At 44.4% G+C, this 144,179-nt stretch overlaps 2 protein-coding genes across 6 annotated transcripts; one reads left to right on the top strand and one right to left on the bottom strand.

Annotated features, from left to right (window-relative positions):
- Nucleotides 1–779: 779 nt before the first annotated feature.
- On the top strand, nt 780–8,662 carry inaa (internexin neuronal intermediate filament protein, alpha a). Its single transcript, XM_041209813.1, has 3 exons — nt 780–1,812; nt 5,218–5,342; nt 7,644–8,662. The coding sequence occupies exons 1-3, from the start codon at nt 796–798 to the stop codon at nt 7,948–7,950; spliced, it is 1,449 nt and encodes a 482-aa protein (XP_041065747.1). The 5' UTR covers nt 780–795; the 3' UTR covers nt 7,951–8,662.
- Nucleotides 8,663–40,197: 31,535 nt separating this feature from the next.
- On the bottom strand, nt 40,198–142,690 carry pcgf6 (polycomb group ring finger 6). Of its 5 annotated transcripts, none has more exons than XM_041209817.1 (10): nt 142,495–142,690; nt 139,458–139,557; nt 138,717–138,813; nt 135,240–135,295; nt 133,414–133,473; nt 131,195–131,324; nt 108,249–108,276; nt 99,632–99,730; nt 78,810–78,896; nt 40,198–40,978 (listed from the first exon to the last, which is right to left on the bottom strand). In XM_041209817.1, the coding sequence occupies exons 1-10, from the start codon at nt 142,669–142,671 to the stop codon at nt 40,931–40,933; spliced, it is 882 nt and encodes a 293-aa protein (XP_041065751.1). In that variant the 5' UTR covers nt 142,672–142,690; the 3' UTR covers nt 40,198–40,930. The 5 variants fall into 5 exon arrangements, with proteins under 5 accessions (XP_041065751.1, XP_041065753.1, XP_041065750.1 ...); XM_041209816.1 differs by lacking the exon at nt 40,198–40,978 and adding an exon at nt 67,819–68,025 and having other exon boundaries at nt 139,458–139,554; XM_041209815.1 differs by lacking the exon at nt 40,198–40,978 and adding an exon at nt 67,820–68,025.
- Nucleotides 142,691–144,179: the final 1,489 nt, after the last annotated feature.

Below are 144,179 nucleotides of genomic sequence, written 5' to 3'. Positions count from 1 at the left end.
AAATGCTGGAAATCTCCCAACACTGTTTATTTTTCTCAAGTAACACAACATTTCCATAGTCTTGTGTATAATCGGGTGTAACTCACACTGCTTCAATCTTGCCTATTATAAAACAGACGCTGTCCAGTCCTGAAATAAATCTTCAACACAGCATCCTTCCAATCCTCATATAACCCGGTGTAAACCCCACTGTGCCTATTCTGCACCTAATCCCTGATGTAACACGGCTTCTGCCTACTATTGATGATTTCCTAAAAGTGATACAAGGACAGCTCCTGTCTATAAACCCCAGTGGTGAAGTGTTCTGCCCCACCGGGCGCTGTCCAGTGCTGAAATGCTCATTCAGCGAGTCAGACTCAGGCGGAGCCGCCCAGACGGGCCTGGGGGCGGGACAGGGACAGGCCTCGTTAATTTATGTAAATGAACGTTATTAACATGCATATTTATTACCGAACGTCGGGAACCGGCCGTGTCCATGTGTCCGGGAGTGGGAGGGGGGGACGCAGATCCCAAGCGGAGTCTCGGCCGCCCATCTTACCGGCAGCGGACACGGTATGCAGCGGCTGCAAGTGGCAGAAAGTCGGTGAGTGAGCTGGAGAAGCGGGGATCCGGATCCGGAGCCGGAGGTGGAGGTCTGGGCTTGGCTCCAGATGTTGGGCGCCGCCCTTTGCCCCCCGCCCCCCCTTATCTGCCGGTTGTAGTGGACTCTCTCGCCCGGTTATAAAAGGCGCGGCGCCGGTCCCGGCCCCGCCCCCTCGATTCCCCCCGCCGCTGCTGTTTTTTGTTGCCGCCACCATGAGCTTCGTGTCGGATCTTTACCCGTCCTCGTACCGCCGCCTCTTCGGGGAGTCGCCCCGCTCCGGGAGCCGCTTCAGCAGCTCCTCCATGTCCTCGTCCCGCGCCCCGGGCGGCTTCAGGTCGCAGTCGGTGCCCCGGACAGGCGGCCTCCCCCTGGGGCAGTACCGGCGCTCGGCCGACCTGGAGCTGCTGCAGAGCTCGGGCCTGGGCAACGAGTTCCGCATCACCCGGACCAACGAGAAGGAGCAGCTGCAGGGCCTGAACGACCGCTTCGCCGTTTACATCGACAAGGTGCGGGGCCTGGAGCAGCAGAACCGCGTCCTGGAGGCTGAGCTGGGCGTCCTGCGGCAGAGGCAGGCCGAGCCGTCCCGCCTGGCCGAGCTCTACGAGCAGGAGATGCGGGAGCTCCGCGGCCAGGTGGACGAGCTGAGCTCGGGGAGGTGCCAGGCCCTGCTGGACCGGGACAGCCTGGAGCAGGAGCTGCACCAAGTCCGCCTGAGGCTGGAGGAGGAGCAGCGAGGCCGGGAGGAGGCCGAGGCTGCCGCCCGAGCTTACAAGAAGGACGTGGACGGGGCCAGCCTGGCCCGGCTGGAGCTGGAGAAGAAGCTGGAGTCGCTGCTGGACGAGCTGACCTTCGTGCGGAAGCTGCACGACGAGGAGGTGCAGGAGCTGCGGAGCCTGGTGCAGGCCGCCCAGCTCTCGGTCGAGGTGGATGTGGCCAAGCCCGACCTGACGGCGGCTCTGCGGGACATCCGAGCCGAGTACGAGAACCTGGCGGCCCGGAACACGCAGTCGGCCGAGGACTGGTACAAGACCAAGTTTGCCGACATGACCGAGGCGGCGGCCAAGAGCAGCGAGGCGCTGAGAGCGAACCGGGAGGAGCTGAGCGAGTACCGGCGGCAGCTGCAGTCCCGGACCATCGAGGTCGAGGCCGTCCGGGGCACCAACGAGTCTCTGGAGCGGCAGCTCCGGGAGATGGAGGAGCGGCACAGCGCCGAGATCGCCGGCTACCAGGTACCGGCAGGGGCAAGGGGAGGGAGAGAGAAAAAAAAACCCGCCGCTTCAGCACCAGGGACAGCGGCTCATAGAGTTCACACTGTTCCCATCAAACACTCACAGGACAGGTACAGCACGGGGTTAGATACAGAGTAAAGCTCCCTCTACACTGTCCCCATCAAACACTCCCAGGACAGGTACAGCACGGGGTTAGATACAGAGTAAAGTTCCCTCTACACTGTTCCCATCAAACACTGCCAGGACAGGTACAGCACGGGGTTAGATACAGAGTAAAATTCCCTCTACACTGTCCCCACCAAACACTCCCAGGACAGGTACAGCAGGGGTTAGATATAGAGTAAAGCTCACTCTACACTGTCCCCATCAATCACTGCCAGGGCAGGTACAGCATTGGGTTAGGTACAGAATAAAGCTCCATCTACACTGTCCCCATCAAACACTCCCCTGGTAGATATTGGAAGATAGTTGGACCTCTTCCAGGAACTGGTTATGATTATCCTGCTCTACATAAGTGCATTTTATTTAATGATTTTGGATGACTGAAAGGTGCTATATAAATGCAAGTCATTTCCAACACCCTCATAATTGACCTGAAACATTAATGAAAGAATGTGGCTTCATTTGGGGGCAGTTGAAGCTAATGATAAAATGTGTGTAGGTCAGTTGTGTCATTTTTGCTTTCCATTGTGGACAGCCTGGAATGTAGGCTTCTGTAATGAGTGGGTTTTGAATCTACAGATTGAGTTGTTACCAGCTAATGCAATTTACAGGGAAACAAATGGCATGTGTTGTAGAAGATTTACTTGGCTTTCAATAATGAAAACACTTGGAACCTGATTTCAAATGGTAAGCTTTGCCATATTTTATTTGTGGTATTGTGTATTTGGGTTTTTGGAACTAGAATTAAACCTTTCAATCACATGAGTACATCTGAGCTATGGCGCTTGTTTAAACTGTATCAGTGATCCACCTGCTCTTGTATTGTGAATGATGAGCTACATTTCCCTGATGCACTTGGTAAAGTCACAGCTGCTGTGACTGAGGCACCCGTTTTGATCCTTGATCTCAGCAGTGAAATGGTTTGATCAATACTGTTAGTTTCCACATCGCTATTATATGGGAAGGAAATCAGCCAGTTTCAGTGTCTCCAGCTTAAAAGCTGAGGACAGGAGTCTACGCTAATGAAGTCTCATCTAAGTGAGCAAGGTGCCTGAGATTTTTTCTTCCATGGGATGTGGGTGTCACTGGCTGGGCCAGCATTTATTACCCATCCTTTATTGTCCCTGAGAAGGTGGTGGTGAGCAGCCTTCAACCGCTGCAGTCCATGTGGTGTAGGTACACCCACAGTGCTGTTAAGAACGGAGTTCCAGGATTTTGACCCAGAGACAGTGAAGGAACAGTGATATATTTCCAAGTCAGTGGTGAGTGACTTGGAGGGGAACTTCCAGGTGGTGGTGTTCCCATCGTTCTGTTGCCCTTGTCTTTCTAGATGATAGTAGGTTTGGAAGGTGCTGTCTAAGGAGCCTTGGTGGATTCCTGCAGTGCATCTTGTAGATGGTACACATTGCTGCTACTGTGCATCAATGGTGGAGGGAGTGAATGTTTGTGAATGTGGTGCCAATCAAGTGGGTTGCTTTGTTCTGGATGGTGTCAAGCTTGAGTGGTGTTGGAGCTGCACTCATCCAGGCAAGTGAAAAGTATTCCATCACACTCCTGACTTGTGCCTTGTAGATGGTGGATAGGCTTTGGGGAGTCAGGAGCTGAGTTACTTGCTGCACAGTTTCAAGCCTCTGACCTTGTAGCCACAGTATTTATCCAATTAAGTCTCTGGTCAATGGTAACCCTCAGGATGTTGATAGTGGGGGGGTTCAGTGATGGTAATGCCATTGAATGTCAATGGGAAATGGCTAGATTCTCTTGTTGGAGATGGTTGTTGCCTGGCACTTCTGAGGTGCAAATGTTACTTGCCACTTGTCAGCCCAAGTCTGAATGTTGTCCAGGTCTTACTGCATTTGGACATGGACTGCTTCAGTATCTGAGGAGTTCTGAATGATGCTGAACATTGTGCAATCATTGGTGAACATCTCCACTTCTAACCTTATTATGGAAGGGGGCTGTAGAAAGTTTGGCCTTGGGCACTACCCTGAGGAACTCCTGCAGTGATGTTTTGGGACTGAGATGATTGACCTGCAACAACCACAACCATCTTCCTTTGTGCTCAGTATGACTCCAATCAGTGGAGAGTTTACCCTGCCCGATTCCCACTGACTCTAGTTTTGCTAGGGCTTTCTGTTGCCACACTGTCAAATGCTGCCTTGATGTCAAGGGCAGTCACTCTCACCACCTCGGGAGTTCAGCTCTTCAGTCCATGTTGGAACTGTAGTGAGGTCAGGAGTGGAGTTGCCCTAGCGGAACCCAAACTGGGTGTCAGTGAGCAGCCTCTTACTAAGCAGTGCTGCTAGATAGCACTGATGACCTCTTCTATCACTTTAATGTTCAAGAGTAGATAGGGTGGTAATTGGCTGGGTTTGATTCATCCTGCATTGTGTACAGGACATACCTGTGAAACTTTCCACGTTGTCAGGTAGATGCCAGGGTTGTAGCTGTACTGGAACAGCATGACTAGTGGTGTGGCTAGTTCTGGAGCACAAGTCTTCATTACTATTGCTGGAATATTGTCAGGGCCCATAGCCTTTGCAGTATCCAGTACTTTCAACTGTTTCTTGATATCAGATGGAGTGAATTGAATTGGCTGAAGATTGGCATCTATGATGCTGGGGACCTCTGGAGGAGGCCAAGATGAATCATCCACTCAGCACTTCTGGCTGAAGATTGTTGCAAATGCTTCAGCCTTGTCTTTTGCACTGGCGTGCTGGGCTCCCATCACTGAGGATGTGGATATTTGTGGAGCCTCCTCCTCCTCCAGTGAGTTGTTTAAATTGTCCACCACCATTCATGACTGGATGTGTCAGGACTGCACAGCTTAGATCTGATCTGTTGATTATGAAATCGCTTAGCTCTGTCTATCACTTGCTGATTATGGCTGTTTGGCATGCAAGTAGTCCTGTGTTGTAGCTTCACCAGGTTGACACATTTTTAGATATGCCATGTGCTGCTCCTGGCATGCCCTCCTGCACCCTTCATTGAACCAGGTTTGATCATTTGGCTTGATGGTAATGGTATAGTGGGGGATATGCCAGGCCATGAGGTTACAGATTGTGTTTGAGTAAAATTCTGCTGCTGATGGCCCACAGTGTCTCATAGCAACCCAGGACTGGGCAACTAGATCTGTTTGAAATCTATCCCAATTAGCAAGATCACTGATCAAGGAAAACGTTTGATAGGGAAAGGGGTTTAATGAGTATAGTTTAAAGACTATTTATTTCTATTTCATTCCATCAGGACACTATTGGGCAGGTGGAGGATGAGCTAAGGAACACCAAGGCTGAGATGGCTCGACACCTGAGGGAATATCAGGAGCTTCTCAATGTGAAAATGGCTTTGGACATAGAGATTGCTGCTTACCGGTAAGAGTTTGACAGTGCCTGGAATAATAACCTGAACTGTAAATCCCTTGTTTTCTGGGCCCTCCAGAAGAGGGAAGTTAGACTCTCTATTGAAGTGAATCATCTGCAATGAGCAACCCCTCCCAAGGACTGAGCTATAGTGTCATTGGCAGTGGTCTCACCACATCCCTGTGCCAATGCCCCTGTTGATGGGAATGCTGTGGTCAGCTTGCAAGCTCTGAGCTCTAACAGGCTCATTGCAGGATATGTATAGCTCTTAGGATGTGGGTGTCGCTAACAAGGCCAGAATTTATTGCCCTTGAGAAGGTATTTATTTGATCTTTTGGTTTTGGATCAAAAGAAATTTAACCGGAAGAATTGTTCTATTGATTTTAGTGCAGTGAGGTTTTTACATGATCTGGAGCTATTGCAGGAAGGAATGTGAAGCCCCGACAGCCTTACTGAATGGTGCATGCTTGATATCTTGTTGCCCCACTGTCTGTCTCTCCAGCTGCCCAGAGTTCTGAGATTAATACTTGATTCTGACAGCTGATTCTCATTTAATTGTCAATTCTCCTGTTTCCTAGTCTGTTTTTTGCTTCCAGATTTGACAGTTCATAAAACTCTTCACTTAATTGAAAGTGAAGCTGTCTGAAGATCTGAGGCCGGCAGTAGTTTGACAGTCAAGTGTTCCCTTAGTTAATGAGTTAAAATGATTAACTCCACAGCTCGGCAGAGTTTCAGAGATTGGATTTGTTCACTCCAGAGAACATGGAGGATATGCAGCTAAACAATTCCTTAGCCCTGATCTTGATTTAGGGTTGGGGTGGGGGTGGGGGGTTGTGAAGGAGGGAACCATGGGCATAGGGTACTTGGGACCTGACTGACCTTTGCTATCTTATCCAAGTAACCATCAATGGGTACACTTGGTGAGTGTCAGCCTGTTTCACTGTAACAAACCCGAGTCTGTCCTCAGCTGATGGCAAAATTACTTGATTGGGACCAGGAGTGACTGCCCTAGCTGTTTTGTCTATGAGATGGACATGAGACCAAGTAGCACCAGAGCTGACTGCCAACTGGTAGACTTGTGACCATCCTGTGACTCAGAGTTACAGCCAAATTCAGGCACAGTGGGAATTGGGTGCTACCCACACTTCCCTGCTCCAGGGCACCTGGTCCTGCCTTACCAGTAATGAGAATGGAGTGAAATTGTTTGGTTCAGAAAGTAGTCTGTCTTGGAGCATAGTTAATGAAGCTTTCTGCATTGTCTGGCATAAGTGCCTACATTAATGTTGGCTCAGATCAGACACTGCCTTTACAGCCCAAGCATGAAACATGTACCAGCTTGCAATCTGCATTGTACCAGGGGCAGGTTATTTTGCCCCTGAAGCCTGTTTGATTATTCAGTGAGATCATGGCTGAACTGAGACCAACTCCATACAACTGCTTTTTCCCCTTATCTCAATACATTTGGTTAACTGAAATCTATGAATTGGAGTTAAAATTAATGTTTAGCAGATTGCATTTCTGGAAGAGTTTGAAACTTGTACCACACTGTGTGGAAGTTTTCCTAATTTCACTCCTGAAAGTTTCGACTCTAATTTTTTAGACTACCCCACCACAGTCCTAAACTGCCCAACAGTGGAAATAACAATGTAGTTTGCAGAAAACTTTCTTCTGAGACAATTGGGTGGAACCCCGAGTCAATCTTAATGAATTGTCTATAAAGGAGTCTTGCATTGGTCAGGGGAGGAGGGATGGCAACCATGAATTGAGGACAACGAATTTGCGTTTTCTGATTTTAAATTGTCCATTTGCAGATATGGCTCCCTGAGGGCCCATTGCTTGGGTTTCAGTCAGTATCTGATTGAAGCAGAGCTGTTCAGTACCTGTCAGTGAGTTTGACAGGTACTGTGCTCACTAGTGGGGCAGCTGGTGTCAGAATAACAAAATGACAAGTGTAGACACATGATTCATATTTAGTCATCTGGAGTCATTTAAGCAATGGTGACTGATGGAACAGACTGTTTAATGGAGGTTAGGTTGAATCTGGATGGGAGGTTATCTTATGGAATTGGGAATATATTTTTAAATGTTGGGGGGGGTGGGCGGGGGAATGGCATTGCAAGAGGAGAAGAGAAACATTGGGGACAATTAATGGAGGGAGAGAAACAATCCCAAGCCAAAAGCTCACCCTATTCCCTCACCACCATGAGTTGTTGCTGTGGGTCAGTCACTGCTAGAGTGCAGGAGATTTGTGGAAGCTCACTGAAGCCTCCTTGTTTAATGTAACATTGGCTGTTTCTTTTTTCTGTCTAACAGGAAGTTGCTGGAAGGTGAAGAGACCAGGCTCAGCACCAGTATTATCAACCTCCCGCCTACCAACTCAAACCCAGCACTTTTGGTCCCAAGCCAGCCTCGATTCTCCACCATGACCACTTCCTCCATCATCACCTCCAAGAAAGAGCAGAAGGAAGAGGGATCCAAAATGCCATCAAAATCCTCCAAACAAAAAGCAGAGGCGTATGAGGAGATCATTGAAGAAACCATTGTGTCAACCAAGAAGGTTGAGCGAGAGGAGCAGAATGCAAGTGGCCAGAAAACAGAATTTGCCAACCCTCCAAAATAGATCACTGGGTGTTTGTCCTCTTCCCTCCACCTGAAGTAGATGGAAGGCCAGTGAAGCTGATGGCAGAATTCCTCACCAGAGCCTCTGAAATAGCCACTTCTTTCTGAAGCCCTTTTCTGTAGGGTCCACTCCACTCCCCCTCCCCATAACACCTGGTGTGTAAACCACAGTTTAGTGACCTCATTTATTGGCCCAGTATTTTACTGAAACACAGCATCAGATGTCTCATTCCTGCCCTGTGATTTTGGGCAGGACGATTGACAGGGCCAGAGTAAAGGTAATTGTAACTCCTAGTGAGGGATCCCAGGTGCTGGCTAGTGTTGCTCCCCAATTAAACAAGCACAGAAGAATTGCTGCCATCAAGTTGACCTGTCCTGAGTGTAGTTCATTCTGTCCATGTCTAGAAATTAGCTGCATGTGTCCCAGTGTCTGCATGTCCCTCACTCTGCTCATCATGACAGATTCTCAACTTCCATTGGACATTGTTCACACACACAATCACCTTCATGAGCCCAGCAATTGTCCAGATGGATCCTGTCCATGAGATGCTGTTTCAGGAAGCAGAATAAAATGTTAGAATGTGTTCGTGTAAATGTGAATTTTAAAGGGTGGAGGGTCACACTTGCCCATACTGCTGGATCTCGCTGTTAGTAAACAGCTTCACATGCATTCCACTGCCTAGATTTGTGTAAATAAAATAAACTTAACCGAATTTTTGTTTGTCTTGTTCTCCTTGTTGGTTTTGAAAGTTTCTGTAGTTTGAACACCAGGGCTGGGTACAAGGAACTTGGTTTGTGATCAGTGTTCTAGTGAGGTCTCTGGTTCAGCAGCTTGCAGCCACTACATAAGGAGCACACAGGTGTATGAAGCAGCAGTGAGGGTGAAGCCCTTGAGAAAAGTCTCATTCTTTTCCTTTCATTTCATCCACTTCCATGAAAACTACTAACATACACTAGAAAAAGTTATTGGACATTGACAGAACTTGGGATATCCTGTTAGGAGCTAGATAACTGCAATGTAGTTCTGTTGTACTAATTATACAAACAAAGAGCAAGAATAGGCCGTTTGGCCCCTTGAGCCTGCTCTGCCATTTAATACGATCATGGCTGATCTGATAGTAACCTCAAATCTGCATTCTGCCTACCCCTGATAACTTATCATGCCCTTATTGAATAAGAATTTATCCATCTCCGCCTTAAAAATATTCAAAGACTCTGCTTCCACTGCCTTTTCAGTAAGAGTTCCAAAGGCTCAGACCTTCAGAAAAAAAATTGCCTCATCTGTTTTAAATGGGTGGCCCCTTATTTTACAGCAGAACAAGGGCCCAAAGATAGCAGAGAAATGTCTAAATAAACATATATATATATATATATATATATATATAGTTTATATTATATAATGATGGTTGAGGGACACATATGGGCCAAGAAGAACTCCCTTGCTCTCTGAATAGTGTCATGAGATCTTTTTATAGGCAGATGGGTTAAATATTCAAGTCTGGAGGAAACTGCTTTCCAGGTTATAGATTGCAGAGAAAGGTAGCTGGACAGTTTGATTACAACCCAAGGTTCTGATTAAAGACCGTTCTAACAGAACTACCTAACTCGCTGTTAAAGCACCAACCATTTTGTGGAAAAACTAATGTCATGCTCTTCTGCATCTTCCTAGGAACCTACTTGTTGAGTTGGGAGGGTGGGGAAACTCATCCTTGATATCGTTAATTTACTTTCATCTGAGCTTGTGTTTCAGAAAGTACAGGAGTGGGGATTGGACAGGTTGAGTGGCCTGTTTCAGAGGGTCAATCTGTGTAGTATTTGGGTACCCAGGGCGGTGTACTGAAGGACAGTAGGAGAGAGTGAGGGGAGGCTTTGTGCTTATGATGACTGGATGTGCCTACATGTAGATCTTTTAAAAATTCATTCTCAGGGCATAGGTATCTCTGGAAAAGCTGGCATTTATTGCCCATCCTTCACTTCCCTGAGTTTAATAAAATTGAGTGGACAATTAAAAATGAACCGCACTGATGTAGGGCAGGAGGCCTGCCAACCCAGATAATTCTCCATGAATGTGACCTTGGACTAATGCTGAATGTAAAAATTATTACTGATTTCCTACCTCTTTGACGGGGGTGGGGGGAGAACTGAATTCTACTGCCAGAACTTCGGTATGGAACAGCTTTAATATTTTGTCGATGGATTTGTCTGCAGTGTGATTTTTCTGTGCTGAAAAGGATCTGAGGATGGGGGTGAAGATGAGTCATTGAAATCTCCAGGTGCTACTGATCAATCCAGTCTGGTGATCAGAGTGCACTTAGTGATTTAACCATTTCAGGAGCTGTTACAGGTAATGCCCATGCACCAGGTTCCTGAACTGTAAGAAGGTTGTGCTGAAAGTATACAAAGGATTTGATCACTTCTTCAAATTTATTAGTTTCCTGAATAATACAGGAAATTAGTTCCAGTCCCAATATGGCAGTTTGAAAATTTAAAAAAGAAAATCTGGAAATGACACTGGTCTCGATGACTATGACGTTGTGAGATTATCGTAAAACCCAACTGGTTCACTGTCCTTCAAGGATGAAAACTTACTGTTCTTACTTCAATCTATGTCACTCTGGTCCTACACCAATGTGGCTGATTTTTAACTGCCCTTTCAAGCGGCCACTCAGTTTCATCAAACTCGGGGCAAGGAAGGATGGGCAATAAATGCTGGCCTTGCCAGTGATACCCATGTCCCGAGAACTCGCTCAGTCACCATAACCCAAAGCCAACCTTCCCTCACCTCTCCTCTCTCCATTCCTTGCTTACTGTCCTTCAGTACACAGTCCCAGATGGTGCTTTAGGGTAAGTACGTTTATCAGCAAAGTGGCTAGTTCGGTACTGCTTGGGCCCCAGCTGTTCACAATCTCTATCAATGATTTGAATGTGGGGAACAAATGTAATATTTCCAAGTTTGCTGATGACATGAAACTTGGTGGAATGTGAGTTGTGAGGAGGGTACAAAGAGGCTTCAGTACAAAAGATAAGGCTGAAGCATTTGCTACAATCTTCAGCCAGAAGTGCTGAATGGATGATCCATCTCGGCCTCCTCCGGAGGTTCCCAGCATCACAGATGCCAGACTTCATCCAATTCGATTCACTCCACGTGATATCAAAAAAACAGCTGAAGGCACTGGTTATGACCCCTGACAAAATTCCGGCAATAGTAAGACTTGTGCTCCAGAACTTGCCCACGCCCCTAGCCAAGCTGTTCCAGTACAGCTACAACACTGGCATCTACCCGGCTATGTGGAAAATTGCCCATGTATGTCCATTACGCAAAAAGCAGGACAAATCCAACACGGCCATTTACCGCTCCATCAGTCTACTCAATCATCAGTAAAGTAATGGAAGGGGTCATCAACAGTGCCGTCAAGCACCACTTGCTTAGTGATAATCTGCTCACTAATGCCCAGATTGGGTTCCGCCAGGACCACTCAGCTCTTGACCTCATTACAGCTTTGGTTCTATCATGAACAAAAGAGCTGAACTCCTGAGGCGAGGTGAGAGTGACTGCCCTTGACATCAAGGCCGCACTTGACTGAGTGTGGCATCAAGGAGCCCTATCTAAAATGAAATCAATGGGAATCGGAGAAAAGGCTCCACCTAGCATAAAGGAAGATGGTTGTTGTTGTTAGATGTCAGTCATCTCAGTTTCAGGACATCACTGCAGGAGTTCCTCAAGGTAGTGTCTTCAGCTCAACTATTTTCAGGTGCTTCAATGACCTTCCTTCCATCACAAGGTCAAAAGCGGGGATGTTTGCTGATAATTGCACAATGTTCAGCACCATTTGCGACTCCTCAGATACTGAAGCAGTCCATGTCCAAATGTAGCAATACCTGGACAATATCCAGGCTTGGGCTGACAAGTGGCAAGTAACATTTGCGCCACAGAAGTGCCAGGCAACAACCTGCCAACAAGAGAGAATCTAACCATTGCCCCTTGATGTTCAATGGCATTAGCATCACTGAATCCTCCACTGTCAACTATCAATCCTGGGGGTTATCATTGACCAGAAACTGAACTGGTCTAGCTATATAAATACTGTGGCTACAAAAGCAGGTCAGGTGCTAGGGATCCTGTGATGAGTAACTCACCTCCTGACTCCCGAAAGCACTATCCACCATCTACAAGGCACAAATCAGGAGTGTGATGGAATACTCCCAACTTGCCTGGGCGCAACTCCCACAACACCCAAGAAGCTTGACACCGTCTAGGACAAAGCAGCCGCTTGATTGGCACCACATCCACAAACATTCACTCCCTCCACCACCAACGCACAGCAGCAGCAGTGTGTACCATCTACAAGATGCGCTACAGAAACTCACCAAGGCTCCTTAGACAGCACCTTCCAAATCCATGACCACTACCATCTAGAAGGACAAGGGCAGCAGACACATGGGAACACCACCACCTGGAATTTCCCCTCCAAGCCACTCATCATCCTTACTTAGAAATATATTGCCATTCCTTCGCTATTGCTGGATATACACCCTTCCCAGTAGCACTGTGGCTGTACCTACACATGGACTGCAGAGGTTCAAGAAGGCAGCTCACCACCACCTTCTCAAGGGCAACTAGGGATGGGCAATAAATGCTGGCCCAGCCAGCGAAGCCCACATCCCATGAATGAATTTTTAAAAATGCCAGACAACAGCACCCCACCTTGTAAGAAGATTTGACAACAATTTTAATGTTGGACTTGGAAGAATTGAGTGCAGCAAGTTCAGAGGCAGTCTGGTTAGAGTAAGGAGAGCAGAGAAATTGAGATGGCTGATGCCAGACTAACAGTTTCTCAACAAAAAGATCAAGAGAAGATAAAAGGCCAGAGGGAGGGTTCCAAGATGAGGGAGAACACTGGAGCTGGGTGAAAGGATCCATTGAAATGGGAAGGACTCCAGTGGGCATGGAGGCAAAAGCGATAGAAGAAGGGTTCAACCCCAGTCAGGGCTCGAAAATGATTGAGGTGAGGGCGTAGGGGATAAAACTGAATCCTTTGCTAAGGACAGATCTTTCAGCATCAGATAGGGGAAGGTCAGGGGAAGTGAATGAATACACAGCAAGGGCTGAGATCAGAAGAAGGAACAGGGTCAGAGGAAGAGAGATCTGGAGACATGTTGGTACTCATGAGTTTCTGGAGCTTGCAGTCCTTAACACCTGAAAGGAAGAGAAAAGTTTTTTTGTTAAAGCATTGTCTGAGACAAAGGATGAAAATAAAAGGACAGCTTTGAGATAGAATGAGTTGGTACTGCTGAAGAGACAGCCCGCAAGTGTTCATGTGGCAGCACATGGCACTGAGTGGATCTCAGTATGACACAGTTGTTCGAGGAGTCTAGGACAATCTAGGAGATACCTGGATGGATCCGAAAGCGTGGAATTTTAGTTGGAACCCACAAAGGCATAATGGGCCGAAAGGCCTCCTACTGTGCTGTGGTCATTCTACGATTCTATAATTAACATTTGTGATCGGGCGGGGACAAATGGGATTAGATTGGGTGTGATATTAAGAACATAAGAAATAGGAGCAGGAGGCAACCATTCAGCCCCTCAAGCCTACTCCTCCATCCAATACCATCCTGGTTGATCTTCTGCCTCCATTCCATCTTTCTGTCCACTCCCCATATCCTTTGATTCCCTGAGTCCAAAAACCAGTCTATCTCAGCTTTAAATGTATTCAATAATGGAGCATCCACAACTTTCTGGGGTCAGCTGTGAGAGGTGGTGATGTAGTGATTAAATCACTGGACTAGTAATCCAGAGGCCCAGGCTAATATTCTGGGGACTTGAATCCCACCATAGCAGCTGGTAGAATTTAAATTCAATTAATTAAATTTGGACTATGAAGCTGGTCTAAGTAATGGTGACAGAAAGTGCTGTAACATGCAGTTCTGACGATGTGACATGTTGGAATTGAAATGTTAACTCTGTTTCTCTCTCCATGGACCTGCTGAGATTTTCTAGCACTTTCTATTTTTATTTCAGATCTCCAGCATCCACAGTGAATGCTGTCGTAAAAACCCATCTGGTTCACTAATCACTATCAGTCAGCGGAAACAACCTGTCAAGCCTCTTCAGAATCTTGTACATTTCAAAGAGAACATCTCTCATTTTTCTAAACTCCAGAGAATATAAAACCAATTTACTCAGCCTCTCATCATAGGACAGCCCCCTCATCCCAGGGATCAATCTAGTGAACCTTCGCTATACCACCTCCAATGCAAGTATATCCTTTCTTAAACATGGAGACCAAAACTGCATCCAGTATTGGAGAATGTGGTCTCACCAAACTCTGTACAATGTAGCAAGACATCTTTATTCTTCTACTCCAAACCCCTTGCAATAAAGGCCAACTAGCCATTTGCCTTCCTAATTGCTTGCTGCAGTGGCATGCTAACATTGTGTTCCTTGTTATGAGCACAGCCAAGTCCCCCTGAACATCAACATTTAGAAGTTTCTCACCTTTGGAAAAATATCCTGCTTTTCTATTCTTTGAGCCAAAGTGAAAACCTCACACTTCCCCACATTTATACTCCATCTGCCACTTTGTCACCCACTAACTTAACCTGTCAATATCTCTTTGCAATCTCTTTGTGCCCTCCTCACAGTTATTTTCTCACTTAGCTTTGTATCTTTAACAAACTTGGATAAAATACTCTCAGTCTCCTTGCTCAAGGGTATGGGTTGTGAGCAGGAGTGTTGGTTTAGACCTGTGGAATATTAAAGGTTGCAGAGAGTGAGCAGGAGACTGAGATTAGACTGTGTGGTTCATGTGGATAGTGACTGGTGCAGATGTTTAGGCTGAACCACTTGTTTCAGTGCAGGGACTTCCAGTGATTCTACCCGAGTCAGACAGGAGAAATAGCAAAGTGAGTAAATTAATAAAAATACTACCTGCCCTTGAGATAATGAGACGCCAGAGCTGCCTCCAGCAGTCCCAACAGCTGCCTTCTGATGGCTGGCATTGCTGTCACAGCTGTAGTAAACACTTCACTTCCCTGGGACTCTGAATGTTACAGTTGATTCTCTTAGGGATCCCTGGCTGTTACTGTGAGACTTTCTGCAACCTTTCTACATAAAGATGTTTGAGCCCAGTTAATTATACATGATGACAGTATAAAAGAAAGTGGACCATTTTTTAAACAGGAAAAATTAGTTACTGCATGTTGAGACATTATATCAGACAGTAAACAGTAATCCCACAGTTCCACCCTTTCGCGTGCACATTATTCTCTCATTCTCACATCTGCTTATCCCTACCCCCTCCATTCCACAGGATGGTACCAGTGATCAGTGGGTATAGCTACAATGAGGCTGACATTTCTCTTTCACTGCACATGTCCCGGTTGCAAAAGGGTTTGGAAGACGGCGGGGACCTGGATACATCCAGGATGCAGGGCCTGAGACTGACTACATGCTCTGAAATTAGAGGAACTGGCTTAAGAAGTTCTTTTGAAATGGTGAGACTGCAATATGGCTTCGGCAGTAGCTAAAACAATTTATTTTATTCCCTTCACCCCCCCTATCGGCATTCCGTAGGGATCACTCCCTCCGGGACACCCTGGTCCACTCCTCAACCCCCTCCTGTGGCACCACCCCATGCCCACGCAAAAGATGTAACACCTGCCCCTTCACTTCCTCTCTCCTCACCGTCCAAAGGCCCAAACACTCCTTTCAAGTGAAGCAGCATTTCACTTGCATTTCCCCCAACTTAGTCTACTGCATTCGTTGCTCCCAATGTGGTCTCCTCTACATTGGAGAGACCAAACGTAAACTGGGCGACCGCTTTGCAGAACACCTGCGGTTTGTCTGCAAGAATGATCCAAACCTCCCTGTCGCTTGTCATTTTAACACTCCACCCTGCTCTCTTGCCCACATGTCTGTCCTTGGCTTGCTGCATTGCTCCAGTGAAGCCCAACACAAACTGGAGGAACAACACCTCATCTTCCGACTAGGGACTTTACAGCCATCCAGACTGAATATTGAATTCAACAACTTTAGGTCGTGAGCTCCCTCCCCCATCCCCACCCCCTTTCTGTTTCCCCCTTCCTTTTCTTTCCAATAAATTATAAAGATTTTCCTTTTCCCACCTATTTCCATTATAAAAAGAAAAAAATATATTTATTTATTTATTTATTACATCTTTTATGCTCTCCCCACCCCCACTAGAGCTATACCTTGAGTGCCCTACCATCCATTCTTAATTAGCACATTCGTTTCGATAATATCACCAACTTTAACTTTAACACCTATGTGTTCTTTTGTATTATTGTTGTTGACATCTTTTGATGATCTGCTTCTATCACTGCTTGTTTGTCCCTACAACCACACCTCCCCCCTCCACCTCTCTCTCTCTCTCTCTCTCTCTCCGCCCCCCCCCCCCCCCCACACACCTTAAACCATATTTCAACTCTTTCTTGGACTCGAACTCAAGTTCTGTCGAAGGGTCATGAGGACTCAAAACGTCAACTCTTTTCTTCTCCGCCGATGCTGCCAGACCTGCTGAGTTTTTCCAGGTAATTCTGTTTTTGTTTTGGATTTCCAGCATCCGCAGTTTTTTTGTTTTTAAAACAATTTATTTATTCATTTACGGGATGTGGGCTTCGCTGGCTGGCCCAGCATTTGTTGCCCATCCCTAGTTGCCCTTCAGAAGGTGGGGATGAGCTACCTTCTTGAACCACTGCAATCCATGTCATGTAGGTACACCCATAGTGCTGTTAGGGAGGGAGTTCCAAGATTTTGACCCAGTGACAGTGAAGGAATGGCGATATATTTCCAAGTCAGGATGGTGAGTGACTTGGAGGGCAACTTCTAGGTAGTGGTTTTCCCATCTATCTGCCGCCCTTGTCCTTCTAGATGGTAGTGGTCGTGGGTTTGGAAGATGCTGTCGAAGGAGCCTTGGTGAATTCCTGCAACGCATCTTGTAGATGGTACACACTGCTACTACTGTGTGTCGGTGATGGAGGGGGTGAATATTTGTAGACATGATGCCAATCAAGTGGGCTGCTTTGTCCTGGATGGTGTCAAGCTTCTTCTTGATGTTGTTGGAGCTACACTCTTCCAGGCAAGTGGGGAATATTCCATCAAACTAGTGACTTGTGCCTTGTAGATGGTGGACGGGCTTTGGGGAGTCAGAAGGTGAGTTACTCATCACATGATTCCTAGCCTCTGACCTGGTCTTGTAGACACAGTTCAGTTTCTGGTCAATGGTAACCCGCAGGATGTTGACAGTGGGGTTTCAGTGATGGTAATGCCATTGAACATCAAGAGGCGATGGTTGGATTCTCTCTTGTTTGAGATGGTCATTGCCTGACACTTGCGTGGTGTGAATGTTACTTGCCACTTGTCAGTCCAAGCCTGAATATTGTCCAGGTCTTGCTGCATTTGGACATGGACTGCTTCAGTATCTGAGGAGTCGCGAATGGTACTGAACATTGTGCAATCATCAGCAAACATCCCCACTTCTGACCTTATGGTGGAAGGAAGGTCATTGATGAAGCAGCTGAGGATGGTTGGGCCGAGGACACCACCCTGAGGAACTCCTGCAGTGATGTCCTGGAGCTGAGATGACTGACCTCCAGCAACCACAACCATCTTCCCTTGTGCTAGGTATGACTCCAACCAATGGAGTGTTTTCCCCCTGATTCCCACTAACACCAGTTTTGCTAGGGCTCCTTGATGCCATACTCTGTCAAATGCAGCCTTGATGTCAAGGGCAGTCACTCTCACCTCACCTCGGGAGTTCAGCTCTTTTGTCCATGTTTGAACCAAGGCTGTAATGAGGTCAGGAGCTGAGTGGCTCTGGCGGAACCCAAATTTGGCGTCAGTGAGCAGGTTTTTGCTAAGCAAGTGCCACTTGATAGCGTTGTTGATGACCCCTTCCATTACTTTACTGATGATCGAGAGTTGACTGATGGGGCGGTAATTGGTTAGGTTGGATTTGTTCTGCTTTTTGTGTACTGGACATACCTGGGCAATTTTCCACATAGCCAAGTAGATGCCAGTGTTGTAGCTGTACTGGAACAGCTTGGCTAAGGGCGCGGGCACGTTCTGGAGCACAAGTCTTCAGTACTATTGCCAGAATATTGTCAGGCCCCATTGCCTTCGCACTATCCAGTGCTTTCAGCCGTTTCATGATATCACGTGGAGTGAATCGAATTGGCTGAAAGCACTGGCATCTATGATGCTGTGGACCTCCGGAGGAGGCCAAGATGGATCATCCATTTGGCACTTCTGGTGAAGATTGTAGCAAATGCTTCAGCCTTATCTTTTGCACTGATATGCTGGGCTCCTCCATCATTGAGGATGGGGATATTTGTGGAGCCTCCTCCTCCAGTGAGTTGCTTAATTGTCCACCACCATTCATGACTCGGTGTGGCAAAACTACAGAGCTTAGATCTGACCTGTTGAGTATGGGATCGCTTAGCTCTATCACTTGCTGCTTGTGTTGTTTGGCGCACAAGTAGTCCTGTGTTATAGCTTCACCAGGTTGACAACTCATTTTTAGATATACCTGGTTCTGCTCCTGGCATGCCCTCCTGCACTCCTCATTGAACCAGGGTTGATCTCCTGGCTTGATGGTAATTGTAGAGTGGGGAATATGCCAGGCCAAGAGGCTACAGATTGTGCTTGAGTACAATTCTGCTGCTGCTGATATCCCACAGCGGCTCATGGATGCCCAGCCTTGAGTTGCTAGATCTGTTCCAAATCTATCCCATTTAAGACGGTGGTAGTGCCACACAACACGATGGAGGGTATCCTCAATGTGAAGGTGGTACTTCGTCTCCACAATGACTGTGCGGTGATCATTCCTACCGATACTGTCATGGGCATATGCATCTGCAGCAGGCAGGTTGGTGAGGATGAGGTCAAATATGTTTCTCCCTCTTGTTGGTCCTCTCACCACCTGCCAAAGACCCAGTCTAGCAGCTATGTCCTTTAGGACTAGGCCAGCTCGGTGAGTAGTCGTGCTACAGAGCCACTCTTGGTGGTGAACATTGAAGTCTCCCACCCAGACTACATTCTGCACCCTTGCCACACTCCAAGTGGTGTTCAACATGGAGGAGGACTGATTCATCATCTGGGGGGTGGGGGGGGGAGTACATGGTAATCAGCAGGAGATTTCCTTGCCCATGTTTGACTTGATGCTATGAGACTTCATGGGGTCTGAAGACGATTTTGAGGACAAATCTCTCCTGACCATATACAACTGCGTCACCACCTCTGCTGGGCCTGTCCACCGGTGGGACAGGGATGGTGATGGTGGAGTCTGGGATATTATATGTCAGGTATGATTCTGAGGGTGACTATGTCAGGCTGTTGCTCGACTAGTCTGTGAGACAGCTCTCCCAGTTTTGGCACCAGCCCCCAGATGTTAGTAAGGAGGACTTTGCAGGGTTGAAAGGGCTGAGATTGCTGTTGTTGTTTCCGGTGCCTAGGTTAATGCCGGGTAGTCCATCTGGTTTCTTTCCATTTTTGTGGCTTTGTAGCGATTTGAAACAACTGAGTGGTTTGTTAGGCCATTTCAGAGCGTATTTTAAGAGTTAATCTGGGTGGATCTGGAGTCACATTTAGGCCAGACCAGGTAAGGACGACAGATTTCCTTCCCTCAAAGGAATTAGTGAACCAGATGGGTTTTTATAACGATCAACAATGGTTTCTTGGTCATCGTCAGACTTTTAATTCCAGGTTCTTTTTTTATTGAATTCCAATTCCATCATCTGTTGTGTCGGGATTTGAACCCAAGTCCCCAGGGCATTACCCTGAGTCTTTGGATCATTAGTTCAGTGGCAATACCATTACGCTATCGCCTCCCCTTGTCTGGGAGTTGAAGTTATAACTTTGGCTGGTTTCAAAAAGGTAACTAAAATTAAGTTAATGGAATTGGTGGATAAATTACAATTGGGGTTACCTACAGGGGGGACAAAAGCAGATATAATTGAAGATTACAATTGAAATTGCAACTAGGGGAACATTTAGGAATTAGAAAATCACAGAAGGTAAAAATACATTTTTATTGGCCTGGATTGCATAGGGATGTAGTCAAATTCTGTAGAACATTTCACATATCAGATGATAGGGAAACCACAAGCAATGATTAAGCCGACACCTTTAATTCCAATTCCAGCATTTGAAGAACCTTTCATTAGGGTCACGAATGATGGTGTAGGACCCTTCCTAAGTCTAGAAGTGGAAAGCAGTATTTATTGACAATAATGGGTGTGTCTACCAGGTTTCTTGAAGCAATACCTTTGAGAAATATTTCATCAAAGAAAATTGTAGAAGGGTTAACTAAATTTTTTACAAAATATGTTTTACTGAAAGAAATACAATCAGATCAGAGTTCAAATTTCATGTCACAGCTGTTTACCAAAGTAATGAACAGTTTGGGAATAAAACAATTGAAGTCAACAGCTTATCATCCTGAGTCACAAGGGGCTTTGGAAAGATGGCATCAAACTCTAAAAACTCTGATCAAGGCAGAATTATCCACGAGATTGGGATAGGGGAATTCCATTCGTGTTATTTGCTATTAGAGACGCTCCTAATGCATTGGTTGGTATTAGTCATTTTGAACTAGTTTATGGTCAAGATGTAAGGGGACCACTGAAATTGATTCATGAGAAATTGGTGGGTCAAAATTCAGAGAGTGCTCTCCTAGATTATGTATCACATTTCAGAAAGAGATTGGACAGAGCAGGGAATATTTAAAGATATCACAGCAAGTGATGAAAATTAAAGCAGACAGGAAAGCTACAGCTTGTAGCTTTGATGCTGGGGAGAAAGTATTAGTTCTGTCACCAGTACTGGGTGACTCATTAAAGGAAAGGTTTAGGGGCCTTACAGGATTGAAAAGAAATGAAGTGAAGTAAATTATTTAATAAATACTCCAGATAGAAGAAAGAAGCAGAGGGTGTGTCATGTAAATATGGTTAAGAAGTACTTTGACGGGTAAGAGGGCCAGAAGTAGATATTAGTGGTGGTAGATAATGAGAAAGAGATAGAAATGCAGGATTCTGAAATTGATTTTCCTCTAATCAAATTGGATGATGAGGGAGTACTTGAAAATTTAAATGTAATATTGAATTACCTTTCAGACAAGTGTCAAAGTGATTTGGAAAAGCTATTGCAGTCACACAAAGCTATTTGTGGAAATAATTTGGGGAGGACAAATTTAGCTATATATGATGTACGTATAGAAGTTTCATCTTCATTAAGGCAACATCCTTATAGATTAAATCTGGCAAAGTTATCACATGTATAGATGGGTTTGTTGCAGTAACTGGAGTTTGTCTAATGTACTGGTACTGAAACTGAATGGAACACAAAGATTGTGTGTGGACTTTGAAAAGGTGAATGCAGTGACAAAAGTGGATTCATATCCTATACCATGGTTGGAAGATTGTATTGAGAAAGTGGGACAAATGAAACTTATCACAAAGATTGACTTGCTAAAAGGATATTGGCAAGTACCGTTATCAGTTTAAAGTCATGCTGTTTGGTATGAAAAATGCACCTGCAACATTTCAAAGACTGACAAATAAAGTAATTGCGGGTCTGAGCAATTGTGCTATTTACACTGATGACTTGATAGTTTTCAGTCAGATGTGGGAGGAGCATTTATAACATGTGGAATTATTACTCAATTATAAGAAGCTAATTTGGTGGTGAACTTGGCTAAAAGTGATTTTCCAGAAGGGCAAGTTACATATCTAGGCCATACTATTGGACATGGTAAGGTGGCCCCGAAAGATGTGAAAATCAAGGCTATTGTGGATTTCCCAATGCCTACAACAAAATGAAATGTTTTGAGATATCTGAGCATGAGTGGGTTCTATTGGAAATTTGTACCAAATTTTAGCAGTGTGGTTGCTCCACTGACTGAACTATTAAAAAAAATGGAAGTTTCAATGGACACAGGAGTATCAGAAGGCATTTGATCATTTGAAAACTGTATTAACTATGACACCAGTGTTGGCAGTTTCCAATTACGCCAAGCAATTTAAGTTGGCCATTGATGCAAGCGATATAGGCACTGGGGCCATACTGTTACAAGAGGATGAAAATGGAACTGAAAAACCGATAGGTTATTTTTCACGGAAGTTGAATATAGAAGATATTCAACGATCGAAAAGGAGATGTTGGGTTTGGTGTTAGCATTGCAGCGTTTTGAGATTTATGTTGCAAACAATTCTTCAGAAACAATTATTTATATTGACCACAAACCTTTAAATTTTCTGGACAAATTTCGACACAGAAGTGCAAGGCTATTCAGATGGAGTTTATTACTGCAAAATCTACAGATTATACATGTAGCTGGATGAGAAAATCTGATTGCAGATGCCTTATCAAGAGTTGAAGCTTAAAGGGAAATTTGGACATTTGAAACCTGGACACTGAACTGAAATGATTTCTGTTGATACAAAGGATTTGTGTGTGTGTGTGTATATATATATATATATATATATATATAGTTATGTTAGTGCATGCATCTGGTAATGTAATAGTGCAAATACATGGATAAGGATAGGAGATAGTTTAAGATGGGTTAATAAAAATGAAACTACCTTTTTAAATTATGATGGTTCATTTTTCAACAAGGAAGGGGAGATATAATAATGTGATTGGAATTTATTGTAAAATAGTGGTGTCTGTGTGTGTGTTTGTGTGTGTGGCTTAATTGGGTTAAAGGCAACTGGTCTGTCTGAAAGCTCTGATGTATTAAAAGTAAGCTAGGTTTGAAATCTTAAGTAAGTAAACATGGGGGAGAAGTTTAGATTGTAAAGTGTAAAAGAACATTGGCATTTTTAAATAAACTAGACAAGCATCGGTACCGGGGAGAAAGCAGAGGAGAGACCGGTACCGAGTGAGGGGGACAGGGAGGAGAGACTGAGAGCCTGCAGTAGCTGCTGTCTGAGCCGGTCACCAGGCATGGATCTGCGGGGAAGGTGTCGGGAAAAGGAGCCAGAGAGTGGAACTACCGAGAGAATGCAGCCCCCTGGGCCGTGCAGTGATGGATATCCAAGTCCAAGACGTGGAAAAACATAGGAACCCGAACAAACACTACGTGAGTGAGGAAGTAGGAGGGGCGGAGGGTCATGGGTTGGGGGAGCTCACTACACAACCAGAGTTGCAGCTGGCTCTAGATTGTTCCAAAGTCAGAGTGAAGAATTCAACAAAGCACCATTTCCCTCCCACCCGCTGTGGGCTCTGTCTGATCTGTTTGACAGGAGGGAGGTGGTGGTGTAGTGTAGTGTTATTGTCACTAATCAGTACTCCAGAGACCCAGGGTAATGCTCTGGGACTGGGTTTGAATCCCGCCATGACAAATGGTAAAATATGAATTCAATAAAAATCTGGAATTAAAAGTCTAATGCTGACCATGAATACCATTGTTGAATGTTGTAAAAACCCATCTAGTTCACTAATGTCCTTTAGGGAAGGAAATCTGTCGGTCTGGCCTACATGTGACTCCAGATCCACAGCAATGTGGTTGACTCTTAAATGTGCTCTGAACAAGGGCAATTAGGCAATAAATGCTGGCTGAGCCAGTGAAGCCCACATCCCATGAATGAATTAAAAAAAACTTGAGGATTTTAAAAAGTCTTTCATGGGTTGTTGTGTCACTGGCAAGGCCAGCCTTTGTTGTCCATCTCTAATTACTCTTGAGAAGGTGGTGGTGATTGCATTTATCCAATGGGATATGGAGATTTTAAATGTGTTTACATATTAGCTCAATAAGGCGTGAATACCATCAAAGCAGTAACTTTAAAGGTATCAGTCAGATTTTCTGCAGGTTGAGTAGTGTCTTAAACCAAGCTTCAGCAAGGATTTATGTTTCTTGTGGCCTCACAAATTGATTTTCCTATGTTCCAATTTGCTAATGTACAGAATTCTTAGTTTCAACATCGATTTTATTGGTGCCTCAATTGTATTATTACCCCAGGAAACATGCAGCATCACTTTGTCGCGAATCTAGGCTGACTTGACTAGATCTTTTGATCAGGTGTTGCAGTGGCTAATAATATGGTATTTGTGATGGTTGACTACAGCAATTCATGATTGAGATGAGCCAGTGGTCTAGATACCTATTGTTGCTGTTAGATTTTTTTTTAGATAACTTGGAACGGTGTATATCCCAATGGTTGTAAATTTGTGTATTGTCTGAGTTCAGGGAGGCTTGGTCTAGGTTGAGTTAACTGATCTTAGTATGAACAGTGATAAGCACATAAGAACATAACATAAGAACATAAAAATTAAGAACAGGAATAGACCATTCGGCCCCTCGAGCCTGCTCCGCCATTCAATATGGCTATGGCTGATCTTCTCGTGTTTCGATTTCCACATTCTTATCTACCCCCCGATAACCTTTGATTCCCTTGCCTAACAAGCATCTATCTACCTCTGCCTTAAAAATATTCAATGACCCCACCTCCACCACCTTCTGAGGCAGAGAGTTCCAAAGTTGCACAGCCCTCTGAGAGAAAAGATTTCTCCTCATCCCTCTCCTAAAAGGGTGACCCCTAATTTTAAAACAGTGCCCCCTAGTTCTGGGCTCACCTACAAGAGGAAACAACCTTTCCAACTTGTCAAGGCCATTCAGGGCCTTGTATACATCAATCAAATCACCCCTCACTCTTCTAAATTCCAGTGGAAACAAGCCAGTATGTCCAACCTTTCCTTACAAGACAACTCACTCATTCCAGGTATTGGTCTAGTAAACCTCCTCTGAACTGCCTCCAGTGCACTTACATACTTAAATTAGGAATCCAAAACTGCACAGTATTCGAAATGCAGACTCACCAATGCCCTGTATAACTGAAGCATAACATCCTTACTTTTATGCTCAATCCCTCTCGTAATAAAGGATAGCATTCCATCAGCCTTAATCACTTGCTGTACCTGCATACTAACTTCTTGTGACTTATGTTCTAGAACACCTAGATCCCTCTGCACCTCAGAATTATGCAGCTGTTCTCCACTTAAGTAATACTCTGCTTTTTTGTTCTTCCTGCCAAAGTGAACAACTTCACATTTTCCCACATTAAACTCCATTTGCCAGATATTTGCCAATCACTCAACCTATCTATATTCATCTGCAACCTCTTCATGTCCTCTTCACAACATACTTTCCTCTCTTCCTTTGTGTCATCTGCAAATTTAGCTACCCTGTCTTCACTATCTTCATCTAAGTCATTGATGTAAATCGTAAAATGTTGAGGCCCCAACACAGTCCCCTGTGGGACTCCACTCGTCACATCCTGCCAATCTGATAAAGAACCATTTATACATAGATAAAAACAAAAAAACTGCAGATGCTGGAAATCCAAAACAAAAACAAAAACAGAATTACCTGTAAAAACTCAGCAGGTCTGGCAGCATCGGCGGAGAAGAAAAGAGTTGACGTTTCGGGTCTTCATGACCCTTCGACAGAACTTGAGTTCGAGTCCAAGAAAGAGTTGAAATATAAGCTGGTTTAAGGTGTGTGTGTGTGGGGGGGCGGAGACAGAGAGAGAGAGAGAGAGAGAGAGAGGTGGAGTGGGGGTGTGGTTGTAGGAACAAACAAGCAGTGATAGAAGCAGATCATCAAAAGATGTCAACAACAATAATACAAAAGAACACATAGGTGTTAAAGTTAAAGTTGGTGATATTATCTAAACGAATGTGCTAATTAAGAATGAATGGTAGGGCACTCAAGGTATAGCTCTAGTGGGGGTGGGGAGAGCATAAAAGATGTAAAAAAAACCCAAAATAAATAAATAAATATATTTTTTTCTCTTTTTATAATGGAAATAGGTGGGAAAAGGAAAATCTATATAATTTATTGGAAAAAAAAGAGAAAAGGAAGGGGGAAACAGCAAGGGGGTGGGGATGGGGGAGGGAGCTCACGACCTAAAGTTGTTGAATTCAATATTCAGTCCGGATGGCTGTAAAGTGCCTAGTCGGAAGATGAGGTGTTGTTCCTCCAGTTTGAGTTGGGCTTCACTGGAACAATGCAGCAAGCCAAGGACAGACATGTGGGCAAGAGAGCAGGGTGGAGTGTTAAAATGGCAAGCGACAGGGAGGTTTGGGTCATTCTTGCGGACAGACCGCAGGTGTTCTGCAAAGCGGTCGCCCAGTTTACGTTTGGTCTCTCCAATGTAGAGGAGACCACATTGGGAGCAACGAATGCAGTAGACTAAGTTGGGGGAAATGCAAGTGAAGTGCTGCTTCACTTGAAAGGAGTGTTTGGGTCCTTGGACGGTGAGGAGAGAGGAAGTGAAGGGGCAGGTATTGCATCTTTTGCGTGGGCATGGGGTGGTGCCATAGGAGGGGGTTGAGGCTCCTCACCGTCCAAGGACCCAAACACTCCTTTCAAGTGAAGCAGCACTTCACTTGCATTTCCCCCAACTTAGTCTACTGCATTCGTTGCTCCCAATGTGGTCTCCTCTACATTGGAGAGACCAAACGTAAACTGGGCGACCGTTTTGCAGAACACCTGCGGTCTGTCCGCAAGAATGACCCAAACCTCCCTGTCGCTTGCCATTTTAACACTCCACCCTGCTCTCTTGCCCACATGTCTGTCCTTGGCTTGCTGCATTGTTCCAGTGAAGCCCAACTCAAACTGGAGGAACAACACCTCATCTTCCGACTAGGGACTTTACAGCCATCCGGACTGAATACTGAATTCAACAACTTTAGGTCGTGAGCTCCCTCCCCCATCCCCACCCCCTTTCTGTTTCCCCCTTCCTTTTCTCTTTTTTTTCCAATAAATTATATAGATTTTCCTTTTCCCACCTATTTCCATTATAAAAAGAGAAAAAAAAAAATTATTTATTTATTTATTTTGGTTTTTTTTACATCTTTTATGCTCTCCCCACCCCCACTAGAGCTATACCTTGAGTGCCCTACCATCCATTCTTAATTAGCACATTCGTTTAGATAATATCACCAACTTTAACTTTAACACCTATGTGTTCTTTTGTATTATTGTTGTTGACATCTTTTGATGATCTGCTTCTATCACTGCTTGTTTGTCCCTACTACCACACCCCCACTCCACCTCTCTCTCTCTCTCTCTCTCTCTCTCCGCCCCCCCACACACACACCTTAAACCAGCTTATATTTCAACTCTTTCTTGGACTCGAACTCAAGTTCTGTCGAAGGGTCATAAGGGCTCGAAACGTCAACTCTTTTCTTCTCCGCCGATGCTGCCAGACCTGCTGAGTTTTTCCAGGTAATTCTGTTTTTGTTAATCATTTCTACATGCTCTCTGCTTTCTGGCTGCCAGCCAATCTTCTATCCTACACCATGCGCTTTTATTTTCTGTAACTGTTGGTCTCAGTGTTATGATACGGTAGATGGTATTTGCCATCCTGACTTGGAAATATATCATAGTTCCTTCACTGTCGCTGGGTCAAAATCCTGGAACTCCCTTCCTAATAGCACTGTGGGTGTACCTACACCACATTGACTGCAGCAGTTCAAGAAGGCAGCTCACCACCACCTTCTCAAGGGCAACTAGGAACGGGCAATAAATCCTGGCCCAGCCAGTGAAGCCCATATTCCGTGAATGAATTTTTAAAAATGCACACAATATTCCAGCTACACAGTTACAACAGTTTCTAAAATTTCTACATAATCAGACTCCCAAATACACGCCCCCTTTAAGGCAACAATCCAAATAGATTCCGAATTTATAAAGGCATCCAGCAATTTTACCACAAGCACCCGCTGGATAATGGACTTCAAAAGGCTTTTAACACAACTTTGTTGACTGGAACAGCAGGCTTCTCCAGGGTGGCTAGAGGCTTTTTCCCCCAAGGTTGTTTCACAGTCACCTTTCAAGATCTCACAAGGCCACATCTCACACAGCCTTCCATCTTTCTTTAAATATATTTTATCCCTTTTGATTTGTAAATCCCATTGTTTCAACTTGTCTTTAGAAGTTACATTTTCCAGAATATACAAATCTTTCATGTTTTCATTATGGCCAGCACTTTTGGTAAAAATAAACATAATACCCTTGTCAGTTGTAACGTTTTCCACATTTCTGTGAAAATCAAACACACCTCCACTTATCTAAAAATGCAAATCTCACTTATGCCATATCTGCTGACCTCACCCTAGCTTTACTGATCTCCATTTCAAATGTCTATTTTACACCTCGCTTCTTTGATAATTTAAACCTTGCAGTTTAATTGTCTCTAGTTTAATGAAATTAGCCCCACACACAAAACCACACACACCCACACACACACACAAGCTTGCTTTAAAATATCCCACAATAATATTAGGAAAAATATGATACTTTCTTGAAAACAGTATCCCTGTTATTTTGGAGAAAATTCTAGGTTTTCTTAATGCCTTTCAGAAAATTTCTGCTGCAAATGCACATGCATAGATGTTGGATAAGAACATTGTTGCAATGTTTCATGATAGAATTAGCTTACTGGAATGCACGTTGAATGGTAATCAGCTTCACTTCTGAATCAGAGGGTTGTGGGTTCAAATCCCACTCCAGGACATGAGCACAAAAATCAGGGCTGACACTCCAGTGCAATACGGAGGGAGTGCTACACTGTAAGAGGTACTGTCTTTTGGTTGAAATGTTAAACTGAAGCTCTGACTTCCTTCTCAGGTGGATGCGAAAGAACCCATGGCACTATCTTAAAGAAGCGCAGGGGAGCTATCCCTGGTGGCCAGTCAACATCACAAAACTATTTTATCTGGTCGCAATTGCTTTACTGTTTGTGGGAAATTACTGTGTGCAAATTGCTTGCTGCTTTTCCTACGTTACAATAGTGACCACACTTCAGAAGTACCTTATTGGCTATAAGATGCTTTAGGATGCCCTGCGGTCATGAAAGGCGCTATATAAATTTAACTCTTTCTTGGGTAAGATACTGAAAAGTAATTGGCATAAAAAGGTAGTAATTGGTACCATGTGCAAGTGAGTATTGAAATAGGAGGATAGAGCAGACGAATGCATGGCTGGAGAGATGGTGCAGGAGGGAGGAATTTAGATTCTTGGGCCAATGGGATCGGTTCTGCACCTGCTGAATGGATTGCACCTGAACAGAACTGGGACCAATGTCCTTGCTGAGTGATTTGCTAGTACTATTGGAAGGATTTAAACTATCTTGGCAGAGATGTGGGAACCAGGAGGTATTATTGAGAAGAAAAGCAAGGTGCATAGAGAATTGGGAGAGACAGAAAGCAGGAAAGTAGGAAATAGTGAGGTAGGGGTCAGTGTAAGAGTGAATGTAATAAGTTCTAAATTGTGATTGTGTAGAGTGTGGTAAATAAGATACATATGCTGCAGGTGTAGAGGGACATGAAGAATTATGATGTTGTGGAATGGATACCTAGCTCAAAGGGCAGGGCTGGGTACTAAATATTCCTGGATATATGGTATTAAGAAAGAAGGAAGGGTAGCAGTAATGGTTTAAGGAGAACATTAAGGTTGATAAAGGAAATGCTGTTGATGTGGTGTATATGGATTTTCAAAAGACATTTGATACAGTGCCACACAACAGACTTGTGAGCAAAATTCTAGGTCATGGAATAAAAGGGAAAGTAGGCACTTGGATAAGAAATTGGTTGAGTGACAGGAAACAGGGTAGTGATAAATAGTTGTTTTTCAGATTGGAGGAAGGTTTGTATTGGAGTTTCTCAGGGGTCAGTGTTGGGCCCTTGCTCTTCCTGATATATATTAATGACCTAAACTGTGGTGTACAGGGCATGATTTCAAAATTTGCAAATGCCACGAAGATTGGAAATGTTGTCAACCACATTGGGGATAATCTTGAACTTCAAAAGCACATAGGCATGTTGGTGGATTTAGCAGACAAGTAGCAGATGAAATTCAACGCAGGGAAATGTGAGGTGATTTGATTTGGCAGGAAAGATATGGAGGAGCAGCATTAAATAAAGGGAGAGCCTCTAAAGGAGCTGCACAAACAGCAGGACCTCGGTGTAAACGTACAGAGGTCACTGAAAATGGCAGGGCATGTTGAGAGAGCAATTAATAAAACATATCTTATCTTAGGCTTTATTAATAAGGTATTGAGTACAAGAGTAAGGAGGTCATGTTGAACTCATATAAGACACTGAAGGGCCTCATCTGAAGTACTGCGTCCAGTTCTGGATGCCATACTTGAGGAAGGATGTGAAGACATTGGAGAGAGTACAGAGGAGATTCACAAGAATGATTCCAGAGGTGAAGAACTGTAGGTATGAGGATAGATTGGAGAAATTGGGGCTGTTTTCCTTGGGGAAAAAAAGGCTGGGAGGAGACTTGATTGAAGTATTCAAGATCCTGAGGGGTATGGAAAGGGATAATAGTGACAAACTGTTCTCACTCAAGAGAACATCAAGAACTAGAGGGCACAGGTTCAAAATAATTGGTAAAACGAGTAAATTTGATGTGAGGAAATATATTTTCACCCAGAGGATGGTTGGAGTCTGGAACAAATTTCTTGAAAGGGTGGTGGAGGTATTCAAAAGGTAATTGGATTGCTACCTGAAAAGAGAGAATGTGAAAGGTTATGGTGATAACGCAGAAGAGTGGGACTAGGTGGAATTCTCTTTCAGAGAGCCAGTGCAGACTCAATGGGCCGAATGACCTCCTTCTGCACTGTAAAGATAATATGATACTGTAATTACAGATTGTTTTCAAAGGAGGGGTGAAATGTGTCACCTAACCAGGTGAAGTTCAGATACAGTGTGTTTATTTTTCTCAATGATTACTGGTAAAATTGGTACTATCATAAATTTTTATGATCAGGGAGGTGAAGGCCAAAGACATAGTGAAACAATGCAAATTTGCATTCAAAGGGGAAACTGTATAAAGGAGAGAAGGCTATGTGTAAAGACAGGCATTCTAAGAACTAACAAGTGTGAAAAGCCTCCAGCATCTCCACCTCCAGCTGCTGCCTACAATGAACTGAAGTTAAGCACACTCACCTTGAATTTGATTGTTCAGGCTATCATGTTTCTTTGCCTGGGTCTTTAAAATTTATGTGCCTTATTGTTGCCTTAATGGAGATGTAACTGGGAGTCAGGTTAACTAAGGGATTTGGAAGCTATAGTAATAATTTGTAGACATATGTATGTGTTTAAAATCATTTCTCTTATTAATAAATGTTTAATCTAGTGTTGTAAAAACCTATAAGACTCGGTGGTCTTATTACTACTGATTTCAAAGCCCGCATCTTAAAACTTACAAATTGCAAAAATAGTTGTGCCAGTTGTCTCAAGGTTCCCTCTGGGATTTGAACAACTTAGCACTTACCATTGGCTGTGCCATAACAATCAGTGGGCAATGAAGTCATTGGGCAGAGGCCTAATTTCCTCCAAATGGATAGCCATGGCTATCACCAGGTCGCTCTAGATAAGGGAATACGTCTAGATGCTTCAAAGATCAGCTGAGGGTCATTAACATTTGGTCTATTTTTATCCTTTTCCATAACTTCTCTAAATTTAACTGAATTATGATCAGTACCACTAAAATACCGTCCCACTTATACCCCTACTAGCTCGATAGCCTCATTCCCTAAAACTAAGCTCAGAACTGCCCCTCCTCTTGTTGGATTTGTTGCACAATATCTGAAAAAGTTCTCCTGAATATAATTTAAGAATTCTGTGCCTTTGTACCTATCACACTAAGTTTATCATTGTTCATATTAGGGTGGTAGAAATCATCTATTACTGCCGTTCTGGTTCTGCACTTCTTAGCAATTTGCTCTTCTATCTCCCTCTAATTGTTTGGAGTTCTACAGTATATTCCCAGCAGTGTAACTGCCCCTTTTTTGTTCTTCAATTCAACCCATTTGGCCTCATTTGATGCTTTTTCCAGCAGCTCAGCCCTCCTCACAGTTGCAATTGTTCCTGTAGCCAATATTGTGATTCCCCCCCCTTTTGTAACGTAGGAAAAGAAGTAACCAATTAGCATGCAAGATCCCACAAATAGCAATCAGATAAATGACCAGAGAATCTGTTCTTTTAGAGATGTTGGCTGATGGATAGATTTTGGCTCTTGGCATTCCTGCTCTTCTTTGAAATAGTGCAGTAAGATTCCTCACACCTCTGATGCAGCATGTGGAGTCCCGGTTAACTATCTCGTTCCAACAATGCCCACCCAACAGTACAGCAATCCCTCAATATTGCAATTGGAGTGTCAGGTCAGCCTGGATTTTATTTTAAATCCCTGGAGTGGAACTTGAATGCACAACCTGACTTCAGAAGAAAGCATGCCATCCACTGAGTCCCAGCTGACAACTATACTGTTTTATTTGTTCATGGGATGTGCGTGTCACTGGCTGGACCAGCATTTATTGTCCATCCCTAATTGCCCTTGAGAAGGTGGTAGTGAGCTGCCTTCTTGAACCGCCGCAGTCCATGTGGTGTAGGTACATCCACAGTGCGTTTAGGTGGGGAAGATAATATGGAATCATTGAAAGAAAGCAGATGACTTGATTGTGTAAACAGTGAGGATCATTCCCAATAGACAGTGAGGGTCAGAGCCGCACTTTGGAACAAGTACACGATGAGCTGAAACATTGGTCAATCTATCAAAGCTATGTTGGATAACACTAAATCAGCCACAATTCAAACCTCAGACATTTCCCAGTCTGGTGGAGGGATTGAATTCCATGTGAAGGGGTGGGATTCAGGGCCCTTTTTACAATATTTCAACTCTTTCTTGGACTCGAACGCAAGTTCTGTCGAAGGGTCATGAGGACTCGAAACGTCAACTCTTTTCTTCTCCGCCGATGCTGCCAGACCTGCTGAGTTTTTCCAGGTAATTCTGTTTTTGTTTTCCCTTTTTACAATGACTGATAGCAGCCCAACACAATCAGCCTCTCTCCAAATCACCACTGCTTATTGAACCAAGACAGACATAACATGTCCTCCATTAACATAGAACTAAATTGTCCAAATTCTCCATTAATATCCATTCTTAATGTGGAGGTTAAAGTTTGATGCTTTCAGATAGAGAACACACCCTGTGCAGAGAGAGAGAGAGAGCCCCAAGAAAGCAGCACAATCTGTGTAACGACACAAAACCTCTGTGTACTTTATTTGAAGATGTGGAGCGGTAAAAGCTGAAAAATAATTAACTGATTGAACGATAGCACTTCCCAACTAAGTGCTATCATTCAGGGGCAAAAGGAGGACCCGAAGGCAGTCAGCAGCACCTAGACGACTGGGTGAAAAGAGGACCCGGAGGCAGTAACCACCGCCTAGAAGAGCTACCTAAACCAGTTCAGTCTGTGGCTCCAGAGTGGAGTAGCCGCATTCTGAGAAGAATCAAAGTGTGACATTACAGGAAAACAGATAAGTGGTTGGTGAATATTTTCCTCACTTTTCTTCAAAACTCATGTAATTTATTATTAATTGTAACGTTTTACTAGTTGTATTAAGATTTACTAGTGGTAATAATAGCAGCATTTATTAATTTTAAATTAAGGAAAATAAATTAACACATAACAAAGGTGGCAGGGCAGGTGATGTGTTGTGACTGCAAACACTGCGACACATCAGGAAGGGGGAAAGTTACCTGGCCGCTTTGTAACAGGGGCAGTCACACCCCTTAGGATGGGGTCTTCTGATTTGGTCAGTGGTCAGGGACAGGAGAGTGTGACTGCAAGTGAGGCAGGTAAAGGGGTCCAGAATGTAGTATGGAGGAGCCTCAGCCTTTGCAATTGTCTACCAGGTTTGAAGTTCTTGCCGCCTATGGACGAAAGCAGTGGCTGTATGGTGGATGAGCAAACTGACCATGATACCATGGTACAAGATGCCATTCAAGCAGGAGTTAACAGGAATGTAGTGATATTTGGGGACAGAATAGTCAGAGGGATAGACACAGATCTCTTCAGCCAAGAATGGTGCCAGGGTTTGGGACATCTGCTCTGGGCTGGAGAGGAACTTGCAGTGGGAGGGGTCCATGTAGGTACCAGCAGCATAGGTAGAACTAGGAAAAAGGTTTTGCTGAGGGCGTATGAGCAGCTAGGGGCTAAATTAAAAAGCAGAACCTCGAAGGTAATAATCTCTGGATTACTACCTGAGCCACAAGCAAATTGGTGTCGGGTAAATCAGTTGAGAGAGTTAAATGTGTGGTTCAAAGATTGGTGTGGGAGAAATGGATTTCGATTCATTGGGCACTGGCACCAGTACTGGGGAAAAGTGGGAGCTGTACCTTTGGGACGGTCTACACCTGAACCATACTGGGACCAGTGCTCTGGCAAGTTGTATAACTAGGGCAGTAGAAAGGGCTTTAAACTAAAGACTGGGGGCGAAGGATCAAGTTTGGGAAGATGTGATCAATTAAATAGAGAAGACAAGGCGAGGTAGGAATAAGGGAAATAATGATCAGGTGGCAGGAAGGGACAGAGTGTACAAGCCTAAGAGTGCACCAGCAGATAAGGCTAGAAGTTACAAAAATAGTAAAAAGGCAGAACTAAAGACTCTATCTGGAAGCACATAGTATTTGTAACAAAACAGATGAATTGACAGCTCAAATAGAATTAAGTATGTATGATCTGATAGCCATTACAGAGACATGGTGCAGGATGACAAAGACTGGGACCTAAACATTAAAAAGTACATGACATTTAGGAAGGACAGGAAGATAGGAAAATGTGGAGGAATAGCCCTGTTTATTAAGGATGACATTGGTACAGTAGAGAGAAATAACCTTAGTTCTGGAGGTCAAGGTGTAAAATCAGTTTGCGTAGAGATGAGAAATAGTAAAGGTAAAAAGCCACTTGTGGGAATGGTTTATAGGTGCCCTAACAGTAACCACACTGTACGATGGATGATACAGAAAGAAATAATGGGGCCTGTGAGAAGGGTACGGCGGTATGCATGTGTGACTTTAACCTACATATAGATTGGATGAATCAGATTTGCAAAGGTAGCCTGGATGATGAGCTTATAGAATATTTTCAGAACAATTTCTTAGAGCAGTACATTCTGGCACAAACCAGGGAGCAGGCTATACTAGATCTTGAGTATTGCTGAAAAAAGACATTGGGCAGAATCTTCTGTTCAGTGTGTGGGGGCAGGCCCTGCACGCCAACGCGTAAAGTGATGCGTGCTGATGTCAGGCGTGCGTTCTGACATCACCGCGCGTCATTCCGATCTTTCGTTCGGTGGGCCTGCACCGGAGTCAGCTGTGCGCCTGCTGACCTGTCAAAGGCCTGTTAAGGCCATTAATAAAACAATTATCCACTTTGACTGTGCTGCCCGTCCAACCTTAAGATTGGTGGGCAGGCGAAGAGCCCAGGCGGCCTTCGCATTTTTCATGAAACCTCATCCACGGGCGGGATGAGGTTTCATGAAGGGTTTATTAAATTAATAAATATCTTTTATACATTTCATAAACATGTCCCAGCTCATGTGATACTGTCACATGAGGGGACATGTGTAAATGATTTTTAACTTTGTTTATTTTAAACTTTAAAACTGACCTTAATCTCCCTGAGGCCGCTCTGTGCATGCGCCCTCCACCCCCTGCCTGCACAGGTAGCACTGAGCACTACCGGGCACACATCGCGCATGCTTAATTGGCCTGCCCAGGTAAAATCGTAGTGTGCAGCCGATCGCGGGCAGCAATCGAATCTGCACCCGCCCATGCCCACTCCTGACCGGCCCGCCCGATGGGGAGAAAATTCTCCCCATTTTGTCGTAGCTTTTCATCTTGCACTCATCAGGACAATCTCAAGAATACCAGTGTCAGGGGAAGCAACAGCTTTATACTGCATGAGGAGAGAGTGCTGATTGGTTGGCAAGTATACTCTGATTGGTAAAGGCATCACTAGATTCTGGAAAGGTCCCACCAGATTGCAAAAAGTCAAACGTGAATCCTCTATTCAAGAAAGGAGGGGCACAGAAAGCAGGAAACTATAGGCCAGTTAGCCTCACATCTGTCATCAGAAAAATGCTGGAAACTGTTATTAAGGACGTTATAGTGGGACTTTTAGAAAATCTCAATACAATCAGGCAAAGTCAACATGGTTTAGTGAAAGGGAAATGTCCTGGGCCCAACCACATTCAGCTGCTTCATTAACAACTTACCCTTCATCATAAGGTCAGAAGTGGGGTTGTTCGCTGATAATTGCACCATTTGTGACTCCTCAGATACTGAAACAGTCCATGCCAAAATGAGCAAGACCTGGACAATATCCAGACTTGGGCTGACAAGTGGCAAGTAACATTCGTGCCACACAAGTGCCAGGCAATGACAATTTCCAACAAGAGATAATCCAACAATCTCCTCTTGACATTCAATGGCATTATCATTGCTGAATACCCCACTATCAACATCCTGGGGGTTACCATTGATCAGAAATTGAACTGGACCAGCTATATAAATACCGTGGCTACAAAAGCAGGTCAGAAGCTAGGAATCGTGCAATGGGTATCTCACCTCCTGACTCCCCAAAGCCTGTCCACTATCTACAAGGCACAAGCCAGGAGTGTGATGGGATACCCTGCACTTGCCTGGATGAGTGCAGCCCCAATAACACTCAAGAAGCTGGACACCGTCCAGGACAAAGCAGCCTGCTTGATTGCCAACCCATCCTTCACCTTCAACATAAACTCCCTCCACTATCAATGCACAATACCAGCAGTGTGTACCATCTATCTATAAGATGCACTGCAGGAATTCACCAAAGCTCCTTCAACAGCACCTTCCAAACCTCCGACCTCTAACACCTAGAAGGACAAAGGGCAGCAGATGCATGGGAACACCCCCACCTGCAGGTACCCCTCCAAACCATACACCATCTTGACTTGGAACTATATCGCCATTCCTTCACGGTCGCTGGGTTAAAATCCTGGAACTCCCTCCCAAACAGCACTGTGGGTGTACCTACACCACATGGACTGCAGCAGTTCAAAAAGGCAGCTCACCACCATCGTCTCAAGGGCAATTAGGGCTGGGCAATAAAAATGCTGTCCTAGCCAGTGATGCCCATGTCCCACAAAAAGAATTTTAAAAAATCACGTTTGACTAATTTATTGGAGTTATTTGACGAAGTAACAATAAACATGGATAAGGGGAACCTGTGGATTTGACGTACTTAGATTTCCAGCAGACATTTGACAAGGTGCCACATCAAAGGTTACTATGCGAAGTAAGAGGTCATGGTGAACAGGGTAACAGATTACCATGGGCAGAGGATTAATTAGGTAACAGGAAACAGTAGGCATAAATGGTTCATTGTCAGATTAGCAAGATGAGATGAGTGGAGTACCACAGGGATCAGTTCTGGGGCTTCACCTATTTACAATGATTTGGATGAAGAGACCGGATGCATGGTTGTTAAATTTGCTCCAATTAACATTTGAATTAGGAGCAGAAGTAGGCTACTCGGCCCCTCGGGCCTGCTCTGCCTTTCTATAAGATCTTGGCTGATCTGATTGTAACCTCAACTCCACATTCCCACCTACTCCCGATAACCTTTCACCACCTTGCTTATCAAGAATCTATTTGGCTCTTCCTTAAAAATATTCAAAGTCTCTGCTTCCATTGCCTTTTGAGGAAGAGAGCTTCAAAGATTCACTACCCTCTGAGAAAAAAATTCTCATGTCTTAAGTGGGCAACTCCTTACTTTTAAACTGTAACCCTTAGTTCTAGATTTTTCTACAAGAGCAAACATTCTCTCCCCATCCACCCTGTCAAGGTCTCTCAAGATCTTATGTTTCAATCAAGTTGCCTCTTACTCTTCTAAACTCCAGTGGATACAAGCCCAGCCTGTCCAACCTTTCCTCATAAGACAACCCGTCCATTCCAGATATTAGCCTGATAAATCTTCCCTGAACTGCTCCCAATGCACTTACATCTTTCCTTAAATAAAGAGACCAGGACTGTACACAGTACTCCAGATGTGATCTCACCAATGCCCTGGACAAATGAAGCAAATGAATGTATTCAATTCCTCTCACAATAAATGATAACTCTCTATTAGCTTTTCTAATTACTTGCTAGACTTGAATACTAGCCTTTTAGGTTTTTTTTGGTGGGAAAGTAATTTGTGAAGAGGATATAAGGAGTCTTCAAAGGAATATAGACAGGCTAGGTGAGTGGGCAAAAATTCAGCAGATGGAGTATAATGTGGGAAAATGTGAACTTGTTCACTTTGGCAGGAAGAATAGAAAAGCAGCATATTATTTAAATGGAGAGAGATTGCAGAACTCTGAGGTACAGAGGGATCTGGGTATCCTGTTATATGAATCACAAAAAATTAGCATGCAGGTACAGCAAGTGATTAGGAAGGCAAGTGGAATGTTGTTGTTTATTGCAAGGGGAATGGCATATAAAAGTAGGGGTGTTTGCTAAAGTTGTACAGGGTGATGGTGAGACCACATCTACAGTACTGTGTACAGTTGTAGTCTCCTTATTTAAGGAAGATGTAAGTGTGTTAGAAACAGTTCAGAGAAGGTTCACTCGACTGATACCTGGGTTTGGGGTTTATTTTATGAGTAAAGATTGGACAGGCTGGGTCATTGGAGTTTAGAAAATTGAAAGATGATCTTATTGAAACATTTAAAATCCTGAGGGGATTCTGGCAGGGTGGATGCAAAAGGATGTTTCCCCTTGTGGGAGAGACCAGAACTAGGGAACACAGATTGAAAATAAGGGCCTCCTATTTATGATGAAGTTGAGAAGAATTTTTTTCTCTGAGGGTCGAGAGTCTTTGGAGCTCTCTTCTCAAAATAGCAGTGAAGGCAGATTCAATGAATATTTTGCAGGCAGAGGGAGATAGATTCTTGTCTAATAAGGGAGTCAAAGGTGGAATGTGGAGTTAAGGACACGCCAAATGGCCTACTGTTCCTAATTTGTATGTTCATTTTCCCAGCAGGACTATTCAGTTCAGGACTAACATTTCCAGCAGGACTATTCATCACAGTGCTCACATTCCCAGCAGGACTGACCATCAAAGTGCTAACGTTCCCAGGAGTGTCCAGCTTAGTACCAACATTAGAACCACGGCAGATGGTGGAATTTGAATTCAATAAAAATCTGGAATTAGAAGTCTGAAGATGACCATGAAACCAATGCTGACTGCTGTAAAAACCCATCTGGTTCATGAAAGGAAGGAAATCTCCAGACCCACAGCAATGAGGTAGACTCTCAAATGCCCTCTGAACAAGGGCGATTAGGAATGGATAATAACACCAGCAACACCCACATCCCATGAATGAATATAAATATTCATTGCAAATAATAAAGCTCTACAAATGCTGGAAATGTACCTTAGGTTGATTTGTGTTGTTTACGAGAGTCTGCTCTTTGGTATTCAATATAATTTCTGGCTAAATATAGATTTTAAATGGATTCTACTTGTCCTCAGTCAAAACAATTCTATTTCAGATGTTGTGACATGCAATGCAGCTGGCTGGCTGTCTGACAGCAGAGAGGGTCAGCCTATCTGACACATTTTAATGGCTACATCCAGAATTAAACTGCACTCAAATCCCTGCTACGACATTGCTGACAAGTGTTCTTCATTTTGCCCTATGTTTATTCACACACATAAACCAACCTGTGAATTCTTTGACAGTCCATCAATTACTGAGAGATTGATGTTGTAGACCCACATTCACTGGGAGACCCACCAGCAAGACCTCAACCTGCAGATTTCCAGCACAGCCATTTAGTTCAATTCAAATCAATTCCAGAGTTGTAACCCAATGTAGAACGTGTTTGGTGGGACAGTGTAGAGGGTGCTTTACTCTGTATCTAACCCAGTGCTGTACCTGCCCTGGGAGGGTTTGATGGCTACAGTGTAGAGGGAGTTTTAGTCTGTATCTAACCCAGCCCTGGGAGTGAGAGTGCTTTACCCTATTTCAATCCTATACTGTACTTGTCACGGAAATGTTTGATGGAATATTTGATTGCAGGGATAACACTGGTCCTGATTTTAATCACTCCATCATTGGTGGTCATGCCTTCAGTTGCTAAGCTGAGCTCTGGAATTCCCTCCCTAACCTCATTTTCCTCCTTTGTGACGGTCCTTAAAAGTTGTCACTTTGACCAAACCTTTGGGCATCTGCCCTACTTTCCTTTATATTGCTCCTGTGAAGTTCTTTGGAATGTCTATTACATAAATTTAAGGTGTTTTGGTCGTCATGTACTGGAGCAATTATCTGAAGCCCTGGATTGTAACAGAATACATCAAAGATTTTCTTACAGAATATAATTATTTTCATATTTCATATAGTAAACAATTTCGTTCCAATTTTATTAATCAGCAAAAAATTTAACAAACTGGAGAAAAATATCTAAAAATTTTCCTGAACAGTTTAAAAAATTAGCAAGGTTCTCTGTACAAAGGCAAAAGGTCTGAGTGTTGATATCAGCTCCAGTCACAGCTGTCTCACCATCACCATCAGTACCAGGTTGTGACATCACTGCAGTCCGTACCAGGATGTCACATTTGGTCAAGGCCAGTATTTAGAGATAGCATCACTGTGGTTCTACATTACTAGTGGTCAGTACTGGGATGCAGTGTCACAGCTCATTCCGATGGACAGTGACATGGTGTGCAGTTAAAGTTGTCTCAGTGTTGGTGCCAAATACAAATATTTTAAGTCACCTACGGTACAGTGCAAGCTCAACAGGATGCAAAACTTCTGTCACATAAATAGAGCAGGAATAGGGTGAGAGATCCAGAGGATGAGGTTGGGGTAACTGACAGCATGTAATGTTTTGCCATGTTGCATTACTGATCCTTAAGTGATCATCTTTTCAGTGCTGGCAATGCAGCCTCTGATAATGGCCACACTGAAACTGATCAGAGGAGGCCGTGCAGCCTTTGATTCTAGCCACGCTGGAGCTGATCAGTGCAATTTCCAAGCAGAGCACAGAAAATGTGCTCCTTTACATCTTGTTTGATGTCACAAAGAATCCCAATAACATTATTGTTTGATAATGGGAGAGAATCCACCATCATTTCTGAGATCGCACGAGTCCATAATGTAGAATAAGTAAACCATCCTGAAACAGAGAAAAGACAAATGTGTCATTTATTAAAAGCCTTTCTCTCAATTTCCCCTTTCTCCCGCCCCAATGTCAATGAGCAACAATGCAAATGATCCTGGATTATGTGGCTTGTGCTGTGAGCCTCTGTCCTCTAGGAGCTGGGTGGAGCTACACCAACCCATCTCAACTTCAAATCATTAACAGAAATCTGCACAAACTGAACATGAATGGAAAATAAACATCAGGATATAATATATTTTAGGAGAGATAAGGAAGGAGACATGGGCAATATTGATTAAAGAGGGAATGTATTGTGCAGAGAGACTTACTGTTGATAAGTAAGGGAACAGAAAGCCAATGTGTTTGGAGCTCACACATTAGTCAGGGATATTAGATATATTATTAGCATTACAAATTGCCAAATTATGGGAAGGAAATGGAAGAGGAAATTTGCAGTCAGATTTGAGAGATGAGCAGAAATAACAAAACTTATTTTAATTATCCACTTACTGATTAGGACAGAGGGAGTCAATGGAAAAAATGGTATGGGACATTGTAATGCACGCAGGACTGCTTCCTATAGCAGTGTACTACTTCAAGATTGTAGGACAATAGTGTGATACAGTAAAATCTTTATTATCTAGCATGCGAGGAGAATGGTGCCAGTTAATCATAACTACTGGTTAACAGAGAATTCCATTTACCAATGGAATACAGAGCAATACTTCTCTCAGGAACTAATATGCAAGTACTCAGGAAGTAAAGGGCAGTATTCTTTTTACTTCTAAATTTTCAACAGTACATTAAAACATCAGTTAAAAATCTAAATTAATACAGTATACAGGGACGGGTTCTGGATAACCTCATAATTGCTTCTGGTGGGTAAAGTGATGATTCTTATTAGAGGAATATCAGAAATTCTGGATAATAGAGGATTTCGGTTGGTAGAGGGTTGGTATTTTTGAAAAAGAGATTGCAAAGGACCAGAATAACCCAAACCCCAATATTGCATTAAAAAGGCAAAGTACTGGTAGTGTCAGGATGCTATGGATAAATAAAGAGCTTAGAAATCAACTAAAAAATAAGAGATAGGCCTGGGAGCATTAAAGATTCCCGTTCCTTTGCTCCAAATCCTGAAGCTTATTAGTTGCTGCTAAGCTGCTTAATTTCAGACAGTTAAACATCTGTTAGTTTTACAAACATTTGAAGATTCCTAAGCCTTGCCTCTTGCCAACCTGTGCCTAGTCTGTCTCAAGTGGGTTATGTCTCTATGGAGCTAGACACTGCATTCCAAACGATGCAAACCCACTGTGTGGATTTCTCCTTGTTTTCATTTTATATTATGGGCTTGTGTACACGGAAAATATCTGGTTTACCAGATCAACACATCAGCATCTTGCAGTTCAAGCAGGACTGCAAATCTCAAGCATTTTCAGAAGGTGTTTTCCAAAGTTTTGTTGATCAGTTAGTGATGTTAATTTACTGAACACTCCTTCATAAGTGAGAAACCTGATGTTACAGTGCTGCATAGCTTCTATAGTAAGTCCCTGGGTCACGGACCCTTTCTCTCTCTCTCTCTCTGTGAGCTGGTTACTGTGGGCCTGGAAATGCTCACTCAGCTACTATTTAGTAAGTGAATGGAATGCAGAGGCAGGAAGAGAAGCTGAGAATTTCCCCAAAGTTGTTTCTACTCCATATCACAACTTCGCTAGATGTGCAGTGGAAAGCACAGTTTACACATTCAAATGGCCAATATGCACATTTCTGGTGACAAACTCTGAGGGAATTCCTGCCCAGAGACTGAGAAAGAGAGGGGTAGTGAGAGACACTCAGTGAGGTTGAGAGAGAAAAAGCCAGTGAAAGAGAGGGAAAGGGAGAGAGGCAGGGGCAGTGAGAGAGAGGGAAAGGGAGAGAGGCAGAGACAACGAGAGAGGCAGTGAGAGAAAGAGAGTGAGAGGACAGTGGGAGAGAAAGAGAGACACCAAGAAAGACAAAGACAGCGAGAGAGCAGGGAGACAGTAAGAGAGAAAGACAGTGAGCGAGAAAGACAGCGAGAGAGAAAGACAATGAAAGAGAGAGTCAGCCAGAGAGAGAGAGAGGGAGATACAGTGCAACAGAGACAGCGAGAGAGAGAGACAGCAAGAGAAAGAGAGACAGCAAGAGAGGGAGCAAGCAGCAGGAGAGAGAAACAGCAAGCGAGAGACAACAAAGGAGAGAGGCAGCCAGAGAGGGAGGCAGGGAGAGGGAGAGAAAGATAGATAGATACAGAGAGGCATTGTGGGAGAGAGAGGAAAGAGAGAGAGAGCAGTGAGAGTGAGAGAGAGAGCAGAGAGCAAGACAGTAGAATGAGAGAGAGAGTCAGCAGGGCGAAAATGAGACAAAGAAGCATATAAAGAGAGTGAGACTAAGCGAGAGAGACAAAAAGAAAGAGAGAGATGAATAGGGACAGAGAGAAAGTTGAGAGAGGGGTTGAAATGCACCACCTCTCCTTCACTCATCACCCATGTGCTCATTGTTCCAAATTGGCTCCTGGTTAAACTGTGTGTTGATTTTAAAATCCTCATCCTTGATTTCAAATCATTCCATTATCCACAACTCTCCCTATTTCTGTAATGTTCTCCAACTTTACGACGCTCTGAGGTCTCTGAGCTCTTCCAAGCTTGGTCTCTTGAGCATCCTCAATTTTAATTATGCTACCATTGGAGGCTGTGCTTTCGACTGCCTGGGCCCTCAGCTTTGGAATTCCCTCCCTAAAGCTCTCCATCTCTCTTTCCTCCATGAAGATGCTCTTTAAAATCTACCTCTTTGACTAAGCTTTTGGAACCTCTCCTAATAGCTTATATGGCTCGGTGTCAAAATTGAACATAAGAACATAAGAAGTAGGAGCAGGAATTTGCCATTTAGCCCTTTGAGTCTGCTCAGCCAGTGAATAAAATCGTGGCAATCTTCTACCTCAATTCCACCACCCCGCAGTATCTCCATATCCCTTGATTTCCTTCGTATTCAAAAATTATTGACCTCTGTGCTGAATGTACTCAACGTCTGATCATTCACACTCGTCTGGGTGGAGAACTCAGTGAAGAAATTTCTCCTCATCTTAATCCTAGATGGTCAATCCCTTATTCTGAAACTGTGACTCACTCCCATCCCTGCGGTCTAGATTCCTCAGCCAAGGAAAACATCCTCCCTCCCCAGCAGCACTCTGGGTGTACCTACACCACATGGACTGCAGTGGTTCAAGGTGGCTCATCGCCACCTTCTCAAAGGCAATTAGGGATGGGCAACAAGTGCTGGCCAAGCCAGTGACACCCACATCCCATGAAAGAATAAAAAAAACTAACCTGTTAAGCCCCTTAAGAATTTTGAGATTTTGTTTGATTCTTCTAAACTTTAGGGAATAAAGGACTAATCTACCCACCTTTACTCTAAGGAGAATCCCCTCCTCCCAGAAATCAGTACCGTTAACCTTACTCTAAGGCAAATTTATCCTTCCTTAGGTAAGAATCCAAAACTGTACGCAGTACTCCAGCTGTGGTTTCACCAAGGCCCTATATATTTGCAAAAAGACATTTTTACTCATACTCCAATCCCTTTGCAATAAATGTTAACATACCTTTTGCTCTCCTAATTGTTTGCAATGCCTGCATGTTAACTTTCAGTGATTCATATACAATAACACTCAGGTCTTTTCTGAATACCAATTTTTCCCAGTGTCTCACTAATTAAAAAATATTCAGCTTTTCTATTTTTCTTTCCAAACTGGATAAAGTCATAATTCCCCACATTATATTCCATCTGCCATATTTTAGCCACTCACTTAACCTATCTACCTTTGAATGTTGCTGAAAAGAGAGACATTGTGCAATATTCAAGTTCTATAATAGTTAGCGACTGTGTATCTATATTCCTTTGCAGCATGTATCTGGTAAGTATCTGGTGAGTGGTTAAGGTCTATTCTATTCCTAAGGTTTAAAATAGTACAGGAATTTGTGATAAGATTAATAAATATATAAAAGAAAATAAATAATTGAATAAAATAATTAAGTAATTAATTAAAGCACTTAAGTATGGCAGGACAGGTGATGTGTCACAACTGCAGCATGTGGAAGCTTCTGGATACCGGTGTTATCCAGGGAAAACATGTCTGTAGTAAGTGTGCGGCTTGAGGAGCTTTGGCTCAGAGTCATTGAGCTGGAGGCTGAGCTGCAGACACTGCAACACATCAGGGAGGGGGTAAGTTACCTGGACATTTTGTACCAGGAGGCAGTCACACCCGTGAGGATAGGGTCTTCTGATTTGGAAGGTGGGTCAGGGACAGGAAGGCATGGCTGCAGCTGAGGCAGGTAAGGGCACCCAGAATGTAGAAGTGTCAGCCTCTGCAGTTCTCCAACAGGTTTGAGGTTCTATCAGCTTGTTTTGATGAGCTTGGGGGCTGCATGGTGGATGAGTTGACTGATCATGGCACTGTGGTACATGAAGCCATTCAAGTGGTGGGGGCAAAAAGGAATGTAGTGGTAGTAAGGGATAGTATTGTGAGGGGGATAGACACTGTTCTCTGCAGCAACGAGTGAGACTCCAGACGGCTGTGTTGCCTGCCTGGTGCCAGAATTTGGGACATTTGCTTAGGGCTGGAGAGGAATTTGCAGTGGGAGGGGGAGGATTCAGTTATCATGGTCCAGGCAGGTACCAATGACACAGGCAGGACAAGGAAGGGGGTTCTGCATAGTCAGAATGAGAAGCTAGGCACCAAATAAAGAAGCAGAACCTTAAAGGTAATAATTTCTGAATTATTACCTGAGCCATGCGCAAATTGGCATAAGGCAAATAAGATTGGAGAAATGAACGCATGGCCCAAATTTGGGAGTGGAAGAAGTGTGTTCCAGTTTGTGGGGCACTGGCACCAGTACTGGGGAAAGTGGGGGCTGTACGGTTGGGATGATCTAAACCTGAACCGTGCTGGGGCTGGTGTTCTAGCGAGCCATATAACTAGGGGAGTAGAGAGGGTTTTAAACTAAATAGTGGGGGCAAGGGATCAAACTTGGGAAGATGTGGTAAACTAAAAAGAGTAGAGACAAGGCAAAAGAGAAAGATATTCTCATGGGAAATGACAAACAGACCTTGACAGGAAGGGACAGATATACAAATCTAAGACTAAATCAGCAGATAATGCTAGACGTTACAAAAATAATAAAAGGGCAAAACTAAAGGCATTGTATCTCAATGCATGTAGCATTCGAAACAAAACAGATGAACTGATAGCACAAATAAAAATAAATAAGTACAATCTGATAGCTATTACAGAGACAGGCCTACAAGATGACATAGATTGGGACCTAAATATTGAAGGATACGTGAGATTTAGGAAGGACAGGAAGCTAAGAAAAGGCAGAGGGATGGCTCTGTTAATTAATTATGTTATTAGCGTATTAGAGAGGGTTAACCAGGATGCAGAAACCAGTGGTTTGGGTTGAGATGGGAAATGATAAAGGTAAGAAGTCACTTGTGGGAGTGGTGTACCCCCAAATTGTAACTATATGGTAGGACAGAGTATAAAGGAAGGGATAATGGAAGCTTGTCAGAAAGGTACAGTGATAACCTACAGTTTATAATGCATATAGACTGGAAAAATCAGATGGGCAAAGGTAGCATAGGTGAGGAGTTCATAGAATGTTTTCAGGCTAGTTTCTTAGAACAGCATGTTCTGCAGCCAATCATTGAGCAGGCTATACTAGCCCTGGGCCAGAATTTTGATGTTGGCTTGCGAGGGTGGGCTTGGCACGCCGATGTGTAAATTGATGTGCGGTGACATCGGGTGTGCGTCCCAATGTCACTGCGCTTCATTTAGATCTTTCATTCGGCAGGCGCACTCTGAAGGCGGCTGCACGCCCGCTGAACTGTCACAGGCCTATTAAGGCCATTAGGGAAGCAATTAAGATAATTAACAGCGCTGCCGTTGGGCAGGGGAGGAGCCCAAGCGGCCTTCGCATTTTTCAGGAAACCTCAGCCATGAGCGGGATGAGGTTTCCTGAAGGTTTAATAATATCAATAAACAAATTCTGATAAATTGACAAACATGTGCCAGCTCATGTGACACTGTCACATGAGGGAAAATATGTAAATAATTTTTATCTTTCTTTATTTAAAAATTTCAATTTGAATTTAATCTCCCTGAGGCAGCTCTGCGCACATGTGCGAAAGAGAGCAAGCTCCAACTCTCCCTCCTCCCCCCGCCCGCACAGGGAGCGCTGAGCACTACTGGCCTTGCATCACACTGGGCAGGCCCTAATTGGCCTGCCCATGTAAAATGGCAACGCACAGCCGATTGCAGGCTGTGCCCGCTCCCGACCAGCCCGCCCTACATTGAGAAAATTCTCCCTCTGGTATTGTGAAATGAGATAGGATTAATTGATAACCTCATTGTGAAGTCACCCCTAGGTAGCAACGATCATAATATGGTTGAATTTTACATTCAGATTGAGGGAGTGAAGTATGGGTCCAAGACTAGTATTTTAAACTTAAACAAGGGCAATTATGATGGCATGAAAGCAGAGCTAGCTAAAGTGAACTGGCAAATGAGGTTAAGAGATAGGTCAATAGAGATGCAGTGGCAGACATTTAAAAGGATATTTCAGAATACACAGATGCTTTCCAATGAGAAAGAAAAATTCCAAGGGGAGGACCCACCCTTCGTGGTTAACTTAAAAGTTAAAGACAGTATTAAACTGAAAGAAAAAGCATATAATTGCACAAAGACGGATGGCAGGTCAGATTAGACAAGAATATAAGGAACTGCAAAGAATGACAAAAAGGTTAATAAGGAGGGAAAAATTAGAGTAGGAGAGAAAGCTAGCTAGAAATATAAAGACAAATAGTAAAAGTTTCTATAGATATTTAAATAAGAAAAGAGAGCAAAGTGATGTTGGTCCTATAGAAAGTGAGTCTGGGGAATTAATAATGGAAAAGAAGGAGATGGCAATGAATTGAACAGGTATTTTGCATCAGCCTTCACAATAGAGGATATAAGTAACATCCCGGGAATAGCTGTAAGTCTGGAAATGGAAGACAGGGAGGAACTCAAGAAAATTACAATCACTAGGAAAGTGGTATTGAGCAAATTACTGGAGCTGTGGGCTGACAAGTCCCCCGGAACTGCTGGACTTCATCCTCGGGTCTTAAAAGAAGTGGGTAGTGAGATAAAAACAAAAACAGAATTACCTGGAAAAACTCAGCAGGTTTGGCAGCATCGGCAGAGAAGAAAAGAGTTGACATTTCGAGTCCTCATGACCCTTCAACAGAACTTGAGTTCAAGTCCAAGAAAGAGTTGAAATATAAGCTGGTTTAAGGTGTGTGTGTGGGGGGCGGAGAGAGAGAGAGGTGGAGTGGGGGTGTGGTTGTAGGGACAAACAAGCAGTGATAGAAGCAGATCATCAAAAGATGTCAACAACAATAATACAAAAGAACACATAGGTGTTAAAGTTAAAGTTGGTGATATTATCTAAACGAATGTGCTAATTAAGAATGGATGGTAGGGCACTCAAGGTATAGCTCTAGTGGGGGTGAGGAGAGCATAAAAGATGTAATAAATAAATAAATATTTTTTTTCTCTTTTTATAATGGAAATAGGTGGGAAAAGGAAAATCTATATAATTTATTGGAAAAAAAAAGGAAAAGGAAGGGGGAAACAGAAAGGGGGTGGGGATGGGGGAGGGAGCTCACGACCTAAAGTTGTTGAATGCAATATTTAGTCCGGATGGCTGTAAAGTGCCTAGTCGGAAGATGAGGTGTTGTTCCTCCAGTTTGTGTTGGGCTTCACTGGAACAATGCAGCAAGCCAAGGACAGACATGTGGGCAAGAGAGCAGGGTGGAGTGTTAAAATGGCAAGCGACAGGGAGGTTTGGGTCATTCTTGCGGACAGACCGCAGGTGTTCTGCAAAGCGGTCGCCCAGTTTACGTTTGGTCTCTCCAATGTAGAGGAGACCACATTGGGAGCAACGAATGCAGTAGACTAAGTTGGGGGAAATGCAAGTGAAATGCTGCTTCACTTGAAAGGAGAGTTTGGGTCCTTGGACGGTGAGGAGAGAGGAAGTGAAGGGGCAGGTATCGCATCTTTTGCGTGGGCATGGGGTGGTGCCATAGGAGGGGGTTGAGGAGTAGGGGGTGATGGAGGAGTGGACCAGGGTGTCCCGGAGGGAGCGATCCCTACGGAATGCCAATAGGGGGGGTGAAGGGAAGATGTGTTTGGTGGTGGCATCATGCTGGAGTTGGCGGAAATGGCGGAGGATGATCCTTTGAATGCGGAGGCTGGTGGGGTGATAAGTGAGGACAAGGGGGACCCTATCATGTTTCTGGGAGGGAGGAGAAGGCGTGAGGGCGGATGCGCGGGAGATGGGCCGGACACGGTTGAGGGCCCAGCCTCCGCTTTCAAAGGATCATCCTCCGCCATTTCCGCCAACTCCAGCATGATGCCACCACCAAACACATCTTCCCTTCACCCCCCCCTATTGGCATTCCGTAGGTATTGCTCCCTCCGGGACACCCTGGTCCAATCCTCCATCACCCCCTACTCCTCAACCCCCTCCTATGGCACAACACCATGCCCACGCAAAAGATGCAACACCTGCCCCTTCACTTCCTCTCTCCTCACTGTCCAAGGACCCAAACACTCCTTTCAAGTGAAGCAGCATTTCACTTGCATTTCCCCCAACTTAGTCTACTGCATTCGTTGCTCCCAATGTGGTCTCCTCTACATTGGAGAGACCAAACGTAAACTGGGCGACCGCTTTGCAGAACACCTGCGGTCTGTCCGCAAGAATGACCCAAACCTCCCTGTCGCTTGCCTTTTAACACTCCACCCTGCTCTCTTGCCCACATGTCTGTCCTTGGCTTGCTGCATTGTTCCAGTGAAGCCCAACGCAAACTGGAGGAACAACACCTCATCTTCCGACTAGGCACTTTACAGCCATCCGGACTGAATATTGAATTCAACAACTTTAGGTCGTGAGCTACCTCCCCCATCCCCACCCCCTTTCTGTTTCCCCCTTCCTTTTCCTTTTTTTTCCAATAAATTATATAGATTTTCCTTTTCCCACCTATTTCCCACCTTATAAAAAGAAAAATAAAATATTTATTTATTTATTTATTTACATCTTTTATGCTCTCCACACCCCCACTAGAGCTATACCTTGAGTGCCCTACCATCCATTCTTAATTAGCACATTCGTTTAGATAATATCACCAACTTTAACTTTAACACCTATGTGTTCTTTTGTATTATTGTTGTTGACATCTTTTGATGATCTGCTGTTGTCTGGCGCACTGACCTCTACCTCGCGGAGGCTGAGTGTCAACTCGCAGACACTTCCTCCTACCTCTCCCTGGACCATGACCCCACCACTGAACATCAAGCCACTGTTTCCAGGACTGTCACTGACCTCATCTCCTCTGGGGATCTCCCTCCCTCAGCTTCCAACCTGATAGTCGCCCAACCTCGGACAGCCCGCTTCTATCTCCTACCCAAAATCCACAAACAGAACTGCCCCGGTAGACCGATCGTCTCAGCTTGTTCCTGCCCCACAGAACTCATTTCTCGTTATCTTGACTCCCTTCTCTCTCCCCTTGTCCAGTCCCTTCCCACCTACATCCGTGATTCCTCTGACACCTTACGTCACATCAACAATTTCCAGTTCCCTGGCCCCTACCGCTTCCTCTTCACCATGGACGTCCAATCCCTCTACACCTCCATCCCCCACCAGGATGGTCTGAGGGCCCTTAGCTTCTTCCTCGAACAGAGGCCCGAACAATCCCCATCCACCACTACTCTCCTCCGTCTGGCTGAACTTGTTCTCACGCTGAACAATTTCTCCTTCAACTCCTCTCACTTCCTCCAAATAAAAGGTGTGGCTATGGGTACCCGCATGGGCACCAGCTATGCCTGTCTCTTTATGGGTTATGTGGAACATTCCTTGTTCCAGTCCTATTCCGGCCCCCTTCCACAACTCTTTCTCTGGTACATCGATGATTACTTCGGTGCCGCTTCATGCTCTCGTCAGGACTTGGAAAAATTTATTAATTTTGCTTCCAATCTCCACCCCTCCATCATTTTCACGTGGTCCATCTCTGACACTTCCCTTCCCTTCCTTGACCTCTCTGTCTCAATCTCTGGTGATAGACTGTCCACCAATATCCATTACAAACCCACTGACTCCCACAGCTATCTTGACTACAGCTCCTCACACCCCGCTTCCTGTAAGGACTCCATCCCATTCTCTCAGTTCCTTCGCCTCCGTCGCATCTGTTCCGATGATGCTACATTCAAAAACAGTTCCTCTGACATGTCCTCCTTCTTCCTTAACCGAGGTTTTCCACCCACGGTCGTTGACAGGGCCCTCAACCGTGTCCGGCCCATCTCCCGCGCATCCGCCCTCACGCCTTCTCCTCCCTCCCAGAAACATGATAGGGTCCCCCTTGTCCTCACTTATCACCCCACCAGCCTCCGCATTCAAAGGATCATCCTCCGCCATTTCCGCCAACTCCAGCATGATGCCACCACCAAACACATCTTCCCTTCACTCCCCTTATCGGCATTCCGTAGGGATCGCTCCCTCCGGGACACCCTGGTCCACTCCTCCATCACCCCCTACTCCTCAACCCCCTCCTATGGCACAACGCCATGCCCACGCAAAAGATGCAACACATGCCCCTTCACTTCCTCTCTCCTACCGTCCAAGGACCCAAACACTCCTTTCAAGTGAAGCAGCATTTCACTTGCATTTCCCCCAACTTAGTCTACTGCATTCGTTGCTCCCAATGTGGTCTCCTCTACATTGGAGAGACCAAACGTAAACTGGGCGACCGCTTTGCAGAACACCTGCGGTCTGTCCGCAAGAATGACCCAAACCTCCCTGTCGCTTGTCATTTTAACACTCCACCCTGCTCACTTGCCCACATGTCTGTCCTTGGCTTGCTGCATTGTTCCAGTGAAGCCCAACGCAAACTGGAGGAACAACACCTCATCTTCTGACTAGGGACTTTACAGCCATCCGGACTGAATATTGAATTCAACAACTTTAGGTCATGAGCTCCCTCCCCCATCCCCACCCCCTTTCTGTTTCCCCCTTCCTTTTTTTTTCCAATAAATTATAAAGATTTTCCTTTTCCCACCTATTTCCATTATAAAAAAAAACCCATTAGAGCTATACCTTGAGTGCCCTACCATCCATTCTTAATTAGCACATTCGTTTAGATAATATCACCAACTTTAACTTTAACACCTATGTGTTCTATTGTACTATTGTCGTTGACATCTTTTGATGATCTGCTTCTATCACTGCTTGTTTGTCCCTACAACCACACCCCCCCCTCCACCTCTCTGTCTCTCTATCTCTCCGCCCCCCACACACACACCTTAAACCAGCTTATATTTCAGCTCTTTCCTGGACTCGAACTCAAGTTCTGTCGAAGGGTCATGAGGACTCGAAACGTCAACTCTTTTCTTCTCCGCCGATGCTGCAGGATCTGCTGAGTTTTTCCAGGTAATTCTGTTTTTGTTTTGGATTTCCAGCATCCGCAGTTTTTTTGTTTTTATTTTTGCTTCTATCACTGCTTGTTTGTCCCTACAACCACACCCCCACTCCACCTCTCTCTCTCTCCGCCCCCCACACACACCTTAAACCAGCTTATATTTCAACTCTTTCTTGGACTCGAACTCAAGTTCTGTCGAAGGGTCATGAGGACTCAAAACGTCAACTCTTTTCTTCTCCGCCGATGCTGCCAGACCTGCTGAGTTTTTCCAGGTAATTCTGTTTTTGTTTTTGTTTTGGATTTCCAGCATCCGCAGTTTTTTTGTTTTTATCTCTGTGTTTAATTGACTGCCACTGCTCTTCAAGAAATGCCTACCTCCTTGAAGAATTTCTGTTCCTCTCTGCGACAAGATTTCCGTATCTCTCTTTTGCCCTGCTCACCTTCCTTGCTTTCCATTTCCCTCCTGATGTTTGACAAGGTGTTTACTAAAACCCGCTTTCACAGCCACATCTCCTTTCTCAGTGACTGTCTCCGTCTCCGACTTACCCCACGTGGATTTCAACTGAAATTCCACCCCTCATGTTTCGAACCCACCCAGGATTACAGGTAGCTCCGGGACATAAAACGTTTCTCGGACTGCTGTTCCCGTCACATTCTGAAATCCACACTCAGTGCCATGCGCCGCCATATGAACACACTCGACCTCTCCCTCCAGCAGCACCGCCGTACCCTTTTTCAAAGCTGCGCGTGCCCACAGTTTCATTTTATCCTTCGGCTCATCCGACGCCTCAACAAGAAACTTTTTCTCTTTCTCTCAAGTGCTAAGGAACGCAAGCTCCAACAACTCATCGACACCAACACCAATCTAGGACCCTCCACCCCGGCCTGTCCCTCCGTCCCCACCACATCTTCCAATCCCAACCCCAGCTGTGTATTCACTATACCCCCTGACCTTCCCCTCTCCGATGCTGAACGTTCAGTGCTCAGCAAAGGACTTAGTTTCATACCCTTACGCCCTCACCTCAATGAATTTCGGGCTCGGCATGATGCTGAACTCTTCTTCCGCCGTCTTCGTCTCCGGGCTCACTTCTTTGGGCAGGAGTCCTCTCCCAGTTCAACGGATCCTTTTACCCATCTCCAATATTCTCCCTCCACCTGGACCCCTCCCTCTGGATTCTTACCTTCTCTTGATCTTTTCATTGAGAACTGTCGGCGCGACATTAGTCCTCTCAATTTCTCTGCTCCTCTCACCCATTCTAACCTGTCTCTCTCTGAACTTACTGCACTCCATTCTCTCAGGTCCAACCCTGACATTGTCATCAAACCCGCTGACAAGGGTGGTGCTGTTGTTGTCTGGCGCAATGACCTCTACCTCGCGGAGGCTGAGTGTCAACTCGCAGACACTTCCTCCTACCTCTCCCTGGACCATGACCCCACCACTGAACATCAAGCCATTGTTTCCAGGACTGTCACTGACCTCATCTCCTCTGGGGATCTCCCTCCCTCAGCTTCCAACCTGATAGTCGCCCAACCTCGGACAGCCCGCTTCTATCTCCTACCCAAAATCCACAAACAGAACTGCCCCGGTAGACCGATCGTCTCAGCTTGCTCCTGCCCCACAGAACTCATTTCTCGTTATCTTGACTCCCTTCTCTCTCCCCTTGTCCAGTCCCTTCCCACCTACATCCGTGATTCCTCTGACACCTTACGTCACATCAACAATTTCCAGTTCCCTGGCCCCAACTGCTTCCTCTTCACCATGGACGTCCAATCCCTCTACACCTCCATCCCCCACCAGGATGGTCTGAGGGCCCTTAGCTTCTTCCTCGAACAGAGGCCCGAACAATCCCCATCCACCACTACTCTCCTCCGTCTGGCTGAACTTGTTCTCACGCTGAACAATTTCTCCTTCAACTCCTCTCACTTCCTCCAAATAAAAGGTGTGGCTATGGGTACCCGCATGGGCACCAGCAATGCCTGTCTCTTTATGGGGTATGTGGAACATTCCTTGTTCCAGTCCTACTCTGGCCCCCTTCCACAACTCTTTCTCCGGTACATCGATGATTACTTCGGTGCCGCTTCATGCTCTCGTCGGAACTTGGAAAAATGTATTAATTTTGCTTCCAATCTCCACCCCTCCATCATTTTCACGTGGTCCATCTCTGACACTTCCCTTCCCTTCCTTGACCTCTCTGTCTCAATCTCTGGTGATAGACTGTCCACCAATATCCATTACAAACCCACCGACTCCCACAGCTATCTCGACTACAGCTCCTCACACCCCACTTCCTGTAAGGACTCCATCCCATTCTCTCAGTTCCTTCGCCTCCGTCGCATCTGTTCCGATGATACTACATTCAAAAACAGTTCCTCTGACATGTCCTCCTTCTTCCTTAACTGAGGTTTTCCACCCACGGTCGTTGACAGGGCCCTCAACCGTGTCCGGCCCATCTCCCGTGCATCCGCCCTCACGCCTTCTCCTCCCTCCCAGAAACATGATAGGGTCCCCCTTGTCCTCACTTATCACCCCACCAGCCTCCGCATTCAAAGGATCATCCTCCGCCATTTCCGCCAACTCCAGCATGATGCCACCACCAAACACATCTTCCCTTCACTACCCCTATCGGCATTCCGTAGGGATCGCTCCCTCCGGGACACCCTGGTCCACTCCTCCATCACCCCCTACTCCTCAACCCCCTCCTATGGCACCACCCCATGCCCACGCAAAAGATGCAATACCTGCCCCTTCACTTCCTCTCTCCTCACCGTCCAAGGACGCAAGCACTCCTTTCAAGTGAAGCAGCATTTCACTTGCATTTCCCCCAACTTAGTCTACTGCATTCGTTGCTCCCAATGTGGTCTCCTCTACATTGGAGAGACCAAACGTAAACTGGGCGACCGCTTTGCAGAACACCTGCGGTCTGTCCGCAAGAATGACCCAAACCTCCCTGTCGCTTGCCATTTTAACACTCCACCCTGCTCTCTTGCCCACATGTCTGTCCTTGGCTTGCTGCATTGTTCCAGTGAAGCCCAACGCAAACTGGAGGAACAACACCTCATCTTCCGACTAGGCACTTTACAGCCATCCGGACTGAATATTGAATTCAACAACTTTAGGTCGTGAGCTACCTCCCCCATCCCCACCCCCTTTCTGTTTCCCCCTTCCTTTTCCTTTTTTTTCCAATAAATTATATAGATTTTCCTTTTCCCACCTATTTCCCACCTTATAAAAAGAAAAATAAAATATTTATTTATTTATTTATTACATCTTTTATGCTCTCCCCACCCTCACTAGAGCTATACTTTGAGTGCCCTACCATCCTTTCTTAATTAGCACATTCGTTTAGATAATATCACCAACTTTAACTTTAACACCTATGTGTTCTTTTGTATTATTGTTGTTGACACCTTTTGATGATCTGCTTCTATCACTGCTTGTTTGTCCCTACAACCACACCCCCACTCCACCTCTCTCTCTCTCTCTCTCTCTCCGCCCCCAACACACACACCTTAAACCAGCTTATATTTCAACTCTTTCTTGGACTCGAACTCAAGTTCTGTTGAAAGGTCATGAGGACTCGAAACGTCAACTCTTTTCTTCTCCGCCGATGCTGCCAGACCTGCTGAGTTTTTCCAGGTAATTCTGTTTTTGTTTTTGTTTTGGATTTCCAGCATCCGCAGTTTTTTCATTTTTATATCTGGGTAGTGAGATAGTTGATGCATTGGTTTTAATTTTCCAAAATTCCCTGGATTTGGGAAAGTTTCCATTAGATTCAAAAAGGGAGGGGGACAAAAAGCAGGAAATTACAGGCCAGTTAGCTTAACAACTCTCACAGGGAAAATGTTGGAAACTATTATTAAAGATGTTATATCAAGGCACTTAGAAAAACTAAAAGCAATCAGGCAGAGTCTACATGGATTTGCGAAGGGAAATCATGTTTAGCCAATTTATTGAAGTTCATTGAAGGAGTAACATGCGCTGTGGATAAACGAGAACCATTGAATGTACTGTACTTAGATTTCCAGAAGACATTTGATAAAGTGCCAAATCAAAGGTTATTGCAGAAAATAAAAGCCCATGATATAGGGGGTAACATATTGACAAGGATAAAAGATTGGCTGTCTAACAGAAAACGGACAGTAAGCATAAATGTATCTTTTTCTGATGGGCAGAATGTGACGAGTGGTGTGCCACAGGGATCAGTGCTGGGGCCTCAACTTTTTACAATTTATATAAATTACTTGGATGAAGGGACCGAAGGTATGGTTGCTAAATTTGCTGTTGACACTCAGATAGGTAGGAAAATAAGTTGTGAAGAAGACATAAGGAGGCTACAAAGGGATATAGACAGGTTAATTGATGGGCAAAGATCTGGCAAATGGAGTACAACATGGGCAAATGTGAAATTGTTCATTTTGGCAGGAAGAATAAAAAAAAAGCATTTTATCTAAATGGTGAGAGATTGCTGGGCTCTGATATTCAGAGGGATCTAGGTGTCCTAGTGCATGAATCACAAAAGGCTAGTATGCAGGTACTGCAAGTAATTGGGAAATCCAATAGAATGTTATCGTTTATTGCGAAGGGAATTGAATACAAAAGTAGGGAGTAATTATGTTTCAATTGTATAGGATATTGGTAAGACCACATCTGGAGTACTGTGTATAGTATTGCTCCTTATTTAAGGAAGGATGTAAATGCGTTAGAAGCAGTTCAGAGAAGGTTTATTCAACTAATACCAGGAACAGACTGGTTGTCTTATGAGGAAAGGTTGGACAGGCTAGGCCTGTATCCACTGGAGTTTAGAAGAGTAAGAGGCAACTTGATTGAAATCTTTAAGATCCTGAGCGGCCTTGACAGGATGGATGTGGAAAGGATGTTCCCTCTTGTAGAAAAATCTAGAACTCCAAACTGTTTAAAAACATGGGGTTGTTCATTTAAGACAGAGGTGAGGAGAATTTGTTTCTCTCGGAGGGTTGAGAGTCTTTGGAACTCTCTTCCTGAAAAGGTGGTGGAAGCAGAGTCTTTGAATATTTTTAAGGTAGAGCTAGATAGATTCTTGATTAACCTTTCAGCCACTGTTATCGGGGTAGGCGGGAATGTGGAGTTGAGGTTACAATGAGATCAGCCATGATCTTATAGAATGGCTGAGGGGCTGAGTGGTCTACTCCTGCTCTTAGTTCGTATATTTGCATCCTCCCTCAAAGCTTACATTCCCATTATAACTCTGTATTATCTGTGAACTTGAACACTTCACACTGAGTCCCTTCATCAAAGTTATTGACATAGACTGTAAATAGCTGAGGGCCAAGCACTGATCCCTGTGGTCCCCGTTTAGTTCGATAATGCTCCTCTGAAGCACATTAGGGTGTTTTACTACATTAAAGACGCTATATAAATACAAGTTGTTTCAGTCAAGGGAGTAAGAGACAGAGAGAGACAGGGAGGGGGAGAGACAGAGGGAGAGGAGAGACTGAGAGGAAGTAAATAATCAGAAGCAAGGAATACGAAGGAGATGGAGACTTTCACGCCACACAAGTGCCAGGCAACACCCAACTCCAACAAGGGAGAATCAACCACCGCCCCTTGATGTTCAATGGCATTACCATTAATGAACCCTCCACTATCAACATCATGGGGATTACCATTGACCACAAACTGGACTGGACTAGCCATATAACTACTGTGGCTAAAAGAGCAAGTCAGAGGCTCGGAATCCTGTGACAAGTAACTCACTTCCTGACTCCCCAAAGCCTGTCCACCATCTACAAGGCACAAGTCAGGAGTGTGATGGAATATTCTCCACTTTTCTGCATGAATGCAGCTCCCACAACACTCAAGAAGCTTGACACCGTCCAGGGCAAAGCTTGATTGGCACCACATTCACTCCCTCCATTACCAACGCACAGTAGCAGCAGTGTGTACCATTTACAAAATGCACTTTAGGAATTCACCAAGGCTCCTTCAACTGCACCTCCCAAACACACAACGACTACCATCCAGAAGGACAAGGGCAGCAGATAGATGGGTCGCCACCTCCAAGTTCCCCTCCAAGCCACTCACCATCCTGACTTGGAAATATATCGCCGTTTCTTCACTGTCGTTGAGTCAAAATCCTGGAACTCCCTTCCTAACAGCACTGTGGGTGTACCTACACCAGATGGACTGCAGCGGTTCAAGAAGGCAACTCACCACCACTTTCTCAAGGGCAACTAGGGATGTGCAATAAATGCTGGCCCAGCCAGCGAAACCCACATCTCGTGAATGAATAAAAAAATCAGAAGTCAGTGGACCGGTATGAGAGAAAAGTAAGACAGAGCTAGGCATTGCCTAATAGCTGTCTGGTTTATCAGTCTTTACTGATACGTCTGAGAAGCAGTGATTGTGGCGTGACCTGCAATGAGCTGTCAATGCTGGCACTGAGTGACTCAGCTGCTGCCAGTTCCCTGTCTGCTTTTTCTCCAGAGTATAATTTTTCTCCAGAATGAATTTTTCCTTAATGAGAACTTCAAACAAAATATAGCCTTGGATGGAAAACAGAACGTATTATTGATTCATGTAATTGCTCCCGGACACTCTGTATAGATCAATAAAGTGCCTGTGGACATGGGAATGATAAATCGCATGAAATCAGACAATGGTAAGGACCCATGTTGTCAGTGACTACAGTGATAACAATAAGAAACAGTGCGTGGATTAAGCTGGGAGAAGACTGTGGGCCAGTGGACAAGACACAGGGAATGCAGAGTTTGGGTGGAAATTTTCATAACCTTTGATGCAGTTTCCCAATTCCAAATACCTGTAGACCCGAGCCTCAGTTTATCTTACTGGCCTTTTTCACATCTACCCAGTGCAGGCATCTTTAGCACCGTTACAAACAATGCCAATATTGGGACAAGCTGTGTTCACATCTATTGCAAAAACCAACAAGGTTTCCTTTGTAGTTCAACACATCCTATGCTACATAGCATGGTTCTGGTATCAAGGTAGTCACACGTGTAATCTACCATAGCCATCTGGGCCTTGTGACAACATTGGAAAGGTTTCTAGTCCAGCTGGAAGTTGTCAACAGCAGGAGTTGTTAGCAGTGAAGAACTGAGAGAGCAGATGGTTTTTATTTCAGATTGTAGGCTGCATCTAATCTTGGCTTTTGCCTCCTCTACAGTTGAGTTTCGTGATCACTGTCAACTCTCAAAAAGCAAGGCTATACTGTGCACTATCCCTTCCATATCCAAAAGTACAATGATGGGCATTCTTTGTTCAGTCAAAGCGAATCAAGACCCCTCTGGGATATAGACCCCTTAGGCACTCACTCTCACTGAGGTACGGTTCCACACACACTGACTCTCACTGGGGTACAGGTCCCACACACACTGACTCTCACTGGGGTACAGGTCCCACATACACACCGACTCTCACTGGGGTATGGGTTCCACACACGATGACTCTCACTGGGGTACGGGTCCCACACACAATGACTCTCACTGGGGTACGGGTCCCACACACACTGACTCTCACTGGGGTACGGGTTTCACGCACACTGACTCACACTGGGGTACAGGTTCCATACAAACTGACTCACACTGGGGTACGGGTCCCACACACACTGACTCTCACAGGGGTACAGGTCCCGCACACACTGACTCTCACTGGGGTACGGGTTTCACGCACACTGACTCACACTGGGGTACAGGTTCCATACAAACTGACTCACACTGGGGTACAGGTCCCACACACACTGACTCTCACAGGGGTACAGGTCCCGCACACACTGACTCTCACTGGGGTGCAGGTTCCTTTACAACAACAGGAATGTGACTGACTGATTTTTGCTTTCCAAAACCAGGGGCAGAAGCTAATAGTAACACCTCAGCTCATGCTAAACAGCCAGCTCAGATTGAGATGAAACCTGTGGGGGTTGTGGTGGTGGTGGAGGCAGGGGTTGGGGGGGGTGGGGGGGGTGCAGTGCAGGGCACTTGGCAGACAAAAACTCATCTTTGCAGCATGTGTGGCTGTGACTGTGAGTGTGACCTAGCTCAGGTCCTAACCAACCAGCCACTGAAAAATAATTTAAGCAATGAGAGCGCAATTGATGGATCAATTCCAATCATGCTACTTCATTTTTCTCCATTCGGTGTTAGTCCATGAGCAGTTACAGGGTCTTAACATTATACTTGGTGTGAGCCCATTCTGCCTGCTTTTGGGGAAATGTAGAGAAACCGTACTGCACAACTTGTTTCAAGTTTGCTCCCCCCAGAGCAGCTCAGGCAGCAATGCCAGTGTAATCTGTGGGTCAGACGATGGAAGGTGTGCTTGGTTAAAATTAATAACTTGCTTTTATACAGTGCACTTAAAAATTCACACAGTTAATATTCAGGGTGACTAATAATTTGATCAAATAATTGGTTTCTACGGGAGGTCTTAAAGAAGGAAAGAGAAGTGGACTGGTGGAGAGGTTTAGGGAGGAAAATCTAGTGCTTTGGGCCTAGACAGCCAATTGTGTGGTGAAAGGTTTTGAGATGCACAAGAGGCCAGAATTGGATGAACATAGCTTCGGTGGGTTGTGCTGGAGGGAATTACAGATATAGGGAGGAACAAGAAACTTGAACATGAGGATGAGAATTTTAAAATTGAGGTAGCGTTGGATAGGGATCCTGAGTTGGTGGCTGCCCCTCAATTTGAGGATGATGTCTATTCAGGGTGGTGGGTTTCTGCCATGGATCTTCATGTGACTGAACAGGCCGATTCTCTACCTGCGGATCTTTAAGCACATGGTAAGGAAAACTCACAACATAGTGGGATCTGGAGTGCAGGATTTGGTTCCTTTTCTTTCCTTCTCTGATGCCGCTCTGCCTCATCATTAAGATGTTGGGACTCAAAGCCTGATGCAGCTTGGTCAAGGTGCTGCCATTCTGAACGAGTGGTGACAAGCTCCCCCCAAGTCAATAATGTCAATGCTGTCACGCTTCAAGGAGAGCTTCAGAGTATCTTTGAAGTGTTTTCTTTGTCCAGCTCGGAAAGTTGGCCATTTGAGAGTTGAAAACAGGACCTAGCAGGGAAGATAGCTTTCGGCTATCTGGACAGAATGTCCAGTCCATCAAAATTGATGTTGCAGAAGTTTTGCATGAACACTTGTGAGCTGGCTTAAAGAGGGATGCTAGTATTTGTCTGGTGGCCCTCCCACTGAATCCGGAGGCTGTGGCAGAGGCATTGTAGAGATGGTGGGTGCAAATGACGATACAGATAACAGGGGCTTGGAAGTTTATGTTGTGTAGAAGGTGGGACGCTGACCAGAAAAGCACAGGAATAGTAAAGACTGGAGGTGACAAAAGCATGGAAGAGCATTTCAGCAGCAGATGAACTGAAGTAGGAACAGAAACAAATGATATTATAAAAGTATAAATAAGTGCTTTTTGACATGGAGAGAAAATGGGATCGCAAGTTCAATTCAGGGTCTAATAGGACACCAAGTTGTTATGTCTGCTTTAGGCTGAGACAGCTGCCAAGCACGGGGATGGTAGCGATGGAAAGGGAACAGAGTTTGTCATGGGGTCTGAAGACAATGACTCTGGTCTTCCCAAAGTTAAATGAAGAAAACAGTGTCTCATTTAGGGCTGGTTGTCAGATGGGGAATCTGACAATATCTCAATTTTCCTTCACCTTCTACACATTCTAACGTGGAAGATTAAATATTGATGAAAATGGCTTTGTCTATGTAAGTACACATAAATCCACAAGCCATAAAGGAATCTGTCATGTGCTAGACTATTCTCTTCCTGTTTCCAGGGCTAGTGTCAATTATGAAAGATTCTATTCTCATTTCTGCACAGCTAGTCTAATTGCACCATCTGAATGCTACATATAAAGCTGTTACAAAATCCAACATCCAAATAATCACTGATATAAATTCTCTTCTGAAATCTGAGAGTGTGCACATGAATAGACAAAGGCCTGAATGTGTCTGAATATTAGTGTGAAAATGTTGCAGGAGGGAGGCTCAGTGTATGCAATGAGAGAGAAAGTGACTGTCAGAAGCATCTGGTTCATCCATCTCTGCAATCAACATAATTTCCTTTGATCCAGAAACAAATCAGAAACATATTTCAGAGGAATGATCCGAACAGCCACAATGTAATCCTGCTGCACATTATCCTTATTCCAATCACTTTCGCTCCCGTTTCTGACTGTGCCTTTTCCACATTTGGATGTAAATATCTGAAGACACCTGTAAACACTGGCTGAGCATCACAGTGCTGATAGAGCACTAAGCAGAAACGATAAACAAGATCTCCTGGACGATCATTATCACATACAGAAACACGAATTCTGCCACCAGGCAGCCATCCCAGAGGAGGAGTAACTCCTATTTCCATGAAGGGTTTCTTGCGAGGCCTTCCCGAGAGTGTAAAATCAGTTTCATTAGCACAGTGGTAACACTAAAAAAACATATATTTAAACAGAGCTCTTATTGTGGAATAATGTCTTAAGGAGCTTCACAGAGCAAAATCAAAAGAAATAGATGCCAAGTGAAGGGTAGGGATATTAGCAAGGTTAATCAAAAGCTTGGTTGAAGAGGTGGCTTATGAGGTGAATCTTAAGCAGAAAGAGGAGATGGAGAGGCGGAGAAGTTTAGGGAGACAATTCCAGAGCTTATGTTTGAAGACAAGGCTGTTAATGGTGGTTGAAAGGTTGCAGGTTGCACAAAGGGCCAGAATTCAAAGAAATCTGAGGGTTACAAGGCTGGGGACGGCTACAAAGTTAGGGGGGGGGGGGGGGGGGGGGGGGGGGGGGGAAACAAGGTCAAAAAAGGATATAACATGAGGATGAGAATTAAAATTTGAGACATTGGGGACTGAGAGTCTGTGCAGGTCAACAAACACAGGGATAATGGGTGAATGAGACTTGATTACTGCACATATCCTATTGCACAGAGTTTTGGATGAGTTGAGGTTGGTCAAGAAACCACTAGAATAAACTGATCCTGGAGGTGACAATGGGTGAAACAGGTGGGCTGAGGTAGGGTTGGAGATGATGTTATTACGGAGGTAAATATAGGTGGCCTTTGTGATGGAAAGGGTAAGGGGACAAAAGCTTAGCCTGGGGTCAAGTAAGATGCCAAAACTGTGAACAATTTGATTCAACTTGACAATGGTCAAGAAGGGGGATGCAGTCAGTAGGGGATGCATGGAATTTGTAGCAGGTGATAAAGATGATGGTTTCAGATTTCCTGGTATTTAGCTGTAGGAAATTGTGACTCTAGCAGCCTGGACAGCAGAGCTCGAGAAAGGTGGAGGGGCAGAGAGTTTGCACCAATAGTCGAGATCCACACTTAGAGGAAATAACTATTCAAGTGTCACTCAACATTTAATGTGCCCAGAGAGTGTTCTTCCTCCTATCTTGTACCCTGGTTCATCAGAGGGAGGAAATGCTCCAATAGAAATTGTGATGCAGCACTGGATAATGATAGTTGGGGTGAGTCTAACTACCGGAGGGAAGCAATTGATTACTTACACATTCTTTTTATTCTTTCGCGGGATGTGGGTGTCACTGGCTGGGCCAGCACTTTTATTGCCCATCCCTACTTGCCCTTGAGAAGGTGGTGGTGAGCTGCCTTCTTGAAATGCTGCAGGCCATGTGGTGTAGGTACACCCACAGTGCTGTTGGGAAGGGAGTTTCAGGATTTTGACCCAGTGACAGTTAAGGAACGGCAATATGGTTTTAAGTTAGGATGGTGTGTGGCTTGGAGGGGGACTTGTAGGTGGCGGTGTTCCCATGCATCTGCTTTGTTCTTCTAGGTGGTAGAGGTCGTGAATTTGGAAAGTGCAGTCCAAGGAGCCTTGGTGAGTTGCTGCAGTGCATCTTGTGGATGGTAGACACTGCTGCTACTGTGACTTGGTGGTGGAGACATTGGATGTTGGAGGTGGTGGATGGGGTGCCAATCAAGCGGACAAATTTGTCCTGGATGGTGTTCAGCTTCTTGTGTGTTGTTGGAGCTGCACTCCATGCAAGTGGGGAGTATTCCATCACACTCCTGACTTGTGCCTTGTAGATGGTGCACAGGCTCTGGGGAGTCGGGGGGTGAGTTACTCACTGCAGGATTCCTCGCCTCTGCCCTACTCTTGTAGTCACAGTATTTATATGGTTGGTCCAATTCAGTTTCTGCTCAATGCTAACCACCAGGATGTTGATAGCGGGGATTCAGGGATAGTAATGCCATTGAATGTCAAGGGGAGATGGTTGAACTCTCTCTCGTTAGAGATGGTCGTTGCCTGGCACTTGTGGATATGAATGTTATTTGCCACTTATCAGCCCAAGCCTGAATGTCTTCCAGGTCTTGCTGCATATTGACATGGACTGCTTCAGTATATGAGGAATTGCAAATGGTGCTGAACATGTGCAATCATCAGTGAACATCCTCACTTATAACCTTATGTTGGAAGGAAGGTCATTGATGAATCATTGATGGTTTGGCTGAGGACACTACCGAGGAACTCCTGCACCATCTTCCTTTGTGCTAGCTACAGCTTCAACCAGTGGAGAGTTTTCCACCTGATCCCCATTGACTGCAGTTTTGCTAGGGCTCCTTGATGCCACGCGGCCAAATGCTGCCTTGATGTCAAGGGCAGTCGCTCTCACCTCACCTCACCTCTTAATTCATGTTTGAACGAAGGCTGTAATGAGGCCAGGAACTGAGTGAGCGGAACCCAAACTGAGCATCAGTGAGCAGGTTATTTCTGAGTAAGTGCCGCTTGATAGCAGTATTGACAACCCTTCTATCATTTTGATGATGATCAAGAGTAGACTGATGGGGTGGTAATTGGCTGGGTTGGATTTGTCCTGCTTTTTGTGGACAGGACGTACCTGAGCAGTTTTTCACATTGCTGGGTAGGTGCCGGCTTTGCAGCTGTACTGGAACAGCTTGGCTAAGGGCTCAGTTAGTACTGGAGCACAAGTCTTGAGCTGCTGGAATGCTTCAACCGTTTCTTGATGTCATATGGAGTGAATCGAATTGGCTGAAGGCTAGCACCTGTGATGCTGGGGACTTCAGGAAGAGGCCGAGATGGATTATACACTCGGCACTTTTGGCTGAAGACAGCTGTAAATGATTCAGCCTTATCATTTGCACTGATGCGCTGGGCTCCCCCATCATTGAGAATGGGGATATTATTGGAGCCTCCTCCACCAGTTAGTTATAATTGTCCACCACTATTCACAACTGGATGTGGAAGGGCTGCACAGCTTAGATCTGATCTGTTGGTTGTGGGATTGCTTAGCTCTATCTATCACTTGCTGCTCTTGCTGCTTGGCATGCAAGTAGTCCTGTTATAGTTTCACCAGGTTGACACCTTATTTTTAGGTATGCCTGGTGCTGCTCCTGGCATGCCCTCCTGCACTCTTCATTGAACCAACGTTGAGCCCCTGGCTTGGTGGTAATATTAGAGTGGGGGATATGCCGGGCCATGAGCTTACAAATTGTGTTTGAGTACAATTCTGCTGCTGATGATGGCCCACAGTGCCTCATAGATGCCCAGTTTTGAGTTGCTATGTCTGTTTGTAATCTATCCATTTAGCACGGTGGTCTTGCCGCACAACACAATGGATGGTATCCTCAGTGTCAAGGGCTTTATTTCCACGAGGACTGTGCGGTGGTCACTCCTACCAATACTGTCATGGACAGACGAATCTGAGACAGGTAGACTGGTAAGGATGAGGTCAAGTAGGTTTTCCCCTCTTGTTGATTCCCTCACCACCTACCAGAAACCCAGTCTAGCAACTACGTCCTTTAGGACTAAACCAGCTCGGTCAGTAGTGGTGCACATAATATTATAGGAAAATATTCTTCTTTTAAAATAGAAGTTTATTTTGTAGGTGTGTCTTAATTGGATTAAAGTCAGCTTGTCTGGTTGCTTTCATGTGTACTAGTTTTGAGATGTAAGAGAGGTAGAGTGCACCTGCATTTTGTTGAATAGAGCATTCAAGAAGGGGAGTGAATTCTGGCACCTAGCCAGCAGAGACCAAGCAATATATTTATATTACTAATAAAATTAGTATGACAAAGGGGTTTTATTGTTAAAAGGGGTGGAGTTCAAAGGGGCTGGTAATACAATGAGAACTTACATTCAAGGAGCTATGTTGGGTATAACAGACAGCGGTTTTGTGTGTGCAGGGCTGAGGCATTGAAAGATCAAAGCAGCTGGAGACCTACAACTATCTCCACAGGAAGCAAAGTGAAAGAAACCTCATTTTGAATTCATAAGGTGAAAATGCTTTATTGGTTTGGGAATTTGTTAGAAGTTATGATAGTAGTAATTTTTAGTCATGTGTATTTTTTAAACTTGTGTAAATTAATAAATGTCTCATGTATTTTGATATAAAACCTTTCAAGAACTGGTGGTCGGATTCCTGAATTTAGAGCTACATCACAAAAATACAAAAATAAAAATATAGGTTACGACAGTTCTTTAAAATTTCTCTGGGATTTTTAAATAACTTAGCTTTACCAACTGCTGGATCATAACAGTGCTACCTAGCCACTCTTGTTGATAGACATTGAAGTCCTCCACCTAGAGTACATTCTGCGCCCTTGCCACCTTCAGTGCTGCCTCCAAGTGGTGTTCAACATGGAGGAGCACTAATTCAGCAGCTAAAGGTGGGCAGTAGGTGGTAATCAGCAGAAGGTTTCCTTGCCCATGTTTGACCTGATGTTGTGAGGTTTCATGGGTCCAAAATCCTGCAACTCCCTCCCCAATAGCACTGTGGGTGTACCTACACCACATGGACTGCAGCGGTTCAAGAAGGCAGCTCACCACCACCTTCTCAAGGGCAACTAGGGATGGGTAATAAATGCTGGCCTAGCCAGCGAAGCCCACATCCCATGAATGAATAAAAAAACGTATGACTATGTCAGGTTGTTTCTTGACTAGTCTTGAAAGACAGCTCTACCAATTTTGGCACAAGTCCCCAAATGTTAGTTTGGAGGACTTTGCAGGGTTGACAGAGCTGGGTTTGCAGTTGTTGTTTCCGGTGCCTAGGTCGATGTCACGTGATCCCTCTGGTTTCATTCCTTTTTGTAGACTTTGTAGCGGTTTGATACAACTAAGTGGCTTGCTAGGCCACTTCACCCAGCATTTAAGATTCAACCACATTGCTGCGGGTCTGGGATCACACTTAGGCCAGACCAGGTAAGGATGGCAGGTTTCCTTCCCTAAAGGACATTAGCGAATTCAGTACAGTACGTACCTACAGCTGGCAGATTGTTGATATGTGGTGTCTCTTGTAGGTGCCTGAGAGGATCCTGACACAAAAACCAAGGGCAGAGGTGACCTTCACTGCCAGTGTTATGTTGAGACTAGAGAATGGCTAGCGGTCTTTGGCACAGTCTGGTCACAATTTCTCCACGAAAGTGCAGCAAAGTTTGCATGATTGCCCCCAACTATATGTGGCTTTGAGGAGAAGTGATGTTGAGGTAGATGGTGCAGTCAACCTCTTCCGCTTTACCCCTTAGCAGTCCTACTGTCGGAATCCGAGGAGCCCTTTGCTGATACTGTTAATGGAAGTATGAGAAAATAGGGGAAAAATGCTGGCTAAATAAACCATAGCAACGTTTCAGTATCAAAATAAAAAGTTCTTGGGACAAAACTTCAAGCAGAAAGGAACTTTTCATTTCAAAATGAAGACGCAGCTGTCTGTACTACTTTTACATTCAATGCTTGGATACCTCTCCTCAACAGGCATTCGGGGCAATGACTGTACAACTGTCATTTACATTTATATGACACCTTTAATATAGAGATCAAAATGATAGGTTTTAAGGAACATCGTGAAGGAAGAGAGACAGGCAAGGAGGTTTCGAGGAAATTCCACAGCTCAGGGCCCATGCAGCCTCCAATGGCACAGTGATAGTGGGGAGGCGATGGTGTAGTGGTATTGTCACTGGGCTAAATAATCCAGCGGCCCAGAGTAATGCTCATAGTAGATGGTGGAATTTGAATTCGATATATATCTGGAATTAAAAGTCTAACCATGAAAACCATTGCCGATTGTTGTAAAAACGCATCTGGTTCACTAATATCCTCTAGGGAAAGAAATCTGCTGTCCTTACCTGGTCTGGCCTTCATGTGGCTCCACACCCACAGCAATGTGGTTGACTCCTAAATGCCCTCTGAACAAGAGCAAATAGGGATGAGCAATAAATGCTGACCTAGCCAGCTATGCCCACATAAATGAATAACACAAAAACATGAAAATCAGGGATGTGAAAGAGACCAGAGTTATTATCAATCAGTTTCCCACTGGGGTGGGAGGGGGGGTGCATGTGGAGTTCAAATGATCACCAATATCCATCTGTAATAGCAGCCCAGATCATTGGAATTTTCCCAATATATCCAGTAATAATGATTTTATTATGAAGGATATGATTCCTGAGAGCTTCCCGGGTTTAATAGTTCTTTTGATAATATATTTAAAAATATAAAAAATATATAAATTTTGTAACTGCTTGAATCAGTTTTAATCACAGAAGACTAGAAGCTGTACAAACATGGGCTCCACCCACCTTTCCTTTGTAATGTTGCTTTGATAGAGTGAGTTAAGTGTCCTCTAACCTTGCCGCAATGCTGTAAAAACAAGTCCTCTAGGGAGCAGCCAAGCTTGTCTCCGCCCCCACCCCGACCCCCGGTCCTTGAATACGCAGTATTTCACTCATGCTTTACTATTGCATTTACACTCCAGGGTGAAGCTGACACAGCTTTCAAATCTTTCAGACACATTTAAATTATCATCACACTAGTGCTATTGAAGGAGCCAAAGGAATAACTATGATGCTGCTAGTTTTTTCAGAAGGGTAATGGTCTCAAAGAGAGACCGCTAATTTAATACCAACTCCTCTTAACATGTTCTACAATAACACAAACAATTTGCATTTATAGACCACCTCGAAATTAATAAAATGTTCTAAGGCACTTCACAGGTTTTTTTTTATTCGTTCTTGGGATGTGAGGGTCATTGGCTAGACGAACATTTATTGCCCATCCCTAATTGCCCTTGAAAAGGTGGTGGTGAGATGCCTTCTTGAACTGCTGCAGTCCATGTGGTGTAGGTACATCCACAGTGCTGTTAGGAAGAGAGTTCCAGGATTTTGACCCAGCAACAGTGAAGAACGGTGATATATTTCCAAGTCAAGATGGTGAGTGACTTGGAGGGGAGCTTCCAGCTGGTGGTGATCCCATGTATCTGCTGCCCTTGTCCTTCTAGATGGTAGTGGTCGTTGGTTTGGAAAGTGCTGTCAAAGGAGCCTTGGTGAATTCCTGCAGAACATCTTGTAGATGGTACACACTGCTGCTTCTGTGCATCTGTGGCGGAGGGAGTGAATGTTTGTGGATGTGGTGCCAATCAAGCAGGCTGCTTTGTTCTGGAATGTGTCAAGCTTCTTGAGTGTTGTGGGAGATGCACTCAGCCATGCAAGTGGCGAGTGTTCCATCACACTCCTGACTTGTGCCTTGTAGATGGTGGACAGGCTTTGGGGAGACAGGAGGTGAGTTACTCACTGCACGATTCCTAGCCTTTGACCTGCTTTTCTAGTCACAGTATTTATATGGCTAGTCCAGTTCAGGTTCTGGTCAATGATAACCCCCAGGATGTTGATTGTGGGGGATTCAGTGATGGTAATGCCATTGAACATCGAGGGGCGATGGCTGGATTCTCTCTTGTTGGAGATGGTCATTGCCTGACACTTGTGTGGCACAAATGTTACTTGCCACTTGTCAGCCCAAGCCCGGATATTGTCCAGGTCTTGCTGCATTTGGACATGGACTGCTTCAGTATCTGAGTCATGAATGGTGCTGAACATTGTGCAATCATCAGAGGACATCCTCACTTCTGATCTTACAATGGAAGGAAGGTCATTGATGAAGCAGCTGAAGATGGTTGGGCTGAGGACACAACCCTGAGGAACTCCTGCAGTGATGCCCTAGAGCTGTGATGACAGATCTCCAACAACCACAACCATCTTTTTTTGTGCTAGATATCAATCCAACCAGCAGAGAGAGTTTTCCTCGATTCCCATTGACTTCAGTTTTGCTAGGGCTCATTGATGCCTCACTGGGTCAAATGCTGAGCAAGTGCCACTTGTTGTGTGGTATTATCACACCATGCTAAATGAGATGGATTTCGAACAGATCTAGCAACTCAAGACTGGGCATCCACAAGGCACTGTGGGCCATCAGCAGCAGCAGAATTGTACTCGAACGCAATCTGTTTTCTCATGGCCTGGCATATCCCCAATCTACTATTACCATCAAGCTAGGGTCTCAACCCTGGTGCAATGAAGAGTGCAGGTGGGCATGCCTGGAGCAGCACCAGGCATACATAAAAATGAGGTGTCAATCTGGTGCAGCTATAACACAGGACTACTTGCATACCAAACAGCAAAAGCAGCATGTAACAGACAGAGCTAAGCGATCCCACAAAATACGGATCAGATCTAAGCTCTGCCACATCCAGTCGTGAATGGTGATGGACAATTAAACAACTCACTGGAGGAGGAGGTTCCACAGATATCTCCATCCTCAATGATGGGAGAACCAAGCACATCAGTGCAAAAGGTAAGGCTAAAGCACTTGCAACAATCTTCAGCCAAAGTGCCAAAACGATCCATCTCGGTCTCCAGCATCACAGATGCCAGTCTTCAGCCAATTCGATTCACTCCACAAGATATCAAGAAACGGCTGAAAGCACTGGATACTGCAAAGGCTATGAGCTCTGACAATATTCCGGCAATAGTACTAAAGAATTATGCTCCAGCACAAGCTGCACCCCTCGCCACGCTGTTCCACTACAGTTACAAAACTGGAATCTACCTGGCTATGTGGAAAATTGCCCAGGTATTTCCTGTACACAAAAAGCAGGACAAATCCAACCTTAACGCCCCAACAGTCTACTCCTGATCATCATTAAAGTGATGGAAAGTGTTGTTGACAGTGCTATCAAGCACCAATTACTCAGCAATAACCTGCTCACTGACGCTCAGTTTGGGTTCAGCCAGGGCCGCTCAGCTCCTGACCTCATTACAGCCTTGGTTGAAACATGGACGAAAGAGCTGAACTCCAGAGGTGAGGTGAGAGTGACATGCCCTTGACATCAAGGCAGCATTTGACTGAGTGTGGCATCAAAGAGCCCTATCAAAACTGAAGTCAACAGGAATCAGGGGGGGAAACTCTCCTCAGGTTGGAGTCATACCTAGCACAAAGGAAGATGGTTGTGGTTGTTGGAGGTCAATCATCTCAGCCCCGGGACTTCACTACAAGAGTTCCTCAGGGTGGTGTCCTTGGCCCAATCATCTTCAGCTGCTTCATTAATGACCTTCCCTCTATCATAAGGTCAGAAATGGGGATGTTCACTGATGATTACTCAATGTTCAGCACCATTCACGACACCTCAGATATTGATGCAATCCGTGTCCAAATGCAGCAAGACCTGGGAAATATTGAGGCTTGGGCTGATAAGTGGCAAGTAACATTCGTGCCACACAAGTGCCAGGCAATGACTCTGCAACAAGAAGCTTGATGCCATCCAGGACGAAGCAGGCCGCTTGATTGGCACTCAATCCACCACAATAAACATTAACTCCTTCCACCATCTATGCAGAGTAGCAGCATGTACCATCCATAAGATGCACTGCATTAATGCACCAAGGCTCCTTTGACAGCACATTCCAAATCTGCAAACCCTGCCACTTAAAAGGACAAGGACAGCAGACAAAAGGGAACACCACCACCTGCAAATTCCACTCCAAACCACCCTCCATTCTGACTTGGAAATATATCGCTGTTCCTTCACTGTCAAAATCCTGGAACTCCCTTCTAATGGCACTATGGGTGTTCCAACACCACATGGACTGCAGTGGTTCAAGAATGCTCACCACCACCTTCTCAAGGGCAAATAGGGATGGCAATAAATGCTGACCTAACCAGTGACACCCACATCCTATGAAGAAATTAAAAGAATCTCACTTACACCATGGGATGGGATCAGTGATTAAAAATACTGTATGGAGGAGTGAGGATACTTCCAATAGTTAACAAGCCAAAATACAGGAAGAGCAAGTAGTGTAATCCAGATTCAGGGGAGAGTGTTCATGCCTATTCTTGTCCTGCATTTCTTGCACTACACATCACTCTACAGAAATGAGCTAAGAAAAGTCAGATATCCTCACTGCAACAGCAACAACTAAGCCAACCCTCAACCCTTCACCAAAAACACAGCTCCTTAAAGTTGACAGCTGGAAAACAGGGCTGATTTCTGTGCAATGTCCCTCCCTTGTTTGAGTCTCCTGTGTTGGAGATTGGGAGGAGACATCTTCTTGTCTATGTGCACATTCTCAGTCACTAACCTCACCTCATTCCTTGAGCATCAGGAAAATAACAGGAAATTATCCACGAGCTGGGCAGGATTGCTCGTCAACCCGTCTCCAACCCCACCCTTACAGACTCGCTGGTGAGGGGTGGCTTTGGTTAACAAGGGAGAATGCAGGAGGAATAATTTTTGAATGATGTCAGGCATGAGGGACTTCTGTGGAAAGACTGGAAAAGTTGGGATTGTTCTTTTTGGAGCAGAGAAGGTTAAGGGAAGACCTAAGTATTCAAAATAATGAAAGATTTTGACTAAGTAAATAAGGAGAAACGGCTTCCCTTGACAGGAGGATCACTAACCAGAGGACACATTTTTAAGGACGCTGGCAAAAGAACCAGAGGTGACATGAAGGAACTCTTTTTCCACACAGCGAGTTGTTGTCATCTGGAATGCGCATGGCTGAAAGGGTGGTGGAAACAGATTCATAATAACATTGAAAAGGGAATTGGATAAAATTAGATAAATATTTAAAGGGGAAAAAATTTGCAGGGCTGCGGGGAAAGAACAGTGGGGCTATTTAGATAGCTCCTTCAAAGAGCAGGCACAAACACAATGGGCTGAATGGCCTCTTTCAATTGCTGTATCATTCTATGATTCTAATCAAGACAAATTCTGACCTTCCAAAAATACACACAATTCTGTAGCACAGTCTAAAGAACTATGTGGATGAGAAAAATAGGTCCTGTACATGGTAAATAAGCTGTGAGATTTCCTATTAAGAGTTTAAATCTACAATGATAGCCACACACAAACACAAAGCAATTCTGTAGACTGACCAGTTACTTCCAGTCTGCCTCCGCTATCAAACAGGCAGAGCAGAGGACAGGCTGTCCACTAATGAGGTTCAGTGGAAAATACATTAAATACATTTTAAATTTATTAGCCCTGCTGCCCCAGGAGACAGTTTCCTTGGTTACTGCACATGTGCAGCTGAGCTTTGTAAAGATCATTCACAGGTCACACAGCAAGCGCATTCACTTAGTTACAGCATGACATTCACAGCCTACTCAGAACAAATCCATTAAAGTTGTAACATCCCCAGAGAAGAAAGGGAGCAGCAAATTCTCGCAGCTGAGATTCCTTGCTCTTTGCAGCAATGAGCTGAAGTTCTCAGGTTGGTATAAACAGTTGACTGTGCAATAGTTAGTTGTTAGGATCAAGACACCAAAGTGACTCAGCACTTGCCTCCTGCTCAGGACTGCCCTGCTGCCTCAGTCCATGTAGTCGCACTTGTCTGTACCATTGGACATAGTCTATGCTGTACAGGCTGGGCTCTTTTGGACTGAGCCTTTTGGCACAGTAAGGCAAGCAGGGCACCATGAGGATCATTTAGCCACAGTGAGTCATTGGAGATTGGGATGCTGTACAGAGCCCTCCCCTGCAGCAAGAGCCTCTGCCCAAGGCTGCCTGTTGTGTCTTTATATTGATCATGGATTGTGTGATGTGAGTGAATGCTGAATGATTGGATTCTTTAAATTGATTATCTGACAGCACAAGGTGAGCCGACCACAGGCAGTTCTTGACCTTCCAATGAGGTGTCAGCGGTGACTCAGAATCTTGTTTCTGAGGATCATGGGTCAAAGCCCCACTCCAGAGACCCAAGTACTAAAATCTAGGCTGAGTCTCCAATGAGGGAATCTTGCACTGTCAGAGGTGTCATCTTGTAGATGAAACATTAAATTAATGCCCAGTCTGCTCTCTCTCAGGCAGAGGCAAAAGATCCACTGGCACTATTTGGAAGAAGAGTGGGGGAGGTATTCCTGGTGTCTAGGCCAATATTTATCCCTCAATCAACTTCACAAAAACAGATTTTCTGGTCATTATCACATTGCTGTTTGTGAAAGCTTCCTGTGTGCAAATTGGCTGCTGTGTTTCCTACGTTACAACAGTAGCTACACTTCAAAAGTACCTCATTAGCCATGAAGCACTTCGGGATATCCTGAGGTCATGAAAGGTTGCAAGTCTTTCTTTGATATTGTGATCTGCACTGATCACAGGCTATAGAGCAAGGTGCCCAGATGAAATATTATGAAAATACTGTGCATCAATCTCATCACACAGAGCATCTGGCAAATGGTGAAACCCAAAGACAGATTGACGCCAATGTTTTCTATCACATATATATTCGCAACACTGTACGTGTTACTCATTCTGCAAGACTCATTGTGTAACAAATATTTAAAATCACACTTTCCTCCATTTAACCTCTTTATTCACCACAAGCTGCTGCTATGATCTTCTCTATCATATCTGGAAAATGGAACGGTTGCTGCTAAGTTCCTAGATAAGATCACGATACGTGCAGATGAGGGGGGCCATTCGGCACCCCCCACCCACAAGTCATCCAGACAGGCCCCACATCGCCTCCCTGCAACTACATTTCAACATCTAATCACTTCCTCAATGATTCCAGGATTCTTCATTCCACTCCTGTGTCCCGGTTCATGTATTGATCACTCTGTCATAGGTAAGAAATATTTCTTGATTTCAGACCTATGTTTACTTTTTCTTCTTGTTCTACTCAATGCGGGATCTGGTTCTGGGGAATAAAGTGGTCAATTGGATCAAGTGTCAGTAGCGAACAATGATCGTAGTATTATAAGGTTTAGGTTAGCCATGGAAAAAGACAAGGAGCAATATAGAGTAAAAATATTTAATTGGAGGACAGCCAATTTCAGTAGGATGACAGCAGGTCTGGTAAATTGGAATCATAGATTGGCAGGTAAAAAAAGGAACAGAACAATGAGCTGCCTTTAAAGAGAAGATGGTTTGGGGACAATTGAGCTACCTAGTGGTAGATAGTGGGGTTCCCCAGCGGTTCGATATTAGGACACTGCTTTTCCTGATCTATATCAATGATCTAGGCTTGAGTGTGCTTGGCACAATTTCCAAACTTGGAAGTACTGTGAACCGTGAGGAGGGCAGTGATAGACTTCAAAAGGATATAGATAGGCTGGTGATATGTGAATGAAATTTAATGCAGAGAAGTGTGAAATGATACTTTTTGATAAGAAGAATAAGAAAAGTCAATATAAAACAAATAATTCTAAAAGGGGCGCAGGAACAATTATATCTGTACAAAGCATTGAAGGTGACAAAACAGGTTGAGAAAGCAAGAAACCATATAGCATCCTGGGCTTTATAAACAGGGCCATAGAATCATGAAAGTTATGGTGGACCTTTATAAAACACTAGTTTGGCCTCACTATTGTGTTCAATTCTAGAGACCATATTATAGGAAGGATGTGAAGGCATTAGAAATGGTGCGGAGAAGATTTACAAGAATGGTTCCAGGGATGAGAGACTTTAGTTACATGGAAAGATTGGCAAAGCTGGGACTGTTCTCCTCGAAGAAGAGAAGATTGAGAAATTTGATAAAGGTGTTCAAAATGATGAGGGGCCTAGACAGGGTTGGTAGAGAAGAGGCAGAGAGAAACTGTTCCCATTGGCAGAAGGGCTGAGAACCAGAGGATACTGATATAGTGTTTTTGACAAGAGAACCAGAGGCAATGTGAAGAAAACATTTTTACGTTGCAAGTGGTTAGGATCTGGAATGCAATGCCTGGGACTGTGGTGCAAGAAGGTTCAATCATGCCTTTAAATGGGAATTGGACAATTATCCGATGAGAAAAGACTTGCAGGGCTTCGAGGAAAAGGGGGTGGGGGGTGGGGCTTGTACCAGCTGAATTGCCCTTGCAGATAGCCAGCATGGATACAATGGGCTGAACAGTCTCCTTCTATGCTGTAGCTATTCTATGATTCTACATTCTAAGTTGGGGAATGTAGTGCAAGAAAAGCTGAGCTCCCTGGATGACGAAAGAGATAAAGAGTAAGATGAAGCAGAAAAATGGGGGTGTTTGACAGAGGTCATGTTAACAATACAATTGAGAATCAGACTGGATATAGAAAGTTCAGAGAGGAAGTGAAAAAGGAAATAAGAGGGGCAGAGAGAGGATGAGATGAGACTGGCGGCTAACTTAAAAAGGGAACTCAAAGGTCTTCTTATAAACAGTAAAAGGACGGTCTGAGGCTAGGTCGAATGGCGGCAGAGGGCATGGTTGAGGTACTAAATGAGTATTCTGCATCTGTCTTTACCAAGGAAGATGATGCTGCAGAAGTCAGTGAACAGGAAGGCAGACAATTGATAAAAAGGAGGTATCAGAAAGGCTGACTGTACTTAAAAGTTGATAATTACAGAATCACAGAATGATTATAGCATAAAAGGACGTCATTTGGCATGTCGTGTTTGCATTAGCTCTCTAAAGGAGTAATTTACCTCATGCAACTCCCTGGCTTTCTTCGCATTGCCCTGCAAATATTTCCTTTTCAGATAAAAACCCAATTCCCTCTTGAATACCTTGTTTGACTTGCAAAAGGTTTTTGATGAAGAGCCACATAATTGGCTTGTCAGCAAAGTTAAAGCACATGGAATAAAAGGGACAGTGGCAGAATGGATACAAAGCTGGGTGAGTGACAGGAAACAGTAATGGTGAATAACTGTTTATCGAACTAGGAGAAGGTATACAGTAGGGCTTCCCAAGGGTATATATGAGGATCCCTGCTTTTCATGATATATATATATATTAATGACCAAGATTTGGGTGTACAGGGCACAATTCAAAATTTGCAGCTGACATAAAACTTGGAAGTATTGTGAACTGTGAGGAGGGTGATAAACTTCAAAAGGACATAGCCAAGCAGGTGGAATGGACAGACACATGACAGGTGAAACTTAATGCAGAGAATACAAAAGGAAAGAAGTTAAGTTAAACTTTTATAAAATAGCAGTTCACTCTCAACTGGAGTATTATGTCCAATTCAGGGCCCTTTACCTTAGGAAACATGTGAAGGTTTTCGAGACGGTGAAGAAAATATTTATAGGAATGGTTCCAGTGATGACGGACTTCAAGGAAAAGAAGATTGAGAGGAGGTTTGATAGAGGTGTTCCAAATCATGAAGGGTCTGAACAAAGTACATCAGGAGAAACTGTTCTCATTGGTGGAAGGGTCGAGAACCAGAGGACCCAATTTAAGGTCAATGGCAAGAGGATCAAGGGCAATGTTGAAAAATGTTTTACAGAGTGAGTGGTTGGGATCTGGAATGCACTGCCTGAAAATGCAGGTTCAATCATGGCTTTCAAAAGGGAATTGGATAAGAAACAGAAAAAACTTGCAGGGCTACAGGGAAATGGCTAGGGAGCAAGACCAGACGGGATGCTCTTTATGAGAGCCAGCAAAGGTACAACTGACCTCTCTTTGTGTTGTAACCATTCTATGATTCTACAATTGTGTGTGCAATCTGACCAGTACTGGACCTAGTGCTAAAAGTAGAGTCAGACAGACCTGTAGAGCTTCATGATCATTCACTTGCAGCACTCTGTGATAAATACCACCCATACCTGGGAATTTATTTGAACCCATTTACCAGTCGAACTTTTCCATCTCATTTATAGCAAAGTCAAAGTCTAAATTATCTTTTAGCTCCATTGTTTATACTACGAATCATACAGAATATTTACTATTTAGTGTTCAGCATCAAATTCAAGCCGGTTTGCATCTCATGTTCTCACTGAATACCCAGTCTTACATTTCTCACTCCTGTGCTGCCCACACTCGCTATCCACGATTCCAACTTGTCTGTTCCATTCACAGGTACAATACTCTTCTCATTTACTCTAATTCCCACTAGGTCTTTCCTACTTAAATGTAACAGCACAGAATCCCAATAAAGCCCTCCCCATTAATTACTACTGCAGAGATTTCCAATACAATTCTCCCCACGGGACCCTATTGTACAGAGTCCCAACATCGCCCTTCTGATTTGATTCCTAGGTGCTTGGTTCTCGTGATACATTTTCATTCTTTCCCACTGCATAGAATTTCATTCGATATTCCATGAAGTGAGGGGCCCAGCACTAACCCGTATGCTGCTGTGAGTGACGCTGCTTCGAATGTGCCTCAAGGTCTGGTGATGTTCTAAGATCTTGTCTCCACAGATGATGTCTACCTGTCAATTAGACAAAATATGACCTGTGATTAAACATTTACTAACTGAATGTAAACTTGAAAAGAGACAGTCCCAGGTGCAATGTCTTTGTTTTCAAGAAAATGCTGAGCTCCCTCCCCTACCCCAACTGATCCTCTGCACCGCACTTGGAACCAGACATCCCTCAACCCTCCGCAAAACTATCAATTCTCCGCCTGCTCATCTACAAAGCTGCAGACTAACACCCCTCTCCCACAGTCGAGTCCCACACTGTGACCAGACTCAAGTATTGCTAATGGCTGTTAGAACTCAGATTAAACCTGCTGATCTTTTCTTCTCTGTACACATTACATGTCAATTCTTATTTACATGTCCCTGAATGTTCACTCAGAATAATATTCCTGCTCTATATTCCACTGGGAAATCTGCAGCTGATTGTCAGGACCAGCAGAATTCAGGGCTGCAGTCAGAGGACATTATTCAAGCAGTAACTTCATTCTTGCAACTTCAAACTGCATGTTCAGTCATATCTTCTTAGGCAGTCCCTTGGGATAGAGTATGACTTGCTTCCACTACAGTTTGATGGATTCTCAGATGGCTGATAAGTCCAATGCATGATCTACAGACTCTGCCACATGTAGGACAGGTGGTGCTTGAAGGGTTGGGTACAGAAGGTGTTGGAAGATTTGGGTGCTCTCTCTGGCTTCGCCTCCTAGTGTTCCCAGTGAAGTCTTGCAATGTGTTTGGTGCATTCCTGAAAGAACCTTCTCCATTTTGGTTGGTCACAAGCCAGGGACTCACGTGAGTCAGTGGAGATGCTTTAAGGATATCCCTAAACTGTTTCCAGTGTCCACCTGGGAGTCTCCTGCCACAGCTGAGTTCTGAGTAGAGCAGGTGCTTTGGTAGTCTGGTGTCAGGCATACGAACAACATGAATTACCTGGAAAAACTCAGCAGGTCTGGCAGCATCGGCGGAGAAGAAAAGAGTTGATGTTTCGAGTCCTCATGACCCTTCAAAAGGATTTCCAGCATCCGCAGTTTTTTTGTTTTTATACGAACAACATGTCCTGCCCAGCGGAACTGGTTTTGAGTGATTAGCGTTTCAATGCCGGGCATGCTGACTTGGGAGAGGATCTTGCCGTTCGACTGCCTTTTTTGCCACTGGATTTGGAGGATCTTGCAAAGGAACTGCTGTCAGCCTACAGCAGGCACCTCAAAGCACTGGAGAAGTCAGTCACATACACGTTTTGCTAAAGCTGCATGGTGCTCTGGTCAGATCACACTGTGGGCACTTAATCCCTTTCCAGTCACTGGGACAGCTGGGAAATGATGCAAAGAGAAGCAGAAGGGAGACTGGGCTACAAGGCTAGGTGGCAAATTGCGGGCTTTTAAGTCTTGAAAGAAAGAAAATGTTTGGATATGGAAGAGAAATCAGAAAGATAAACCTGGAGCATTTCAAATTGAATGGAGGAAGAATGAGGAAACAGTTCAAAAATTGAAAGGTGACTTAGGGCTGATGTTACTTCACAAAAAAAGGGGGAACATGTGGAAACAATACCTCAGTGGGATAACTGAACCATTCAGGCTATCAGCGGGAGCTATAGATGTTATTTGGAAGGATGGAGCTGGGATGGGCCCAATGGCCTTCCACACTCAGCCAATTGTGATTTATTTTTATAACTTTCAGTCCAGTTCCCAGCATGGCCCACCCTCACCATGTTTTACTCTCCATCTCTTTCCGGGTTTCATTACAAAACAAACTTATTATTAAGCTACTCCATAGAGCCCTGCTTGACAACATCTCTGAGTAAAGAGCAGCGGGTGCATTTGGACTCAGAGTCTCAAAGTTCCCTCGAGGGGCCTTCATCATGTGCCACTGTCAGTCACGGAGTCTGTGTCATGCGATTTGAAGAGACTCATTCTGACACTACAGCAACTAACCAGGAGGCCCTGACATATCACTCTGGCTCCTATTGTGGGGAACAATATGGCAGCAAACAGTAGCTCACACAGAAATAAAATAAATTCACAAAGGTACTAACAGGGAAATATAAACTCAGCCTTGTACTAACACCAATATTCACACCTGCAGCAGTACCCATTCAGGCACCAACTACTGGACCCACAGCAACCTAAGTTCCTGCAACTGCACTTATGCCCATGCCAACATGAGCTGTACCCACATCAGTACCCATTCCTGCAAGTATACAAACACTAATACTTGCATCCATACCAGTGTAAGTAATTGTACTGCAACTATACCTAAATTCTTACCCATTCTTGGATCCATATCCATACCTTCATGACTACCTGCATTCATACCTTTACTAGTACCTATAACTGACCCTTACCCATAACTGTACTTGTATCCATTCTTGTAGCATGGCATACCTGTACAATATCTAATAAGTGAAGTGAAAAACACGTGGTTCAGAGACAGCAGAGATATAATTGTAAACCAAGCACGGCTTTGTAAAAAAAATCTAAATGCCAAGACAAGTCAATGGAGCAGATTCATTAGTAACTTTCATATACTTGAAAAGAAAAAAATTGAAGGGAAATAGGGAAGAAGCAGGGGAATGAGATGAATTAAGACAATTCAGCAAAAGAGCCATCATAGGCACAATAAGAACATTAGAAATAGGAGTAGGCCATTCAACTCTTCGAGCCCACACCGCCTTTCAATGAGATCATGGCTGACCACTACTTCAATACCATTTTCCTGCACTATCCCTGTATCCCTTGATGTTTTTAAATATGTAGAAATCTATCGACCTGTCTTGAACATAACGGCTAAAGCTCCACAGCCCTCTGGGATAGAGAATTCCAAAGATTCAGCACCCTCTGAGTGAAGAAATTCCTCCTCATCTCAGTCCTAAATGGCCCACTCCTTATTCTGAGACTGTGCCCCCTAGACTCCCCCACCCCATCCAGGGGGAAACATCCTTTCTGCATCTACCTTGTTGAGCCCTGTAAGAATTTTGTTTGTTTGTAAGAATTTTGTATGTTTGAAAGAGATCACCTCTCATTCTTCTAAACTCCAGAGAATAAAGAATCAGTCTATTTAATCAAGGCAGCATTTGACCGAGTGTGGCATCAAGGAGCCCTAGTAAAACTGGAGTCAATGGGAATCAGGGGGAAAATTCCCTGCTAGTTGGAGTCATACCTAGCACAAAGGTGGTTGCGGTTGTTGGAAGTCTGTCATCTCAGCTCCAGGATATCACTGCAGGAGTTCCTCAGGGTAGTGTCCTAGGACCAACCATCTTCAGCTGCTTCATCAATGACCTTCCTTCCATCATAAGGTCAGAACTGGGGATGTTCGTTGATGATTGCACAATGTTCAACACCATTCATGACTCCTCAGATACTGAAGCAGTCCATGTCCAAATGCAGCAAGGCCTGGACAATATTCAGGCTTGGGCTGACAAGTGGCAAGTAACATTCACACCACACAAGTGTCAGGCAATGACCATCTCCAACAAGACAGAATCCAATCATTGCCCCATGATTTTCAATGGCATTACCATTACTGAATCCCCCATGATAACATCTGGGGGGGGTTACCATTGACCAGAAACTGAACTGAACTAGCCATATAAATACTATGGCTACAAGAGTAGGTCAGAGGCTAGGAATCGTGCAACGAGTAACTCACCTCCTGGCTCTTCAAAGCCTGTCCACCATCTACAAGGCACAAGTCAGGAATATGATGGAATAATCCCCACTTGCCTGGATGAGTGCAGCTCCTACAACACAAGAAGCTGGACACCGTCCAGGACAAAGCAGTCTGCTTGATTGGGACCACATCCACAAACATTCACTCTTTCCACTACCGATGCACAGTAGCAGCAGTGTGCACCATCTACAAGATGCACTGCAGGAATTCACCAAGGCTCCTTAGACAGTGCCTTCCAAACCCACAACCACTACCAGCTAGAAGGACAAGGGCAGCAGATAAATGGGAACATCACCACCTGGAAGTTCCCCTCCAAGTCACTCACCATCCTGACTTGGAAATATATCGCCGTTCCTTCACTGTCGCTGGGTCAAAATCCTGGAACTCCCTTCCTAACAGCACTGAGAGTATACTTACACCACATAAACTGCAGCGGTTCAAGGCGGCAGTTCACCACTAACTTCTCAAGGGCAACTAGGGATGGAAAATAAATGCTGGCGCAGAAAGCAAAGCCCACATCCTGTGAATGAATAAAAAAAAAAAATCTTTTCTGATAGGATAATCCCTCCATCCCAGGAATTAATCTAATGAACCTTTGTCCCATTCTCCCTACAGCAAGTATATCTTTCCTTAGGTAAGGAAACCAAAACTGCACACACATCTCCAGGTGTGATTTCACCAAGGCTCTATATAATTGCAGTAAGACATCTTTACTCCTATAAACAAATCCTATTGTAATGAAGGCCAACATACAATTTGCCTTCTAAATTTCTTGCTGTACCTGCATGTTAGCTTTCGGTGACTCATGAACAAAGACACCCAAGTCCCTTTGAAGTTTAACACTTCCCAGCCTCTCACCATTTAAGAAATTTTGTTTTTCCTACCAAAGTGGATAACCCCACATTTCTCCACTTTGTGTTGCATCTGTCAAATTTTTGCCCACTCGCTTAGCCTCTCCTAATTCCCGTGAAGCGTCTTTGCATCGTCCTCACAACTCACACTTCCACCTTGTTTTGTGTCATCTTCAAACTGGAAATATTACATTTGGTTCCCATATCCAAATCATTTATATAGATTGTAAATAGCTGGGGCCAAGCAATGATCCTTGCGGTAACCCACTAATCACAGATTGAGACCTGAAAATGACCTATTTTATTCATACTTTTCTGTCCGTTAACCAGTCCCAGTTAACTAAATTTTCCCCAATCCCATATCTCCAAGAGGCCAAATGGCCTCCTTCTAAACGGTATGATTCTAAAATTCTGGCAATCAATATTAGTTACAGTGCATGCCCAACACAGGACCCCAACTGTTCATAGATGAATAATTTATATTTTAGCACATGTACGAGACACCATTGAAAATATTACAGTTCCTAAGGCAAGTTGTGCCAAATCTGTTCTCTTCCAATTAGCAGAGAATCGGAATCCAAGCCATTGGATTTACATAATGAAATTATCCAATCACAAAACAGAAATTCATCCATGGAAACGGCCTAACAAGCACAACTAATACAGGGTACGCAGCCCACCATCACAGGATAAGCAGCCCTCCATCACAGGGCCACTGCTGAGCTTCCCAGTGCCCTATTAGCTTAGCACTTCAGGACTCCCACATTTAGAGCAGTCTTAAATCAGTAAGTCTGTGGTGGAATTATGTCTGTCATTCTGATTACAGTTTGTTCTCTTTGTGAAATATGCAAATGTAAGGAGATCTTGTGGTGCAGTGGGTGGCTGCCTGGTACCACTACCAGACTTGATGGCCAAGGAAGGGGCATTGCTAACACGGCAAAACAGATTGAATTTCAATGTAAATCCTATGAATATTTGTGAATCACGGCTGACAAATGCAGGGGGAGATTCCTGGTGAGCCACGTGTTGGAAATAATTTGGAGACTCTACCATCACTATTGATTTCTCCAGACTATGCCATGTATGTATCCTCAGCCTTGGCTGCCAGTTGACTGCATGGCCAGTGTGAATCTGACTAGCAGCATCAGCACTGGGTTTGATCCCAGTTCGATGGGGTGTATTCATGAACTGTCTCCTTTCCCTACTGGTGATGTAGATCGTGGCATTGCAGATCACCCCTACATTTGGGCATAGAACTCAAGATGATGGAGTTGTGGGGACACCATTCTCTATTACACTGTATATTCATTTCTCACTTTTTGCAATAAAAACTACTCTGAACAGCAAGTGATTTTCAAAGTCAATTCCATTCTCTCCAATCTTCTCCTGTAGGTGCAGGTCCTCATACAGCAGTTCTCTGGCACCTTTCTCAAATGGATGTTCTTCATTATTGGATTTGTCGCAGATTATTGGATTAAGGTAGGCATGTCACCAAGCCTGAACACGGCCGTAACCCCTCACTTTCCTGTAGGCCTGGCTGGCAAGTGGGAGACTTGGCTAATGTCCCACTCCTCACCAGCAGCTAATGAAGCCAGTTTAGCACTTTCACCACAGTTGAGATCACCCAAATCACCACTGCTGAGGATCGAAACCGAGGCTTTCTGGTCATTGCTTTCCAGCTAAGTTGCGGCCGAGAACAGAGTAGAACAACACAGATTCTGTACACAGCTCAGCCACATCGCACAACATTAAAAATCATTCAACTCAATTCAGGACAACTAATAATTATTAATGGCAATCACCTCATTTAGTTCAAGTACTGAGTTTTGAAAGAACAAACATATGACTATACAGGACAGCTCAGAAAACTGATGAATGATTTATGTAAGCAAATGCAGCAGTTGACTTGCATATAGCCATAAGATGGCACCGCTGACAGTACAGCACTCTGATGATACTGCACATAAATGTCAAGGCTAGATTAAAGTTATTGTGAAGGGAACTGAAAACTGTGGAATTGTCAACTCTTGGTCTTATGTAGAGGGAAGGTCATTGATGAGGCAGCTGCAGATGGCTGAGCGGTGGGTGTTTCACTGAAGAATTCCTGCAGTGATATCCTGGGGCCAAATTAACTGGACTGAGATAGCACAACCATTTCCCTTGTGCCAGGTATGACTCCAGCTAATGAAGAGCTTGCCTTTTGACTCCGGGTGTTCTCAGATTTTTTAGGAATCCTTGGTGTCATACTTGATCAAATGCTGCTTTGATGCCAAAGCCAGTCATTCTCACCTCGTCTCTGGCAGTCACTACTGGATCAAAGCTGTGGTGGGATCTGAAGGCAAATTATTCTAGTGGAAGCCAAACAAAGTATCAGTGAGAAAACTGTCGGTCGCTAGGTGTTGCTTGTTGACTCCTTCCATCACTTGACTGATGATTGGAAGGAGCTTCGATGGGTGGCAACTGGTTGGGTTCATTTTATCCTGGTCAATCTTCCATGTTGTTGGATAGATATCAGTGTCAGGAGCACTGGTGAGAGCTTGACAAAGGTGGCGGCAAGGGAACGGTGTGCTTTAGCCAGTCCACAGGTTGTTAATTCAGGGACTGTTCGTTCAGTACCTAGCTAACATTCTAATATTTCAGAACTCATTCTATCATGTTGTTGATTTGCAGCTTTTCACGTGTTAAGCGATAATTCTTTTTATCTTCGCCACACTGGCTGCTGCTTGGGTCTCTTGGGCCTTTAACCTTCAGATGTGTGATTTGTGCAAATAATTGCGAAGCAGCACAACCAGCAGATGAGGCAGCACTTAATCACTGAGGAAGATCGAAAGCTAATTATAAAACCTGCGCGTGTTTACTGGAAAGGCTGCAAATGGCACCTGGAGATTAGGTGGAGAGCCATTGAATAAATATAGATGCTGCAATAGATGAAGCAACTACCTCAATTGCAGAGAGTCTAGGCCTATAAATAATCCAGAGGGAGAGAGAGAGAATGGATAAATAAAAGGAGAAGGGAAAGAAATGGGAAATAAACAGCAAGAAAGAAATGGGAAAAAAACAGCAAGACGGCAGAAGGAAAAATGGGAAAAAAAAGAAAGGAGAGAATGAGAAAGAAAATGGAAAAGAACTGACAGAATTAAACAAGAGAGAGAAAATAAGAAAGAGCAAAAAGGCCATAGAGACAGAAAGGGAGAGAAGGAGGGAGAGTACAGTGAAATAAAAGGAGAGAAAAAAGGGGGGGAAAAAAGAGAAAAAAAGACAACAGAGAAAGTCAAAAGAGTGAAAGAAAGTATGAAATAAATAAAAAGCAATGAAAGGAAATGTGAGAAAATGGAGGAAGAGAAAGAGAACCAGAGAAGGACATAAAATAAACATTGCCCCTACAACGACAAAACCAAACACCAAACTTGCAAAAATTATTCAAAGTCAATCCCTAAAGGATAAATACCAACAAGTAAATTCTTCCTGGAGAATGTTCACATTCTTTATTTATAAACTGGTGTGTGTGTGTCTGCAGATCCTGGGTCCTGAATAAGTTCATGCCCTTGGCAGCCCCCTCCTCCTCCCACTTCTTCCCAGGAGATCCATCTGTCTCGTGTTTAATTACATAAAATCAATTCAAAGTGGAGTAACTCGCTTTTCTTGATTAGTTTCCAGAGCTGCTCCTACACCAAGTTTTATACAGCCCAAAGAGACAGCACTGGGCGAAAACACAGCACCTGTCCCCTCACTGTAACATAGTGATAGAGAGACAGCACTGGGGTAAATCACAGCACCTGCTTGTAACATACAGTGACAGAGAGATTTGATATAAAAATGGGAGCAGGAATAGACTATTCAGTCTTTCAAGCCCGCTCTGCCATTCAATGAGGTCATGGCTGACCACTACTACAACCCCATTTTCCTGCACTATTCCCGTATCCCTTGATGTTTTTAATGTATAAAAATATATCAATCTCAGTCTTGAACATACTCAATGACGGAGCTTCCACAGCCCTCTGGGATAGAGAATTCCAAAGATTCACCACCCTCTGAGTGAAGAAATTCCCCCTCATCTCGGTCCTAAATGGTCTACCCCTTATTCTGAGACTGTGTTCCCTGCTTCTAGACTTACCAGCCAAGGGAAACATCTTTCCTGCATCTCCCCTGTCGAGCCCTGTAAGAATTCTGTAGGTTTAAATGAGGTCACCTCTCATTCTTCTCAACTCCAGGGAACAAAGGCCCAGCGTATTTAACAATTTCTCATAGGAGAATCCATCCATCCCAGGAATTAATTTAATGTTTGCTGCACACCCTCTGTGGTAAGTACATCTTTCCTTAGGTAAGGAGACCAAAACTGCACACAATACGCCAGATGTAGTCTCGCCAAGGCTCTATATAATTGCAGTAAGACATCTTCATTCCTAAATTCAAATCCTCTTGTAATAAAGACCAACACACCATTTGCCTTCTTAATTTCTTGCTGCACCTTCATGTTAGCTTTCAGTGATGCATGAACTAGGATACCCAGGTCCCTTTGAAGTTCAACACTTCCAAGCCTCCCACCATTTAAGAAATACTCTGTATGTTTGTTCTTCCTACCAAAGTGGGTAATCTCACATTTCTCCACATTGTATTCCATCTGCTAAATGTTTGCCCACTCACTTAGCCTCTCCAAATCCCCTTGAAGCATCTTTGCATCCTCCTCATAACTCACACTACCACCTAGTTTTGTGTCATCAGTGAACTTGGAAAAGTTACATTTGGTTCCCACATCCAAATCATTGAAATAGATTGTGAAGAGCTGGGACCCAAGCTCTGATCCTTGTAGTACCCCACTAGTCACAGCCTGAGACCTGAAAATGATCTATATATCTCTGCTCTTTGTTTTCTGTCCGTTATTCAGTTCCTAATCCATGCCAGTATATTTCCCCCCACCGAACCCATGTGTTCTAATTTTGTTTACTAACTTCTTGAGTGGGACCTTATCAAAAGTTTTCTGAAAATCTAAATATACCACATCCACTGATTCCCCCTTATCTATTCTGCTACATATATCCTCAAAAAACTCCAACATGTTTGATAAATATGATTTCCCTTTTATAAATCCATGTTGACTCTGCCCAGTTCTACCATTATTTTTTACGTCTCCTGTTATGACATCCTTTATTATAGATTCGAACATTTTCCCAACTACTGATGTCAAGCTAATAGGTCTGTGGTTCCCCGTTTTCTCTCCACTCCTTTCTTAAATAGTGGAGTTACATTTACCACCTTCCAATCTGTAGGAACCATTCCAGATCAGTAAGGGGCACGCAAGGAGGTAGGTGGTTACGCCCGAGTGAGATGGAGACCAAGTGAGTAGCGAATTAGGTTCGCATGGAAATTTGGTGCACAGGGGAAAGAGGGTGGTATACATAATAATAAGTTAATTAAGTGAGTAATTAAATTAACTAAATAACATAAGTAACAATGGCACGACAGGTGTTATGTTGCAGCTGTGGAATGTGGGTACTTTTGGACGACAAGACTCAGAATCATTGAGCTGGAGGCTGGGCTCCAGACTCTGCAACACATCAGGGAGTGGGAAAGCTACCTGGATGCTTTGTACCAGGAGGCAGTCACACCACTTAGGGTAGGGTCTTCTGATTCGGTCAGTGGTCAGGAACAGAGGGTGTGACTGCAAATGAGGCAGGTAAGGGGACCCAGAGTGCAGGAGAGTGAGCCTCTGCAATTATCCAATAGGTCTGAGATTCTCTCAGCTTGTTTGGATGAGAGCACGGGCTACAGGCTGGATGATCAAACTGACCATGTGCAAGTGGTGTGAGCAAAATAGAACTTGGTGGTAATAGGGGACAGTATAGTGAGGGGGATAGACACTGTTCTCTGGAGCAAAGAGCAAGAGTCCAGATGGCTGTGTTGCCTGCCCGGTTTCAGGGTTTGAGACATCTGCTCAGGGATGGAGAGGAACTTGCAGTGGGAGGGGGAGGATCCAGTTGTTGTGGCCCATGTAGATACCAACAACATAGACAGAACTAGGGAAGAGGTTCTGCAGAGAGAGTATGAGGAGCTAGGCACTAAATTGAAAAGTAGAACCTCAAAAGTTACAATCTCTGGATTATTACCTGAGCCACATGCAAATTGGCATAGAGTACATAAAATTGGAGAGATGAATACATGGCTCAAAGACTGATGTGGGAGAAGTGGGTTCTGGTTTGTGGGGCACCAGCATGAATGCTGGGAAAAGCAGGGGCTGTACCATTGGGACAGTCTACACCTGAACCAGGCTGGGACCAGTGTTCTTGCGAACTGTGTAACTTGGAAAGTAGAAAGGGTTTTAAACTAAATAGCAGGGGCAAGTGATCAAATGTGGAAAGGTCTGGGGAAGTGATGACATAGTGGTATTGTCACTGGTCTAGTAATCCAGAAACTCAGGGTAATGCTCTGGGTCTTGGGTTCGAATCCCGCCACAGCAGACGGTGGAATTTGAACTCAATAAGAATCTGGAGTTAAAAGTCTAATGATAACCAGGAAACTATTGTTGAATGTTGTCAAAAAAACCAATCTGGTCCACTAATGTCCTTTAGGGAAGGAAATCTGTTGTCCTTACCTGGTCTGGCCGACATGTGGCTCCAGACCACAGCAATATGGTTGACTCTTAAAATGCCCTCTGAGCAGGGGCAATTAGGGATGGGTAATAAATGCTGGCCTAGCCAGCGACACCCACATCCCATGAATGAATTAAAAAAAAATCAAAGAGTAGAGACAAAATAAGAGGGGAAAACAACTTTAGATCTTGACCTCCCTCCTCCATCCCCACCCCCTTTCTGTTTCTTCCCCCTTCCTTTTGTTTTTTCCAATAATTTATATAGATTTTTCTTTTCCAACCTATTTCCATTATTTTTAAATCTTTTATGCCCCCCCACCCCCACTAGAGCCAAACCTTGAGTGCCCTACCATCCATTAATTAGCACATTCGTTTAGATAATATCACCAACTTCAATACCTCTGTGTTCTTTTGTCTGTGACATCTTTTGATTATCTGCTCCTATCACTGCTTGCTTGTCCCTACAACGCCACCGCCTCCCCCCCACCTTAAACCAGCTTATATTTCACCCCTCTCCTTGGATTCACCCAGTTCTGCTGAAGGGTCATGAGGACTCGAAACGTCAACTCTTTTCTTCTTTGCCAATGCTGCCAGACCTGCTGAGTTTTTCCAGGTAATTCTGTTTTTGAGTTAATGTGCGTGTTGACCCAGAAGATGTGGGTTCAGTCCTCAATGAATACTTTGCGTCAGTCTTCACAATGGAAAAGGACAAAGCAGGTACAGGCATCAGGGTGGAGCACTGTGAAATATTAAAGGAAATTAACAGAGACAGACGAGGTACTAGCAGGTTTAGCAGCATTAAAGGTGGATAAATTGGCAGTCCCAGATGAGATGTATCTCAGGCTGTTGAGGGAGGCAAGGGAAGAAATATCAGGGGCCCTGGAGGTAATTTTCAAATCCCTTCTGGTCACAGGTGAGGTACCAAAGGACTGGAGGACTGCTAACGTTGTCCCATTATTAAAAAAGGGAGGAAGGGATAGACTAGGAAATTACAGGCCAGTCAACCTAACCTCGGTGGTGGGGAAATTACTAGAAAGAATTCTGAGGGAGAGAATATATCTAATCAGGAATAGTCGGCATGGATTTGTTAAGGGAAGGTCATGTATGATTTGATTGAATTTTTTGAAGAGGTAACTAGGGGTGTTGATGAGGGTAATGTGTTTGATGTGGTCTACATGGACTTTAGCAAGGCTTTTGATAAGGTCCCTCATGGCAGATTGGTCAAGAAAGTAAGAGCCCATGGGATCCAAGGCAAAATGGCATGTTGGATCCAAAATTGGCTGAGAGGCAGAGGGTGATGGTAGGAGGATGCTTCTGTGTCTGCAAGTCTGTTTCCAGTGGGGTTCTGCATGGCTCAGTGCTCCCCTTTATTAGCCAAGGCATAGAGTACAAGAGCAGGGAGGTTATGCTGGAACTGTATAAAATGCTGGTTAGACCACAACTGGTGTACTGTGTACAGTTCTGGTCACCACAATATAGGAAGGATGCGGTTGCACTGGAGAGGGTGCAGAGGAGATTTACCAGGATGCTGCCTGGACTGGAGAGTCTGAGCTATGAGGAAAGATTGGATAGGCTGGAGTTGTTTTCCTTGGAGCAATGAAGGTTGAGAGGGGACCTGATAGAGGAGTATAAAATTATGAGGGGCATAGATAGGGTGGATAGGAAGGCACTTTTTCTATTAGTAGAGGGGTCAATAACCAGGGGGCACAGATTTAAGATATGAGGTAGAAGGATAAGAGGGGAGTTGAGGTGAAATCGTTTCACCCAGAGGGTGGTTAGAGTCTGGAACTCAATGCCTGAAAGGGTGGTTGAGTCAGAAACTCTCGTAACATTTAAGAAGTATTTAGATATTCACTTGTGTTGCCATAGCCACCAGGGTGAAGCGCTGGAAAATCATATTAGTGCAGTCAGATCTTGGTTGACCAGCGTGGACATGAAGGGCCGCATGGCCTCCTTCTGTGCTGTAAACGTCTATGTGTCTATTGGGATGTAGAGTCAGTTTGGGTGGAAATGAGGAATAATAGAGGAAAGAAGTCACTAGTGGGAGTGGTCTACAGGCCCCCCCAACAGTAACCACAATATAGGACAAAGTATACAAGACGAAATATTGGGTGCTTGAGATGAAGTGATGGCAATAATCATGGCTGATTTTAATCTACATATAAACTGGAAACATCAGGTAGGCAGTAGTAGCCTGGATGAGGAGTTAAAAGAATGCTTTCGAGAGAGTTTCTTCGAGCAGCACGTACTGGATCCAACCAGAGAGCAGGTTATATTAGATTTGGTATTGTGTAATGTGACAGGATTAATTAATGACCTCAGATAAAAGCATCCCAAGGTAGCAGTGACCACAATATGATGGAATTTTATATCCAGCTTGAAAGGGAAAAGAGTGGGTCTAAGACGAGTATTTTAAACTTAAATAAGGGCGACTATGTGAGGATGAACACTTGAGCTAGCTGAAGCGAACTTGGATACTAGGCTAGGAGATAGATCAATAGAGAAGCAGTGCCATTTAAGGGGGTATTTCAGAATAAATATATTCCTACTATAAAGAAAACTTCCAAAGGGGGGTCCCACCATCCATGGTTAACTGAAGAAGTTAAGGAAAGCATCAAACGTAAGAACAAAGCATATAACTACGCAAAGATGAGTGGCAGGTCAAAAGACTGGTCGGAATATAAAGAACAGCAGGGAATGACTAAAAGTTTAATCAGGAGAAAGAAAGTAGAGTATGAGAGGAAGCTAGCTAGAAATATAAAAATGGATAGCAAGAGTTTCTACAGGTATTTAAACAGGAAACGAGTAGGTAAAGTGAGTGTTGGTCCTCTAGAGAGTGAGAATGAGGAGTTAATATTAGATAATAAGGAAATGATGGATGAAATGAACAAATATTTTGATTCTGTCTTCACTATAGAGGATAGAAAAAACATTCCAGTAATAGCTATAAACCAGGAGGTGGAAGGGAGAAGGGAACTTGGTGAAATAACAATCACTAGGGAAGTGGTACTGAGCAAAGTGATGGAGCTGAGGGCTGACAAGTCTCCGGGTCCAGGTGGACTTCATCCTAGGGTATTAAAAGAGGTGGCTAATGAGGTAATAGATGCGTTGGTGTTAATTTTTCAAAATTCACCAGATTCATCAGACTGGAAAGTAGCAAATATAACCCCTCTATTCAAGAGGGAGGGAGGCAGTAAACAGGAAACTATAGGTTAGTTAGCTTGACATCTGTCGTGAGAAAGGTGTTGGAATCGATCATTAAAGAGGCTATAGCTGGGCACTTAGAAAAACTCAGGGCAATTGGGAAGCATCAGCATGGTTTTGTAAGAGGAAAATCATGTTTAACCAATTTATTGGAGTTTTTTTGAAGGAGTAACATGTGCAAGGATAAAGGGGTACCTGTAGACATACAGTACTTGGATTTCCAGGAGACATTTGATAAGGTGCCACATCAAAGATTATTATGGAAAATAAAAGTGCATGGTGCAAGGGGTAACATATTAGCATGGACAGAAGATTGGCTGGCTAGCAGAAAGCAGAGAGTAAGCATAAATGGGTCTTTTTCGGATTGGCAGGATGTAATGAGTAGAGTCCCACAGGGGTCTGTACTGGGGCCTCAACTTTCTATGATTTACATCAATGACTTAGATGAGGGGAGTGAAGACATGGTGGCTAAATTTGCAGATGACACAAAGATAGGTAGGAAAATATTTGTGAAGAGGACATGAGGAGGTTGCAGATGGATATAGATAGGTTGAGTGAGTGGGCAAATATCTGGCAAAGGGAGTTTAATGTGGGAAAATGTGAAGTTGTTCACTTTGGCAGAAAGAACAAAAAAGCAGAGTATTATTTAAAAGAAGAACGGCTGCATAATTCTGAGGTGCAGTGGAATTTAGATGTTCTAGTACGAGTCATAAAAAGTTAGTATGCAGGTACAGCAAGTAATTAAGAAGGTTAATGAAATGCCAGCCTTTATTACGAGAGGGATTGAACATAAAAGTAAGGATGTTTTGTTTTGATTATACAGGGCATTGGTGAGACTGCATCTCGAATGCTGTGTGCAGTTTTGGTTTCCTTCTTTAAGGAAGGATGTAAATGCATTGGAGGCGGTTCAAAGGAGGTTTACTAGATTGATACCTGAAATGAGTGGGTTGTCTTATGAGGAAAGATTGGATAGACTGGGCTCATTTCCACTGGAGTTTAGAAGAGTGAGGGGTGATTTGATTGACGTATACAAGATCCTGAACGGCCTTGACAAAGTAGACGTCGAAAGGATATTTCCTCTTGTGGATGAGTCCAGAACTAGGGGGGCACTGTTTAAAATTAGTGGTCGCCCTTTTAGGGCAGTGATGAGGAGAAACTTTTTCTCTGAGGTTATGCAACTTTGGAACTCTATGCCTCAGAAGGTGGTGGACGCAGGGTCACTGAATATTTTTAAGGCAGAGGTAGATAGATTCTTCTTAGGCAAGGGGATCAAAGGTTATGAGAATGTGGAAATCGAAACATAAGGAGGTCAGCCATGATCTTGTTGAATCGTGGAGCAGGCTCAAGGGGTCAAGTGTTCTACTCCTGTTCCTATTTCTTATGTTCTTTCTTAAGAACCAGCATGGCTTCATGAAAGGGAGATCATATTTAATTGATTGATTAGAGTTCTTTGAAGGAGTAACATGCGCAGTGGACAGAGGGGAGCTTGTAGACATACTGTACTTGGATTTTGAGAAGGCAGTTGATAAGGTGCCACATCAAAGGTTATTGTGGAAAATAAAAGCTAATAGTGTCATGGGTAACATATTAGCCTGGACAGAAAATTGGCTGGCTGGCAGAAAACAGAGAGTATGCATAAATGGGTCAAACGGTCTTTGTCTGATTGGCAGGATGTGATGAGTGGAGTCCCACAGGGGTCTGTGTTGGGGCCTTAACATTTTACAATTTACATCAATGACTTAGATGAGGGGAGTGAAGACATGGTGGCTAAATTTGCAGATGACACAAAGATCGGTAGGAAAGTATATTGTGAAGAGGACATAAGGGGGTTGCAGACGGATATTGATAGGTTGATTGGGTGGACAAAAATCTGGCAGACGGAGTATAATGTGGGAAAATGTGAAGTTGTTCATTTGGCAGGAAGAATTAAAAAAGCAAGTATTCCTTAAGCGGAAATGGCTGCAGAACTCCAAGGTGCAGACGGATCTAGCTGTTCTAGTGCATGAGTCACAAAAAATTAGTATGCATGTACAGCAAGGAATTAAGAAAGCTAATGGAATGCTAGCCTTTATTACGAAAGGAATTGAACATAAAAGTAAAGATGTTGTGTTTCAGTTATACAGAGCATTGGAGAGACCACATCTCGAATAGCGTGTGCAGTTTTGGTCTCCTTATTTAAGGAAGAGTGGAAATGTGTTGGAGGCGGTTCAGAGGAGGTTTACTAGATTGATACCTGGAATGACTAGGTTGCCTTATGAGGGAAGATTAGACAGACTGGGCTTGTTTTCACTGGAGTTTAGAAGAAAGAGGGGTGACTTGATTGTATTATATAAGATTCTGAATGGTATTGACACGGTCCAGAACTAGGAGGCACTGTTGTAAAATTAGGGGTCACCCTTTTAGGGTAGAGAAATTTCTTCTCTCAGAAGGTTGTGCGGCTTTGGAACTCTGCCTCAGAAAGCGATGGAGGCGGGGTCATAGAATATTTTTAAGGCACAGGTAGATTGATTCTTATTAGGCAAGGGAATCAAAGGTTATTGGGGGGGAGATAGGAATGTGGAATTTGAAACACAAACAGATAGATCAGCCATGATCTTATTGAATGGCTGAGCAGGCTCGAGGGGCCTAATGGCCTACTTCTGCTTCTATTTTGTATTTATGTATAGAATTTTGAAAGATGATCACCAATGCATCCACTATCTCTGCAACTGTCCCTCAACACTCTGGGATATAGAACATCAGGTCCAGGGGATTCATCTACTTTATGTCTCATTAACTTCTCTAGTACTATTTTTTTTACTGATATTAATATCTTGCAGTTCCTCTTTTACACTAGTGCCTTAATTCTCCATTATTTCTGGGAGGTTTTAGTATTTTCCTCCGTGAAGACAGGCACAAAAGTATTTGTTTAGTTTCTCTGCCATTTCCTTATTCTCTATTGTGGATTCTCCTGGCTCCATTTGTGATGGGCCCACATTTTTTTTTTGTTAATCTTTTCCTTTGTACATACGTATAGAAGTTTTTATGGTGCTTTTCATGTTTCTCAGTAGTTAATTTTCATATTCTATTTTCCCTTTCTTAATCTTTTTCTTAGTTCTCCATTACAAGATATGCATCATATACCCTCTTTTTTCATGTTTCATCATATTCTCGATCTCCCTCATTAACCAAGGAGCCCTAGCTTTTGCTCCCCTCCATTTTGCCCTTGCTGGAATGTACCTAAAATATCTCCTTCTTAAAGCTCACCCACTGTCCTGTTCCTGATTTTCCTGTCAGCCTTTGGTTCCATTTTATCCTGGCTAGACCCCTTCTCATCTCATTGAAGTTAGCTCTCTTCCAATTTAGATTGTTCCTTCTCTTCTTCATTACTAATCTAAACTTTATAATATGATGATCATTCTTACCCAAGTATGATCATTCTTACCCCCACAGATGCTTGGTTCACCTCATTTCCCAGCAGGAGATCCAGCAGCCTCCTTCCTAGCTGGACCAAGAACAAACTGATCAAGGAAGTTCTGAACACATTTTAGAAATTCTTCCACCTCCTTACCCTCTACTCTAACATTATCCCAATTGATATTTGGGTAATTAAAGTCCCCCAGTAACACCACTCTATAATTCTTGCACATCTCAGTGATTTCCCTTCAGATTTGCTCCTCCATCTCCTTCACTATTTGGATGCCTATAGAATACCCACAGTAGCATGATCATCTCTTTTTTGCTTCTCAAATCTAACTAGATGGATTCTGTCCTTTCCCCAAGGGCATACCCTCTTTGCAACATTATAAATGTCTTCGCGCATGAGTGTTACCACCCCACCTACTTATTTTTCCTTCTCTATCTTTTCTAAACATTTTATATCTTTATGTGAATACCCAGTCCTCACCACTTTTAAGCTATGTTTCTGTTATTGCCACTACATCATTATTGTCACTACAAGCCATTTCTGCTTGTAACTTACCAACCTTATTTGCCACACTGTGCATTTACATATATGCATTCTAAACTTGCCTTTGTATTCCTCGTAGTCCTTCTTAGCCCGTGTTCTATCATTTTATGACCAGTTATGCATAAACTATGAGTTTCTGTACTATTGTTTGTTATGAGGGTAATCTGAATGTTTACCAATATTAGTATTAGTTACTAGTACAATTTTATTGAGTTACTATTATGTTCTAGTGGAATCAAAGCTCCTCCCACCTCTGGTTTCTCCATTCCCCAGCCTACAGTTTCTTCATCCTCTTTTTAACCTCAACATCACGCTCGGGTTTCTCTCTCTCTGCCGTCCTAACGTTCCCCTTTTCCTTGCCCTCAGTATCAAACCACTACAAAGACTAAAAAAAAAAATGGATGGACAGACAGACCACTTGGGTGCAATGTAGGCATCAAATCAGGACACAACATTCAGCACAGTTGACCTGCAAAGTCCTCTTCACTAACGTCTTGGGGGGGAGGGGGGTGGCTTGTGTTAAAATTTGGAGAACTGTCCCAAAGCCCAGTCAAGCAACAGTCTGACATAGTCATAATTATCGAATCATACCTTACAAACAATGTCCCAGACTACTTCATCATCATCCCTGGGTATATACTGTCCCATTGGCAGGGCAAACCAACCAGAGGTAGCAAAATAGTGGTATGCAGAAAAATCAGAGTGGCCCAGCGAGGCCTCAACATTGACTCTGGGCCTCATGAAATCTCATGGCATCTCACTGGCATCAGGTCAAACATGGGGAAGTAAATCTCCAGTTGATTACCACCTATCATCCCTCCACAGATGATGAATCTGTGCTCTACCATGTTAAACACTAATTGGAAGAAGCACTGAGGGCAGCAAGGGCACAGAATGTATTCTTGTTGAAGAACTTCAATGCCCATCACCAAGAATGGTTCAGGAATACTACCACCACTGACTGAGCTGGCCAAGTCCTGAAGGACGCTTCTGTCAAATTGTGCCTACAGTAGGTGGTAAGAAAACAACAAGAGGGAAAAACCTACTTGACCTCGTCCTCACCAATCCAGCAGTTACAGATGCATCTGTCCACTATTGGTTAAGTCCTAGTGGAGATGAAGACCCATCTTCACACTGACATTGTTGGAGGCCAATCATTTCAGACCCAGGACATTGCTAATAAGGCAATCATCTTGTTAAAACCAATTGGAGTTAAACAGGTGATGGGCATTAATTATCCCAACTGAATAGAATAAAAAGGTACAGCTGGAACACTTTTTGTGGAAGCTGCTAGGAAGTTAGTAGTACTGAGGAGCTGTCTTGGAAATAAACCAGCTTTAACCAACAAACCTGCCTGGATTGCTTCTTCCACCACAACCTCTTATTGTGAGTAACAGACATCATTACAGGAGATCCCCAGGGCAGTGTCCTAGGCCTAACCATTTTCAACTACTTCATCAATGACCTTACGTCCATCATAAGGTCAGAAGTGGGGAAGTTCACTGATGATTACAATGCTCAGTTCACTCACAAGTTCTTATATAAAGTAGTCCATGTCCTCAAGCAGCAAGACCTAGACAACATCTAGGCTTGGGCTGATAATTGGCTACATTTGCATTAAACAAGTGCTGGGAAGTGACCATCTCCACCAAGAGAGTCTAAACGCCTCCCTCAACATTCAATGCCATTTCATCACCAAATACCCCACTATTAACATCCATTGCTCAGTTACCCAGCTGGACCAGCCACATAAATACATGTGGCTACAAGAACAGGTCAGAGGCTGGAAATTCTCCAGGCAATACTTCATCTCGTGAGTCCTTAAAACCTCTCCATCACCTACAAGGCACAAGTGAAGTGTGTGATAGAATACCTCCACTTGCCTGGATGACTGCAGCTCCAACAACATTCAAGAGCTTGACAAAGCAGCCTGCTTGATTATCACTCCATTCACTACCTTAAACATTCACTTTCTCCACCACTGGTGCACACAGTGGCAGCAGTGTGTACCATCTACAAGAAGTACTGTAGCAACTCAGAGGTTTCTTTCACAGCACTTCCTTAATCTGCATTCTCTATCACCAAGAAGAGGAAGGCCAGCAATTGTGAGGAAAGGTTACCACCTCCAAGTTCCCCTCCCAAGTCATAACAGTGTGTGACTTGAACAATATTTCTGTTCCTCCAAAATAGCTGGATTAAAATGGTGGAATTCCCTCCTTTGCAGCATGTGAGAGTACCATTCACCACATGGACTGCAGTGATTCAAGAAGGCAGCTTACCACCACCACCTCAGGGACAATCAATAAAAGCTGGCCTTGCCAGTGAAGACCATATCCTGAGAATGAACCTTTTAACAAAAGCTATCCCATTCCCTATTTGCGGCACTGAGGCTCACAGCAATTGCAACTTTCCACTCCAGGTACAACAGAATGATGGCCCTTTCCATGTGCACTCAGGTTTGTGGCAGTTTTCCAATCTTTATCTGGCCTACCTGACAGATTGGGTCCAATTCCAGCTTCTTTCTTATGAACTTTTCAACATGTCGAATAGTTGCCTCCTCTGACACACGGATGTACTTCTTCTGCAGTGGCTGAAGGAAAAACATAGAAAGTCAACCTAGGAGTTTTTTAAAGAAGGTACAGGTTTGAGGGGCAAAATGGCCTACCTATGTTGATATGAAAATGGGTATCAGGAGCCTCCATTTCAGGATTAGCACACTATTTGCCAGTAGGATTATGCAGGTGGTACACTGTGAAGGGCTACTTAGCCCCTCTAGAAATGGATTAGCACTTACATTCAGAGCCTGCTGTACGTGTATACAAAGCTGATCATCCAAGATAACTTTCACTTTCAAATCAATGTAACACAAAATATCCAAAATTCCCAGTTTCAAATCTATAAATAATGGCCACTAGATGTCACTAGCATATTGTCAAATCTGATTATATTTATAAAACACATCCAAGACATCAAACGATAGAACATAAGAAACAGGATCAAGAGGAGGCCATTCTGCCCCTCCAGCTAGGTCTGCAACCCAATAACGCAATTGTGCCCTCAGTTCCAGTTTCATGCCTGCCCCCATAATGATTGACTCCCTTGTAGGTCAAAAATCTGTTGAACTCAGCCTAGAATATATTCAATAATGCAGCCTCCACTGCTCTCTGGGAAAGAGAACTTCGAACCCTCAGGGAAGAAATTCCTCTTCATCTCCATCTTAAATGGTAGACCCCTTATTCTGAAACTGTGCCCCATAGTTCTAGACTCTCCCATGAGGGGAAACATCCTCTCAGCATCTACCTGGTCAATCTCCCTCAGAATCTTATACATTCCACTCGGATCATCTCTCATTCTTTTAAACTCCAATGAGTATAAGTTCAACTGCTCAACTTTTCCTCAAAAAAACAATCCCTTCATCCCAGGAATCAACCTCTTTTTATCAATTCGTAGCAGGAATAGACCATTCAGTCCCTTGAGCCTGCTCCACCATGTGATAAGATCATGGCTGATCTGATTGTGCTCTCAACTCCACTTTCCTGTCTACCCCTATATCCTTCGATTCCCTTGTCAACCAAGAATCAATCAAGAACTTATCAAACTCAGCCTTAAAAGTATTCAAGGACCCAGCCTCCACAGTTCTCTGGGGAAAAGAATTCCATAGACCAATGGACCTCAGGAGCGGAAAAAATTCTCATCTCTGTCTTAAATGGGAGACCATTTATTTTTAAATATGTCCCCTAGTTCTAGTCTCTCCCACAAGAGAAAACATCATCTCAGCATCCACCCTGTCAAGTCTCCTAAGGATCTTATATGTTTCAATTAGATCACCACTCATTCTTCTAAACTCCAATGGGTACAGGCCCAACTTGTCCAACTTTCCTTAAAAAGATAATCCCCCATCTCATGTATCAGTCGAGTGAACCTTCTCCGGACTGCTTCAAATGATATTATATCCTTTCTCAAGTGAGGAGACCAAAACTGTACACAGTACTCCAGATGTCGGTGCACCAATGTCCTATACAATTGTAGCAAAACTTCCTTACTTTTATATTCCATTCCCCTTACAATAAACATCAACATTCCATTTGCCTTCCTAATCACGCAGTACCTGAATATTCATTTTTTGTGATTCAAGTACCAGGACACCAAGATCCTTCTGTACAACAGAGTTTTACAATCTTTCCCCATTTAAATATACTGCTTTTCTATTCTTCCTGCCAAAGTGGATGAATTCACATTTTCCCACATTATACCCCATCTGCCAATTTTTTGCCCACTCATTTAACTTATCTCTATCCCTTTGTAGACTCTCACTGTTTTTAGCCTCGCTGTGTCTCCGAAGTCTCTCACTGTTTTAAGTGTCACTGTGTCTCCGATGTCTCTGCTCCTCTCACTGTTTTCAGCCTTAACCTAGTGAGCCTTCTCTGACCCTACTCCAATGCTGTACCTGCATGCAATCTTTTTGTGATTGATGTACAAGAACATCCAGATTCCTTTGTAACACAGCACTCTGTAGTCTCTCTGCATTTAAATATTTTGTTTTTCTATTCGTTCTGCCAAAGTGGATAACCTCAGATTTTCCTACATTATACTCCATCTACCAAATTTTTTCCCACTCACTAATCCATCTATATCCCTTTACAGACTCTTCATGTCTTCCTCATATAATTCTTTCCTACCTATCTCTGTATCGTAAGCAAATTTGGCTACAATGCAATCTGATCCTTCATTCAATTCATAAATATAGATTGCAAATAGTTGAAATCCCAGCAGTGATCACTGTGGTACCCCACAAGTTATAGTTTGGAAATTTGACAATTACCCATTCACCCCGACTCTCTTTCCTGTTAGTTAGCCAATCCTCTATCCATGCTAATGCTAAAACCATGAACTATTATCTTTGGTAGCAATCTTTTATGTGGAACTTTATTGAATGTCTTTTGGAAATCCAAATACACGACATCTATTGGTATACCTTTATCCACCCTGCTTGTTACATTATTCTCAAAGAATTTGAATAAATTTGTCAACCACAATTTCCCTTTCACTAAATCATGTTGACTCTGCCTGATTGTATTATGATCCTTTTTAAAAATTTATTCATAGGATGTGGGTGTCACTGGCTCAGCCAGCATTTATTGCCCATCCCCAATTGCCCTTGTTCAGACAACTCCTCAGTGTTATTAACTTCCTAGTAGATTCCACACAAAGTGTTCCAGCTGTACCTTTTTATTCTATTCAGTTGGGATAATTAATGCCCATCACCTGTTTAACTACCAATTGGTTTTAACAAGATGATTGTCATATTAATACCCGCATCTCGAAGCAGAGTCTTCAGTTTCTGTGGCTCCAGATGTGCAAACTGTCTATGTAATTTCCAAATTATCTTCTTTTTGTCCACCAAATTCTTATTCTCAGCAGTTAACAAAACTTCATGAACTTTTTGATGAGAAATCTCTGGGTTCCTTAGTGGCAAGCAGTAATGGCCTGACCGAGTAAAATGTAGATCCACATTTTTTCCAAACACAACTGCTCTGTCATTTTTCATATCTAGTGTCACCTGAGCTTTCTTCATCGCAGATGGACTCAAAAATAGGGGTATCTTGCTAGAAACCACATCAGTACTGATAAACAGATTGATTCCTGCTATCTTACAAGGGAGGACCACCCGTTTGGAGGATGTTAATGTATTGTCATCTCCGAACCTGAAGCAGGTAGAGCTTTCATACTCCTTGACCTTCCACCGGTCTGCCTTATAGAGATGCTCCAGATAGCAGTCAAGCCAGTCCATACCGCACACCATAGAAGTGCAACCACTGTCCAGATCTGCACAATTGAAGGAATCTACCATCAAGATACTCATCACCGGATTCAACTTCTCAGTGATCAATATAATTCCATCATGGCAGTCACCATCACCAATTTCAGCTTCAGGTGAATCCGTCTCGTGGTTCACTTCAAAAATGCGATTCCTTCGCTGTGGGCAGTTCATCATGTAATGATACAGGGAGTCACACCAAAAACACCGATTAACCATTCCCCGTGCATTTTTTTGGTTTTAAACGCCTATGATTACCGTCCTAGACACACTTTTTGTCCCAACTCTCAAATTGGCTATGGTTGTGACCATTTTCAGATCTCTTGTCATTAACCCCATCTTTGTATTGGAATCTTCATCTAATATTTGGTTGACCGTGAAATTCGGCCACCAATGTATCCTCTGTCCCTTGTTTTACACACAGTTGTTCACATTTGCTAACAAAGTGGCAAGAATGACTGTTTCCCCAGAAATTTTTTTAAGGGCAGCAGCCATTTGATCTAGGAGAAATTCTTTCCCCCAGAATTGAACCCCTGTTAGGACTAAAAGACTATCAACATGGGAAATGCGAGTACAGTCCAGTAATTTAGATACCAATACCGATTCTGGAAGTTCAAGTTCATATCTCTGCAGTCTCCTGTACCATTTATCAAAATCCATGGGCTGATCATCTGATTTCCTAAACCTATCAAAGAGCGTCCAAGCTTCATACGCTTCCAATAACTCATCCTTTCCATTAAGGATCCATTTGGTAGGTGTTTATGAAACAAGAAATGACACTTTTTTGCGTTACAGAATGAAGCCATAATCAATGAATTAGTGAGTCCAGCAGCTTAACATGCTGCCTAGGTACCAGAATAAACAGTCATGTTTTGGCACAGTCAGCAGTACACACCCTAATCTATTGCAGTTTCTGAATAAATCTGAAGACAAATTATAAAATAGAGAGTCCCAAATATACAACTACATTTTTATCCATGTCTCAGTATTAATCTCTCCATAGTTTTACAGCAACCAGGTACTGAGTCTTGGATAGTTGCAACTTGTAAAACTCAGTAAATACTGAAGGTACACATTGCCAAATCCCAGAGCCAAATAGACACAACCCATTAATAGTGATGAAATATGGAAATCCATTTTATCACTGCACCCCCGTTCATTGCATTGACAGACAGCTTCTGAAAAACTAATCTGGACTGTGGGGCTCTGTCACTCTGAAGGAATGATGTGTGGCCTATGCTACCTCAGCTGAGAAGCTCAGATGGCAGTGAAGGTGTTAGTGCTACCATTAGTGACACTGGATACTGATGGGTAGGGTTGGGGGCAAGAAAAGGCAGGAAGACCTCCAGCTGCTGATCACAAGCAGGGCTTGCTCCAGACATTTTTCACACTCAAGAGCGACTTCAGACAAGCAACAAGAGTTTAACATTTACTGAAATGTACTCAATAAAAATTGAGGTTTTATTAAAATAGTTCAGGTGAAGATCCACATGGCTCAGGGAGTACATGCTCTATCAAGTGAGGTACTGAACTGAACACTCCCTGAAGGTACCAAGTCCAATCACCAGGCTGTGCTGAGTTAACTGATCTCAGGCACAATTAGGACTATTACTCTCGGAGCCCTTTAGTTGAGATGTGATGAAGGCAAACATTCAGCCATGATTCCAGCTCATGATCAGTATCCAGTTATTCCTGTGTATGGGGGCATGTAGTGAGGGCAGGAACAGTCTTGGCCAGGACCTCTCATGGTTGAATATTTACCAGCTTATAGGCAAGGTTACTGCAAAGATTGGGCATTTGTTAAGTACTGCAGGGGTTGGCATGTTTTCCACCATACAGAGGCAACAGAGAGCAAGCAAAGGTGGAGGTGGGGGAAAACAGCGAGCATTACAGGGGGAGAGGAGAAAAGTTAAAAAACACACAAACACTCAGTTTTGGCCTGAAGCCCTAAAATGCCCTAATGCCAATCACTCACTAGTGATTGATCACTATCCTTCTATAATGGGAATATTTACAGGGCCAAACTTGTACACGTTCTCTAGTACCAATCCTGCATGCAGTAACACCCATTGTCCCTCCACGCAGCACCAATCACGTGCAAATGTACAACCTCCTCTCCCCCCGCCATCCCAGTATGGCACCAATCCCACATGGATACACACAGCACCCTGACTGGCACCAGTTCCACATGGATATACACAGCGCCTTGACTGGCACCAGTTCCACCTGGATATACACAGTGCCCTGACTGGCACCAATCCCACTTGGATGTTTCCCCGCATTCTGCACCAATCCTGCATGTTTGTGCACCCTGCCCAGCACTCAGTTGTTGCTCTGTGGAACATCTTATCTACTGCTAATGCCCTTTTCTAAACTAGGTCCCTTGCTCTTCAGTCTTTATACCTGCCACTTGCTCACAGTGCAGTCTCTCTGTTTACTACTCTCTGCATACTACTATACTACCCTTTTCTAACATGGCCTTGTTCCCAGCTGGTACACAGAAAGCCAACAGCTAAAGGCTGCAGATAATCCAGCATGTTTCTACTTTGTCTATCAGTACACCTTTGTAATTTTTAAAATTGATGTTGGCAGCTTTGCCAGGGTTCAGAGATTTGCTGCTAATTCCACTTATTACTTTTGAACATTTCTGTCAGTTTATAATTATTACTGAGCATCATTTCTTGATTCAAACAGACTTCGGCATTGTGAAGGACCCACTTCTATATCAAATCATTCTATTCCTCTCCTGCTCCTGGTTACAATAAATATAGCTGTCCAGCAACAGCCTGAAAATCAAATAATGTTATTGCAAAAATCACGAGGCTGGAGAGAGAGACAGCTCGCCTGGAGGGGGTTGGGGGGGGGGGGGGGGGGGGGGGGGGGGGGGGGTGTACCAGCCTGGAGGGGATGAGGAGAGGCAGTGAACCAGCAGGTGCCAGTTTGTTCATAATTTATGGGCAATGTCATTTGCAAATGATTTGTTTGGGAGTTTCAATTCTTCCAGAAATTCTTGGATTCACAGGACAGCAGCTGCATTATTACAAAGAGGAGGTGCAAGAGCAGTTTGAAAAATAATCCTATGATGTTTCAGGCATTATTACAAGTACTGATGTGTCACATCACAAATAGATCACACGGACAGATCGCAATGTTGTTCTTCTCCGTTGCTGAATAAACTGATATTCTGTCACCTCTACTGTATTGATGAATTTGGCAATTTCAAAATATATAAAATGAAGAATTGACCATGTGGCTGCACGGACCACTCCATGACCTTGCCACACTGTAACCGCAACATAAACCTCGTATCTGCACGATATAAACCCCCTTTCCCCGCGATATAAACACCAAACCGTGATATAAACCTGGTATCCCCGTGATATACAGCCCCTCTGCAATATAAACCCCTAACGGCTAAATAAACCTCCTATCCCATGTTGAATGAGTACTCCACATCTGTCTTCACCCAAGAGAATGAGGATGAAGATATCGAACTTGGGGAGAGAGACTGCGAGGTTCTTGAGCAAATTGATATAGGGAGTGACAAGGTATTGGAGGTGTTGGCAGGCTTAAAAGAGGTCAAATCTCCAGATCTGGGTGATCTGTGTCCCAGGCTACTGAGGGAGGCAAGGGAGGAGATCATAGGGGCTCTGACCCAAATTTTTAATTCCTCTCTGGCCACAGGGGAGGTGCCAGAGGACTGGAGAACAGCTAATGTGGCTCCGCTATTTAAGAAGGGCTGTAGAGATAAGCCAGGGAACTACAGACCAGTGAAAGTCATGTCAATGGTAGTGAACCTATTGGAGAAAATCCTGAAGGAAAGAATCTATCTCCACTTGGAGAGACAAGGTTTGATCACTGATAGTCAGCATGGCTTTGTCAGAGGGAGGTCATGCCTAACAAATTTGATTGAATTTTTTGAGGAGGTGACCAGGTGTGTAGATGAGGGTAGTGTAGTTGATATAGTTTATATGGATTTGAGCAAAGCCTTTGACAAGGTCCCACATGGGAGACTTATAAAGAAGGCAAATGCACATGGGACTCAGGGTAATTTGATAAGGTGGATTCAAAATTGGCTTAGTTGTAGGAGACAGAGGGTGATGACAGAAGGATGCTTTAGTGACTGGAAGCCAGTGTCCAGTGCCGTACCACAGGGATCTGTGCTGGGTACCCTATTATTCGTCATTTATATAAACGACATAGATGACTGTGGTGGGGTAGGATTAATAAGTGCAGATGACACAAAGATTGGCCAGGTGGTTAACAGTGAGGCTGAGTGTCTTGGGCTACAGGAAGATATAGACGGGATAGCCATATGGGCAGATAAGTGGCAGATGGAATTTAACCCTGAAAAGTGTGAAGTGATACACTTTGGAAGAGTAATTTGACAAGGAAGTATTCAATGAACGGCATGACACTAGGAGATTCTGAGGAACAAAAGGACCTTGGCGTGTGTGTCCACAGATCTCTGAAGGCAGAGGGGCATGTTAGTGGGGTGGTGAAAAAGGCATATGGGATACTTGCCTTTATCAATCGAGGCATAGGTTACAAAAGTAGGGAGGTCATGCTGGAGTTGTATAGAACTTTGGTGAGGCCACAGCTGGAATACTGCGTGCAGTTCTGGTCGCCACATTATAGGAAGGATGTGATTGCACTGGAGGGGGTGCAGATGAGATTCACCAGGATGTTGCCTGGGATGAAACATTTAAGCTATGAAGAGAGGTTGGATAGACTTGGGTTGTTTTCGTTGGAGCAGAAAAGCCTGAGGGGCGACCTGATCGGGGTGTTCAAGATGATGAGGGGCATGGACAGGGTGGATAGGAAGCAGCTGTTCCCCTTAGTTGAAGCGTCAGTCACCAGGGGACATAAGTTCAAGGTGAGGGGCAGGAAGTTTAGGGGGGATATAAGGAAAACCTTTTTTATCCAGAGTGTGGCGACGGTCTGGAATGCACTGCCCGGGAGGATGGTGGAGGCTATGGGTCAAGGCTATGGGTCAAGTGCCGGTAAATGGGATTAAGTAGGTAGGTCAGGTGTTTCTCACGTGTCGGTACAGACTCGATGGGCCGAAGGGCCTCTTCTGCACTGTGTGATTCTGTGGTATAAACCCCTAACCACGATATAAATCTGTTATCCCCGCGATATAAACCCCTAACCGCGATATAAATCTGTTATCCCCGTGATATAAACCCCCATCCCAGCAATATAAACCCCGTCCCCACGATTTCAACCCCCACCCTATCTTAAATAGTATTTTGATCAATGAGTTTAGCTCTGTTTACAATGCACCTACCTTATAGCCACCAACTCCAAGATCAGCTCTGCAAAAACAAAACAACAACCATTAGCTTGTGGTTGCCCAGGACTGAGATCCAGCTCAGCTTGATTCCAGAAACATACAGCAGGCTCATGTTTCACTTGGACCCTTCATTAGGTACAGTGTTTTTTTGAGAAACCAAGGTGAAGAGTCAACAACAAACCTGCAAAGAGTGAACGAGTAGATGAGGCAAAGCAGGAATCACTGGTAAACCACAGATCACCTGACCATTTCATAGAGAGATTTTTAATTATTTTATAAACATTTTTAAGAGCCTGTGGATTAGAGGCGGACAAATGACTTCGCTTTTGGATTCATTAGTGACTATATTTATTGGTCCTAGTTGCGGTATCAACAGTAGGATGTTAAACCTGAATGCACTGTTGCCTATTTAGCAGTCTGGGTCACAGGACCATAGAATATTACAGCATAGAAAGAAGCCATCTGGCCTATCAGGTTTGTGCTAATGTTTTTTTGCCATAAATCACCCAGTCTAATGACCCTCCCCTAGTCTCTCCCCACACAGCAGTTCTAAAGAAAGGTCCTTAACTGAAATGTTAACTGTGTTTCTCTCTTTACAGACCTGCTGAGCATTTCCAGCATTTTTGGTTTTCACTTCAATTCAGTATAGCTGGATTACCTTCCATGCCTCTAGTTATAAAGCCATGGATTCAGTTTGCCCTACTTACCCTTACCTATTGTCTCTTTAGTACTTGTATATCTGTACACCAGACCCCTCTGCTACTCTACTTCCTCTCACTACTTAAAGGACATTTCTTTTCCCTATTCATGCTTTCAAAATGATTTTGTATTTTACCACATTAAATTGCATGTCCCCTATATGTCCGCCTTGCAGATCTATCCATGTCTTCTGGGGTCCTTCATAATTCTCATCACAATTTGCTGTCAACAGCAAATTTCTTTTTTTATTCATTCATGGGACGTTGGTGTTGCTGGCTAGGCCAGCATTTATTGCCCATCCCTAACTGCCCTCGAGAAGGTGGTGGTGAACTGCCTTCTTGAACCGCTGCAGTCCATGTGGTGTAGGTACACCCATTGTGCTGTTAGGGAGTGAGTTCCAGGATTTTGACCCAGCGACAGTGAAGGAATGGTGATATATTTCCAAGTCAGGGTGGTGAGTGACTTGGAGGGGAACTTGCAAGTGATGGTGTTTCCATGCATCTACTGCCCTTGTCCTTCTATATCCTAGTGGTCGGGGGTTTGAAGAGGCAGGGCAGTGGCATAATGGTATTGTCACTGGACTAATATTCCAGAGACACAGGGTAATGCTCTGGGGACCAGGGTTCGAATCCCACCATGGCAGATGGTGAAATTTGAATTCAATAAAAATCTGGAATTAAAACTCTGACCACGAAACCATTGCAGATTGTTGTAAAAACCCATCTGGTTCACTTATGCCCTTTAGGGAAGGAAATCTCCTGCCCTACATGTGACTATAGATCCACAGCAATATGTTTGACTCTTAATTGCCCTCTGAAGGGCAATTAGGGATGGGCAATAAGTGACATCCCATGAATTAATATAAAAAAAGGTTTGGTGAATTCTTGCAGTGCATCTTGTAGATGGTACACACTGCTGCTACTGTGTGTCGGTGGTGGAGGGAGTGAATGTTTGTGGGTGGGATGCCAATCAAGTTTATCCAGGCAAGTAGAGAGTATTCCATCACACTCCTAACCTTGTAGACAGTGACAGGCTTTGGGGAGTGAGGAGGTAAGTTACTTGCTGTAGAATCCCTAGCCTCTTGTAGCCACAATATTTATATGGCTGGTCCCGTTCAGTTTCTGGTCAATGGTGACCCCAGGGGTTGGTGGAGGATTGAGCGATAGTAATGCCATTGAATGTCAAGGGGCAATGGTTAGATCCTCTCTTGTTGGTCATTACCTGGCACTTGTGTGGCGCGATTGTTACTTGCCAATTGTCAGCCCAAGCCTGGATATTGTCCAGGTCTTGTGCATTTGGGCATGGGCTGCTTCAGTATCTGAGGCATTGTTAATGGTGCTGAACATTATGCAATCATCAGCGAATATCCCCACTTCTGACCTTATGTTGGAAGGAAGGTCAATGATGAAGCAGTTGAAGATGCTAGGTATGTCTCCAACCAGCAGTGAGTTTCCCCCCAATTTCCACTGACTTCAGTTTGGCTAGTGTGCTTTGATGCCACACTCGATCAAATGCTGCCTTGATGTGAAGGGCAATCACTCTCACCTCACCACTCGAGTTTGTCCTTTTGTCCATGTTTGAACCAAGGCTGCAATGAGGTCAGGAGCTGAGTGGCCTTGCGGAACCCAAACTAGGCGTCATTGAGCAGGTTATTGCTAAGCAAGTGCCGCTTGACAGCACTGTTGATGATCCCTTCCATCACTCTACTGGTGATCGAGAACAGACTGATGGGGCAGTAATTGGCCAGGATTGATTGGTTCTGCTTTTTGTGTACAGGACATACCTGGGCAATTTTCCACATTGCCGGGTAGATGCCAGGGTTGGCGCTGTACTGGAACAGCTTCACTAGGGGCGCGGCAAGTTCTGGAGCACAAGTCTTCCAAACTATTGCCGGAATATTGTCAAGGCCTATAGCCTTGAGCCTTCAGCCATTTCTTGATATCACGTGGAGTGAATTCAATTGGCTGAAGACTGGCATCTGTGATGCTGGGGACCTCTGGAAGATGCTGTGATGGATCATCCACTTGGCACTTCTGGCTGAAGATTGTTGCAAATGATTCAGCCTTAGCTTTTGATGTGCTGGGATGCCACATCATTGAGGATGGGGATACTTATGGAGCCTCCTCCTCCAGTGAGTTGTTTAATTGTCTACCACCATTCACGACTGGATATGGCAGGATAGCAGAGCTTAGATCTGATCCGTTGGTTGTGGAATCGCTTAGCTTGTCTATCACTTGCTGCTTACACTATTTGGCACACAAGTAGTCCAGTGTTGTAGCTTCACCAGATCAATACTTAATTTTTAGGGATGCCTGGTGGTGCTCCTGGCATGTTCTCCTGCACTCCTCACTGAACCAGGGTTGATCCGCTGGCTTGGTGGTAATGGTAGATTGGGGGATATGCCAGGCCACGAGGTTACAGATTGTGGTTGAGTACAATTCTGCTGCTGCTGATGGCCCAGTCTTGAGTTGCTAGATCTGTTCGAAATCTAGCCCATTTAGCATGGTGGTAGTGCCACACAACACAATGGAGGGTATCCTCAAAGTGAAGACAAGACTTCGTCTCCACAAGGACAGCGCGGTGATCACTCCTTTGGAGACTGTCATGGACAGCTGCATCTGCGGCAGGCAGGTTGGTGAGGATGAGATTAAGTATGTTTTTCCCTCTTGTTGGTTCTCTCACCACCTGCTGCAGACCCAATGTAGCAGCTATGTCCTTTAGGACTCAGCCAGGTCAGTCAGTAGTGGTGCTACTGAGCCACTCTTAGTGATTGACATTGAAGTCCCCCACCTGGAGTACATTCTGCACCCTTGCCATGCTCAGTGCTTCCTCCAATTGGTGTTCAACATGGAGGAGCACTGATTCATCAGCTGAGGGGGAACAGGTGCTATGTGATAAACAGCAGGAGGTTTCCTTGCCCATGTTTGACCTGATGACATGAGGATTCATGGGGTCCAGAGTCGATGTTGAGGACTCCCAGGGAAACTTCCTGTTGTATACCACTGTGCCACCACCTCTGCTGGGTCTGTCCTGCCGGTGGGACAGGACATACCCAGGGATGATGGTGGTATGTGGGACATCGTCTGTAAGGTATGATTCTGTGAGTATGACTATGTCAGGCTGTTGCTTGACTAGTCTGTGAGACAGCTCTTCCAATTTTGGCACAAGCCCCCAGATGTTAGTAAGGAGGACTTTGCAGGGTCAACAGGGCCAAGTTTGCCGTTGTTGTTTCTGGTGCCTATGTCAATGCCAGGTGGTCCGTCCAGTTCCATTCCTTTTACATTTTTTAGCATATTGATACAACTGAGTGGCTTGCTAGGCCATTGTAAAGGGAGTCATCCACGTTGCTATGGATCTGAAGTCACATGTATGCCAGATCAGGTAAGCATGGCAGATTTCCTTCTCTATAGGACATTAGTGACCCAGATGGGGTTTTATAACAATTGGCAATGGTTTCATGGTCACTATTAGACTTTTAATTCCAGATTTGTGCACCAATTTTACCATCTGGGATTTGAACTCAGAGCATTACCCTGGGTCTCTGGATTAGTAGTCCAGGGACAATACCACTAAGCCACCGTCTCCCGCTCAATTCCTAAACCATAATGACATACGTGGCTACAGTTGAATCATGACTAGGGTTGGAACATGTGGAGTCAGGGGACAGGTAGAAGAATAGATAACAAACTGGCTACCAAACAGACAGTGAGGGGTTAAAAGTAGTTATTTGGATTGGCAAATGGTGGGAAGTGGTGTATCACCAAGATTGGGGTTGGGCCACTGTTATTCTCCATTTACCTACATGATTTGGAATTAAATTACAATTCCAAAATTTGCAGCTGACACCAAATTGTAGAATGTTCAGAGGACTGCGATTAAATACAGGAAACATTAATAAAGTTGCAGAATGAGCATGTAATTGGTAAATAAACTTCAATATTGAGAAGTATGAAGGAATACGTTTTTGGTAGGGAGAATAAGGAGGTCACATACTCCTTGGAAAATAAGAGTCTAATTGGGGCACAGGAACAGAGCAATCCAGGGTACAGATACAAAGATCACTAAAGGTAGTAGTGCAGGTTCATAAAGCCATAAAAGAAAACTGCAAACAAAGCACTGGGTTCGTTTCTCAAAGGATAGAATTGAAATCAAGGAAGTTCTATGAAACGTGTATAGACTACATTTGGGAGTACCATGAACAGTCTGGTCTCCATATTATAGATAGGTTACGGAGGTATCGGAGAAGATGCCAGAAAAGATTTAGCAGAATGATACCAAACTAAGGGGTTATAACTATCAGGAAAGACTGAACAGGCAGGGGCTCTTTTCTCTAGAAAAGTGAAAACAAAGAAAGACTTGCATTTACATAACATCTTTAACGAGATTAGGACATCCCAGAGCATTTTACATCCAATGAAATACCTTTTAACTGTAGTCACTGTTGTAATGTAGGAAATGCAGCAATCAATCTGTACACAGCAAAATCCCACAAACAGTAATGTAAAAATGACTAGATAATCCATTTCTATGTTAATGATTGAAGGATAATCATTGGTCATGCCAATGGGGATAACTCCCCTGCCCATCTTCAAAATAGTGCAATGGGATCTTTTACACATGCTTAACTTCTCATCCAAAAGGCAGCTCCTCCAACAGTGCTGCACTCCCTTAGTATTACACTAGAGTTTCAGTGCTCAAGTGGAGATTGAAGGATTATAGAAAGATAAAACGCTGAAATAGTCAGCAGGTCATATAGCATCTATGGAAAAAGAAACCGAGTAGACCGGTGAAGGGTCACTGACCTGAAACATTAACTCTTTTCTCTACCCCACAAATGCTGCCTGACATGTTGAACATTTCAGTTTTTATTGTAGATTTCCAGCATCCACAGTATTTAGTTTTTGTAAGGCTGAGGGGTACCTGAGAGATCTTTAAGATTATGAAAGGGTTTGAAAGGATATGCATAGACAATTACATAGGCTACATGGCACAGAAACAGGCCATTTGGCCCAACCAGTCTAATGCTCCACTTGAGCTTTCTCTCATCTTTTCCCATCTGAATCGACCATCATAACCATCTATTGCCTTCTCCCTCATATGCTTGTTTAACTTTCCTTTAAATGCATCTATACTATTTGCTTCAACCACCCCTGTGGTAGTGAGTTCCACCTTCGCACCACCATGAGTAATGAATGACATTTCTTTCGAATTCCCTATTGGATTTCTTGGTGACTATCTTCTATTGACTGTCACTAGTGATTCTTCCTCACTAGAGGAAACATTCTCTCTGTATACACTCTAACAAAACTTTTCATCATTTTAAAGACCTCTATTAGGTCACCCCTCAGCCTTTTTTCAAGAGAGAAGATACCTAGCCTGTCAATCTTTTCCCGATAAATATACCCACACATTTATGGTATAATCTTTGTGAATCTTTTCAGCACTCTCTCCAGTGCCACTGTATCCTTCTTATAATATGGAGACTAGAACTGCATGTAGTACTCTCTAAGTGTGATCTAAGCAAGGTTCGAAAGAGGTTTAGCAGAACTTTTCTACTTTCAGTTCATCCCTCGAAAAATAAAGCCTATTGCTTAGTTTGCTTTTATTAATGGTCTTGCTAACCTATGGCGCAGCTTTTGGTGATCAATGCCTCTGTACTCTGAGACCCTTCTGTTTAGATGTTTCCACTTGCAGGCAAGATAAGAATGATAAATATAAAATACTCACCAATAAATTTGATAGGGAATTCGGGAGAAACTTCTTTACCCAGAGAGTGATTAGAATGTGGGACTTGCCACTTTAAGGAGTAGTTGAGGACAACAGCATATATACATTTAAGCGGATGCTAGATAACGAGGGAGAAAGGAATAGAAGGATATACTGATCGGGTTACTTTAAGTATGATGGAGGGGACTCGTGTGGATTAAACACTGACGTGGACCAGTGGGCCGAAAGGCCTGATTCTGCGCTCTAAGTATTTTGTAACATATATTACTGTATATGGTAAATGAGAGTGGCTCCAACATAGACTCCATTTACATTTCTCAATTCTATAAATGTCCAATTAGCCCAATCTCCCCACTTTCAAACCATCCCTTTGTCCATGTTCCTTAATTCAGAAGATGCTTTACTTAGCTTAAATCCTTTATGTAGTACCATATCAAAGACTTTTTACAAATCAATATAAAATACATCCACTACAGGCCCCATGTCTGCCTCCAGGTCTGTTCTCTGTTGGTTGAACTGCTCAGAGGCAGCTAGTGGGAGGCAACCTTTGGCCTAAGTTCCTCTGGGAGAAGAAGAAAAAAGTAAATTAGCCTTGACTCCCGCTCCTGATCTTGATGGAGTGACTCTTGTTAGAACAAACCTGGTGCTTAGGTTAACAGCTTCCCATCATTACTCAGAACCTAGACTCCTACCTAAAGAAACCGGTCAGGTAAGGTGAGAACCCTAACTCTAGAGCATGGAAATAGAATCCAGAGAGGAATAATTGAGGTAGAGGGAGGGAGACACTAAGGAATGAGCTAGAATCCAAAGGGGAGTTACCATTTTCAAGGGTGGGGTGGGGCAAATCAGGATTGGAAAGAGTGAAAAATTCATTCACTAAGTCTGGATTAAATTCCTCAATGGTGACAATCCAAATAGCATACGAGACAAATAGAACTCAAAGCACAGCTTCAAAATCCTCATCGGAAGAGAATTCAAATAGTTATAGTCCGAGGGCTGGGTTGAACAGAAATAAAAACAGGAGTCAGCAGCAAACTCTGGCATGTGAGACTGGGCTCTGCTGTGCCCAGAAGGCTGTCTGGGACTAAGTTATTTAAATGACAAATCAGCTCCAAACATTAAACCTACAGCATCATCTGATGTCAGCAAGGATTCTCTACTCAAAGAGCTTCACATCTTCTGACAAATAAACTGCAGGCAGTCAAAAGTCGTGACATTCAGAACTATTTGTATTTAGGAAAATCAATGTTGTTACAATCCAGCATCCTTTAGAATCATCTTTTTAGGCTTAGAAACTGCAGAGAGCATTCACTTCAACATACAATCCTCACTCCCCGTCACCACATACACTGACCACATAAATACAAATCACCCCTTCCACCAAGTATACAGACCACATGGATTGGGCAACAGCACAACTCAGCATCCCCTCCCCCCTCCACCCCCATGTACACCGACCATCTTGGCACTTCCAGAGGTCCCTTACCACCACAGATGCCAGTCTTCAGCCAACTCAATTCACTCCATGTGATATCAAGAAATGGCTGAGCACACTGCATACAAGAAATGTTATGGGCCCCGACAATATTCCGGCTGCAGCGTTACCAACCTGTGCTCCAGAACGTGGTGTGCCCCTTATCAAGCTGTTCCAGTACAGCTACAACACTGGCATCTACCTAACGTTGTGGAAAAGTGCCCAGGTATGTCTGTCTGCAAAAAGCAGGACAAATCCAAACTGGCCAACCACTGTCCCATCAGTCTACTCTTAATCAACAAAGTGGTGGAAGGCATCATTGATAGTGCTATAAAGCAGCTTTTACTCATGAATAGCCTGTTCACCGATGTTCAATTTGAGTTCCACTAGGGCCACTTGGCCCCAGACCTCATTACAGCTTTTGTTCAATTATAGAATAGTACATTTGGTCTATCGAGTCTGTGCCAGCTCTTTCAAAGACAATGCCGCTAATCCCACTTTCCTCCTCTTTCCCCATATTGCTGCAATTTTTTTCTCCTTTTCCCTTTTGAAGGCTACTATTGAACCTGTATCCACCATCCTACCAGGCGTTGCATTCCAAATCCAAACTATTTCATTGTATAAAGTTTTCTCTCAGATCACCCCTGCTGTTTTTGCCAATTGCCTTAAATCTGTGGCCGCTTGTCATTAACCTTCCAACCACTGAAAAGTTTCACCTTATTTAATCCTTCATGATTTTAAACAAGTTCTCAAATTTCCTCTTAGCCTTCTCTGCTCTTAAGAGCTATCCCAGCCTGTTTCCTGTCCCAGCCTGTTTTCTATCCCAGCAGGTTTCCTGTCCCAGCCTGTTTCCTATCTCAGCCTGTTTCCTGTCCCAGCCGGTTTCCTATCCCAGCTTCCCCAGCCTGTTTGTTTAAGCTGCAATCCCATAGCCCATTCTAGTTAATCTCTTCTCTATCCTTTCCAAATCCTTCACTTTCTTCCCAAAGTGTGGTATCCAGAATTGGACATAATACTGCTGTTCGAGCTAAACTAGTATCTTATACTGGTTTAACATCATTTCCTGAATTTTTTTACCCTTTGCCTCTATGGAAAGCCTATCCTGCAACACAGGGGAGGTGGTGGCTTAGTGACATTGTCAGTGGACTGGTATTCCAGAGACCCAGGTTAATGCGCTGAAAACCCAGGTTTGACTCCCACCATGGCAGATGGTGGAATTTGAATTCAATAAATATCTGGAATTAAAAGTCTAATGATGATCCTGAAACCATTGCCGATTGTCGTAAAAACCATCTGCTTCACTAATGTCCTTTAAGGAAGGAAATCTGCTGTCCTTACCTGGTCTGGCCTACATGTGACAACCACAGCAATGTGGTTGATTCTTAAAAATGCCCTCTGAACAAGGGCAATAAATGCTAGCCCGCAATGCCCACATCCCATGAGTAAATATTTTTAAAAATTTTCAAACAACCCCTCTTTTTGCATCCTCTTTAGAATTATACAATGTAACTTATATCATCTCTCTTTACTCTTCCTGTCAAAGTGCACCATCTCATATAAACTACATCCACTTCAGTTAAAAAAAACTCCTTTATTATTTCTTAACTCAACCAAATAAATCTGACAACCCCTCAAGGAAATTCTCTTGCTAGCACTGTGAAGTATTTCTGAATCAGAACTATTAGCCCAACCCCATTTTGTTCCTTCCCTTTATTTCCTTGCGCCCAGAAATATCAAAAATCAAAATCCTCATTTTCTTGACCCAGGTCTCATTTATTACTATTAACTCATATTTTCACATGGTTATTTGTGCCTGCAGCTCACCAGCCTTCCTAACTCCACTGAGTGAATATTTATAGAAACGCACTCCAAATCAAACTCTGACCTACTTAATTCTAATTGTCTAATTGATCCTTCCTAATTCTAATTGTCTCAGCCAGCCCTCTGTGCATCTAGGAGCTCAAGTAGGAAGAACGAAGACAGACAATAGAAAATAAGGGGGACAATTCTAAAAGGGATACAGGAGTAGAGAGACCTGGGGACATGCATGCGCAAATCAACGAAAGTGGCAGGGCAGGTTGAGAAAGCAGTTAATAAAGCAAACAGCATCCTGGGCTTTATAAATGATGTGATATGATGTGTGCTCTGCTTGAAGACAGGTCCTTGGCTCATTGTCTGCGATGCTTTATCCTGAGCTGCTTTTCTTAGCAGTTTTTCTGTCAGTGGTGGTTTCTTATTGCCTTCCACTCTCAGGGGCAGGACAAGAAGGCAGGTCCCAAATCTGCCTCAGCTGAAATGGAAATCGAACCCGAACCCGAGCCCAGACTGTTGGTGTTATTTTGAACTATGTTAGCCATCTAGACAACTTTTTAAAATTTTTTCATGGGATGTAGGCGTCACTGGCTAAGCCAGGATTTATTGCATATCCCTAATTGCCCTTGAGAAGGTGGTGGTGAGCCGCCTTCTTGAGCCGCTGCGATCCATGGGGTGTAGGTAAACCCACAGTACTGCTAAGGAGGGAGTTCTGGCATTTTGACCCAGTGACAGTGAAGGAGCAGCGATATAGTTCCAAGTCAGGATGGTGTGTGGCTTGGAGGGGAACTTCCTGGTGGTGGTGTTGCCATTGTTACAACTGGTCCCTGGGCAAGGTCCGCCAATATGTTAACTTCCTGAACAGGACCCCAATTTTACAATATTGTTATGCTCCTAGGTGAGGAGGAATGAGCTGCCTCTCCTTCTTTATTCAACCCCCTCAGTTGGTTGCAACAAAGTTAACTTAAAAGGGGTCCATTCCCCCTTGAATGCCTTTTCCAAGTCCAAATGTATTTATGTTTTAGAAGGTGCCAATTTAACCAGGCTTTCTTGAGTGAAAGAAAGAGTAAGTTTATCCGTTACTAAAACCCGAGAAAAATAATAAAAGCGCAACACACAGATCAGGAATAAAAAGGTAAGAGCCCAAAAATAAAAGTTAAAAAAGAGTACGAATCAGTCTTTGGCTTGTCCGTGAGGTGATGGCTGACAATACATTGCAGCTGTTAGTTGGGTCATTTTGGTAGAGCTGACTTTGGCAGTTTAGCAATTGGTTTGGAGACACTTGGTACTGCAGGTTGGCTGAAGAAGCTGTCCTATTTCCTTTTTGATTGTGGCTCTGCTGAGCCTTGCCTCCAGCAACAGAGAGAGAGAGACTTTGCCTGCAACTGCAGGGGTGACTATTTGGTCTTCTTGTGCTGTCACTCTCAACACACAATAGCATTGCTCTGTAGCTAGCTTTTTGACCCATTTTTCCATGTTATTCCTGTAAGGGAAAAATACCATAACTTGTGTCCAGAGTCTATTTTCTTTGATCTCCCACCATTTTACACATTCTGATATGAATCAACAGAGATGGATTTTAGATATCTGCTGAGAAGTGGTAATCTGTCTTTTGTCTCTGCAACCACAGGAGATTAAAATTCAGTCCTTTGCATCTTTCCCACCTCCCTTATAAGTATCTGTGCTTGAAGAAGGCCATGACACCTTTTCAGGTGCGACATTCCATGTTCTCTGAGGACAGGTCTGTCAGTATAATCCACACAGGAATTTATCAGAAAGTGGTCACTTTACATTATCACTCATGCTCAGTGTCCTTGCTTGTAGTTCTTGAAAAACACACACGTCTTCCTTAAAAAATTCAATATGCCAGTAAGTAATTCGTGGCAGTAATTGGCTTTTTAATTGGCATCTGCTGTCTTTGTCCTTCTAAGTGGTGGAGATCGTGGGTTTGGAAGATACTGCCAAAAAAGCCTTGGTGAGTTGCTACAGTGCATCTTGTTCATGGTACACACTACTGTCACTGTGTGTCGGTGATGGAAGGAGTGGATGTTGCAGGTGGTGGACGTGGTGCCAATCAAGTGGGCTGCTTTGTCCTGGACGGTGTCGAGCTTCACTCTGCACTGCACTCATCCAGACAAGTGGAGAGTATTCCATCACACTCCTGACTTGTGCCTTATAGATGGTGGACAGGCTTTGGGGAGTGAGAAGGTGAGTTACTCACCACAGGATTCCTAGCCTCTGACCTGCTCTTCTAGCCACAGTATTTATATGACTGATCCAGTTCAGTTTCTGGTCAATGGTAACACCCAGGATGTTGATAGTGGGGGATCCAGCGATGGTAATGTCATTGAATATCAAGGGGAGATGATTGGATTCTCTCTTGCAGGAGATGGTCATTGCCTAGCACTTGTGTGGCACAAATGTTACTTACCACTTGTCAGCCCAAGCCTGGATATTGTCCAGGTCTTGCTGCATTTGGACATGGACTGCTTCAGTATCTAAGGAGTCATGAATGGTGCTGAACATTGTGCAATCATCAGTGAACATCCCCACTTCTGACCTTACGATGGAAGGAAGATCATTGATGAAGCAGCTGAAGGTGTTTTGGGGGGTGACACTATCCTGAGGAACTCCTGCAGTGATGTCCTGGAGCTGAGATGACTGACATCCAACAACCACAACCATCTTCCTTTGTGCTAGTTATGACACCACCAGTGGAGAGTTTTCCCCCAATTCCCATTGACTCCAGTTTTGCTAGGACTCCCTGATTCCACGCTCGGTTGAAATGTTGCCTTGATGGACAGAATTTTCTGTGCCCATTGGAGTCGGGTGTGTTCAGCGGCGTGAGCAGATAATACAGCAAGTAGGCCAAAAATCAGTTTCACAGCATCATGAAACCAGTTTGCAATTCTCCGCTCTGCCCATTGATGGCGGGCCGTGTTTCCCGCCATCGGACGTCAGGAACCTCATCGTAATACATCTGCATATCATTATAAGGCCAGCCAGGTGGAATCGTTCCTCCCCACCCCCATGCTGGATCGTCCGCCCACGTTGGTGTGATTGCATGCCAACGTGTTTCACAAATGTGCATAAGCAACATGTATCTGGTGAGCTGTGTTTTGCTTGGGACTTCGAGGTTTGTTTGCGTACCTTGCTTCGGGCAGCACTCGCAGTCATCAGTGCCAGGCTTCACATACGCCACATCACTTTTAGAGGGGGCTCACAGGCAGATCTCTACCCACCAGACCAGCCAAAAGGCAGGGAGTGGCTTCTCAATGGCTGCAGGGCTAGAGCTTCCTTGGGGAATGGGAGAAGTGGCCTCAGGCAAGGGAAGAGGCTGCAGGGCGAGAGCTGTACTAGGAAAAGGAGTGTCCCAGGGTGTGTGTGGGGGCAAATGTTGAGCTGTGCAAGTGGCCTCAAGAGGGTCAGGGCTGAGGAAGCAGTCTCCAGAGGAGATCAGGCCAGATGGAGATGTGAGGGTGTGTGTGAGAGAGTGAGTGGTTATCTCCCTTGAGCTGGCAGTGAGTGAGATCCAGTGGATATGTGATAGGCTTGAGTGTGAGTGTTTAGAGTGATGAGATGGTTGCCGTAACCTGGCGGCAGGGATGAGATCATTCATCCTCTATCTGCATCTGATGGCCAACCTCTTCTGTGCAGTGCTGGTACTGATCACCACTGCTATCGCCTGATAAGCTGGACTGGTAATGTAGCTGCCCCTCCTGAGGCCAGGGTGGGGATAGAGGACGTCACAGCGGGCCTCCATGGTGTCCAAAAGGCGCTCGATGGATGCATCACTAAACCAGGGGGCTGCAGTCTTATTGCCTTTCGGGACCATATCTTCTTTTTGGGGTGGAAGCACTAAGAGTTGTGTGCGCGGCTGCACTTTAAATGTGATACCCAGCGTGATGAAGCGGTGAGGTGATGACATGGCGGCCAAATCGCAGCCCGCCTGCCATTGAAACGGCATGTTTCCCGGGAATGCATGATTAATGAGGTGGGATTGGGATGATACGGTGTGAGAAGCCGACCTTGCGGCTGGTGGGTAAAATATCTTCTTTCACACCCACTACCGCACAGTGCAAATTTGGGACGATTTTGCCCGAGGTCGAGGTCACTCTCACCTCACCGATACAGTTTAGCTCTTTCGCCCATTTTTGGATTAAGGCTGTAATGAGGTCAGGAGCTGAATGGCCTTGGCAGAACCCAAACTGAGAATCAGCGAGCAGGCATGTGCAGCTGAGTTAGGCATCTTCCACCCACTCAAATTGAATTTTGGGACTTGGAACATCAGGACTCTCATGGACAACCCCAGCAATGACAGACCAGCATATTGCACAGCTATCATAGCCCGAGAACTCCGGCACTACGACATCGATTTCACTGCCCTGAATGAGTCACGGTGGGCAGAAGAAGGCCAGCTCAAGGAACAAGGTGGTGGATACATCTTCTTCTGGAAAGGTAAATCAGAAGAATGCCGACTCCACGGGATTGGTTTCGCCATAAAAAACAAACTAGTTGACTGTCTCAGCCAGCCCCTTGTGTGATACGACCCTTCAGCTCACCCTAGCACAGACACAAATCACCACAGTTGTCAGCGTCTATGCCTCAACCCTAGATGCAACAGATGACACCAAAGAGGAATTCTACTCCAGCCTTAATCCATGTCCCAAAGGGAGACAAGCTGATTTCCCTCGGTGATTTCAATGCCTGAGTTGGGAGGGACACAAACCTCTGGAAAGGTGTGATTGGCAAGGAAAGTGTAGGGAAAGCTAACACCACTGGAGTCCTCCTCCTGACAAAACGCCTAGAACATGGTCTGATCATAACAAACACCCTAGTTCATCGGGGAAACAAGACTTCATGACTCGCTCCAGACATTGGCACCTGCTCAATGATGTCATCTTGCGAGCAAAGGACCGCAAGGTTGTTTGCATCACCAGTGCCATGAGAGGCGCTGATGACTGCTGGACCGACCATCACCTAATGAGGGCTACTATCTCCATCAGCCTGGCCCAAAAAAGGCAGTGGCAGCAGGAGTGCTGCTGCAGGAAAATCAATGTCAGTGGACTCAAGGACTCTGAAGAAAGACCTGCTTGGATAGAGCCTCATAATCAATGTGGTGATGCTCAACAAATAAGAACCACAGAACCTTCAGAGTGCCCAGTCTGCCCTTAAATCTACCATAATCAGCATCTGCAAGGATGCTCTTGGTTTCTCCACCAGGAAACATCAAGACTAGTTTGACAAGAATGATCAGGGGATCCAGAAGCTACTAAATCGCAAGCACAAGACATTCCTAAATTGGAAGCACCACAAAAATTTGAGGGAAGGAAAACCTGTCTATAGATAAATGAAGGCCACTGTCCAACAAAGAGCCCATAACCTAAAGAACAGATAGTAGGTGCAAAGAGCACAGGAAATACAGCAACTCACCGACATCCATGACACGCGTGGATTCTTTAGTGAAGTCAAGGCCATTTAGGGCCCACGCACCCATGGGCCTACCCCACTGAGAGCTAAGAACAGAGTGTGCTCATCAAGGACAGAGAGGCAGTCAGCATTTGTTGGAGGATTTCCTCAACTGAGACTCAGACCTCAGCATGAGTGCACTCGACCACATTCCACAGCATGCTACCCACCACCACCTCAGCACAATCCAGCATGAAAAGGCCATCCGGCACCTATGAACCAATAAGGTCGCCAGCATAGACGGAATCCCTGCCAAAATATTAAAATACAGTGGAGAAGCACTCTTAGCATGAATACATGACCTCATCTCCCTCATCTGGAAGGAGGAGAACATGTCAGGGGATTTCACAGACACTGTGATTGTGAACATCTTCAAAAAAAAAGAGACAAGACCGATTGCAGTAACAACAGAGAGGTGTCTCTGCTGTCCACCACAGGAAAGGTCATTGCAAGAATCTTTCCCAATCGCCTTCTCCCCATGGCTGAAGAGCTCCCACAGGAGTCACGATGCGGATTCTGTCCATCAAGAGGCACAGTGGACATGATCTTCGTAGCAAGACAAGTCCAAGAAAAATGCAGAGAGCAGCAGCAACCTCTATTCATGGCCTTCTTTGACCTCACAAAGGCTTTCGACTTTATCAACCAGGATTGTGGAGTGTCCTCCTCAAATTTGGCTGACCGTAGAAATTTGTCACCATCCTCCGCCTGCTGCACAATGACATGCAAGTCATGATCCTCACCAACAGATCTGCCACAGACCCAATATGAGTGCAAGTTGGAGTCATGCAAGGCTGTGTCATCGCACCAACACTCTTTTCCATTTTCCTTGCCATAGTACTCCATCCCATCTCCATGAAGCTCCCCACTGGAATGGAGCTACTCTCTGAAAAAATGCAACATCTCCATCGACACGTGGGAAACTCTTGCTCAAGACCGGCCAAGTTAGAGAAGAAGCACCTGCAAAGGTGTCAACCATTTTGAGCATCTCCAAAAGGCCCAGGTGGAGGCCAAGCACAAACGGCAGAAGGAGGGCACCAAATCCAAGCATCCCAGCCATCCACCTCATCAAACACAACCTGCCCCAACTGCGGCAGTGCGGACCCAGCACTGGACTTTTTAGTCACCTCAGGGCTCATAGACCTGGAGTGGAAGAAAGTCATCCTCAGCCCGATGGACTTCCTAAGAAGAAGAGAAGCTGAGTAAGTGCCACTTGACAGCACGGTCAACGAGCCCTTCCATTACTTTGCAGATGATCGAGAGTAAACTGATGGGGCGGTAATTGGCCCAGTGGATATTAGTGTTGCAGCTGTACTGGAACAGCTTGGCTAGAGGCGCAAATAGTTCTGGAGCACAAGTGTTCAGTACTATTGCTGGAATGTTGTCAGGGCCCATAGCTTTTGCAGTATCCAGTGCCTTCAGCCGTTTCTTGATATCACGTGGAGTGAATAAACTGGGTGAAGACAGGCATCTGTGATGCTGGAGACCTCAGGAGAATGCTGAGATAGGTCATCCACTCGGCACTTCTGGCTGAAGATTGTTGCAAATGCCTTATCTTTTGCACTGATGTGCTGGGTTGCCCCATCATTGAGGAAGGGGATATTTGTGGAGCCTGTTAGTTGTTAGTTATTTAATTGTCCACCATCATTCACAACTGGATGCGGCAGGGCTGCAAAGCTTAGATCTGATTTATTGGTTGTAGGATTGCTTAGTTCCACCGCATGCTGCTTTCGCTGTTTGACTTGCAAGCAGTCCTGTGTTGTAGCTTCACAAGGTTAACACCTCCATTTTAGATATGCCTGGTGCTGCTCCTGGCTCGCCCTCCTGCACTCTTCATTGAACCAGGGTTGATCCCCTTATTTGATGGTAATGGTAGAGTGGGGCTATGAGGCATAGAGTCAGGCTATGAGGTTACAGATTGTGATTGAGTACAATTCTGCTGCTGCTTGATGGCCCACAGCACCTCATGGATGCCCTGTTTTGAGTTGCTAGATCTGTTCGAAATCTATCCTGTTTAGTACAGTACAAGTGCCACACAGGGCATCCTCGAGGTGAAGACGGGACTTTGTCTCCACAAAGACTGTGTTGTGGTCACTCCTACCAACACTATAATGGACAGATGCATCTGTGACAGGTAGATTGATGAGGATGAGGCCAAGTAGGTTTTTCTCTCTTGTTAGTTCCCTCACCACCTGCCGCAGACCCATTCTGGCAGCTATGTCCTTTAAGACCCGGCCAGCTTGGTCAGGAGTGGTGCTACCAAGCCACTCCTGGTTATGGACATTGACGTCCTCCACCCAGAGTACATTCTGTGCCCTACTCACTTCCTCAGTGCTTCTTCCAAATGGAGGACTAATCATCAGCTGAAGGGGTGGGGGGTGGGGAGGACGTGATAGGTTGTAATCAGCAAGAGGTTGCCTCGTCTATGATTGGCCTGATTGCCATGAGGCCTCATGGGGTATAGAGTCGATGTTGAGAGTGAAGCTTAACCGGCCCCCCTCTTTATGAACAGAGGCATAGAATTCAAAGTAAAGAAATAATGATGAACATTTATAAAACTCTGCATTGGCCTCAACTGGTCCATTGTGTCCAGCTCTGTGCACAACAATTTAGGAAGGACGTGAAGGAATTAGAGACTATGAGAAAAAGATTAACAAGAATAATTCCGGGGTGAGGAACTTCACTTACATGGATCGATTGGAGAAGCTGGAGCTGTTCCAAACGGAGAAGAGAGGTTGAGAGGAGATTTGATAGAGATGTTCAAAATCATGAGGGGTCTGGACAGAGTGGATAGGGAGAAACTGTTCGCATTGGTGGAAGGATCAAGAACCAGAGGACACCACTTTTAGGAAAAGAGGCGATAGCAAAATAGGGTAAACCTTTTTACACAGCAAGTGGTTAGACTCAATCTGCAGCACAGACAGAGGCCATTCGGCTCATCATGTCCGAACGTGTCAACAAAGATCTGACAACGCTAATCCCATTTTCCAGCGCTTGGCCCATAGCCCTAGAGGCTATGGCAATGCATGTGAATATCTAAATACTCCTTAAATGTTACGAGAGTTTCTGATTCAACCACCCTTTCAGGCAGTGAGTTCCAGACTCCCACCACCCTCTGGGGGAAAACATTTCTCCTCAACTCCCTTCTTAGCCTTCTACCTGTTACCTTAAATTTACGATCCCTAGTAATTGACCCCTCTACTAATGGAAAAAATGCCTTCCTATCCACCCTATCTATGCCCCTCATAATCTTATACATCTCTACCAGGTCTCCTCTCAACCTTCACTGCTCCAAGGAAAACAACCCCAGTCTATCCAATCTTTCCTCATAGCTCAGACCCTCCAGCCCAGGCAGCATCCTGGTAAATCTCTCCAGTGCATTCACATCCTTCCTATAATGTGGTGACCAGAACTGCATGCAGTACTCCAGTTGTGGTCTAACCAGCATTTTATGCAGCTCCAGCATAACCTCCCTGCTCTTGTATTCTACGCCTTGGCTAATAAAGGCATATGCCTTCTTAACCATCTTATCTACCTGCCCTACTACCTTCACAGATCTGTGGATATGCACACTAAGGTCCCTCTGATCTTCAGTACTTTCCAGGGTCCTACCATTCATAGTGTAATCCCTTGCCTTGTTAGCCCTCCCCAACTGCATTACCTGTCACTTTTCCGAGTTGAATTCCATTTGCCACTGCTCTGCCCACCTGACCAGTCCATTGATATCCTCCTGCAGTTTACGACTATCCTCCTCATTATTTACCACCCTATCAATTTTTGTGTCATCCATGAACTTCTTGATCATACCCCCTATATTCAAGTCCAAATCATTTATGTACACCACAAACAGAAAGGGCCCCAACACCGAGCCCTGCGGAACCTGACCGGAAACAGACTTCCAGAAAAGGATCTGGAATGCACTGCCTGATTGTGGTGGAGGCAGTTTGAAATGAGGGAAAATATTTGCAGGGCTGTGGGGAACAGCGGGATTTAGGTGAGTTGCTCTTGCAGAGAGAGGGCATTGACACAATGTGCTGAATGGTTTTCTTCTGTGCTGCAAACATTCTGTGATTCTAGTAAATTTGATGTCAATGGCATCAAGGCAAAAACCTTTCACTGGTTGGAGTCATACCCAGCACAAAGGACGATGGCTGTGATTGTGAAGAGGCAAATCCTCTTTAGTCCCAGGGCATTGCTCCAGGGGTTCCTCACGGTAGTTGATTTGGACTCATAGATGTAGGCTGCTTCATCAATGGCCATCTCCCCCATCATAAGGTCAAAAATGGCACGTTCATTGATGATTGCAGTGTTCAGTTGCATTTGCAACTCTTCAGATAATAAAGCAGTGCATGTCCGCATGAAACAAGAATTGGACAACATCCAGGATTGGGTTGATAAGTGGCAAATAAGATATGCACCACACAAGTGCCAGGCACTGATTTTTTTCACAGAGAGTCTAACCACCCGCCCCTTGATGTTCAACAGCATTATCATCACTCAATTCCCCACCATCAACATCCTGGGGTTACCAATAACCAGAAACTGAACTGGACAAAGATACAAGAGCACATCAGAGGCTGTGATTCACCTTCTGACTCCTAAGGCCTTGCCACCATCTCCAAGACACAAGTTGGGAGCGTGATGGCATACCCTCACTTACTTGGATGAGTGCAGCTCCAACACTCAAGAAGGTTGTCACCATTTAAGACAAAGACACCATCTTAAACATTCAGTCCCTCCACAACCCACACACAGTGGCAGCAGTGTGTACCATCAAAAACTTGCACTGCAGTAGCTCACCAAGGCTTCTTCGACAGCACCTTCCAAGTCCCTGAACTCTATCTCCTAGACGGATAAGGACAGCAGATGCATGTTAACACCACCTGACTTAGAATGATACTGCTGTTCCTTCACTGTCACTTGGTCAACATCCTGGATTTCCCAACTTACCAGCACTGTGGTTGTACCTTCACTAGACGGACTGCAGCAGCTCACCAGCACCATCTCAAGGGAAATCAGGGATGGGCAATAATTGTTGACCGTACAACGACGTCCACATCCCATTAACAGGCAAGTCAGCTTTGATGTTCTCCTTTCTTCTCTTTTACCCTGTCTGAGTGATATTTGAGTCTGAGTACAACTTTCTATTAATCTTGACCTCAGATACCTTGCTATAGCACAACCATGGGGTCGACTGCTCTATTCAATTTATGGACCATTGAGCAAACTGACTGATCTGTGCAGACGGTGCAATAGAACAGCGCACAGCACACCATCCACAGGCACTCCAGGCACTGGGCAGCTGGCCAGCAAACAGTGCAGACATGTCTAAACCAAAAATGGAAAGACAATTTGACTGAAGGAGAGCTGTTCCTTATTATGTCTAAAAGCAGCAAAGTAGCAACCCAGGTAGAACTAAACCCTTACCCCCAAACCCAGACAGAGCTAAACCCTCACCCCCAAACCCAGATAGAACTAAACCCTCGCCCCCAAACCCGGAAAGAACTAAACCCTCGCCCCCAAACCCGGATAGAACTAAACCCTCGCCCCCAAACCCGGATAGAACTAAATCATCAACTCCACACTCAGGTACAATTAAACTTACACCTTGTTGCACCCATTTATTCAGTTTTGGGTCAGATATGATTTGAGAACGTGCCGGTGAAAATAAGGCAATTACATCAGTATACCCAACAGCTCGGTTTCCTGGAGCATCCTGGAGTTTAGCCAGCACAATATCAGCCTCAGTGCGAGGCTGGCATCTTTAGTGACTATCATAAGTGCAGGACACTCGTACAAGGCTGTGACTTGCACATGGGTGCTGAAACAAGTCTATGAGGAAAAGGCTAGCTTTGCAGTTTTATAAAAAAAAATTAATGACTACCTATAAAGTGATTTTGTCATTTACATTACCCAAAGAACCCAAACAACTTGCTGTTCCCAAAAAATACTGACTCTCAAATCCACAGAATGAGTTTCGTTTGCTATACATGTGTGAGTCTCTCACAATCCTGCTGGTCTCTGCAGCCACCCAATGGACATCAAGAATAATTGCATTTAGAAATCTAAACAAGGCAGACAACAATCAAGGATTACACAGGCCAAGTTAGCACAACTGGTGACAGAAGCTAGATTTCGAGCCACAGTGGTTCAAAACCTTATAAGTTTATGAAACTATTAATGTAATTTTAATTCCTGATGTTCATTTGCCTTTGAGCCAGAATCCATTTGCAACACTGCAGTATGTCATGAATCGGGCCACTCCTCAGACTGTATCAGGAATAGCATTCCAGGAACAGCAACCAGCTGGAGACATTGGGCAGCCTGGAAAACCAGAAGCAAACATCAGCCCAGATTAGACCCCCACTCCAGTTCTCTGAACTGCTCCTTAACTGTCACCAAAATCAGTCAAAGAAAAAAGCAACCACTGGGGCTGAATAGGAATTTACAATGCACAAGGCTGCCGACTTGTCTGCTGCCCAAATTCAAACACTATAAAGTAAAATTCTGACATTAACACTTCATTTTTACAGAAAGCGCAGGAAACTAGACACTGCCAGGACTGAGAAAGGGCCACTTTGACCTATTTGAAGTCATCCCACCAGATTCCTGCAACATCAGTGTATCATCCAACTGCATTCTGAATGACCCAGCTTACAAACTCTACACAACATTCCTTGTCGTGGGATAAAAGTAAGCTCTCCCTTTTATCAATTTTAAATTTAACCTTATGACCTCTGCTCCTACAATCCTGCTTGATTTGAAGTAATGTTCTTGGTTTCATTTATCTACCTTCATGAATGTCCTGCCTTGTTTCTAGATTGTAATTACTAGAGCTGTCTTGGGAGGCTCTGCTGAGACTTTTACTTCACAACATCATACAATGTCTGGAGGCCACAGCCCTCTGCTTGTGTACTGCTTGGCTGCATCATGAAGCAGGAGGCTGATAGTTTATCTAGCGTGAGCTCCTGTCTGAGTGATTCCTCCAGTAAGGCACATTCACTCAACTAAGCATCGAACAACATGGTCCCCAGGCAGCTATCAGCAAAACACAAGGAATCTCACCTGATATACTCTTTAAAACCCTTTTGCAGAATTTGTTTTTTTATTTATATACGTGTATACATGTATACATATATAAGAAAGAACTTGTATTTCTACAGTATTTTTCATGACTTAAAGACATTCCAAAGCAGTTCACAGCCAATGAGATTCTTTCAAAATGTTGGAAATGCACAATGTGTGTGTAAAAACTTCCTCAAACAGCAATGTGATAATTACAGGATCATTTCTATTGCTCATGTCGGATGAGGGCCAAGTCACTGGGGAAATCACTGTTCTTCAAATAAAAATAGTGCCAGGGGTTCACTTAACTTCACCTGAGTGGCCAAACAAGGCCTGAGTTTAACATCTCATCTGCAAGATGATCCCTCCCACAGGGTAGCACACCCTCAGTCCGGACCCTCTGGCAGGGCAGCACTCCCTCAGTACTGACCCTCTGACAGTGCAGCACTCCCTCAGTATTGACTCTCTGACAATGCAGCACTCCCTCAGTACTGACCCTCTGACAGTGCAACACTCCCTCAGTACTGACCCTCGAACAATGCAGTACTCCATCTTGTGGCTCAGAGTGTTACCCACTGAACCGAGCTGACTGAATTACATATTCCATTTAAAATGTCGCAAGGAATTTCACATGATAAATCACTTGGAGCTCACATTACTGCCTGCAAATCAATGCTAATTATGAGTTATAACTTACCCGATGAACTCGAGCACCAAGGAAATCTCAAGATGAGACGAAGGACGGTCCAGGGGAACGATGGGTAATGCCAGCTTCTTACCCAGTGATCGGATACGGCTCACTTTACCATTGCTGGGCACCTGGACAACTGTAAGGCATAGAACATAAGAAATCGTCAACGGTCAAGATAGCTCACATGCAGAAACAACCTGCATTTATATAGAACCTTTAGCATAGAAAAATGTCCAAAGGAGGGATTTTCAAACAAAATTTAACACTAAGCTACACAAGGAGATATTAGGGCAGGTGATCAAAAGCTTGGACAAAGAAGTAAATTTTTAAGAGCGTCTTAGAGGAGGAGAGAGTGGTAGGGAGGTTTTGGGAAGTAAGTCCAAAGTTAGGACCTCAGCAGCTGAAGACATGGTCTTCAATAGCATAGCAATTAAAATTGGGGATGTTCAAAAGACCAGAATTAGAGGAGTGTAGATATCTCAGAGGACTGTAGTGCTGAAGGAGGTTACCTAGAGGACAGGTGTAAGGGCTGTGGAGAGATTTGAAAATTATAAAATGGAGGCATTGCTGGACTGGGAGCTAACATAGGTGAGTGAGCACAGAGCTGATGGGTGAACATGACTTGGTGTGAGTTAGGATACGGATAGGAGAGTTTTGGATAAGCACAAGTTCATGGAAGATAGAAGATGGAAAACCAGCTAAGAGACCATGGAATAGTCAAAACTAGTGGTAACAAAGGCATGGATCAAGGTTACAGCAGCAGATGAGATAAATTAGAGAGAGTCGAAATAGTTGGTGGTCTGGTTGAGCTGGTGTTGTCAGCATACATAAAGGACCTGGCATTGTGTTTTCAGATGATGTTGCAGAGGAGCAGCATTTAGACAAGGAAAAGGAGGCTGTCAAGGATACAGTGGGGCATATGAAAGTAACGGTGTTGGAGCAGGAAGAGAAGCCAGTGCAGGAGATACTATGGCTATGACTGAATAATAAGAATGTAATCAGGCAAGGGCAGTCTATCTCCAGCAAAGTACAGTCACACTGGAACTGAATGAGAAATTTTCACATCAGGTAGATACTGATCCCTCCTATCAACAGGTCTACATGGTTCACCCTGCCACCACCCACCCCCCTCTCCAATCTGGTCAAAGCATCAGTCACAGAATGTGTGTGAGGCACCAATGACCTATACTACATTACCTCACTGAAAACAGAGACTTCCTGTGCATCTATTAAAGGATGAGGGGCAGTTGGAACTCAAGGATGGACGTGGAAGAAGTGTAAACTAGGATTTAAAGCTGCCCACTTTTTTAATTCAAACATTGAAATTCTCCTCCCTGTTGCAACACACATCCAAATCCACAGGGATGTCAGTTTCACTCCTTCAGCCAGACAATTGGTATTCTGGCTCCTTCACAGCAACAATACCCAAAGACCAAAAGGGCTTGTGTCTGCTAATTAGAGTCAACATGGTGACACACCATAGAGACAATGGCCCTGTTGCTAAGCAAACACTTGCTGTTGCACTCAATCTCATGCTGAATTCCAAACATTACCTGTGATCACAAAACAGTAAATTATAATTCTGCAAAGATTAACCAATGGACTGTTACCTGGGGCATGGCCTGAGGTAATAAAGGGACAAGGAATGAAGAACCCTGACGAATGAAATGAATGAAAAGCCAAGCAAGATCACTCCAGCTGCCCACATGGTCAGAGTTACATTCTTCGGTCTCTACTGTCAGATCCTGGATTGGTTTGATTGCCAGCATCATTTGGATGAGAAGACAACTCATTGAACTTGGTTTTCAAGGGTTCTCGAAACACTATTACATACAAGGTGTAGTGGGCAGAATCCCACATGGTACCAGTTCCTGGCACATCTAACTGAGAAACCTCAAGTTGGAAAATTCATTGTCCTTCTGACGTACTCACAGTGAGTGTGCAGTGTAAAGTGAAATAGGGCTGGCTGGTAGGTACTCAAGCTGTGCTGGACTCAGTGACCCGGTGTGCGCCAGAGATAACGACTTACTCCAGCATGAGAAGTATGTCCATCAGCAAAAACAGGGCAATCTACATTTCGTGGTTTAGTTCTGGAATTGCCATTTCACTGAACAATGAATCTGATTCAGCACATTTGACAAATAGAGCATGGTACCAGGGTCGCCTGTCCAGAAGGCATATATTATGAAGAACTGGCCATCCAAAGCACAATCTTGAGAACTCACCTGGTTTGGGAACCTCAAGTCCCCTCTCTCTGTAGAAATCATGAAGCCGCCTTTTTTCACCTGAGAACAAAGAAACTAACATCACTCACTGGTTAAAGATGGGAATGAGAGGATTTAGCTTTTAACCAACCAAATTGCTTACAGTACTAACCACACTGGCTGGTGAGGTGAGTAACCAAGACAGACTCCAGCAGTGAGGGATCGAGGTCCAAAGCCCACCTCAAGCTTTGACTGGAACATAGCGAGTTAACCCACAATCTCCATCACACCGAGACAGGGACAGTGATGGGGAGTTTAGAAGAATGAGAGGGGATGTTATTGAAACATATATAATTCTGAAGGAGCTTGACAGGGACAACACTGGGAGGATGTCTCTGACCGTAATGAAATCCAGAAAGAGAGAACACAGATTCAGAATAAAGGGTCACCTAGTTATGACAGAAATGGGGAGGAATTTCTTCTCTCAGAGGGTCATTAATCTTTGCAATTCTCTATCCCAGAGTGGAGACTGGATTGTTGAATATATTCAAGGCTGAGTTAGACAGATTTTTTGATGTACAAGGGAGTCAAGGGTTATGTGGGCCGGGAAGGAATGAGAATTAAGGCCACAATCAGAGCAGTCACGATCCTACTGAATGGTCGAGCAGGCTCAAGGGGTCAAACAGCCGAAACCTGCTCCATAATTCTTATGGTCCTCATTGTCCATTACACCCAGACCGGGAAAGTGACATTAACTCCTCATTGTCCATTACACCCAGACCAGGACAGTGACATTAACTCCTCATTGTCCATTACACCCAGACCAGGACAGTTACATTAACTCCCCATTGTCCATTACACCCAGACCAGGACAGAGACACTAACTACTCATTGTCCATTACACTCAGGCCGGGACAGTGACATTAACTCCTCATTGTCCATTATACCCAGACCAGGACAGAGACATTAACTACTCATTATCCATTACACCCAGACTAGGACAGTGAAATTAACTACTCATTGTCCATTACACCCAGACCAGGGCAGTGATATTAACGCCTCATTGTCCAATACACCCAGACCAGGAGAGTGACATTAATTCCTTATAGTCCATCATAGCTAGAACAGGACAGTGACATTAACTACTCATTGTCCATTACACCCAGACCAGGACAGTGACGATAATTCCTTAATAATCATTACACCCAGGTCTGAAGTGTCACTATGTGGGAACATCGCAGAGCCTCCCTGTTGTTTATTTTGGCAAGGCACCCCTGAACCTCACCTGACAGTGACGAGCACCTTTAATGCATTGTTCGGATATTTTCATTTCACATGCACCATGAACTTGCTGAACTGGGGAGCTGTTGAATCCAATGTGAACACAGTACTATCTATAAGATGCACTGCAGGAACTCACCAAAGCTCTTTAGACAGCACCTTCCAAACCCACGATCATTACCTTCTAGAAGGACAAGAGCAGCAGATAGATGGGGACACCACCACCTGGAAGTTGCCCTCCATGCCACCCACCATCCTGACTTGGAAATATATCACCGTTCCTTCACTGTCGCTGGGTCAAATTCTTGGAACTCAGTTCCTAACAGCAGCGTTGGTGTACCTACACCACATCGTCTGCAGCGCTTCAAGAAGGCGGCTCACCACCACTTTCTCAAGGGCAATTAGGAATGGGTAATAAATGCTGGCCCAGCCAGCGACACCCACATTTCCGTGAATAATAAAGAAAGTAAACATTCCGGCTGGGAGCACTCATTCCGTTCTTGACTGTCAGAGAAAAACAAGGCAATGTTCTTGAAAACTTGTTCAGTGTGATCACGATCACTTACTGCTCTCTAAGTTGGGCACTAGTTTGTAAACGATATCTTGTAATTTTCTGTCCAGCCTAGAAAAATCAAAAAAAAGAGTCACACATTAATCCAAAAGGACTAAGTGGGTATAACTATGGCAGGTAGTTTAATTTGGGAAACTGAGAGTTTGTCCACTCTGGATTATAAAGTTAAATTGGCATTATTTTTTTAATAGTGAGAGACTGGGTGCTGTGTGAGTCTTAAAGGATTTGAGTGTTCAAGTACGGAATCACTAAGAGCCAGGGCATCCTTATAAAATGTAATCCAAAAAGCTAATGAAATATCGGTGAGGAAGAAATGCCTTGGACGTGAACAGCCTTAATCAGAGCCCTTCTGGAGAACTGAATTGGATAACCAATCTCGGCCTCCTCTGGAGGTGCCCAGCGTCACAGATGTCAGTCTTTAGCCAATTCGATTCAATCCACATGATATCAAGAAATGGCTGAAGGCACTGGATACTGCAAAGGCTAGGGCCTGACAACATTCTGACAGTAGTACTGAAGACTTGTGCTCCAGAACTTGCCACGCCCCTAGCCAAGCTGTCCCAGTACAGCTACAACACTGGCGTTACCTGGCTACATGAAAAATTGTTCAAGTACATCCTGTACACAAAAAGCAGAACAAATCCAACCCGGCCATTTACCGTCCCATCAGTCTACTCTTGATCACCACTGAAGCAGTGGAAGGGGTGATCAACAGTGCTATCAAGTGGTTCAAAGGAGGTTTACTAGATTGAAGCTGGGACACCTTTGTCCACTCCTCCATCACCCCCTACACCTCAACCCCTTCCCACGGCACCTTCCCATGCAACCGCAGAAGATGCAATGCCTGCCCCTTTACTCCCCCACTCCTCACTGCTCAAGGGCCCAAACACTCCTTTCAAGTGAAGCAGAACTTCACTTGCACTTCCCTCAATTTAGTCTACTGCATTTGCTGCTCCCAATGCGGTCTCCTCTACACTGGAGAGACCAAATGCAGACTGGGTGACTGCTTTGCAGAACATCTTCGGTCTGTCCGCAAGCATGACCCAGACCTTCCTGTCGCATGCCATTTCAACACACCACCCAGCTCTCATGCCCACATGTCCGTCCTTGGCCTGCTGCAATGTTCCAGTGAAGCTCAATGCAAACTGGGGGAACAGCATCTCATCTTCTGATTAGGCACTTTACAGACTTCCAGACTTAACGGAGTTCAACAACTTCAGATCATGAACTCTCTCCTCCATCCTTATCCCCTTTTTGATCCCCTTTTTTCTAATAATTATTTTTTTTTTCTTTTCCTACCTATTTCTATTATTATTTTAAAAATTTATTTCCATCCATTGTTTTGTCTCCACCTTTTGGCCTATTTCGATCCCTTCCCCCTACACCACCCCTTCTAGGGCCATCTGTCACTTGCTCATCCTGCTTTCTACCCTTAATGTCACCATTAGCACATCTTTTAGCTGATATCATCATCGTTAACACCCCTCTGACCTTTTGTTCATGACATCTTTTGTAATCTCTCCTTTGCCTCCACCTATCACTGGCCCTCTATCCAGCTCCACCTGTCCCACTCCCCTTAAACAGCTTATATTTCATCTCATTTCTATTTCTCCTCAGTTCTGATGAAGAGTGATATGGACTCAAAACGTTAATTCTGTCTTCCTCTCCACAGAAGCTGTCAGACCTGCTGAGTTTTTCCAGCAATTTTTGTTTTTGTTTACTAGATTTGATACCTGGAATGAGTGGGTTGTCTTATAAGGAAAGGTTGGATAGACTGGGCTTGTTTCCACTGGAGTTTAAAAGAGTGAGGGATGATTTCATTGAAGTATACAAGATCCTGAACTGCCTTGACAAAGGACATCGAAAGGATGTTTCCTCTTGTGGGTGAATCTAGAACTAGAGGACACTGTTTTAAAATTGGGGGTCCCCCTTTTAGGACAGAGATGAGGAGAAATTTTTTCTCTCAGAGGGTTGTGTGACTTTGGAACTCTCTGCCTCAGAAGGTGGTGGAGGCGGGGTCATTGAATATGAACACCACCACCTGTGCCATGCATTCTCTGCTCAGGAGAGAGGAGCCCGCACATTAGAGGTGGGACAGACAGCAGTCCACCCTCAACACAGTTCCCCTCCAAGTCACTCACCATCCTGACTTGGAACTATATCACCATTCCTCCATTGTTGCTGGGTCAAAATCCTGGAACTCCCTCCCTAACAGCGCTGTGGGTGTACCCACACCACATAGACTGCAGCAGTTCAATTAGAGATGGGAAATAGCTTATCCAGTGCCACCCACACCCGTGAATGAATAAAAAACAAAATTCAGTCCAGGTATGACACGGGCAGAATCATCAGAAGGCTACCAGGGCTAAATGGGTTAAATTATGAAGACAGGTTGCATAGACTAGGCCAGAGCAGCTCACACCCTGTGAACAAATATTAGGGATAAAAGGGTAGTGGAAATCTGCAAGTCTCCTCCCACAAGAAAATATTGAGGCTGGGAGTCAACTGAAAATTTCAAAACTGAGATTGATCGATTTTTGTTGGGCAAGGTATTAATGGCTATGGAATGAAGGTGAGTCGATGGACTTAAGATACAGTTCAGTCATGATAGAATCGAACAGCGGAATAAATTCACAAGGCTGAATGGCCTACTACCATTCCTATGGCAGACTGCATAGGCTTGCTTTGTATTCCCTTGAGTTTAGAAGGTTGAGGGGTGGTCTGATCAAGGTGTTTAGAAGAGTAAAGAGATTTGATAAGGCCAACACAGGCAAACATCTTCCTATTCCTATGTAAAACACATTTGAAACAGTTTCTCCACTCCCCATACCCCACCCATCCCACGCTCACCAAACCCCACCCTTCTCCCACTCACCAAACCCCACCCTTCTCCCGCTCACCAAACCCCACCCTTCTCCCGCTCACCAAACCCCACCCTTCTCCCGCTCACCAAACCCCACCCTTCTCCCGCTCACCAAACCCCACCCTTCTCCCGCTCACCAAACCCCACCCTCCCCCCCGCTCACCAAACCCCACCCTCCCCCCCGCTCACCAAACCCCACCTTTCCCCTGCTTACCATACCCCACCCCACCCTTCCCCCAGTCATCTTACCTCACCCTTCCTCTGCTCACCAAAACCCACCCTTCCTCTCTCACTGTACCCCATCCTTACCCCGCTCACCGTACCCCACCCTTCCACTGCTCACTGTATACCCACCCCCCATCCTTCGCCGGCTCACCGTACCCAACCCTCCTCCCACTCATTTTACCTCGCCCTTCCTCTGCTCACCAAAACACACCCTTCCCCCTCTCACCCTACCACCCCATTCTTCCCCCACTCACCGTACCACCATATCCTTTGCCCGCTCACCGTATCCCACCCTTCCCCTACTCCCCACTCACTGTATCCCACCCTTCCCCTGCTCACCATACCCCCCGTTCTCCCACTCATTTTACCTCTTCCCCCACTCACCTTATGTTGTACAGCGGTTGTGTCTGATGGACAATAATGTTGCATTTTGGACAGCGGTTGCTGTAGTCAAAATGTTTGACAATACAGCTCTTACAGACTGCAGAGACATAAAGTTAGGATTTCAGAATTAAACAGTATGCAATTCAAAAATTCTGATCATCAAATATAAACCCCAGCGACACAGCTGCTAACAGAAACTTTATGTTCCCACTGCAGTTCCCAAATGATGAACACAGTTACTGTCAGAGATCCTGCAATACATGGGGTTCAATTGGAGAATCTATTAAGAACAAGGCGGCATGATCTTAAAATTAGAGCTAGATTACTCAGGAATAAAATCAGGAAGTAAGTTTCTCAGACAAAGGGAAATCAAAATCTGGAACTTTCTCCCCTAAAAGGTGTGAATGCTGGGGGTCAATTGGAGCTTTCAAAACTTAAGGATTTTTGTTGGGTAAAAAGATGGAGGGGCATGGAGCAACGACAGGAAAGGGAATTTAACTAAGGATCAGCCATGATCGAACTGATTCTGATCTTGGAATATGCAAAATCACTGCTGTGTTCCCCACAGTAACTGCACGATTTAGCTCACTCTATGTGAAATGCTTTGGGATGTGTCTGAAACTTGATACAATGCAACAAAACTGTAAATGCTGTATCTTACACATCTTAACAGGCACATTAATGGATGAAGCAATAAGTGAGGGTAAATGGCCTTCCAGTGGATGAACATTCTGTACTTACATGTGTGCAGGCATTCTGTGATGGTGGTTGCATCAATGAAGTAGCCTCCACAAACAGGACACAGAATATACGGATTCACGTCTGCCAGACAAATACTCTGCTGGAAAGATAACAGACAGTCTGACAAAAAGATCACTGATATTAAAACTCCTCTGCCCAGAACATTTGATGCTTAACAGAAGCCTTGTGCTGCATGACTTGAGATTTTATTATGTCAAAGGTGATATATGAATACAAGTTGTTGTTGCACTTGTTCCCAGCTCTAGGAGCCATTAATCTCAGTCCTGAAACACTTAACTTGTACTGTGTACAATTGTACTATACAATTACTTCAGGTTCGGACAGCCCACCTTCACTGGTTGTAGCAAAACCTACTCTCACGTCCAGGCGTCCAAGTTGCTTGGAAATGTTGCTGATGTTATGCAGATGTGTAACGAATCATAATACTCCAAAATATTTAATTCATTATCCTCTGATGAAGCATCCAATTATTCGATGATGTGTTTCAATAAAATTCTCATTTCCCCTGCCTTGCTGCCATAATTAAACATGCCATGGAAGTCACTATGGGCTGCCAAATTTGAATGGCAGAAATATTCATTGACACCATAATCTTTGTGTGAACTCCACCCTCAGGTCCTAGGACTTTATCTTCTGCAGATGTGCTGCTCCTCTATAAGACCTCTGGTACTCTCCTGCCTCCAGGAACTCCCTCATTACTCTCCTGGTAAATGCTAGTAATATGGAATACTACTCATCTGCGACTATATTCAGAGTGCAATTGTCTCCTATGAAAGTTTTGTGTCCGCACGGACTTCAAGACAGCCTAACACATTATAAATTCCTGTCAACATTTATAATGGAAATTACCAGCGTAAACTGTCACACTGTAATTACAGTCTCCCATCAACAGAGGCACTGCAGCACCATGGGAGATTCCATCCAAATGGAGTGGAATACACTACAGATTGGAGGGTAGCTAATGTAACTCCACTATTTAAAAAGGGAGGTTGAAAGAAAACAGGGAATTATAGACCAGTCAGCCTGACGTTGGTAGCGGGGAAATTCTAGAGTCCATTGTAAAAGATTTAATAGCTAAGCACTTGGAAAACAGTGGCAGAATTGGACAGAGTCAGCATGGATTTACGAAAGGGAAATCATGCTTGGCAAATCTACTGGAATTTTTCAAGGATGGAATTTTTCGAGGATGCAACTAGTAGAGTTGATGAGGGGGAGCCGGTGGATGTGGTTTACTTGGACTTTCAGAGGGCTTTCGACAAAGTCCCACATAAGAGATTAACGTGTAAAATTAAAGCTCATGGGATTGGTGGTAGTGTATTGAGATGAATAGAAAACTGGTTGGCAGACAAGAAACAAAGAGTAGGAATAAATGGGTCTTTTTCCAAATGGCAGACAGTACCTAGTGGGGTACCACAGGGATCGGTGCTGGGACCCCAGCTATTCACAATATATATTAATGATTTAGGTGAGGGAACTAAGTGTAATATCTACAAATTTGCAGGTGACACAAAGCTGGGTGGGAGGGTAAGCTGTGAGGAGGATGCAGAGATGTTTCAATGTAATTTGGACAAGCTGAGTGAGTGGGCAAATGCATAGCGAATGCAGTATAATGTGGATAAATGTGAGATTATCTACTTTGGTAGCAAAAACAGGAAGACAGATTATGATCTGAATGGCTATAAATTGAGAGAGGGGAATGTGCAACAAGACCTGGATGTCCTCGTACACCAGTCTCCGAAGGTAAGCATGCAGGTGCAGCAGGCGGTAAAGAAGGCAAATGGTATGTTGGCCTTCATAGCCAGAGGATTCGAGTACAGGAGCAGGGATGCCTTGTTGCAATTATACAGGGCCTTGGTGAGACCACACCTGGAATATTGGGTGCAGTTATGTTCTCCTTATCTGAGGAAGAATGTACTTGCTATAGAGGGAGTGCAGCGAAGGTTTATCAGACTGATTCCTGGGATGGCGGGACTGACATATGAGGAGAGATTGAGTCGGTTAGGATTATATTCACTGGAGTTCAGAAGAATGAGGGGGCCTCTCATAGAAACCTATAAAATTCTAACAGGACTAGACAGGGTAGATGCAGGAAGGATGTTCCCGATGGTGGGGGAGTCCAGAAGCAGGGGTCACAGTCTGAGGATACAGGGTAGACCAATTAGGACTGAAATGAGGAGAAATTTCTTCACCCAGAGAGAGGTGAGCCTGTGGAATTCACTACCACAGAAAGTAGTTGAGGCCAAAACACTATGTTTTCAAGAAGGAGTTAGATATAGCTCTTGGGGCGAAAGGGATCAAAGGATATGGGGAGAAAGCTATTGAGTTGGATGATCATAATGAATGGTGGATCAGGCTCGAAGGGCCAAATGGCCTACTCCTGCTCCTATTTTCTATATTTCTATGGAAGCAAGTGATCCTCAATCCCTAGGGACTGCGTGTTAACTTTACACAATTTCCATTATAAATGGGGACATAGGACTTTAAAACAGAAAAATAAGAAAAAATGGTAATATCAGAAAGAAATGATGTGTGGTACTGTTGTGAATGTGCAGACAGAAATCATCCGTTCAAATCCTACCATAACGGACTGCAAAACTGAAGTTAATAAATCTGGAGAAATGCTCAAGGGATCAGAGGGGCTTTTATTAAAAACCTGAATAATTCACCAAAGTTCTCTGTTGGGGAGGGGGCGGGACTTGCTAGTAGGGGCGGGGCTAAAACGTTTCTCCCGCGTCACTATGCCACGCCCCTTTCACCATGGTAACTGCTGCTGTTGCCCAGCCTCCAGATGATTGACCGGTTCCTCGTGCTGGCAGGTTAGCGGCATGCACATGCGCACTGCGATAACTCCTCCTGTATCCCGGCAGTCCCCGCACTCTTACCAAAACAGAGCAATGTTGGGAAAGTGCGGGAAACAGCAGGCAGTGAACCCGGGCCCGAGTCCGCAGGTAATCCCACTCGCAGCACCTATCCCGGCAGCGCTCCCTCTCAAAGCCACTTCTGAAGATCACTTTACCTCATCTTGAGCCACTTCTTCCTCAGACGATTCATCCTCCTCCTGCCAGGACTCAAGCTCGCTGTTCCCGGCTGAGCTACTGCGACTGTCCGAGCCCGGAAATCCACCGAATTCCATCTCTTCCTCCTCGGATCTCGACATCGCTCCGCGCGCTTCCCCCTGCGCACAGGCAACCATGGGCAGAACCGCCGACGTTGCGCGTGCGCAAACTATGTGCCTGTTGGGAACTGTAGTCCTGGCGGGGCAGGCGGACTACAACTCCCAGCAGCCCTAGGGCTGGGCAGTGCCCATGCGCCACGCGCTGGGCTTGTCTGGAGTTTGAATTTCAGTTGGAGATTACACCTCCCGGCATCCCTCGGGGTGGCAGCGCCTCCTACTAGTGCATGTTGCAAATGAAGTGAGGTAGGTGGTGTTTGGGTTCAGTGCTGGGCTCCTGAGGTTGGGTCTAAAACACTACCCTGAGGAACTCCTGCAGTGATGTTCTGCAACTGAGATGATTGATCTCCAACAACTACAACCATCTTCCTTTGTGTTAGGTATGACTCCAACCAGTGAAGAGTATTCCCCCTGATTCCCAAGGGCAGCCCCATTCCAGAGCTTACACTGGCCTGGTCTAAAGCAGGATTCTGCTGCACCCTTATCCATTCACGTTTCCATTCTCCTACAGTACCAAAATGACCCCAGACAACAACATGACCTACCCCTAAACACACCTTCCCTGCCAGTATTCCAGGGAGGCGGTGGCATAATGGTAATGTTACCAAGCTAGCAATCCAGAGACCCAGACTAATGGTCTGGGGTCATGGATTCGAAATCCCAGAACTCCCTTCCTAACAGCACTGTGAGTGTACCTACACCACATGGACTGCAGCGGTTCTAGAAGACAGCTCACCGCCACCTTCTCAAAGGCAGCTAGGGATGGGAAATAAACGCTGGCTCAGCCAGCGAAGCTCACACCCCATGAATGAATAGAAAAAAATCCCACCACAGCAGTTTGTGAAATTTAAATGTAGTAAATACATCTGGAATTAAAAGCCACCCAGAGATATCTTGGTGGGGTGAGCTGCCTTCTTGAACCACTACAGTCCATGTGGTGTATCAAGAAAACAGCTGGAGGCACAGGATGCTTCAAAGACTAAGGGCCCTGACTAGTACTGAAGAACCAGCTGCACCCCTAACTAAGCTATTCCAGCACAGCTACAACATTGGCATCTACCCAGCAATGTGGAAAATTGGCTGGGTTGAAATCATCCTGATATGGACGCAATTTTCCACATTGCTGATTAGATGCCAATTACTGCCCCATCAGTCTACTTTCGATCATCAGTAAAGTGATGGAAGGGGTCATCAACAGTGCTGTCAAGTGGCACTTGCTTAGCAATAACTTACTGCACTGACGCTCAGTTTGGGTACCACCAGGGCCAGTCAGCTCCTGACCTTATTCCAGTCTTGGTCCAAAAATGGACAAAAAAGCTGAATTCAAGAGTGAGGTGAGAGCTACTCTCCTTGACCGAATGTGAAATTGTAGAGTAGTAGCAAAACTAAAGTCAATGGGAATCAGGGGAAAACTCTCTGCTGGTTGGAGTCATACTTAGCACAAAGGAAGATGGTTGTGGTTGTTGAAGGTCAATCATCTCAGTGCTTCAGTTGGAGTTTGGTGAATAGGGAAGGAGATGATTCTTTCA

The sequence above is a fragment of the Carcharodon carcharias genome, chromosome 17 (assembly GCF_017639515.1).
Source record: "Carcharodon carcharias isolate sCarCar2 chromosome 17, sCarCar2.pri, whole genome shotgun sequence".
In the NCBI taxonomy this organism is placed as follows: Eukaryota; Metazoa; Chordata; class Chondrichthyes; order Lamniformes; family Lamnidae; genus Carcharodon; species Carcharodon carcharias.
The sequence above is the reverse complement of the archived record's forward strand: the minus strand, read 5'-3'. Positions and strand labels throughout refer to the sequence as shown.

What these genes read in the sequence shown, in the direction of transcription:
- inaa (XM_041209813.1), top strand. Translation starts at nt 796, where the DNA reads ATGAGCTTCGTGTCGGATCTTTACCCGTCCTCGTACCGCCGCCTCTTC. An exon ending in CCGAGATCGCCGGCTACCAG is followed by an intron (nt 1,813 to 5,217) that starts GTACCGGCAGGG and finishes TCATTCCATCAG; the next exon opens with GACACTATTGGGCAGGTGGA. An exon ending in ATAGAGATTGCTGCTTACCG is followed by an intron (nt 5,343 to 7,643) that starts GTAAGAGTTTGA and finishes TCTGTCTAACAG; the next exon opens with GAAGTTGCTGGAAGGTGAAG.
- pcgf6 (XM_041209815.1), bottom strand. Translation starts at nt 142,671, where the DNA reads ATGGTTGCCTGTGCGCAGGGGGAAGCGCGCGGAGCGATGTCGAGATCC. An exon ending in AAGAAGTGGCTCAAGATGAG is followed by an intron (nt 139,558 to 142,494) that starts GTAAAGTGATCT and finishes TTATCTTTCCAG; the next exon opens with CAGAGTATTTGTCTGGCAGA. An exon ending in ACTTGAGGTTCCCAAACCAG is followed by an intron (nt 131,325 to 133,413) that starts GTGAGTTCTCAA and finishes TATGCCTTACAG; the next exon opens with TTGTCCAGGTGCCCAGCAAT.